The following is a 121,896-nucleotide window of genomic DNA, read 5'->3' as shown; positions in this document are numbered from 1 at the left end:
CCCCAGACAAAACAATAGCCTCGGAATATTTTTGAATGGTACTACTGAATTCGGTATCAGCTTCATCCAAAACCGCAAACAAGCCTGCTTTCCTGGCCAAATCGGAACTGGAGCTGGATTCAGAAAAATAATGGAGAAAGCCTTTCCTGGCCCTCCACGCCTCCGCGGGGGTCCCCCGCGACCCCCTAAGCTTGAGACCTCCTCGTCCCGGAGCCCTGACGCGGCGCCACGCTCCTGGGCTCCCAAACAGAACACCCCCCTCGCTGCCGGCGCTGCTAGGGTTAAAAGTTACCTCTCGGTTTCTTCTGCCTGCAGCCCCCCTCCCTCCCGGGGCCGGATGATGTAACCCCCCTCCTCAGCCCTCCCCGCCCCCCTCCACCATGTGACACTTTAATTAATAATAGCGCCGTCAGCACAACAAACGCACAACACCGGGAGAAACTTGGTGTCCAGGGGAGGCCCCCGGCGGCTGGAGCGCGGCGGAGGCAGGCGCAGAGGCCGGAGGGAGAGGAGGCGAGGGGCGGCCCGAGCGCGGGGAGGGAGCGAGGCGAGCGGTCATGTGCCCGTGCCCCCTGCACCGCGGCCGCGGTCCCCCGGCCGTGTGCGCCTGCAGCGCGGGCCGCCTGGGTCTGCGCTCGTCCGCGGCGCAGCTCACCGCCGCCCGGCTCAAGGCGCTCGGCGACGAGCTGCACCAGCGCACCATGTGGCGGCGCCGCGCGCGGAGCCGGAGGGCGCCGGCGCCCGGCGCGCTCCCCACCTACTGGCCCTGGCTGTGCGCGGCCGCGCAGGTGGCGGCGCTGGCGGCCTGGCTCCTCGGCAGGCGGAACTTGTAGGAACGCGGGGCTTCTTGGTGGGGCCGGAGCCGAGACCCAGCCGGAGCAAGCAACAGGTACGCGAGCCAGCCAACGAGCGCCAGGGCGCGGCAGCTGGGGACTGGAGACGCTGGGCTGGCCTGGGAGCTGGAGAACAAGTTTGGCTTTCCTCCCTTCCCATCTCCTTCTTCCTCTGCTTTCTTCTCTCACAAGGATCTCCGTGTCCCTTCCATCCAGTCCCCATCTCTCCTTTCAAGTGTCAGGCCCACTGATTCTGTCCCCTTCTCTCCTTAGGCACATCTTGCCACTCCTTCCAGCGGGCTTTGGGAGGACTTCAGCCTCCACAATCCCCAGCAGCCCCTCAAATAAACACACAATACAAGTAAAAAGTGTGCTAGCTCTGACAACGTAGTTACAAGCCACTCCAGATAATTATAATCTATCGCTGTTTCCAGACAAGTCTCCCATCCTCTTCCAAGCCGCCTGGCGGTCCTAAGTCGCCACCGTCTCCATCACCTCCACTCCAAACGCGTTTCTCACTAAGTGTCACTTCCCCAGTTTCTGTTCCCCATTCTTCCACTCCCGGAGCGCATCTCACTTCTTCCTCCCCCTCCAGATTTCTGGCTGGCTGCCTTTCCCCCCTAAGGCCCGCGCACTTTGCAATTTTCTTTCGCTCTAGCAACTTCTCCGCTTCTTCTCCAGCGAGGTGCCCTGTTTAAAGGAGCGTGGCCCACCCTCCACCACACGACTGGAGCTGAGCTGGTGAAGGAGATGTCCCCGAAGTGGTCTTGGGATTTGAGGCTTTTAGGAAAACTCCATGGGTGAAAGAGCATTTGTCGAGCTCCTTCTAGGTGCTAGGCACAGTTTAGGAAGGACTTGTTTGAGAGCTTGCAGAAATGCTAGGCACTGCGCGGTGGAGGGGGTGGGAGCGAGTGGTGTGCCTAGTGAGGGGAGTGAATATTGAGCGCCTAATGTGTTTGGCACCCGTGGGAGAGAGGTTCTGATCACCTACTGTGCCCTAGGCCCTTGGGATTGGGGATTTATTGAGTATGAGCTGTGCCACTGGCACCGCGTTAGGCTCTTTGAGGGAACAAGTGTGAGGAACACCTTTTCGGATCATGGGATAGAGAGGAGAGCTGCAGAGAACGGGGTGGGGCGAATCAGGCTGAACCCACCATAGGTGGGTCCAAAGTGAAGGTCGGAGGTGAGAAAACCAGCGATACCGGGATGCCAGGACTCACGGATGCCGCTCGCTCAGGTCCCGGTCTAGTCCGGCTGGCGTGGTGCCCGCAGGCGAGGCCCAAGCGTCTGCGCCCTCGGGGAGAGGCGGCAGCCGGAGCGTAGGGGGTGGCAGCACCCGGGGAGCTGCGGGGGTGCGCGGGGTGTGAGTCGGGAGCGAGGGCGACAGATGTCGCGTGGGCCGGCGCAGCCCGGGCTCTGGCGAAGAGAGGTGCGCGTTTCGGGGCCTCCCTGCTCGACTCCTGGAAGTCCCATCGGCTGTACCCTCCGCCCCTCCACCCGGGGAGGGCCAGCCCTCCATCGGCCAGCAGCGGCCAGGCTACAGCTGCCAAATCCCAGGGGCGGGGAACAACATTCTGGACTGGGAGCAGGGAGGAAAAAAAAGGTGGGGGCGGGGGGGGGGGCGTCGAGAGACCCGAAGCCCAAAGCGTGGAATTTGGGACTTTAAAGGCAGAAAGAAGGTGGGGCGAGAGGGGAAGAGAAACGGGCATCGAGGCGGGGAAAGAAATGAAGGTCGACGGAGCTGGAGGAAAAAACCTGCCCGAAGAACAAGTGGGAAAGTGGGTTAGGAGGAAGGCAGGAAGCGAGGGTAACCCGTTAGAAATGGGGAGGAGGGTTCCTCCTGTCTTGGGGTCCAGGTGAGGTCTGGGAAGGCGCTCCCTTCCCGGGACAAGGCGGTGCGGGACGCTGGGCGTCCTGCCGGGGGCGGGGCGGGGGGCGAAGAACCCGGGGCCGGAGCCTCACAGGGTGTGCTCCCCGAGGCTGGGGGCCCTGGGGGCCCTACGGAGGAGGCTGCAGGCGGGGAGGGGGCTGGGGCCCGGGGGAAGGCCGGTGCAGCAGGTGAGGGGAGTGGAAAGGAGTTTCGCTGTTGCAGCGCCGGCAGATAACTGCCGCTGTAGTTTATTTCTCCTTCCTCATCCTGCTTCTGCCCTAGACTTCCGTGCCGCGTCCTGACTCCTGGCCACCCCCTCACCACACCCCTGGGTTCTCCTCCCGCCTGCTGCGTCCTGCCTGGGCGTCCCCAGCAGCCGCATCCTCCAGGGCTCTCCCGCCTGGGGTGCCCTGACCCCAGGATGCCCCTTTCATCCAGCGCCGCCCCTCACTCCCTCGGGGCTCTGGTAGGCTTGCGCACCACCCCCTTACTGCGCTCTGTCCCGGGGTCGCCATGCTCCAGCTCTCAGCCTTGGCCTCGCTCCCAGGGACTCCAGTTCTCTCCCCTCCCCAGTGTTCCTGGTGTGTGTGTGTGTGTGTGTGTGTGTGTGTGTGCGTGCGCGCGCGCGCGCGCTTTTGGCTTCATTGGGGGAACCCATCTTTCTCCGGCCTCTGGTAAGTTAGGCAGAAGTGGAAGGAAGTCCACAGGAGACAGACTGTTGGTTGGGTTCTGGGTGTGGTCCTCTCCACTTTTCCTGCCCTGCAGGAGAATCGGGAATGCTCAGAGGATACTTCGGGGGTTTCAGAGGAGCCCGAGTCAGCCACAGAAGGCATACAAGCCTCCTCTTAGGCTTTAAGGGTGAGCCGAGCTGTGTGCAGGACAACAGTTTCAACAGTCTCGTTTTGAGCCCCTGCTGTGAGCAAGCGATACTTTTCTCAGAAGTCATTATAACCCCCCCACTCAGTTTTCCCATATGTAAAATGGGGACAATTATAGTTCTCATGTATACATGTTGTCAAGAGGGGAAAATGAATTCATACACAGAAAGGTCTAGAACAGTGTCTGGAGCATGAGAAGGGGCTATAAAGGTGAGCTATCATGGATGGTTATGAATGCGCAGTTAACATTTTTCTTCCCCAGAGCAGGCAACATTTTGCCATAGTCATTGCCGCCAAGTCTACAGCATTCCTACCTGTCCTTTCGGGCATTAGGGGCAGATAAGCCAGGATAGTACAGTGGTTAAAAGCATGGGTTTGGGAATCAGAGGGAGCAGGATTGAAGTCCCAGCCCAGGAACTTGCTGGCAGTGTGACCTTGGATAAGAACCGTAACCTCTCTGAGCCTTCATCTGTACATTGGAGCCCCAGAGTTGTTGGGAGGGGGATGGGACAGCATCCACTTAAAGTGCCCAGAGCAGTGCCTGGGACTGAGCTCACCCAACAAAGGATGCTATGAAATGGCTAATGCCATTCTGATTGTTTCTAAGGGGAAACTGAGGCAGAAAGAGTCCACCTGAGTCATTCCAAAGGGTGAGAGGCAAAGTCAGAAATGGACCTGGAGTTTCTGTCTTTGAGGGCCCGCAGTGTATGTTCCCCCACCCCCACATGATATGGGGGGCAGCATGCAGGGGATGGGAAGTGACTGGGTAGCAAGCAGAGGGGGTGGTGAGCCTTGGATTCCTGTACTGGAGAGATTCCCTTGCTGAGAGAGCCTGGGGGAGGCTCCTGGGAGCTTGGGGAGGCCAGGAGGAGGATGGGTGTGATTTAACCAGTCACTGCTCTAAGATACAGGAGAGAGGGAACAAAAGATGCTTTATGGTGAGTGCTGGCTGGCTGAGGCGTGGGAGGGAGGGAGAAGTGTGCCTTGGGAGGGGGTGGGGAGGGACAGAATGGAGTCAAGAATCTGCCTGGGAGAGGGGGCCAGGGGTGAACAGAGTCTTGCCTTGGGACTGAGGAGAAGGGGAGAAAGGTGAGCTTTGCAGGGCCAAGAGGTGATGGGGGTCAGGGACAGGGAAGATAATGGGCCAGCAGGAGCCTGCTGTGATGAGTTAATGAAGGCCTGGCCAGCCAGGCTTGCTAACTGGTTCTTGGCAGGTACTTTGGGGATTAAGTGGTTAAACCTGGAGGCGCATCCCTCAGGCCTCCCTTCCAGCCCGCTGCACCCCTGCCAGCAAGAGCTTGAAAGCCTGGGCGAGGGGAGGGAGAGAGCAGAGCGGATGGAGACAGCTGTTGGGGAGGAACCCCCGGGGAGGGGCCAGATGTGCAGCCTTCCTGCCACATGGTCCCTGTCTGGAGTCACTCGCTCGCCTGGTGAGAGGCCAGGGCACTAGCGACTGAGCCGAGGATGTAAAAACCACCACATCCAGGAATAATTAAATACACCCCCAGATGTGGGCTGGGTGGGTCTGGCAGCTGCACCTCTGGTTTTTGAATAGTCAGCTTTTCGGATCTGCAGTGGGGGTAGGGAGGAGTGGATTGGGGGTCTTCTGTTTACCCCTGGTCATCATCACAGGGGATGATAGGACTGCCCCACAGAGTCCTTAGCCCCTGCCAACTTGCTCGTCACATAGTAGGTGCACGCTACGCAGTGAATACCTGAGTTGGTCAGAAACTAGACGAGACAGGTATTACTGTTTTCCAAGTTCAGCTGCTTTCACTTATTTACCTAGTGATTATTGAGCGCCTACTGTATGCAGGGCACAGTGGACACAGGAAGGACCAACTGCTCTCAAGAAGCCTACATTTTAGTGGGAAGAACCAAATGATTTTGTCAATAAAGATCATTTGGGTTACCATGGCTGCATAACCAATTACTCCGTAACTTAATGGCTTAAAACAACTACTTAATTTTGTTCATAATGTAGGACTAGGGCCGTACATTCTGTGGGGTGGGAATGCAGACCCGCGTAGCTGGGTAATTCTCTACTCCAGGCTGGCTGGGGGCTGGAATCCTGGGGGTGGGAGGGATCCTCATTTGCAAATCTGGCCGTTGATGCTGGATCGCCCACACGCAGCCTCCTCCTGTGGCCTGGGCTTCCCCACAGCATGGCTGCCGCCCGGGTACTGGATTCTGACACCGTGACTCAGAGCCCCAAAAGCAAACGTCTGGGGGAATGTGTGGGTAGCAGGTGGAAACCCTTTGGCCTTTTCTGACCCAGCTTCAGAAGTCACTTTGGTGAGAAGCAAGTGTTCAAGGAGGCTGGGATTAGATGCTACCCCACTGGTTGTAGGACAGATGTGGGCAGGAGATAGTGTTGTGGCCGTCTTTGTAGTATGCAGTCTAGCACAGATCATTTCAGAAAGTGCTGAGGGCTTTGAAGGTAATACTCGAAGGTCATGTCGTAGGGAGAGCCCATGGGACTCCCTACCTGCAGCGGTTAGGGGTGGTCACTGGGCAGGAAGGACAAGGGCATTGGTGCCCTGACTGACAAGAGGGAGCCAGCCCTGTGAAGGCCTGCAAGAAAGATGTGCTGGGAAGAGAGACCAGCACGCCCAGTGGCTTGGAGGCGAGACTTTGCACAGTGTGTCTGAGGAAGAGAAAAACCAGCAGCATGGCTAATGGCCTAACAACTTGGGGTGGAAGACGTCCAAGGCGTAGGCAGGGGCCAGATCAGGCCATGGTAGGGAGGCGGAGTTCTAAGCACAATGGGGGAGAAGGGGCTGGAGAGAAAACCAGGTTCGACGAGGCTTTCATAAGTCACGGGGTTCACAAATGCCTGCAGCCCATGAAGAGACACTTCATGAGAAGAGAGTTAGATGTGATGCAGTAGAGGGGCTACAACATCCCATCATCGTGGTCTGCAAACGAACTGAGCACCAGCTCAGAGCTGGGCACCAGGATGCAGGGCTGCAGAGCCAGTCCCAGCTCCTGGCTTTAGATGCTCCTAGACTTCAGGGATGGGAGGCCCTGGCTCTGACCCCCCAGCCTCCCAGTGGAAGTGAACTTGTTTACCTCCAGCCAGGATCCGAGAGGTCCTGGTCCCTACATTGATGATGCCCAAACCTCAGAATGTTGTGGATATTCTCTGGGAATCCATTGCCCAAGAAGTTTTGCCTTTCAACCCAGTAATTGTCCTCTCTCTCCCTCTGCCCTAAACAGGTGCCTCCACTGTTAGGTGGGGACCTCGGGTTTAGCTCGCCTCTGTGAGATGCAGCCTTTTATTCCTGCTGGATACCCCAAAAAGGGAAGCGCCTTTACTTCCCTGTGGGGAGAAAATTGGCTGCTCCATGGGGCCAACTTACCACTGGAACATCCAGCCCTTGTTCCACTGGCCATGGACTTGGGCAAGATGGAATTAAATGGCTTTGGGAAACTTTATGTAATATTTTTAAAAATCCTTTCTTTGATTACAAAAAAAATCGCACACTCATTATCCAATATTTGGAAAACGCTGAATAAAAGAACATTTTAGTCGATTGTTTTCCTTTCAGTACCCATTGTTAACGTTTTGATTGATTTCTTCCCATTCTAAAAATGCACGGATAGGTACTTTAGCAAATGGAATCACTCCAAATACAGCCTCTGAAACTGACATTTTCGTTCTCATAAAATTTCCCACGCTTTACGTTTTCTCTGACGCACTTCCTAGACGCTGCCCAGGGCTGTGTCACTCGGCTGTTCCGTCCTTCAGCCTCCCAGTCCGCTCCTGCTGGGCATTTTCCCTCATGTCCAGCGTGACAACATCCTCATGTAGAACTCTTTGGGCCTATTATTACGCTGGTTTTCTTAGTAATGCCTATAAGTGGAGCTTCGATAGCAAAGCCTGTGTAAACATTCTTTCCTCAAAACGCTTGTCTGAAGAGGATAAAGTCTTGTGCTCAAGGTCCACAAGGGCCTTCTAGACAACCGTTGTCCTTGGTGCTCGTTCCTCACGCATGTCACTGACCTCTGTACATAGTGTGGTTATCTGCTTGGCCCTTGAGTTGGGTCTTCCCACGCTCGGCTGAATCCGTGTTGACCTTTCGTGGAATGTTCTTCGTGGATGGCGTCTCTAGCCATTGTTGGAGTGCCTATGAGGACAGATGACTCCTTGTGTGCCCATCCAACTTCAGCAAAAGGCTCCGAGTCACAGCAGTGCCACCAGTGTTTGGAGAGCATCCCTGCCTGCTTGGCTGTACCTGTCATTATGTACCGTGTTCACCTGATATTCTTGGGTCTAGCACATGGCACTTAATAAATACCACAGGATGCTAACCCACTGATGATGGGGGAGCTTGACAAAGTGGCTTTAGAGGGGGCGTCTTCAGAGAGTGGGGATGTGTCAGAGGCAATGTGATTCACAAATGATTTGAAATGTTTTAACCTGTTGGCACACAATGGGCCTAATTCTTCAATTCTTGATTCAGAAAATTTAACCACTGGTAACATCATTTATCTTATTCATTCAGATTAAGTGCTGAGTCGGGATAGCTGGGTAGAAAGTGGGACGACCTTTGGAGTGAGGCTGATTTCCAGATTAGGTCCCGATCTGTCACTGACCGGTTGTATGACAGTAGGCCTGTCCCTTTACTCTCTGAGCAGCACGAGGTACATCACCGATATTCAGAAAGTAGTAAATGGTAGCGTTGTTCTTATCTGGTGTGAAATTCAGTCCATGGGCCCATATTTATGGTATGGTGGGAAAGCATAGGGGACTTTTCTGAGCCTTTTGCACAAAGCAGTTGCTAATTCTGCCTCTCCTACTCTGGTTTACCGACAGCCTGCTTAAGCCACTGTAGCAGGGCTGGGAGCACCTCTGGGACTGGACTTCTCAACGTGGGTGACTTATAAGGGTGCCAGCCAAGTCTGTTTTGCCCATCACTATATTCTAGCACTTGGTGTGGTGACTAGCACAGTGTGGTCACCCACTAACTACTGAATGAATGAATGAATGAATGAATGGATGAATAATGGGTGAATTTGTGGACTCACCGAGGAATTTGGGAACCCCCAGAAATTACACATATAATTTGGCTGATGTTACCTATCTTATGCGCACACATGTCCAATTTTAAATAAACAAGGTCATGCTGTTTTTGCCATTTCGTGACCTGCTTCCCCACCACCCCAGCGAAAGTAGGTTGCTGAGATCTTCCCAGGTCAACGAGGAGAGGAAGCTGAACAGTGTCCCGTTGTCTGGTGGACCACAGTTTTCCTTACTGGGTCACCTCCCTAGGGACATTTATGCTGTTTCCTATTTTCTGATAGTATACATGAGGTTTAAGGAACATTCTTGTTTAGACAACTTTGCAAAAAAAAGTGAGGTTCCTAGAGGTGACGTTGTCGGATCAGAGAATGCACATGTTCTAACGTAATACGTACAGCAAGGTTACTGTAGGAGGGGTCTGCCAGTTGGACCGGGTGGCCGTCTTTGTGGAGCTACCGCCTCCCAGTTCAGGACTCACCCTTCCAGAGTCAAGTCTGCTTGGCATTCAGGCACCACCTGCGGTAACTTCCTAGTAGGTGGGAGCTGCGGGTTCTCTGGTCGGCTGTATGGGATCAGTAACTATTCAGGATAGCATTGATAACTACCGACTGACAGCACTGATAACTACTCATTGATAGTATTGATAACTACCCACCGATAATGATGATATTCACGGATAGACTCATAATAGCATTGATAACTATTCACTGATAGCATTGATTACTATTGAGATAACAAGGGGCTGGACAGAGGGGAGCAAATGGCCCCCGATTTTCTTACACACGCAAACCAACCTTCTGCTCCTCTAGCCCCCTCGCTCGCCCCACCCTTCTCAGACCCAGCCTCCTAACTGGGGGGGCATGAGCTACACAACAGACACAGACCAGAGCCGTCTTCTCTCTCAGAAGATTCTACACCTGTCGAACTTTGTCCCCCTTAGTCTTAGGCACCAGGACTGACCCCTGGTGCCATCTGAACTCCATGGGCAAAGTCAACCCACTGAAACCAAAGGTGGAAGGGTGGGGAAGTTGTCGCCATAATTCATGGGCTCACTTACTCTCGTTCAGCATGTTGAATTGAGCACTTACTATGTCCAGGCATTATGCTGGGCTCCGGGGACTGAATGATGGGGTGCGGAGAGACATGGTGGCTGTAAATGCACAGGAAATTTTCCGGGAGGGTTAGGGGTAGGTTAAAGGGGGCTTTCCTTTTATTTTTATATCCTCTTGTTTGAATTTGTGACATCAGTTGTGCGAATAGCCAAGAGCAAAAATAAGTTTTTTTAAATTAAAAATTGTGGCCTCTTAGGAGAGAATGCAAGAGTGCAGCCTCTTCTCAGTTAGAGGAGAGAGGGAGTGAGCCTCCCGCTCCATCTAATGTGGGGGCAGCAGGGTTCAGGGATTGGGCTGCCTGCCTTCAGTGCCCAGATGCAGCCCGGGGGGTGCAGGGCCTCTAAGTCTCTCCTTCTCCCCCTCCCCCTCTGCCCGCCTGCACCCTCCATTCTGTGGTGAAAAGTGGAAATGGGACACCTTCTAAAGGGGTTTCGTGAACCTCTTCGGTCAGGAGCTTTGGTTGTGAGTCAGACTGGAGAAAGTTCTTTATGAGCCAAGTTTATGGGAAAACATCCCGGGGCAGGACAGTGGCACACAGGGGGCCGTAGACTTAAGGTTTTGAAAATGGTTGAAAATTGTACAGCTATTACTTGCTCCTTGGGGGGGAAAAACACCACCCAAACAAAAACTATACAGCAGTAAAGCATAGGAAGTAAAACACCATTTATCCCCCACAGTCAAAGTATGTAATAATGATAACAATAACAACAGATGCAGACCTATGTGCTGGATTTCTAAGTACCTCACATACAATAATACTTGTAGCCTCTCCCCTTTTCCATAAAAGAAAACTGAGGCCCAGAGAGGCTAAATAACTGGTCAGAAGTCACACAGCTTTTACGTGTCTGAATCAAGATCCCAACCCAGGCTCCAAAGTCTGTGTGTGGGGGGTTATTTTGTTTTTTTTGTCTTTGATTACTATTGTTTTTTGAGAGAGAGCCAGAGGGGAGGGAAGGGAGGGAGAGAGAGGGAGAGGAACATCTATCCGTTGCCTCTTGTACACACCCTGACTGGGGACCGAACCTGCAACTTAGGTATGTGCCCTCACTGGGAATCAAGCCTATGACCTTTTGGCTTAAGGGACAACGCTGCAACCAAGTGAGCCACACCAGCCAGGGCCAGTGTCTGTGATCTTAACTGTTACAGTATTCTGCTTCTCTGCCACACAGTCATTTATATGGAGGTATACACACACACACACACACGGTCATCACTGGGAAAATGAGCTGGGACCGTGCTGCTTGGTCGTTTGCTCTTTTCGGTTAAGAATCACAGCCATCCTCCCGTCTCAGCGTACTTAGGCCTGCCTGCTTCTAACAGGCACGTAGCTTCATTTGCTGCCCCGGCCTCCTACTGATGGGCACATGGACTGTTTCTAAATTGTCACCCTTACCAATAAAGGAGAGAGCATCCTGGAACACATTTTTGTGACTACTTATGTGGGCTAGGTCCCTAGCCTAGGGTGTCTAAGGCAAGATCCCCAAAAATGTATGAACAGGCCCACTCCTTTTTGGGGAACGTGGGGACATGGTGCCTGCTGGCCGTGCGGTGGTGTGTGTCACTGTGGACACCAACCTGTGAAAGGACATGGCATTTCATCCAGGTGGCACCTGGAACTCTCAGAGAGACAGAGTCGGGCTCAATGACTTACAGGTAGGAAAAGTGTAAATCGGTTGCTGGTCCTACCTAGTTTTACAAGAAATGCCATTCCTTTGTAGATGGAGCTGATCACAGCTTTAAAAATACCATTTCTCAAAAAAAAAAAAAACCCACAGTTTCTCTCACTTCTCCTGATGCCGTTGTTATTTTCCCGTCATCACGTGCATTCAAGTCACGTATGGACACAACCTTCAGGTGTGAAGTTGCTGACTCAGACCCTCGAGACAGTCATCCAGTGCAGGGGTTGAGGTCCAGGGTGGCTAATGCTGATGGCGAGGCCTGTGTTTATGACACACCTCTTCCTTGCAGTCACCTGTATTGGTTGGGGTCCAAGTAAGAGGCAGAGAGCACCCCCAAACTGAGTAATCAGAGGAGAATTTACCAGAGTGCAGGCAGGGCTTAGGAAGTCAGTGAGGGAGAATACAGACCATACTTACTGCCAGGCTGGCCACACCCCTTCACCTGAAGGGCTAAGGGGAGGATGTGGCACCTAGAGCCAGAAGGGGTCTGGAGTAGAACCAGAGAGCTGCTTGCTAGTCACTGACAGATCCTGCTGCCCTGTTACTGCTTTCCATTGACCAGGCCTGGCAGGAAGCCAGAAGCCCAGAGAACCTGTTGGTGCAGTTCACACAGGTCAACGTCCTGGATTTCTTCCAATTTGGAGGAACTGCAGTGATCTCTCTCCCACTCTCTCTTCTAAACCACTTGGTTTGCATGTACTTACAGGGCAGTTCTTATTCCACCTGCTTTAGAATAATGTGTGAAATGGTTTTTATCTCCTCTGTTAACTTGCAGCTCCTGCTAACTCTCCAGACTCATCTCTCCACCTCCTCCTCCCTCTTCTCCATGTCCTTCTGATATAATTCACTTGCCATAAAAATCCACCCTTTTAAAGTACACAAGTCCATGCAGACAGAAAGTCTCTGAAGATTTGTGTCTTTTGGACATTTCATTTAAGTAAAATCCTACAATATTTGTGCTTTCATGTCTGGCTTCTTTCTTTTAGCGCAATGTCTTCAAGATTCATGGATGTTGTAGCATGCAGTGTCAGTACTTCATTCCTCTTCGTGGCTGCATAATAGTCCATTGTATGGACATACCCCATTCTACTTATCCATTCATCAGTTATTGGACATTTAGGTTGTTTCCACTTTGGGGCTGTTATGGGTAATGCTCCTATGAACATTTGCGTGCAAGTTTTTGTGGGAGCATATGCTTTCAATCTCCTGGTGATGTGCCGTTTTTGCTGCCTTGTCTGGAGAGCCACATCTTATCCTGGCTAATTCCTTGGGCTCTGTCCGTCCTCAGCAGGGGTCTGCCTCCTTCTCTAAGGAGCTTTCTCTGACTCCCCCTCTCCCTCATGGGCTCCCTGTCCTCTGGGCTCCTAGAGCCCATGTTTACCCAGATCACACGCTTTTCACAGCATATAACACCGTCATGATCAATGTCTTCCATCTCCCTCTGTCAGCCCCTGAGCCCCTCAAGGGCAAGACCTATGTCACTGGCTCTGTCACGCTTAGTATGGTGCATGGCCTGTTTGGCAATGAATGGATGGATGGATGGATGAATGAATGAACAAGAGCAGAGACCATCCTGCAAAGCCTGCCTTGAATATGGATCTATGAATTGAATAGACAAAGACCCTGTCCCTGACCTGGAGGGGCAAAAAGGTAGCGTGGCAATGCAGTCTCTTTTCTAATCATAGAAGATGCCAGTGTAAACACTAAGGCCTGAAAATGGGGTGGGGTAGGGGTGTGCGCCCAAATGTGTGTTTAGGGAAGGCTGCTATGTGGACAGCGCTCAGGGTGGGGAGCCCTAAGACTAGTTTTGGGGGAACCTTCCCTTCAAGAGCAGAGCTTGGCATCTGGCAGCTCTGACCCCTCCCCTTTCCCTCCTGACGGGCAGCTCTGACCCCTCCCCCTTCCCCTCCTGACAGGCTGGTGGTGCAGAAGCCTAAGGCACTGACGTCATCCCTACTGGCTGTCTGCACGTGACGACTGACCGAAACACAAATCCTTATTTCTGCAGGTTGGTGAAAACCCTGTGTCCTTGGAGAAAGCTGGTTGCCGTTTTCCCGAGGGGGAGCCCAGAGCTTGAAAGGCGGCGGTTGGCACTTCGAGAAGGAAGTGGAGAATAAAGACAGCGCCTGGAGCACTGGAGCAAAGCGGAATGGGACTGGGGAAGCCCTCTGGATACCCAGCTGCAGAAACAAACACCCCGATGCTATTTACATACAGCTCGCTCTCTATATATAAAAAAGAAAATATGAATATTGCTACTCAGTGCATGCCTTGTTGAGGACGTGGTCCCCTCCCTTCTCTGCACCTCCCGATGTGAACTTGACTCTTTCATGCCTGGGGCACCAGAAGAGAGATGCCTACCGCCTACTGAGAAAAGTCACCGAGACTGGTGGGAATTAGCCTCAGAGCCGACCAACCACCTGGGGAGGGATGCTGGCGGAGTGAGAGGTGAAAGGGCAAAGGGCAAAATAGAAAAAAAAAAAAGTGAGGAGGACTCGCTGGAGGCCAGTGTGCAGGGGCAGTCTGGGATACTTCTGTTTCCAAGTCGTGACCAGTCCCAGCCTCTCTCTCTATCCCTGAGATAGACAGCTAGTCCCAGTGTCCCATCAGGACAAATTGGATTCCCCCCTGCCAATCTGCTGTTTCTGGTGCTTCACGTCAACTTTGCTGGTGCTAAGCGTGTTTTTGCTGGTGCTGCTTTGGCATTCTGTTGCCAGACCTGCGAGGCCAGGGGACAAGAGGGATTTCAGTTTGCTGTTTCAAATTCTTTTTTTCTAAAGGGACAAGGGGAAAGTGCTACTGGAGAGTCTCTTCTCTTTATATGGGGACGAATGTCCAGAGGTGTGTGGGAGAAAACCTTGAGGTCCGGGCGGGAGGAAGGGCGTGATGACTATGAGGTGGAACACTGACCTCATATATGACTTGTTTGCTGTCTCTTCCACCCCCTGAAAAAGTATCCTGGGAGTTCAGCCCACAGCCTCCTCTATTCCCCGAGGGAATTTCAGGGATTAGGTTTTATGGATTAAAGAGCTAAGAAATGGCTACGCTCTAGTCAAGGGTAATTTATAAGCAAGGTACGTTGGGGGAGGGCATGGGTCATTTAAATGAAATGCACCAGCATCTCACTGACAGAGGGTCTCATTGTAAGCACCTCCCCCAGTAAGCTCCTATTTTCAGAACTTTCTAGAAGGGCTAAAAACAAAAAGATGTGTGCTGGACTGAGACTTGGCTGCAAAGGTCATTCTTCAGGGAATGATTATTTTTTTTTGCTTTCATTTTTAAAAATCCAACAAAAACAGGTATTATTTCTCTGTGTGGAGTATCACACTGCCATTTTCAAAGCTGAGATGGCGAGGGGCCAGGCTGCGGGTTGAGTCACTCCGCAAGGCTGGGTTTGCAGGTCACCACCCGGTACCCGTGGCCAGGGCGTCTCCTGGACTGGTGGAAGGCGCCCTTCTAGTTCCAAGAAGCGGCAGAGGGATGGGCTGCTGTTAACACTGACAGGGGGCTGAGTGGGAATCATTCCCTACAGGCTGGGCTGAAAATTTCCAGGTCCCTTATGGGTGCAGCACTTGTTACTGCTGCAACCTGGGAGCTATCTTTCTTAAAAAAAAATCATGCCTGATGTTTTCATAAAGTAACCCTTTAAAGAAAAATGCAACGCAAACTGCTGAAGGTGAGGGCAACCTCCTGCCCCCCACCCCCAGACTCATTTCCCTTCTTCACTGGAGTGTCCCCCGCCCCCCACTGTTAGGGTTACAGGGGATGGGTGTGTAGGCATGGTCTGTCTGCAGAGAGTAGCAGGCGACATCTGCACCCCCCCCCACACTGCCCTGCCACCTACTTAGAGACGGCGAATTAATTAGAAGGATATGAAATACAGCCTCTGCTTTTATTTAGGCACCAGGGTCCAGCTCACCCCTTTTGCGGGGAGAGGTTTTTCATTATTATAGTTGTACGTGATCACAGGCTGCACCAGAGTGGGGACATGCCGACCACCTAGAGCAGAGAGGGGAAAGGGGAAAGGTCAGAGAATCCCTTTTTCAACCGTTCAACCCTGACTTGCCTCCTAGCTCATGACTTTTCTGCCGGAGGATCCAAGCTCCAAATGCGGGGGCTGGCGTTTGGGGCAGTTTTGATTTCAATGAAGCCACTTTGCTGAGAGAACGGGGCACCCATGACCTCCGGGTGGAGCTTTGCAGCCAAGTCCCTTGTACATACTCTCTTGTATTATTAGAAACCGTGTATTTATCTAATCCTGGTTTTTTCTTGCACATCATTAATTTGAGTGCACTTCTCAACTGCCCCAATTTTTGACAAGGGGTTGTTTTTAATGCTTGTTTTTATATGAGATTTGACTTCTTGACGGACATTTGTATTAGGAAATTGAAGCATGACATATGTATAGATTGCCTCCCCCGTCTCTCCTGTTGCATTACTTGGATTGCATGAGATAGTGGGGTGGTGTTTTTCTTTTAAAAATAATATTTCCACAGTGTGCAAAGTGCTGGCACTATGTCCCCCTCCCCCCCTTTTCTCCGGCTGCCAAGGAGTCATTGATTTTGATTAGTTTCACTGCAGAGCGTCTGTGAAGAGAGAGGGAGGGAGGGAGGCTTTGAAATAAATTTTAAAAAAGACCTCGTATCGGGTTTCAGCAGACTGCAGTGTGCGAGTGTGCGTGTGTGTGTGTGTGTGTGTGTGTGTCCAGGCTTGTGAGATCACTGTTTAGGTAGCTCACTGCATAATGAGGTGAGGAGTAAACGGAAGGACCTCCTCCTGAGGGTGGGTTGCTCTCAGAGGCCGGGGGTCCAGGGGCCATGGGGACTGGAGTCCCCTGGGACTGCAACGTCCCAAAGCAGATCCATTCCCTTCTGGAAGCTTCTCTCCCCTGCCCCAAGCTCCTCAGAACAATAGGATCTCCTTTCCCCTTTGCAGATTTGGGGTTCCATTTCCAATCCCATTTGGCGTAGATGCAGCCCGAGTAACAGGTTTCTTGGGGGGAGCCCGTGTGCCGCTTTGGCTGCTGTCCACGGTCCTGGGCCGTGAGCGTCTCGGGGAACCCGGTTCCTGTTTCTTCCTCTTTCCTTGGGATGCTGGAGACTTCTTTGCCACCCCTCCCAGTGTCTCATGTTACAGTTCTTTTCTACTTTGATGGCGGATGGTGATTGAAAGGATACTGTCACAGAACAATGGGGCTGTGGCTTTGATGTCACAATTTATGTAGCTGATCTTATGTTCTCTTATTTTATTATGTTTCTGACAGCGATAAAAATATCTCCTCGCTGTGAAATGGGGGGAGGGAGTCCCTCTCTGATGCCACATAAGCATCTTCTGGTGACACTGGTTTGCCATTGTGGACTTGCTGAATGTTCAGCTGGTATTAGAAGCTGCAGTGACCAGAACATGGGTTTTGTTCTTCTGTGTTGATATCAGCTCCTGTTCTGAATGTTCCCTTAAGTGCCCCCAGGCCTCTCAGGGGGTCTGAAGCTTTTGGGGGGGCGCTATATGGGGGACAGGCTAGATTCCCTGGCCTAGGCCCATGGGAGCTGATAGAGGAAATTGATATCAAAGTGTGTCCTTTTAAAGCTTAAACCGAAAGTTTCTTTTCGAAATTTTAATTCATTCCTTCAACACCTGTTGATCGAGTGCCTACAGCGTGCCAGGTTGTAGAATCCCATTTGGGGAGAGACTCACTTATTCATCGCGTAGGGGCAGCCCCGCATAGAACAAATGCGACATGTCCCTTCCCAGTCTGGTTCACAGTTTTTAACAGATTTGTCAGGTCATTGCTATGACCCCAAGCCTCGCTGGCAGATTGTTCTAGAGTATGTATATTTACAGAGCGCCACACACTATCATGAAGGCAATTAAAAAGCCTGCAATCTCAGCTCATTCCCAGCTCGGAGGGACAGACCACTGCTGCTTCACACAGGAATGGAATGAGAGCCGCCATTCAGGGGGTGCGCCTCACCCATTCCCCCCATCCCTTAGGCCTCACCCCACTCTGGAAGACGGAACTAGTACCATTTCCAAGTTACAGTGTAGGAAACTGAGGCTCAGAGAGTGAAGTGGCCGAGCCAAGATGTGGACGCAGGTCTGTGTGGCGCCCTGTGAATGCTGGATTCCTTCCTGAGCTGGTTCCAAGGCATTGGTTCAAGGGCAAGCCCAAGCTAGGGGCCCAGCAGGGAGCAGGGAAGCCTGAGTCAGGTTCACTGCCAGTAGTGTTGCATTTAGGGACACCGCGGGGCGGGCTGGATGGTTTAGTTGGGGTTTTATGTATTCGTCCCCTGCCCTTTGTGTTCCTGGTTTCTGTCAGGTGCCTGGGAGGAATTTCTAATTTGTAAACAGGGCCTGTCTGACTCACTTCCTAGGACATGGGAAGCTTTTCTGACCTCCTTCCTGTCCCCTCCCCAATGTGATCCCCAAGTTCCTCCCAAGGTCTTTTGCACTGTAAGCGCCCAGGAGCCTGTGTTGTGGTGGGGACGGCTGTGGGGTGATGGGAACCTCGGCGGGGCCTCTGGCTCAGTCAGAGAGGCAATAAGCTTGGGGACATTCTGTTCTGGGTTCTGCCCTTGCCGGGTCGTTTGCTCTTTTGTAAGAGGAATTTCGTACCTTGGAGACGCTTTGTACATATTTGTAATGACTTTATTAAAAAACTGGTTGTGCACTTCCAGCTACAGGCCTTGGTGTTTTCATTGCCTTGTGGAAGGCTGGTCCCCAAAGACTGTGGGAGGATCTGGCTGCGCACCCCTCCTTCCCAGGGGCAGAAAGAAGGTCACACGCTCACCTCCCTCCTGTCTCGTATTTCTGAGAAGCTCCCAAGGGGAGGGTTGGCCTAAACAGTACCCTTGGACTGGGCAATGGGTTGGGGGAACAGGCCCAACAGTTCAAGTTCAAGGTCATGCACAAAACCATGACTGACTTACGTATGCCATCATCATGTAGATAAACCAATGAGCCTGCACACTGATACTCCAACTATGGGCAGATGGGCCATTCTGGGGAGGTACTGTCACCTGCAATTACCTGGTCTCAGTGAGAGGCACCGAAACACCAAGTTCTAGTCTTTCCCTAGGAATAGGGTGTTGAGAACAAGTTGTTTTTCTAGATAACAGATCCCTTTTTTTCTTTAGAGACCAACCTCTCCCCAACTCTCATGAGCTGGTTGTGCCGTTAATGCTGGATCAGTCCAGGAGCCTCAGAATGATGGAGGACTCTGTCCTCCTACACACCTCTGCTCCCCCCTCCTGGGCTCAACACCCCGCCCAGGGAACACACTAAGGAGTCAACCTCCGACTCCTGCGGGAGCGCTGGGGAAGCAGCAGGTCTCTGCTGGTCCCTGGGGAAGCTGGCAGGAGAACCTGAGCGCCACACGTGACCCGACCGCCTGGAAATCAGGTCGCCTTGGAGGGAACAGCACCAAGGGCTGGAGAGACGGGGCCCTAACACCGTCCCTGGGGCCCCCGACTCCAGCGCAACTGGAGGCCTATCCCATCACGAACAACAAATCAAGTCCTTCTATTTAAGCTGTGTCCGAAGTGGTTTTCAGGACTGCGACCGAGAAGCTCTGCCTGACGATGTGTTTGTGGTGGCCCCATAATGCTGCCCCGTGAGACATGTACTGTCACCTAGTGCTGTCACAGTTGACACTTGAACGACTCGGGTGTGAACTGAGCGGGTCTACTTCCATGCGGGTATTTCTCTGTGCTATGGTGTCCCTTCCTTGTGGCCGTCTTAGTAACAAGCTCTTATTTCTACCTTACTTTATGATAAGAATACGGAGTACAGTGTATAATACATGTAACAGGCAAAATATGTTCATCGATGTTTGTTACTGGTATCCCCATCAATAGTAGGCAATTAGTAGTTAAGTTTAAAATTTTTTTTTCTTTTTAGACATAGGGGGAAAGGAGGGAGAAAGAGAGGGAGAGAAACATCGGTGTGTGAGAAAAACATCGACTGGATGCCCCTTGCAGGCCCCCACTGGGGACACAGCCTGCAACCCAGGCATGTGCCCTGACTGGGAATCAAACCAGCGACCTTTTGGTCTGCAGGCCGGCATTCAACCCACTGAGCCACACCAGCCAGGGCTGTAGTTACTACGTTTTGGTGGAGTCATATATGTAGATTTTTGACTGCATGGAGGGCGTTGGCACCCTGAACCCATGTTGTTCAAAGGTCAACTGCAATTTACACTTTAATTTTTTAATCCTTGCCAGAGGACATTTTTTCACCTCTTTTAGAGAGAGAAGAAGTGGGGGTTAGGGGTGGGTGGAGAGAGGGAGAGAGAGAGAGAGAGAGAGAAACATCAATTGGCTGCCTTCTCAGACACACCCCAACCGGGAATCGAACCTGTGACTTTTTGTTCTATGGGATGATGCCCCCACCAACTGAGCCAGACCAGCCAGGGCTGTAATTTACGTTTTAAATTTTGGTCATGACCCGGCACCTGGAAAACCCTTCTTACACCAGCCTCTACATCCCAGGCCCAAACGGCCTACAGTTAACCCCTGTGCTGGGCGCTGTAGGGGCCGCAGCCACCTGTCTTCCGCCAAATCTGTGTCCTGTCCTGTACCCTGTGTGCTCCGTGGCACCCGGCACCTTCCAAGGCTTGGGGCTGCCCTGCTCCCACCCTGACACCGCCCCAGGCAACCCAGTGCCAAAGACAGAGCACAGGGGTCAAAGACCTCGGGGTGGGGCCAACTCTCAGATGCCACAGACACTCCAGAGACCCCGTGGGACCCAGCTGAGGAGCCACTTGTCCGGAAGGCTCCCTCTTGCTTGCCCCCTTCTCCTTCCCTCTCCCGTTTCACTCACCCCCTTGCTGGTTAACCCCAGAGCCAATTTCTGAAAACGTCACCTGCCACTCGGTGGGACTGCTTTGGGGAGATGCAGCGTCAGGGGGTCACCCACGGCACCAGGAGCTTCCTTGCATTTTTCTCAAATGCTTCCACCCGGCTCTGAGAGGCAACAGAAGACTCAAGACCACGCATGTTAGGTTTCATGGACAGATGATATTTATTGGCAGAAGGAAACTTCGGGGGGACATTAAAAACACCAAAGGCGGCTGTCTGGCCCAGTGCAAAATTCCTGACAGATTCCAGGACTGGCTTCACAGCTCCTCCTTCCAGCCCGAGTCTCAACAGCCCAGAGGTGTCCGGTGCCTTTGGTACGTGAGGAGTCTGTTACATCCAGGCCCAGAGCTGGCCGTTTCAGTCCCTCACATTCATTATACTCAAGATATTTTACGTTCAGAGGGCCATTTCCAAGGACCTCGTGGAACTCAAGTCAGCAAGTCATAAAATATTAAGAGCAGGGTACTCTGCTCTGACGATGGACCGCGCTCATAATAAATGAGCTGTGGCACCCAGATGGGTAAAGGAGACGGGTACCTTCTTCTCCTCCAACGATGGTGGCTCTTGGCGGCTTTCACACTCGAGTTGGGGAATACACTTGGCTTGGCATTTGGAAAACCCGGCACCGGCCACTCTTCCTGCCTAGAGCAGAAGCTAAATCCTCCCATCCAAAAGGGAGTTTCTAGACAGGACTTTTCCTGCAGGACAGGAGATGAATACATAAAATCCCACCTTACCCCGAGTGTCCCCCATGCCTGACACTCTCCACAGTGTCAGAGGCATGGCTTGTTACGTGCAGAATGTCAGAGAATTGTGTGTGGGGGGTGCACGAGTGTAATGGACTGGATCACTGATGTATTCACGAGCAATCCATGTTGTGAATTTTCCTGGTCCAGTAAATAATACACTAGGTTTCATCGCCATGGAGACGGCTACAGGAAGGTGAAGTGATTTCTCAAAGCCACGCAGAGTTAAGAAAATAAACAAACAAAACAGAAACAGACTCAGAGGACAGACTGACAGCAGTCGGGGGGGGAAAGCTGGGTGCAAAAGGTGAAGGGATTCAGCAAAAAGAACAGAACAAAACAACTCACGGACACAGACAACAGCACGGTGATGACCAGAGGGGACGAGGGGCGGGGGCGGGCAGAAGAGGGTAAAGGGGGGATAAGAGGTGATAGAAGGGGACTTGACTTGGGGTGGTGAACACACAATACGATATGGTGGGTTATAGAATGGTACACCTGAAACCCATATGATTTATTAACCAAAGCCACTCTAATAAAGTAAATAAATAAGTAAAAAGATTCAGAACTCCAGGCCTGACTCCCACATACTGCTCCACCTGCTCAGTCACCTGCTGCCACTTTCGTGTCTCCTTCAGCTCCAATGTCTCGTGCCTCTTGACGGCACCTGCAGGCAGGGAGCTCTGATTTTAAAACAAGCAGTTGCAGAAGCTTGTATTCCTTCCCTTCGGTTCTTCCCGGAGGCGAGGGGAGCAGAGAAGCTGTGTCCACCAGGCTCTGTTTCCCTCCACTTCCCTTTCCGACTTGATTATCCAGGCAAGTGAGATTGTAACATCGCAGCCATTGCCATAGTAACAGCACTTGAAAGATGCCACGCAACCCTGGAAGGGGTATCTTGCTGGGTACCAGGAAAGAGCCAGGATGTCAGGGGAAAGACAAGGTCCTGGCTTGATAGCACACAGGGGCAGATCTGAATCTGCTGGGGAAGGGCCAGCCACGTGAGCACTGGCCGAGAGCTGGCGGGCGGCAAGGTCCCCGCCACGTGCCCTGCGGCTTTCTTCCTAATCTGCTCACTAACCACCCAGACTTTCTCAGAAATGCTGCTGGTGCCAGCCCACGGTGCTGAGGTTGTCAGTGCGAGAATAGGGTTGGCAGAGAGGGTAGGACAGGCAAGATTCCAGTGGCATCTATGGGGTCACCTGTGCCACCTCCTCCAGATCTCAAAGCAGGGAGGGAAATGGTTCCGCTGCAGAGGTTAGTGGCTTTGATGGAGAGGTCACAGGAACACTGATTGCCACTATGCTCTTTGCCACCACCCTGGCTTGTGGGCCAGTCCCTCACATGGATTGTCCCTTTCAGGTCTGAAGGCTACCAGGGCAGAGGTAATGTCCGTGGGGGGTGTTGACCAATCTGAGGCTTAAGGAAAGGAGGGGACCAGAACAGGAGGGGAAGAGAAACCCGGACGGGCATGCAGACCCAGGGCTACCCGAATGTGGACCAAAGCTGGCCTTTCTTGCTGCTCACATGTGACTCAGCACCCCGGCCCAGAGCTTGGGCAAAAAGCGCTTTCTGGACAAGTCTTTCCGAGGACCCAGCCACAGCCTGACTTCCAAAGGTAACATTCACCGTTAGCATTGTCGACCAGTGCAAATTAAATATGCTATGCACCTGGGCCACCGGGGGCATCAAGATCGCCTCTCGTGCTTTAAAAAAAAAACCCACACCTGCAGCATCTGAGTGGTGGGTCAGAACAGTGGTTAGGAGTGCAGGTTCTGAGGCCTGACAGGCCTGGGCTGGCAACTCAGCCCACCACGGCGAGCACCGGGGTGGCCCTGGCCTAGTGGCCACGTGGAGCTCTGTGCCTCCGCTTCCTCAGCTGTGCAATGGAGGAAACAATAGTCCCTCCACCTCGGAGCTGTTCTGAGGGTCCAAGGTGGTCCTCTAGGCAGGATGCTTGATGTCTTGCCTGCAAAAGACTTCACAGTGATTCTCACTTGTAGACCAGGGCCAACCGGGGGGAGGCAGAAATCTGCAGGCCCCTCCCCAGTTTGCAGCATCAGGTGTTTGGCTACCTCGAGTTAAAATAATCAACAGGCAGGACATTGTCTGTTCCAGCTTCCTTGACTTGGAGTGGGGGCAGGGGCAGACCTACCTGGGCAGAGAGCAAGTCTGGGTTAGGAGGCTTCCCCGTTTGTAGGGAAGGACGCACGCACCATGCCATGGAGCAGGAGACGAAGGCAACGGAGGGAAGGACAGGGGCCTGGCTTTAGGGGGAGAGGTGGAAAGAGGCGGGAGGCAGGACAGCCCGTGCTTGCAGCCTGTTTTCCAGGAAGTCCCCAGAGCTGGACCCCACGACACTGACCCCGTGTCATCTCCCTGCGAGTGCCGGAGCTTCAGTCCTAGTACACCTGGAAGTGTGCCGAAGTGGCCCCGTCCTTCCAGCAGCGCAGGGTGTCCACGGCTATGGAGCGGCAGAGCGGGCAGGTGCGCTCGCGGTCCAGCCAGAGGCAGAGGCACTCCTCGCAGAACACGTGCTGCGGGGACAGCGATCAGCACGGTCAGGATGCTTCACGGGGCACCCGCCACACCCCCACCTTGGTCCTAGCAGCTGGGGACGCAGCAGCAAACAGGACAGACAATTCCTGCCCGCCTGGAGCTCACATGCTAGTTGGCATGACAACTAGCCAAATGACTCTCTAACATGTAGAGTATGTCAGTTGTAAGTACTGAGATGGAAATGCGGGGAAGGGGGGAGAGGACATGCTTGGGTGGGGGGCACTGCAAAGTTAAACAGGGTGGCTCGGAGGACTTCACCGAGAGTCTGACGTTTGGGTAAAACTTGAGGGAGAGTGAAGAGCTAGCCTGGTGATATCCGGGAAGAGGGCCCCGGATGTAGGAAATAGTATGTGCAAAGGCCCCGAGGCAGGAGTGTGCCTGGCATGCTGGGGGATGGTGAGGAGAGGGTGGCTGAGCCCAGAGTGTGGTAGGCGGGAGTGTCGGGGGGAGGTGAGAGCAGAGAGTAGATGCCGGAGGGTGCAGATTATACAGGGCCTTGTGAGCCATTCTGAGGACTTTGGCTTTTATCCTGAGAGAAGTAGGGAGCCACCGCAGGGCTTTGAGCTGAGGAGTGATTGGATATGATCTGCATTTTAAAAAGATCCCTTTGGCAGCTGGGTTGAGAACAGACCACAGGGGTCAGGAGAAATGCAGGGAGACTGGAGATATTCATGAGTTCCCCTGGTTTCTGGCTTTAGCTTGGACCCGCGATTGAACCTCCCTGTACCTCAGTTTTCTCACCTATAAAGTGGGGGTAACAGTACTCCCCTCACAGGAAGATCAAAGCACTTAGTCATGACAATCAAATGCAGTATATGATTCTTGATTAGATCTTGGATGTGGGGAAGAACCTTAGCTCTGGAGGGTGTTTTTAATACAACTGGAGAAATATGAATATTGGGACTTCATATCAATGTCAAGTTCCCTGGGTATGCTAGTGGGATTGTGGTAATGAGAGAGAATGTCCTTGTTCTTGGGAGATATCTGCTGAAATATTTAGGGATGAAGAATCAAAGTGTCAGCAACTTATTCTGAACAGGTTTAGTGGGGAAAATTTACATACGAAAAGCAAATGCAGTAAAATGTTAATGGTTAGTAAATCTAAATGAAGGTCAAAAGGGTGTTCATTCTACTATCCTCCAATTTTCCTCTAGGTTTAAAATTTCTCAAAACATTTGAGGAAGATAATATAAAATGTTCTTTACAGAGTAAAAAATGAATAATAAACCAATAAAAAAAGAAGGCACTTAGAACTACGCCTGGCCAATAGTACGTATTCTATAAGTGCTGGTGGGTAATATGCATATATTATCATATACAGTAGGAGGACTATGTTCTGCCTACTGTTTACCATCTGTCTATGTCAGACCGGAAGCTTCTTGTAAACCCATCTCAAGCACAGTATGCAGTAGGTGCCTATTTATGGAGTATTCTAAAGGAGCTCAACAGTATTTATAGGGGGATGTGACAGGGGGGCCAGTCTGACCTGGGGGACCCACAGGGAAGGCTCCCTGAGGAGGGACACCTGTGTCCAGGCCTGAGGAGTTAAGGGGTGGAGCGAGGGCGGGGACCAGCACCACAGGCTGCAGGGAAGGGCTGCGCCCGGCTCCTGGGGCTGCTCCAGGACGGCCACGGCTCAGAGATCCGGAGCAGGATTTCCGAGTTACCTCAGAGTGGCTCTTTCCCCACCAAGGTGTCCGCAAGGATGGAAGCAGGTAAGGCCATCACGGGGCACCAGGTGTGAGGTCTACACAGCACCAAACTGACTGGGGATGGCCTGCTCCTGCCCCCTTTCCTTTCTGTCGTGGGCACTCCAAAGAACAGACTCGGGGTTGCCGAGGACTGGAGGGCGGTTTGGTTTCCAGTCACACTCGGTCTCTTCTCTTTGGCAGGGAGCCCTTTCCACAAGCCAAGTTTCTGTCTCTGTGTTCGACATGCCTCTTCCCTGGCCCTCTGCGGGCTGGCAGGAGGCGCACTGTGAACTCTGCAGGGCGGCTGACTGTGGGGCAAGCGTGTGCTGTCTGAGCTACAGCGTGAACCTCCGGGCATGCTCAGTGTCTGCCTGACTGGCTTCAGTGGGCAGTCTGCTTCCCAGGCCCTGGCCCTGGGGGGCGGGCGGGGCGTGAGTGTGAGTGACACACTGACCTTAGCCTGATGACCCTTTGAAGGGGAGACAGGATGTTCCTTTAGCCTGGTGGGCTCTTCCTCCCTCTGTCCTTCTGTTCATCTGTCCATTGATCCATCCATCCATCTACCCAACTATCTATCCAGCCACTCATCTATTCCCCCATCTCTCCCCGTTTTCATTTACCCATCTACTCACCTATTCACCCACCCATCTGTCCATCCATTTCCCCAGCCACCTGTACACTCACACCTCTATGCACCCAGCTTTGCACTCACTCCCCACCCCTCCCCCAGTCACCACCCATCTCCATCCCAACCGTCCATCTCATTTCATTGCTTCAATCCGTCCTCCCTTCCTTCCTTCCTTCCTTCCTTCCACCCACCATCACTGAGTCACACTGGGTTTGTAACTCTGCCACTACACGAGATACACCCGGCTGCCACTCTCAAGTTGCTTATAGTTCGGCAAAGAGGAGACAGACCCTACACAGCCAGTGGCCTAATGAACTATGAAGCTGACGACTGGGAGAAGCGCCACGAAAGAAAACCACAGGGACCTGTGAGGCCACAGAGCTAGAGGCACCAGCTAGTCTGGGGAAGCAGAATCAAGGAAGCCTTCATTAAGACACGTTTGACTCATACGTTCATTTCTTCACTCATTCAGTGCAGTTAGGAATTAACAAGGCCCTTTCAGCCAGGGACATCCTCTCTGCCACTCCTGGCCCGGCTCACAAAAGTGAAGTGAGACTGAGATGTGCGCTCGCCAGCCCATGGCGGTGGGCTTCCCCCACCGCGGGCTGTGGCTTAGGCTCTGGGATCTGGGACAGTGCTATCTTGTCCAACCCCTTCCAAGAATTCTAATCCAGCTACAGGGAGACAGCACGGTGCCAGGAGGAGAATGCGAGAGAGAGAGAGAGAGAGAGACAGACAGACAGACAGACAGACAGAGACAGACAGAGACAGACTAAGGCTCAGAGGATTGCCAGAAAGCAAGAAGAAAGACTTTCACCTTGACGCCACGTTCGAACACTCGCTGCTACTGAGAAGGAAACAGATGGCTCGGAAGCACGGGAAAAGATGCACATTAGGGAAATGCAACTAAAACGGCACTGAAATAGCCTTTGTCACCTGTCAGGCTGGCAAAGCTCAGAAAGGACATGATAACGGAGTGAGTTGACGAGGGTGGGGGCAAGAGGTCATGTCGCACCGGGCGCCTCAGCGAATACGCTCTTGATGGAGGGCAATTCAGCAACATCTGTCAAAACTGGACACCCTCTGACCCGGTGACACCGCCACCAGGAATTTATCCTACCAAGAGCTCGCACGCGTGTGACGCGGAAGGTGTGCCAATGAGAACTAATCCTCTCTCCGTTTCCGAACTCTCAGGGCAGCCATGTCTGTGACGACAAAAGGGATCCGCCCCCCTGATGCCCATCGAGAGGAGAAATGTTCAACAACCTGGGGTCTACCCCAAAAGTCCGGCGAGAGGTAAGTAGGTGGCAATGTCTTAAGAGAATTGTAAGTCAATAGGGAAAGATGCAGGATACACCTTGGGTAGAATATGCTACAACTTATGTCTTTTTGAAAAAGACGTGTGAGTGTGTGTGTGTGTGTGTGTTTATAAAGCGTCTCTGGAAAGATGGAGGAAAGTGGAAACAGTAATTGCCTGCGTGGGTACTTAGGCGACTGGGGAGCTGGGGACAAAAGTAGGAAGCCTGTCACCACTTTCCTTTTTATGTCTTTAAGGCATTTTTTAAAATAAAATCTTACTGTTGGAATAACTGGAGACTAACAGAAAAGTTGCAATTAGTATAGAACGTCCTCGCACATCCTCCTGCCAGTTTCCGGTCTGCCCAACACCCTCGTGCAACTCCACGGCCCACTGGTGAGAGCGAAGGAACCCATGGCGAGGCACCCCCATCGGCGGGACTCCAGCCTTCATCAGGACTTCGTCAGACCAGCTTCCCTGTGCGTGCCCTTTCTCTGTGCCAGGGCCCAACCCAGGTCTCATGTGGCCTTCAGTGGTCTCGACTCCTCTCTGCTGAATTCCTCAGTCTGAATTTTGGACCATGCAAAAACATTCTCAATTTGAAAATAAAATAAAATAATGAAAAACAAACCTGCTTCCTCCCCAAACAGCAAAAGCAAAAAAAAAAAAAGTTGCTGATGCCAAAAACAGGACCCTGCCTCCTGTCTCCTCACCCCTGGAAGGTGGTGCTGGTGGGAGAGCCATATGCTCCTGATTCCTCTTAGTTTGCAGGCTCTGCCTCCTCCCAAAAGCCTCTCCAACCTGGAGCTCATCTCCCATCTCCGCCTTTCCCGGTCCCCCGGGACGCTGCATGAATCTCTCTTACACGGCACTTATCACCCGCCTGCCTTGTTTCATAGTTATTTATGGATGTGTCGGTCTCCCCAAGGAGACCATGAGCTTCCAGAGCATAGGACAGGGTCTGTGTGCCCTCTGCTGCACCTCCCTGGTGTCTGATTGGATGCTTGGCTCACATACATTTGCTGAGTTGACATCTTAGCCTCCGATGTCAGGAGGAGGAGGAGGAAGAGGAAGAAGAAGCAGAAAGAAGAGGAGGAGGACTACAATTAGGAAGTTAAAAGAGACTAACCAGTACTCACTGCAAAGGGTTGGTGACCCACAGCTAATAATAATGAAAAGAAGTGATAATAATAATAATAATTATAATGATAATTTTGTAAAAACAACTTTTAGGACTAAATAATTCGAATTTAGCTCTTTCCAGAGAGGATCTCATTTCATCATAACACTAGCTCTCCAAAGTAGGTACAACCGTGATACTCGTTGCATAAATGAGAACAGTCGGTGCTCAGAGAGATGGAGAGATCTACCCGCCCCGGGTCCAGAGGGCTGCCGGGGTGCACCACCGGGGGATTCTGATACTGCACCATATAGAACTGTTCATTTTCGACACTGAAGCTGAGGTCCAGTGACCTGCTCAAGGACACTCAGCTAACGACAGACAGAGGTGAGATATGAACCTGGATCTGACCGACCCCAGTCTGGACCATGCTGCCCTCGGAGACCCATCCCAGTGCCCCAAGGTCTGGTGTAGGGACAGGCACTGGAGACTTTTGCCTGCTCGCCCCCTGGCCACAGTCTCCGAGGTCCCTGCCCAGCTCTGCTCACCTGGCACATTAAGATCAGAGGCTCCCGGAACTCAGCCTGGCAGATGGCACAGATGTCACCAGCTTCTGTGCACTGTTGCCCAGTGGCCCGGACTCCATAGTTCTGTTTGTGGGAGGGGAGAGAGACAAGCACAGCTGTGGACCCTCGTTGGAGCCATCCCTTGAGAAGCATGATAAAATCTGATCCCGGCGCCTGGCTCCTAGTTCCTATGACTTTGGCCAGGCCCACATGAAGCCGACTTACCTGAGAGGTGCAGAGAAGCTTCAGGGCTTTCCTGACTCCACCCATGCGGCCACAGATGTCAAAGGACTGAAAGGAAAGCAGGGTGATCGTTGAAAAGCATCCAAGGAGCTCTCTCACCACTCTGGCGCCACCCCACTGAACCCTCATCTTTGCCTCTGAGCATGTTCATGAGACATTTGAAACTTCCTTCCCACCAGTTTTACTTTGGCCTCCCTGCCTTACATCAACAGCCTCCCCTGTATCTGGGCCAGGATAGCCAATACACAGCATGCGTACTGTCTTGTCCCCTCCGAAGCCCAGGGCAGGCATTGCTAATAGATCACAGGACTCCTCCTCTGAGCACAGGACCTTGGAAACATGATGAGTGAAAGAAACCAGACCCACAAGGTCATGCACTGTGTGACTGCATACGTGTCCAGAATAGGCACATCCATACAGATGGAAAGAAGACTAGTGATTTCCAGGGGCTGGGGGTGAGGAGGGTGGAGGAAAGGGGGCATGGCTGCTATATGTGTACAGGGTTGGGTTTTTTTTAGGGGGGCGGTGATGAAAATATCTTGGAATTAGACAGAGGTGGGGGTTATACGACACTGTAGTTTGGCTACATGTCACTGAATTTAGTGTTGTGTGAATTTTACCTCAATTTAAAAGAGATTAGGGTGTCATTCCAAGCTTCCCTCTTGCCCCCCAGGCCCGGCTAGTGAACAGGGCCTTCCGTAGGCCAGCCCTCAGCCAACCTCCCCCCACCCGCACTCCGCACCGCCCTACCTTGCAGAGGCTGTAAAGGATCATCAGGACCCCGCCCAGAAAGTAGCTATTGGAGGAGTCATCCCCCATGATGTATTTGTACCACAGCTGGATGGGGACAAGTGAGCGGAACAGCTGGCTCAACTCCTCAATGACCAGATAGAACTTTCCCTGCAACCAACCAGAAAGCATCAATTACTGTTAGCAGTAAAGACCCAAAGGACCCAGCCGGGGGGTCCCCGGCCTGGGCAATAATGACATTCTAGGTCACAGGCAGGCCATTAATCAGCTCTGGAAAGCACTCAGGCCCGCTCCTAATGGGCCTGAGATATGGCCGGGGAGACTCGGCCCCTGCCCGCTGCCCTCACCCACTGCCCGCCAACCCAGGGATCAGAGCCCCGCAGATCACGTTTCAGAGAGAGAGAAACCAGACACCTTCGGTAGAGAGCTGCAGTGTGGGTCACTCCCCCATGCCTGCTGTGGCTTCGAGGGCTCAGGGCCACACATGGGGGCACAGTCCCTGCTGGGCACACAGATCACCCCCATCTCTCAAGGGCTGACCTGGTCCATCATGGGACCGCCCTCAGAGGCACGGGCAGGAGGAGTGCAGGGTGCAGGTAAGGACAGGCCTAGAAGTGGACGGGGGGAGATATGGGTTCTTCCCAGCTCTACCACCTGCTGTCACCAAGGAGGCAGGCTGGTATCTGGAGAAAGAACATGGACTCAGACAGGGCCACGTTTGAATGTGACCTTGCTGCACATTCGTGAGCCTCCGTTTCTGCACCTACAGGACAGGAGCCACGGTTCCTACCTGATGGGCTTGCTCTGAGGGTCAAAGGAGATAAACATGGAAAGCACCGAGCACCCTGTGCACCCTGACCCCCAGAAATATCCCCTGGAGGGGAAATGCTCATTTCCCTCTGCGGCCTGTGGGAAGGTGGTGGTGACTGGGGAGCAGAGATGTGGGGCGGGGCCAGCATGAGTTTCACATGCCACAGATGTGATGGATGTTGGGGCCATGGAGCAGCAGCTCAGTGATGCTGAGGGCTGCCCAGCTCTGTCCGCACCCTGGCAGCAGGCTCCAGGCTCTGCAGGATACCCAGGCTGTGGGCTGTGTTCCTGAGCCATCCAGCCTCAGCCGCCTGTGCCTCCCTCAGCACTCTCAGCCACTGCATGCTCCAGCTCATCTGGACCAACAGCCCGGTCTCTCCCAGCTGCCGACCTCAACTTGCTTTTGTCACTTCCGGAACCCCCAAAGAACTCTCCTTTCTTCCCACTTCTCTCCCATGCATCCATCCATGCATCCGTCCATCCACCCACCCACCCACCCACCCATCCATCAATCCATGGTGCATCCACCCATGCATCCATCTACCCATTCATGGATGCATCCATCCATCCATTCTTTCATCCATCTTTCCTTTCTTCCCTCCCTCCCTCCTTTCCTTCCCCTACTGATGATGGGAACACTAACACAATTCCAAATTCCAGAGCAGGCTCAGGTACCAGCTTCTTGGCCCTTTCAATTACTTTTCTATATAGACCAAGCTCTTCCTTTGCAGATGGCATACCGGTCCCCTGTTCTTTGCCGGGCTAACATATTCCTCTTTTGGGTCTCAATTAACTGTCACCTCCTAGGAGAAGCCTTCCCCAACTCCTTCATTAAATTAGGTGCTCCTATTACACCCTCTAAATCACTCCTTTAGAGCACTTCTCACAGTATTAAAAAAATTATTTTCATATCGGTCTCTCCTGCTGGGTCCTGAGCTCCATAAGCACATCCATAATCTGGCTCCTCGTCATATCCCCAGCACCTGGCACATAGTAGGTGCTCCTTTATTAACTGGGACAGCTGAAGCTGACGATCCCACCCTCACGATTCACATCCACTTCCTGGAGTTTGCTGATGAGGAAGAGGAGTTTGAACATCTGAGACAGAATGTCTCTTTCTGAGCCAGTGCCAATGTCACAGAAAATAAAGGGAGTGACTGCCTGTGTGGCATCGTGCTAAGGGTAGCAATTAGCTGCCGGGGGGCGGGCCACTTGGAGAAGGAGATAAAACCACCGGGGAAAACTGGGCATATCCCAGTGAAACCATCTCTCTCTAATTAAGCCGTTTTATAATTCCAGGTTTCTTAAGCATGTTATTTCTGACGACCACCAAACGGAATGTGCGGTTTCTCTGGGGTGTCGGAGAACAAGGAAAGCGATCAGATTAGGAGCTGTCTGGCCTCCCTGTCACCCACGAAGGGGGAACGGGACCGGAGTACGGAGAGCTCTCTACACGGAGATTCTGATAAAGGGGGCGGGAGCAGTCAGGGCGGGAAGGCAGCTTCTATTCTGACTTCCTTACTGCTAGGATAGGGGGGTGGGGGTGGGACGAAAAGTGAAATGGGAAACAATACCAGAGTGCTGACTCTGGAAGGGGGTGGTAAATGAAGAGTGTGATGCTGAGAAACAGACAAAGTGAATAGAGAAGGAGAGTTTTCAAGGATGCACCTATGTGGGAAAGATGATTTGAAGTATGGGGCTGAGGAGAAAGAGAGAAGGGGCATAATCAGATCATTGTTGGCCATGTAAATGGATGAAGAACAGGTGGGCGGGGATGAAACACTTTTTCTGCATCAAGCTTAATAACGAATATTTCTATAGCTTTGACATTTAGGAATCTCTTTCATACCCATTTTCTTATCTACAGAAGCAAGACAGCACACTGGGTGAGGGCATAGGATTTGGGGCACCACCTACTAAACTGCTTGATTCTGGACAAAAATTTAACTGCTCTGAGCCTCAGTTTCTTTATCTGTAAATGGTTACACGTACACACACGAGTGTACCGGCAAACCAGCTCTCTGAAAAATAACAAAAAAGGGCCCTGATTTGTGTGTTTACCAATTACTGTGGTGTAAATACTCCCACCAAGCCTATTACAAGGTGTCAAGGGTTTAACGACTACTTGCAGATTTTCTGAAAATTTAACCATGGGTTCTCACAGGCCAAGGCAGCCTGGCTCCAACACACCAGGGTGGTTGTGAGGATTAAATGAATGAATGAACAAAACTACGGTACCCAGAAGGGCCCAGGGTGTGAGGAGAGCTAGGAATGAACCTGATTAGATAATCGGGCGATAGGGGCCTTGTTACTGTCACCTTCGGAGAAACCACAGGTTCAGAAGAACTAAGGAACACGAGGATGAGGCGGAAGTGCCGTCTAAGACTCTGGAGCCCAGGCCTTGAGAAACCTGGTCATTTTCACTGCCTTCCTGTTGCTTGCCCCTCCTCTTTCTGCCAGTCACCACTCTGTGAGAAGCCCCAGGGACCAGAAGACTGTGTCAAGAGGCTACATGGAGAGGGAAAAGACTGAGATGACACAGGGAGAAGCAAGCAATGCAGCCAACAGCGAGAACTGAGGCCCCAGAAATAGGACCCTGGGAAAGTCGTTCCAACCCTTTCAGCTGAGGCATTGGACCTGTGAGTGAAGAAGCCCCATTGGGTGGTCCAGCCTCAGTAGACATCACGTGGAGATCAGCTGTCCTTGTGTGCCCTTACAGAACTCCTGAGCCACAGAATCGCGGGATGTGATGAAACAGTTGTTGTCTTAGCAGAAAGAAAGAAAGAAAGAAAGAAAGAAAGAAAGAAAGAAAGAAAGAAAGAAAGAGAGAGAGAGAGAGAGAGAGAGAGAGAGAGAGAGGAGGGAGGGAGGGAGGGAGGGAGGGAGGGAGGAAGGAGGAAGGAAGGAAGGAAGGAAGGAAGGAAGGAAGGAAGGAAGGAAGGAAGGAAGAAAGGAAAACTCATCTAAGGCTACTCAACTAGAGCTATGGATTTAACTGTGTCCTCACAAAATTCACACATTCAAGCCCTCAGGGTGATGGGATTTGGAGAAGGGGCCTGTGGGAGAAAATTAGGATATGAGGGTGGAGCCTTCACGATTGGGATTAGTGCCCTTATAAGAAGAGACGAGATCTCAGCCCTTCTCTCTCTGTGGGCGGAGGAGAACTTTCGACCCCGATCGTGCCCACTACAGAGGATAACTGGGAGCATCCGACTAAACCAGCACTTCTCGAAGTGCGCTCTGACGTCCTGGGGGTCGCCAAACCCCTTTCAGGGCGTCCGTGAAAACTATTTCCACAATAATTCCAAGACATTATTTGATGTTTTTACTAACAGTGATACAGTGGAAAGACTATATGAAATGTGATGTATGATGTGAAATGGTGGTGAAAGTGTGGAGTTTGAAGTCAGAGAGCTAGGTGTGCATCCTTCCTAGTTGTGTGATCTGGGGCAAGTTGCTCTCCTGGACCCACACCAACCGGGGCTGCCTATTCTTCTATTGATCTGTCTTCCTATCTCTCCTCCCTCTCCCCATCTCTCAGCTCAGGCTGTCTCTGCTCCTTTTCTTATCTAAGTTTCTCTTCTTGTCAGAGCTCATTCTCTCCTGCCGAGGGCAGGCTCTCTCCTTGAAAACAACCATGAAAAAGAAGATGATGATCACTTAGCTCTCGCTATGTGATCAGCACCACTCTGTGCACAGCACACTGATACAGATGCGGTTAATGCTTCCATGTTACAGGTGAGGAAACTGAGGCACAGAGATGACAGGCAACCTACCCCAGCTGTCATGGCCAGAAAGTACTAGACCCACCTACATGCATCAGGAAAGATGACCAATGGCAAGCCCTCAAGCCAACACTCTCATGGTTTGAACTCCAACAACATGAGACCCTATTTCTCCTTGGGCCCTTTTACCAAACAGAATGGCAAGAGCTGGATGGCCCTTCTGTTGTCAAGCCTCTACCCTTGTAACCAAATTCAGAGGCCAAAGGTAGCCATGGAGATCTGTGACTGGTCTGCCTAGGCACACGTCCACAGGGGTGGGTGGGGAGCCGTGACCGACAGCCTCATCAGAACCACAAGGAGAGGGCCAGGCAGTTGCCCCAATAGAAAGGGGGTATCAAGAGAAGAGGCACCAAAGTTTCCCTGAAACAAAGCACCCATCCAATCAAGGCGACTTGTCATTGCAAAGCCCTAGGTGGAATACACAGAAACTACATCTGGCCTCCAGGGTGGTTTCCCTTATTTGCTTTTCTTGACCTGGACTGCTGGTCAGCTCCAGCCACCACAGGGGGCAGGGCCCCACTTCCTGCTCCAAAATGGGTGGGCTGGGCAGGAGCAAGGGGCTGAAAACAAAGACTTGTTTTCCTGGGAAAGTGGCCCATGGGTCTGTTATGATTGTAGGCTGCGCCGGGGATGCTGGGGACGCAGCTGACAGAGCCCTTCAGAACAAAACAGCTGGAACAGCGACCTCAGAAGTGCTGTGCCCTTCAGCTGAGGGGCAGGCAGGCCAATCTCAGTCTTGTCCATGTTGGGAAGGTTGGGGGAGGGGGATAGCTTGGTAACCGACTTCAGAACAGTATGGCCAGGAGTGGTGGGAGGAAGACGTGCCCAGGGGTCTTGGGACTGAAAGAAGGCTACATCCAGGAATGCCAGCTGGGGTGTGTGTGTGTGGGGAAGAGACAAGCACAGGGGAGGAAAAAAGGAAACATGGGCAGAAGAGAGGAGAGAAACGATCAAGTTAAAGGCCAGAGGAAAAAGGGCACCCAGGAGTGAGAAACCAGGCAACAAGGGGGACAAGAAGGAGGGGAAAGAAGAAAGTACGCGCTAGGGCCTGGAATTATACATCAAACGCTCCCCTGGTGGAGCAGCTGTGATCATTCCCATTTCTCAGATGAGAAAGCTTGACAGAGGCATGGAAAGGAGGAAGGGAGTGGGAGATGAACAAAGAGAGAACTAGGGTGGGCTCACAGCCTGGTGACAGAAGGTCTCTGTGGATCACCTGCATGCTGCCCCCAAACTCTGACAACCCTAGGAGGTGGACACTGTTATGAGCTCCAGTTTGTGGGAGAGGAATGAGAGGCTCAAAGAGGCAAGGTAGGGGGTCTAAGCTGCAGGACAGGGATAGAGCCAGGATTTAACTCCAGTCTGAATTCCCATCTCAGGCTTTGAGCTTCCATGGGGAACAGAGTAGGGGAGACCCTAGGAGAGAGATGTGTGAAGGGAGAAAGAAAAGGTGCAGGGGTGTGTGGGGGGAGGGGGAGAGATGAGAAAACTCAGAAGAATGGGTACCCTTGGCAGGGGTTCTGACCTTCCAGGTACTACTAGAAAGGTTCTACATCCGCCCAACCCAATACATTAGTCACTTGTCACATGGCTACTGAGCACCTGAAATATGGCTAAATCTGACCTGAGATGTACTGAAAGTATAAAATACATTGGAGGGGAGGACTTCCGCCAAGATGGAGGCATAGGTGGATGTGCCGTGCCTTCTCACACAACCAAATTTAGAGACAACTAAATATTAGCAACAGAAAACACAGCCAGAACACGGAAAATTGAACTTTTCGGAAGTCCGTTAACAACAAATTCTTCAGCCTGACCGGTAAGGGGTGAAACCAGCGGCTGGTGAAGCGGGGTTGCACAGGAAAACTCGGTCAGACGAACTCAGGCGCAGAATCCAGACGCGCGGAATCCAGGCACAGGGTCGGACCTAGTGAGCGACCGAGCGAGCGACCAACCAGGCGAGCGACCGCGGGGGAGACAGCGGGGGAGCGGTGCTGCGTGTTGACTGTGGTCGCCCATTTGTGTGCGGGCGGACAGGCGAGGGAGTGGGCGGTTGGACCGGGCCGGGCGGGTCCCCACGGCAAGCGGCAGTGGAGGGCGCCGCCATTTCCCTGCTCTGACCCCACCTCCACATACAGCGTCATAACCCAGTGACTCTGAGTGGCCCGGCCCAGGTGAACCACCTAAGGCGCTGCTTATCACCGAGCTGTGAGAAACAGCACAGGGGGTCGCTATTTCCCCGCTCTGACCATGCCCCCACATACAGCGTCACAACCCAGCGACCTGGGAGTCCAAGGCCCCGCTTCTCACATTTAAAGGGCGCGAACAGATCAAAAATGGCGCAAGAAGATCTCAAAGCCCCAGAACCTATATATTTAAGCGATGAAGAAATAGCAAAACTCTCAGATGCACAGTTTAAAACACTGGTCATCAGGATCCTCACAGAACTGGTTGATTATAGCCACAAATTAGACAAATATATGAAGGCGAAACTAATTGAAATGAATGGAATTGCACAGGACACCAATAGCAATGAAAAGGAAACTGGGACTCCAATCAATGGAGTGGACCAGAAGAAAGCAAATAATGGCCAAACAGAAAAGAGTCAAGAAGCAAGAATTCAAAGAAATGAGGAGAGTCTTAGGAACCTCCAGGACATCTTTAAATGCTCCAACATCCAAATTATAGGGGTACCAGAAGGGGGAAAGGCACAGCCACCAGTGGAAAACTTATTTGAACAAATAATAAAGGAGAATTTCCCCAATCTGGCAAAGGAAATATATTTCCAGGAAATCCAGGAAGCCCAGAGAGTCCCAAAGAAGTTGGACCCAAGAAGGAACACACCAAGGCACATCATCATTACATTAGCCAAAATTAAAATGAAGGAGAGAATCCTAGAAGCAGCAAGAGCTAAGGGGACAGTCACCTACAAAGGAGTCCCCATCAGACTGTCAGCAGATTTCTCAAAAGAGACCTTACAGGCAAGAAGGGGCTGGAAAGAGGTATTCCAAGTCATGAAATCCAAAGACCTACAACCAAGATTGCTCTATCCAGCAAAACTTTCATTTAGAATGGAAGGACAGATAAGGTGCTTCTCAGATAAGATCAAATTCAAGGAGTTCATCATCACCAAGCCCTTATTATATGAAATGTTAAAGGGACTTATCGAAGAAAAAGAAGTTAAAGAAACATGAACAGTGAAAGGACAACAAACTCACAGTTATTAACAACCACACCTAAAACGAAAGCAAACTGAAAGGACAGCTAGATCAGGAGTGGAAACATAGACATGAAGATCTCAAGGAGGGTTAGCAACAGGGGAGTGGGAGGAGGAGATGGGGGGAGAAGGTACAGAAAATAAGTAGCATAGACAGTAGATAGAAAATAGAAGGGGAGGGCAAGAATAGTGTGGGAAATATAGAATCTAAAGGACTGGAGACACATGGTCATAAACTAAAGGGGGGGTAACGGTGGGGATGGGGGGGTAGGGTGGAGGGGAATGAAAGGGGGAATAGAACAACTGTAACAGCATAATCAATAAAAAAATTAAAAAATACATTGGGAATGACAAAGTCTTAGAAAAACAGTAACAAAAAGGTAAAATATCTCATCAAAATATCTTGATTGCATGTTTGAAATGATAATACTTTGGACATACTGGTATAAATAAAACATTATTAAAATAAATGTCACCTGTTCCTTTTTATTTGTTTAATGTGGCTACTAGAATATTTTTGAATTGCCTATGTGGCTTGCATTCTATTTCTATTGGAGAGTGTTCATATCTTGGAACATGTGGACATACATATGTAAAAGTTCATCGATCTTGTGTATTTATAATTAGAACACTGTACAATTTATAATTTATAACTCAATTTTTAAAAGGGGAACGAGAAGAGCGAGCCTGTAAGGATAGAGGGTTGAGTATAGAAGGTGGGGGGCGGGGCCGGAGGGGCGGGGCCATAGCCTGGCGGTCGCTCGTTACCTGGCAACGGGTGCTGTAGGTGACGTCACCCGCAGGCAGAGGCCATTAATCTCCCTCCGGGAGGCGCCAGCGGGCGGGGCTGCCTTCCTCCTCCTCCCCGGGGCCAGGATGAGATCACTGTGGCGGGCAGCCGGCTGTCCCCGTGCTCCCAATAAATCGACTCCTCGCGAGCGCCGGCATCTCATGATCTCATGGCCCCGCGGGACGGCGCCGGCCGATGAGGTCACAGCCCCGCGCCCCCGAGCCGCTGGGGTCTGCGCGCCGCCAGCTCTGGGCTGCGGCCACCGGGAGACCCCCGTGCCAGTAACCGAGACTAGAGACCGTGGTCCATCGGCTTCCGCGGACAAAGGAGGTCGCTGACTGTGAAAGGCAAAGCCGCCTTTTCCATTCTTTTGACCCCTCTCTATTCACCTTCTAATTTGGACGTTTGTCCCCTAAGGCCATGCGTGCAGCAGGGAGTGGCCGCCCAGTTCCCCGGGACTTGAGGTCAGGAGCCATGCGAGGTGACTTGCCTGCATGATTTCACAGGCACGCGGTGGCGCGGTGAAGGAAGTGCTATTCTTAGCCATCTGACAGACCGGAGAACTAAGGCTCAGAGGGGTAAGGGGCTTGTCCAGGTTACCCAGCTAGGAAAGGATGGAGCGAGGCTTTGAGCCGAGAGTGTGTGAATTGGCCCTTTGCCTCTCTTCTTTGTCCCCCTGGCCCCACCCCACACCCTCGCCCCTTTTTCCCAGTCCCTCCTTGCTCTGATGGAAACGGTGAGAGTGGCCCATGCTTGCTGGGTTCTCCCGAAGTGTTGGGGCATCTTACATTAAAAGTCGCCCTTCCACATGACACACCCACTGGAGAGGTATGATAGGATTAGCTTGCAGATGAGAACAGGAGGCTCAAAGGTGAAATGACGTGCAAAGCTGGGGTATGACCGTTCAGCACAGCCTTTCTATTACTCTACACCATCTTCTCCAGGAAAAGATGAAGGTTTCCTGGCCGCAGTGGACAAGAAACCCTTGTCTTCTCTCTCCCTCTTCTAGGGTCAGCCATCAGAGGCAGTCAAAGAGGGGCCAGTGAAACCCCTTTGGAGGGCTTCACAACTCACTTGCCAGCAGCTTACTAACTGCTCATTAACACCACTGCTCAGATCTGCAACAAGACACACTGGCAGGGCTGATAGGGAGGGTGGGAAATGACGTTTACTGTGTGGCTGTGATGAGCCAGGCGTTGAGTCGGGGCCTATGACCCAGGGCAAAGGTGTGAGGGGGTGATTTCCAGTTCCATTTTGCTGATGAGAAACCTGAACTTCTTAGGTTCAGGTTTCTCATCTGCCAAAGTCAGACGGCAGGGAAGCACAGGTGTCAGGTCAAATATCATTGCCGCAGAGAAAGCCCTTCCCATTTCCCTAAGTGAGTCCTCCATGAGTTGTTTTCCTTTCTGCCCAGTGCTTATCACCAGTGGAAGTTTTATGTTTGTATGTCTATTCGTTTAATGGGGATTTCCCCAACTAAAGGAAAAACCAGGGACCCTGTTTGCCTCACCTCTGCATCCCCACACCTATGCTGTCCTGTTATATACAGTAGACACGGAAACCTTTCTGGAGCAAATGGCTCAGGCTGGTGGGCAGTGTTGCTATTCAAACCCAGGTTTGTTTGCGTGTAAAGCCTGGGCTTACTCTGTACTTTCTAGGAAGTCTAAGCCTCTTGGCACCTGTACCGTATAGTAACATCCCTCTGGTGCTCACCAGAGCCTATTAATTTTTACTTCACTACACAACCGACAAGCCTGAGGTCCCGGTTTCCCAACCAGCAGTGTTCTTGCCTGGTAACGGAGAGGGGAGGGCAGGAGGAGGAACTTGGCCACTAGATCACTAGTAAATTAGGTGTGGAAGGGAAGAGGTTGTACAAGCTTATGTCTGCTCTGGTTTTTCATAATAGCTCAGCAAAGAAGGAGATGAAAAAAGCACAAAAAATGAGACTCCAGGAAAATGAGGGAACAGAAAGCACAAACACTCTGTGGTTTTTTATGGGCAAAGTGAGGGAGGGAGATGGATGGAACCCAGGAGGCAGGCACATATAGCGCTTTTAAGGCGCTATTAATTTTCTACTTTTTATGCCGAGTAGATAAGAATTTGTTACTGTAATTTCTGGATACCTTACATGTGTTATTTTTTTAAAAAGCCACAAACTGAAAATTTGCCTGCCTACTTTTAAACTGATGCCGCGAGGCAGGGGGCAAAGTTGTACGTCCAATTTGGGTATGAGGCTCAGTCTCAAGAGAAGTTCATCGTTTTAACTAAGATCATGGAGTTCATAGGTGGCAGAGGTGGGGTTTGAAGCCGGGTCTGTGTGATGTCAGCATGGACAGTCCTGCCTCCTGGTAACGGGATACTCAATTTTAACGACCATGGGCAGTGGAAAAACCTGCCAGCTTCTCCCTCCCACCCCCAACTTCCTATGGAGGTCCTCTCTCTGCTCTTCTGGCTTCCATGCCCAGGATGAGGAGGAGCCCAGAAAGCATGCCAATGGCTGGGATTGGCCTCCAGGGCTGTAGTCCCAGGGGCCAGCTGACAAGAATCCTTGGGGCCAGGCTGTGGCCCTACAGGAGTCAGGAGGCTGGAAGGAGGAATCCGCCCCTCAGCATTATGGCACCCAGTTTCATTGGCTGTGGTTCCCTTGACTCGAGAGCCTCGGCCGATGGATGAAAAGGGCCCAGGCCACGTGTCCCAGCAACATGCACACCAAGAGCTTCTTTACAAACAGGGCCCTGCTCCCTGGGACCCGGGAGAGGCCTAATTATAAGGTGTTGATGATTAGGCCTGAAGTGGCCTGGGACCCTGTTAGCTGCAGAAAGGCGGCCTCTTCCCTCTGTCCCAGTCCCAGGTGAATGGATGTGCTTATCTGTCCCCATGTCAGCTAGAGTCTCAGGCACAAATGCCCTGGGCCACAACTGTCCAAGCCTGTCTGCCCCCTGAAGCACCAGGGCTTGGGTGCAAGGGAGAGGGGGAGGCAGAGAGGGGCAGAAGGTGCCTCCTCTCCTGGTGGTCTAGAGCCTGTGACTTGGAACTAGACAGACAGGGCCCTCAGTGGCAGGTCTGGCCTCTTCCTGGGAGGGTGACTTTGCCCATCACTCACCAGTCTGGGCCTCAGTTTCCTCATCTGCCAAGTGGGGCACATGGTAGGCTGAATAATGAATGACCTCATCCGTGTCCTAATCATCCCTGGAACCTGTGAATATGTTACCTTACTCGACACATGGGATTTTGTGCACGTGCAGGTATGATTAAGAAGAGGACTTGGGCCCTGGCTGGTGTGGCTCAGTGGATTGGGCGCGGGCCTGCGAACCAGGGCATCCCGTTTCAATTCCCAGTCGGGGCACATGCCTTGGTTGCCGGCCGGTTCCCAGTGGGGGATACATGGGGGGTAACCACACACTGATGTTTCTCTCCCACTCTCCTTCCCTTCCCCTCTAAAGATAAATGAATAAAATCTTTAAAAAAAAAAAGAAGAGGACTTGGAGGTGGGGAGATTATTCTGGAGCATGTAGGTGGGACCCAGGTAGTCACAAGGGTCCTTGTCAGAGGGAGGCAGGAGGCATAGAGTGAAGGAAGCAGGGGATGGGAACACGTGCTTTGACAATGGACAAAGTGGCCACGAGCCGAGGAATGCCAGCATCCTCTGGAAGCTGGAAAAGGCCAGGGAACAGACCCTCCTCTACAGCCTCCAGAAGAAACCTTCCTGCTGACACCTGGACATGGGCTTCATGAGGCTGATTTCGGACTTCTCCAAAATACACCTGTTGTTTTAAGCCTCTGAGTTTTTGGTAACGTTACCTTGTGGTAACATTACCATAGGAATAGGAAATGGATACAGGGAAGAAATGGTTTCCACTGTCACGAGGACAGCAGCGGGATCAAGGCCTCTCCCCAAAGGGTGGGAGGAGGCCAGAAAGCAGCCTGGGCTGAGAGTGGCCCCTCCGGCCACTCCCATCGTCCCTCCTACCACTAGGATTGGCTGCATCATTTGGGATGCCCAGTGGAAAATGAAAACGTGAGGCCTCTTGTTAAAAAATCGTTGAGAATGTCACGGCAGAGCCACAGAGCAGTAAGCCAGGTGCGGGGCCCGTTTGCAGTCTGCACACCTGTGGCGCTGACGCTGCCCCCGTCCCGATCCAGCCATGCCGGCTTGCTGCTCCTTGAACTCCCCGAGCTTGCACGCCAGGGCCTTGGCACACGCTGTTCCCCCTCTTGCCTGGAATATTCCTCCCCGGGTATCTGCAAGGTACACGCCCTTGCTTTTTTCAAGTCTCTGCACATTTGCCACCTTCTCAGTGTGGCCATCTCTAACCGCTGCATTTAAAGGGGCAGCCCGCCACGACACTGCTCGGTTTTTCTCCACCTGACATACTGCTTATTCATTTCAGCATCTTTACATTAAGTCCCTTGAAAGTGAATACTGCGTCTACTCAACTGCTGTATACAGAACCTAATATAAAACCTAGCAGAGTGGGTGGTAAAAAAAGTACTGGTTGAGTGAGTGAAAAAAAGGGTGGATGAATGTGACGTGGCTAGGACAGTGGTGGGCACACGGTATGTGCGCTGCAACAGACTGGTGCCACGTTGCAATGACAGTGTAATTGGGTGCTGTCACACTTGCAGGGCCCCCATTTCCTCTGCTTGCTTTTGTTTTTTTCACTAAACAATACATCGTGGTTACCACTGAGTGAGCCGCAGTGATTGGAAGGCTTCACTCACAGGCACGATCTTGTTCATCTTCGTATCAGTGTGACCATCATCCCCATTTACATGTGACGAAACCGTGGCTCGCCGAAGTCCACTGACTCACCCGAGGTCCCAGGGTTGTTACGTGGCGCAGCTGAGATGGGACCTGCCTGTTTGACTCTGAATCTAGTGAACCCTTTGAACTGACTGCACCCAGCCTGCCTCAGAGAACACGGGCCTGGGCAACACTCTCCACTGATTGCTTAGTTCAACCTGTATGTTCTGAGTACCTACTGTGTGCAAAGCACTGTGCTAGGGATAAAATGAAACATCAGTGACCTGGTTTCTGCTCTCATCAAGCATGAATTCTGGGGGGATGAGGGTGGGGACATGCCAGCACTCACAACATCATGAGAGGCACTAAAAACAGACGTGACCCTATGGGGACATACAGGAGAGTCACCCAACCTCACCTGGGACCAGAGTCCAGTCCAGGCTTCTTAGGGAAAGTGAGGTATAAACAGAGACCTGAGGGCAATTAGGGGTCAGCCAGACGGGGCTGGGGGCTGGGGAGACAGAGTTCCCAGCAGAGGGAACTGCCACTGCTAAGACCTGGAGGGGACAGAGCAAAGAGCATGATGGGAGAAGAGGAGGGACCCAGAGAAGTTCAAAACACCTGGCAGGTGTTCAAAGACTGGCGTGCCTCCAAGCACCAGGAGGGATGGAGGGATGATACTTCTCCCCTCTTAAAGTAGGGACAGCCCTGGACACAGAAGCCTGGCCGCAGGCCCACTCCCAGTGTGGGGACAAGCCTCTCCCGGTAACCCCAAGCCCCAGGTACCTGCTGCAACTTAGTCAAGCCCCTAAGGGGAGCACATCCCTCCCCTTCTTCATTCCCCCCACCCTACCCCCGCCCTCGCATCTCTGCTACCATCACTCACCATGAATGAGGGCTTAGCCTCCCAGCAAAGACTGGGCGGGCCCTGAGAACCCTGCACTATGAGCCTTCTAAATCCATGGCCTTGTCCACTCCTCACTGGGCCCTGCCCTGAGGCAGGTACAACTACCTGCCAGACCCATCCATAGATGTGGCCACGGAAGCTCGAAGCTGTGAATTCACTTACCTGAGGGTACACAACTAGTCACATTCAAACCCAGACCCTCCAAGACCCAGCTCAGGGCTGCGCACATACAGGGAATTAGGAAGTGTAACATTTCTTCTTCGGCCCATTCAAGGTCTGACTTTGGCACCTTGGGGCCCAAAAAAGAAGAGCCAGAAGTCTGCCAAGCTACTGAGCAACAAGGTCTGGTTTTTACCTCTAACCCCAGTCTGCAGCCTCCAACAGAGTCCGGACCTGTGAGGGTCACAGGGAGAATGCACACAAAGAAAACACAGACTGTAGTTCCCTGGTACCCTCGGGGGATGCGCTCCCCAACATGCAGGGCACACCTGCAACAGTGTAGAGTATCAAACCTAAACAGACTATGTTTCTTCTTATGCACACAGGTAGGTATGAGAAAGCTGAGTTTGCAAATGAGGCACAGTAAGAGATCACCAACAACAAAACACTTATAACAATACGCTGTAATAAAAGTCCTATGAATGTGGTCTCCGTGGTGACCGATCTGATAACCGAAATGGCTGCTAAGTGACTGATGGCCAGGTAGCACACGAGACCTCAACGTGGACACGCGCTGGACAAAGGGATGATTCACGTCCCGCTGGACGGCACAGGGTGACTCAAGATTTCATCATGCTGCTCAGAACGGGGCACAACTGAAAACTTAAAAGTGGTTCATTTCTGGAATTTTCCATTTAATATTTTTGGACCAGGACTGACTGCGGGTAACCGAGACGGTGAAAAGGGAAACCACGGGTGGGGGCAGCCTACAGTGCACCCACACGTGGAGCCTGCATTGCATGTCAGGGATTGCTGAGAGCACCCCATCTGCACTGTCTGAATTTATGGTTTAGCTTGCCTCAAGTCTCTCCTAAAATCCTGAGAGGCAGACAGCAGTACCTATTTTATAGATGGGGAAACTGAGGCACAAAGCGGGGCAGTGCCTGGCTGGAGGCAACACGGATAGCAATAGCAGAAGGAGGGTGGGTGCAGACTGGGACCTGCTTGCCTCTGTAGCCCCCGCTCAACCCCTGAACCTTTCTGGACACGCTGAGAGAGGAGAAATGTCAGCAGTGGGCTCCCCGGGGCCAGATCCCAGTTCTAAGCCCCTTTCTTCTCCCCAGGGGCAGAGGAACATCTGGGGGAAACGTGAGCCGGGACAGCCCCACCCACAACAGTGAATGCCGAGGACAGAAAAACTGCCAAGAGGCCGCCCTAGCACAACTCCAGGCTCCCGGCTCAGGGAGAGGAGGTGAAGGGGACACCTCCCAGGCCACCTCAGGGAGTCCAGCAGCCTCCCTAACCATTTAGCTGGAAAAGAGCAGAATAATCAGCACTCAGCTGGCTAATTACTCCCTGCAGCAGCTCAGATAGGGGTTGCCACCACATTCCCACAGTGTGGCTGGGAAAGGCCGGGCTGGGGGGCCCTGAGAGCCAGGGACTGGGGTCTCCCTGCCTTGTCCCATACAAATTCACACCAGCCACCTCCACACCTCAGCTGTTTGTCTGAGAGTCACCACCCACCTGCCAGGTGTCACTCTGCCTAAGCAGAGCATGGCAGACATCATCCTTGGAGATGTTTAACAGTTACCTGGAAAATGGCACATGCCAAAGTGTTCCCACTTCTGTGCTCTGGTTCCGACTGTCCCCTCTGCTGGCAGGCCCCTTTGGCTTCGTTTTGCCTGGCTAACCACCACCCGCCCTTTAAAACTCGGTTCCAATGTCACCCTATCCAGGGAGACTTTGCTTAAGGCTGGGTTGGGCACTCTGTTTTCCAAGAGGGCCCAGGAGTTGCGCTTCCCCACCTGCAGCCCCACAGGACTGGGGGCTCTGATCTCAAAAGCCCTGGGTCTGAGTAGCCACCATGCCTAGCGGGATGCCTGGCACCCGGTTGTTGCCCAATAACTATTTGTAGAACAAATACAGGACTTGATTGAATCATGTGACCTGAAAGCGGTAACTCTGGGGCCTTAGTTTCTTTATGGGTAGACTATGAAGGTCTTTCTGGGTCTCACAGTCTGTGAACAAGAGGGCCGGGTTGTCATCCAGCTTCTGAGGGATTAGAGAGGCCTCTAGAATGTTTGAAGTGGGATTAATCATCATGGGTTGGCCACTGTCAAAGCCAGGCCTCGGGAGTTCCTCCAGCCTCAGCCCAGTGGGCTGGTGTATACGCTCAAGTTCTTGCCGCCTGCACGGAACTTAAGGGAGACTTCGGCTCCCCTAAGCCAAAAGGGGCCTTTGGAAGAATGCTGGCTTATCTTAGACCTCGGAGGAACTCTGGACTGCCAGGCCACCTCACAGCCCGAGTGGAAGGAACCGTCCCCTTGATTGGTGTGTCTCCAACTTTCACACACATGCGAATCTGATTAAAAGGCTGACTGACCCCGATGCTGCTGCCTGGTGCTGAAGGAATGAATGGAAGTGCCCAACCTCTGTGCTTCCCGGTTCCTGGGGGAGGCTCCAGGGGCCCGCCTAGGATTTTCAGTGACGGGCTGGGAAGTATAGGGGCACCGGGAACAACCGCAGCCGCAGAGCCGCTGGTCCCGAGTATCCAGTGATTCCCAGAGAAGGGCAGGCCATGGGATGGGGCGGCCGCTCTAAGAAGGGTTGACTGCAGCTGCGATGGAGCCGGGGCCAGCTCTCTCCACTGTGACCGTCGGTGAAAGGTATCGTCTTTCAACCTGGAAAGTGATTTGCAAAGGCCCAGTGCTGGGGAGAGGGGGGTGGCCGGAGAGTTTAAATAGCAGCTGTGTTCCTAATTTCCCCAGGAGGAGGCCTGGCTGCCCCTCCCCCGTGCTGAGTGTTTGCCATTAAAAACAAACAGTATCATTTGGTTCAATATAAAATGAATTAAAGGAAATTAAACCGAGGGGGCCATGTGGCAAGCCTTGTCTCCCATTGTCTGAAGCCGTTTTTCATCTTCCCCAGTGGGGACCGACAGCTTGTGGGGTGTGGAACTGAGCAGAACTAGGTAAATAAATAAATAACACAAAAGCCCCCCCACCCCCCACCCCGAAACCCCAACCAGGCAGAAGCTGGAGTTTGGAAAATCCCAGGGGCCTGCTCAGACCCTGTCCCTTCTGTGTCCCTTGGCGGCAGAATGTAGCCTTTGAGAGTCTCCCAGGGAACAGAGTGAAGGAAAACAAAACATAATCAACAACAGAAAATGATGTGCGGCCCCGAGACAGAGGGAGGCAGGTTAGTGAAGCTTCTGGACCAGAGGGCCTGGGAGACGAGGGCGTGTGGCAGGCTGGACTGGTGAGGAGTGATTCTGACCGTCCCTCAGCCACATAGAGTAGTTGCTGTTGTCGTCTGAGTTGGGGTGACCGGTCAGAAGGGAAGGGGTGGGACAAGGTGGGCAGAGAGGACTGTGTAGCAGTCCAGAGTGGGGGTTCTGGAAGTAGACTGCCGGGGTTCAAATCCCAGCCCTGCCACTTAGCAGCTGTGTGCCCCTGGAGAGTCTCTTTCCCTTTCTGTGCCTCAGTTTCCTTATCTGCAAATTAGGGATAACAAGAGCGTCTACCTTGTAGGGCTGTTGTGAAGATTAAACTAGTTCACATCTATGAAGCACTGAGAACAGGACCAGACACTTTAGCTATTTGTTTTTACACTATTATATTCTCATAGAATATCTCTAATATTTTTATTATGGGTCCGTCGGCATCTAGAAGGCCTAGCCTTAGTCACGGCTCTGCCACAGACTTGCTGCATGACCCTGGGTAAGGGAACACACCTCATGGGACCTGGGGTCCCTCATCGACAACCAGTCAGGGGCGGAGTCTGCCCATGCCCCCCGACGTCCACTCTACCCTTCTTCCTCCAAAGTAAGCGCCCCGATTGCCGCCCAGGGGCACTGGCTCCCGGCCTGAGATGCTGCTCCCCAGCTCCCCATACAGCAACTGTGACTGAGTAGTGCCCAGTGCAATGTAAGTGAACACAGTGGGAGCAATTTTTGGGAAGTCACCTACAAAGGGAGAGGAACACTCATGACAGCTGACACCAACATCCTTAGTAAAACTGTGGTGTGCAGAACCCAGAAGTGATTCAAAAGGATAGTACACCAGGGTGGAGCTGGGCTTGTTCCAAGAATGCAAGGCTTGGTAGAAAACCTAGTAATGTAGCCATTCTTCGTATGAACGGCTCTAAGGAGAAAAAAAAATTCAGATGACTTTTGATCCAAGTCAACATCCATTTTTTCTTTTGAAAATTTCAGTAAGTTGGACTAGATGAGTACTTCCTAGGGCACAGGCTTCAGGTCAGCACCTTGTTTAAGGGGGAGTTTGTGGTAGTTCACTGTTATGTGTCAATTTAGGGCACAGTATCTGATTTTGCAATTTAGGTGCTGCTTTGAAGCTATTTTGTAAATATGGTTAACATCTACAGTCAACTGACTTTAAGTAAAGGAGATGATGTTTGATAATCTGGGTGGGCTTTATCCAATCCCCTGAGAGGCCACAGTGCTCTGCAGATGCCAGAATGGTCCATTTTCTCTGCAAAGAAGAACCAAAGTTAAGGCGTAGGCTTCCTCTTACACTCTGACATTGATTGGTAGTGGCTGCCTGGGTTGCGGTGTTGAGAGAGGAATCTGGGTGAGGCAAAGCCATGATAGATTCGTGATGCCTGACTCAGGCACAGGCTGGCAAATGGCAGCTGCTAGGCTGTTTGCCATTTCAGATGTCACACTTCTCCAGGGATTAGTTTGTACACTTAGCTACCAACTGGAATCAGAGCAAAGGAAAGAACAAATCGTTGGGATCAGTAAGATCACAGGAGGCTTCGCAGGCTTGTCTGTTGCCTTCCGGTGGAACTAAAAGTCAGCCTGGCCATTTCAAATAGTCGAGTCCTTAAAACTGACATCTAGTCCAACTCACTGCTGTTGGTGTCCAGCAGAGCCTCCTGGCCAGATGTCCCCCTGGGGGTCTTCCAGCTCCCAAAAGGTCTGTCTGCTGCTGAATACCGACTTCCCTCTTAGACACAGCGCTCCCGCAAAGCCCAAACTAGAAGGAATTAGGAGTGCAAACTCCAGACCAGGGTTAGCAAACTTACCCTCCAAGGGCCAGACGCGACATATTGTAGGCTTTGTGGGTCACACAGACTGTCGCCACTACTCCACCCAGCCCAGACAATATGTAAATGATGGGTGTGGCCATGTTCCACTACAGCTTCATTAGCCAGAACACGTGCCAGGTCCACAGGCTGTCGTTTGCCAACCCTGCCCTTGGCTCTGCAGCACACGGTTCTCCTCAGTTCGAGGGGCCCCGTAGCGAGAAGTTGGGGAAACATCCAACAAAATGAGACGAGCTTCCTGGCTGCAGGCCTTCCCAGAGCCTTTACTAAGCTATGTGCCAGGGGTGGCTAATGTGCTCAGCATTCACCGAAGGCACCTGTCCACAGAACACTTCTCAATAAAGCGCCCGCTACCACGTTCACAAGGCCCCTGCATCGTAGTTAGTAAGTGGTATTTTGTTCCATCAGATTTGGGTTGGATTCTGACTTTCTTGCTTGTTTTAAACTATAAACGGATAACTGCTAACACTCCCCATTGTCTTTATTTTGTTTTAAAGATTTTATTTATTTATCTTTAGAGGGGAAGGGAAGGAGAGAGGGAGAGAAATATCAATGTATGGTTGCCTCTTGTGCGCCCTCTGCTGGGAACTGGCCCACAACCCAGGCATGTGCCCTGACTGGGAATCGAACAGCGATCCTTTGATTCGCGCTCAGTCCACTGAGCTACACCAGCCAGGGCCGCCATCGTCTTTAGAATAGCAATCATTAACTGACAGGCACTGCTGCTGTTTTAACAGGGTTATGAAGTCCTGACACTCCCCTTTTTAAAGACAGACACCAGGGCTCAGTGAGGTTACCCCAGGTCCCAGAGGCAGCAGGCACCAGAGCCGGAATTTGAACCTGTCAAATTTCAGAGTCTGTGCTCGGTCCGTGACCCCACAGCGGTGCACCCAGGGAAAGATAATTTCTTGCTTGTCCTTCTTACTGACTTGCTCTACAGTCTTCTCGGCCACGACAGAGATGGAGGTAGTGTTTTTAAAGCATAAGGCACACTATCATTAGGTAATACTAGGATTAGTATCTTTGCTGCAGGCTTTCTTTTCTGCTCCAGTGAAACTCGACGATGAGAAGGTCCAACAGCTTCTGCAGCAGCTGCAGACAGAACTCCCGCCAGCCTGCCAGCCTGGCCTCGCTGCTCGGCAGCTGGAGGCCTTCCCCCGGTGACTGTGTCCTTGCCTGTAAAGTGGGGACAGCAGCAGTACCTAACTCCCAGCATTGTCCATGGGAGCACAGATGCAAATCTGTGCAAATCTGTGCGAAGAATCTGTGCAAAAAAACCCATGCGAAGATGCAAATAAAGCCCTTTGCATGGTGGACATGCAAACAGGAGAAATAGGAGCTGTGGTCCTCACTTGTATGTCTTAAGTCAAAAGAGATGGGTTCGGGTCTCAGCTCTGCCACCTTACAAGCCCTCAACGGACTGTGGACCCTCTCTGAGCCCCAATTTTATCTGTAAAGTAGATTTAAGCAAGCACAGCCATCCTCTCACAGGGTCACTGTAATGATTTTTTTTAAAGATTTGGGCTGCATCCGTGAATGAGCAGACATGTGTCCGCCCCTTGAAATTTATGGTCCAGTGAGAGATAATAACCCAGATAATTACAGAGTGAAGTGGTTAAGAGCTCGGGAAGAGAGGGCCATAGGAAAATAAATGAGGAGACTAACTCTGCCTTAAGGCAGTGGTTTTCACCTGATATACTGCAAAAATGTTGAAAACACGCAACACCGGACTACTTAGTCAGGGGTGCTGACCCCTGTTCCCGCAGACGGTCAAATAAAAAATGACAATAGCCAACATAACAACAGCCGTCCAGCGCAAATGAATCAAAATTATACCTTTTGTTTGGTCAGATCTGCAAAGACTACAGTCTGTGTTTCGGTGAGCGGCGGCAGAGTCCTAGTCCTTAGTTCATGCGGGTGGAGAGAGGAAGGCGGCTGAAACACGCTGCCTTCAGGAAACCGGCGGGAGCTGACATCTAGGTAAGCCGAGTCCAGTGGAACCACAGAATCAGAGGGTTCAGGGAGGCTAAATAACCCACAACTATCAAAGTGTTCATAGAGGCTCCCTTTATAAAAGCCTGCAATAGCCCTGGCCAGTGTGGCTCAGTTGGTTGGAGCGCTGTCCCATAACTGAAGGGTTGTGGGTTTGATTCCCAGCCAGGGCACATGCCTGGGTAGCGGGTTTAATCCTGGGTCCAGGGGCGTAAGAGAGGCAATGAATCGATGCTCCTCTCTCCCTCCCTCCCTCTCTAAAGCAATGAAAAAATGTCCTTGGGTGAAGATTAAAAAAAACAAAACCTAGTAATAAATCTAAACAGTTTCCACAATACAAAATGCAGCTGTCAACAAGCTGACTCGTGTAGAATGCACACTGTGAGTGCAACAATCAAATCCCAACACTGTCCTTTGACACAGCGCGTTGTGTACCCCTCCCCCAAATTTCCCACGTTACTCCCCAGAACGGTGACAAGGACAAGATATTTCACTTGGATGATGTTATATCATAAAAAGAGTTTTGCAGATGTAATAACGCTGACTCATCAGTGGACTTTGAGCTCATCAAAAGGGAGGTTATCCCGGTGGGTCTAATCTACTCCCACGAGCCCTGTAAGAGCAGAAGGGAAAGTCAGACAGAAAAGAAGCAGAGGCAAGACTCCAGGTGCTGTTTCTGGCTTGAGGATGGAAGAGACCACGCGAAGTGACCACGAAGTAGTCTCTGGGAGCTGCGAGTGACCCCTGGTGACAGCCAGCAAGCAAATGGGGCCCTCAAACCTACAGCCGCACAGAACCGAATTCTCCCAACAACCCGAGTGAGCCCTGAAGCAGATCCTCCTCCAGAGCCTCCAGGTCGGAGCCCAGCCCGGTGGACACTTCGACCTTGACCTTGAGAGACCCTACACAGACAGCACAGTCATGCCCCCCTAGCTTCTGACCTGCAGAGCTGTGACTCCCGAATGGGTGTTTTTTAAGCTGATAAATTGGTGGTAATTTGCTAGGTAGCCATTGAAAACGAATGCTCTGTTATTACGTCACTTTACAGATGGAAAAATGAGAGCAAGCAGGTAACACGCAGGTCACACGGCTGGTAAACGCCAAAGCGCTTCTCAGGGTGTGAACATAGGCCTGGCTTCTGGCCATCATGCTGCTTCCTGTACGTATGTGCCTGGAACAGTCTGCAACGTAAATGATTAAATAAAATTTAAAAAAAAAAGCAAACTTGGAGCTGCCTTCGAATATTGCTGTGTGAACATGTACAGATGAGTGGGAAGGACACACATGTACATTTGCTCGCCCAGTTGGCCTTCGAACAAAATGAAGGTTAGGGTCACGGACCTCCTTGCACCATCAAAAATCCGTGTATAACTCTGGACTCCCTGAAAACATAACTTCTAACAGCCTACTGTGGACTGGAAACCCCACCGATAACACAAACAGTGGAATAACACACATTTTGTCTGTTACATGTATTACATACTGTATTATTACAACAGAGTAAGCAAAGAAAATGTTACTAAGAAACTCATAAGAAAAAGACAACTACTGTACTTATTGAAAAAAATCCACGTGTATGCAGACGCATGAGGTTCACACCGGTGTTGTCCAGGGTCAGCTGTGTGTGCACAGCCACTGGGAAAAGATGCCGGGAGGCCGTGCCTCCCAGGAGAGGAAGTGGGTGTCTGGGGGCAGGAGAGGGGGGAGATCCTCCCCCACACACTGTTGGTGGAGTTTCGACTTCTGGACCCTGTGACTGTATAACCAATTACAAAAATAAAGTGTCCCTGACAAGCGGGGGGAATGGTAAAGAGCTAGGAGACTTCTGAATGGGTGTAAGGGCACTCTCAAAAGAGCCCAGGACCGCAGGTAAGTGGTCCGTAGGTGTCCTGGTTTTCTCGGGGTGCCGTCACAGGGGGCTGCAGCCTGGGGGGCTGACGCAGACATGCATTCCGCACAGTCCCGGAGGGCGGAAGTCTGAGGTCAACGCGGAGTGGGTGTCTCCTGAGGCCTCTCTCCTTGGCTTGTCGATGGCCGTCCCCCCACCCACCGTGTCCCCCCATGGTCGACCCTCCATGTGCGTCTGTGTCCACATTTCCTCTTCAAACCAGCCATTAGATCAGGGCCCACGCTAACAACTTCCTTTTAACTTAATCACCTCTTTATCGACTTCTCTCCAAACACAGGCACAGTGTGAGGTGATAGGGGCAAGAGGCCTTCAACGTGTGAATTCTGATCCAGCACAATTCGGCTCAAAACAGCAGGGGAGCTGAGCCAGGCCTACCTCCACACTGCCCACATGTGGGGCCGCATCATTCTCAGCTCTGTGTGTGTGTGTGGGGGGGGGGGCTGCCCTGTGTCTTGTAGGATATTTAGCAGCATCCCTGGCCTTTGCCCACTAAACGCCAGTACAGCAACCCCTCCTGGCTGTGACTACCAAAAATGTCTCCAGGAATTGTCAAATGTCTCCCTTGCTGGGATGGCTGCTTTGGCCCCTGTGAGCCCTGCTGTGGGGAGTTAGGGCAGGAGCTGCTGGCCCCTCCAGAAGTTCTGTGCCTATATACACAGAACGGTGTGCGGGGAGAACCCCAGACCTGGCCTGGGGGGGAGAGGGGGATGCCTGGCTTGGGGAGGGAAGAAGACACAATCAACGGGGCGCCACTGGGAGCTAGGATTTCGGAAGTGGGAAGGACTCCCTTTTCCTTATTTTCATGGAAAAGACAGAAGGTTGGTCAAATGTTCATTCTTTGGCGAAAATAGCTCTCTTGTCTTGGAGATAGCTAGTTCTAATAATTCCCCAGCAACTAGACACCTGGCTGCCTCCTTTCTGATAACTTTAAGGAGATAAAAACCACCACTTTAGCCATGAGGAAGCTGGGGGGCTCCAAGACCACACAGGTAATAAGTTCAGGGGTCTGGATTTGAACCCGGCTTTGCTGGCCCAAGTCGGGTGGTTCCTTCTCCTCTGCAGTGCTGTCTCCATTTCATAGCGACCCACCAGAAAGTTCTTTAAAGAAATGCCTGCTTTTCTTTTTCGGTATCTGAGAAACGCATAGAATGACAGCTGCTTGCTACCTCTCAGGAGGCTGAACCAACCTTGTCCCGAGAACGTTCTAGAACAGCGCTGTCCAATGGAATGTTCTATGGTGATGTCCACGTTCTCTGTCTGAGCTGCCACTAGCCACGTGTGGCTATCGAGCGTATGAAACATGGCTGGTATAACCAAGAACTGAACTTCCAATTTAATTAATTTAAACATAAATATCCACAGGTGGCTTATGACCGTCAGATTAAACAGAGCAGTTCTAGAACCCTGGTCCAAGATTACTTCATTTGAATAAAGGAAGGAGCAATGTGGACAAGTCAAAACTTTAATTATCACCACCATTTATAGTAGGAGTTGGAGTGTATGATTCTGGGACAGGAGATTGGCCTTCTTAACTAGTTTGGGTTAGATTAGTATAGAAACAAGTTTCATCTGCAGAGATGAAGGTGCGAGAATGAAGGCTGGACGGCACCTTACTTACTGCTACATTCTCAGGGTCCAGCATTGTCAGGCCCTCGGTAACATCAGCGGCATTAATGGGAGAAAGGGCGCCAAGGAGAGCTGTAGGTGGTGGGGAAGCAGCAGGCTGGTTCGGACCCCTGGTGGATAATTAACATGAGGCCCATTGTATCTATTGTGCGTTTCCTGGGAGTCAAGACAGACCTAATGGTCCTCATTCTCAGGAGTCCACACTCCAGCAGGCGGTGCTGGGGAACACACAAAACCATCTGATCATCTCAGATGCCGGTACATGCTAGAAAGGAAGAAAAATGGCGGCGTGATAATGCAGGTTGTTGACGACCACTTTTCAACAGGGTGTTTGGGGAGGGGACAGGGTCTCAGAGGAAATGACACGGGAATAAGCCTTCACTGATAGGTCAGAGATGGCCGTGGGAACATAGGGAAGACTTCCCCAGACACTGGGAGCAGCAGGGCAAAGGGCCTGAGAAGGAAGGTGCTGGCTCACTGGGGGAACCGCCGGGTCACCACTGGCTGGTCCAGAGTGAGCAAGGGAGAGTCATAGGTGACGAGGCTGGAGATGTAGGCGAGGGCCAGATCAGGCAGGGCCAAGATGTACGGGTTCTACGAGTTATCTGGACTTATGACGACAAGTAGCCGCCTTGGACACCCAGGGTAGCGTGATGGTTGGCGTGGAGGTTGAAGATCAATGGTCACCATCGTTAACCCCACACGCGTTTTGGCCAGCCAAAGGCCACGGCCAAAACGGCCTGGGAGGCCCAGGTGGCAGAGGATTCCGAACAGATCCTCGGTGTCGGAAGGCACGTGGGATTGGCAGCTCACTCGGCCTCACACGTCAGGGACTGTGGGGCCATCAAGCAAACCCAAATAGCAGAAGCCCTTCCGGGATGATGGTTCTAATATTAAAAACCAACCCACCCTCTCAGTGGATGGCGTGGCATCTGTGCCGTGAGCCATTAGGCATCCCTGACAGATGTGTTCTTCTCGCCCCACCCCCCAGCTGCAAATGAAGACCCGTCCTTTTCTTCGGCCCAGACAAGGATTGATGAGGATGCGGGAGAGCACTCAGACAGGCAAGGAAAGGCTGTGAACCTTTTCCAAGCCTGCAATTTATCTTGAGAAGACCATTCACAACACTTTTTACAGGTTGGATTATGCTCTGACCTGGCACATTAATCTCACCGAATAAAATAATAATCATCAGAAAAAGGGAGCTGGACAGTTGCCAAGGGGACATTAATAACTGTCGCCTACACCTTGGTGGTGCAGGGACAAGGGGCCGGGTCCCATCCCCGCCCCTCACCCCCAGCAGTGCCCAGTTGAAGGGGAAGGAAGTGAGGGAGGTATGGCCTGAACTCGGGGAGATTTTGTATGGATGGTGCCCGGAAACTCCACTCCTCAGTCAGCTCTGCGGAACCTCCCTAACCCGTCCAGGGAACTCAGAGGGGAGGGAGTGTGGTCCAGGAACTCAGAGTTCAAATCCCCCACTCAGCCACTTCCAAGCTGTGCGGCCTTGGGCTGCTTTCTCAGCCTTTTACGGTGTTTGTTTTCTCTGCTGAAAAAATGGGGATTGAAACAGCCCTGCCCAGGAGGGCCGAATGGCGGAGCTGCTGTGGAACACAGTTGGGTGGTTCCTCAAAGTCAAACGGTCACCTTATGACCCAGAGAAATGATGTTCAGACAGATGCTTGTCCACAAGCATTTGAAGCTGCGTTATTCACAATAGCCCCAAAGTGGAAACAACCCAAATGTCGGCCAAGAGATGAATGAATGCACAGCGGTGGTCTGGCCACATAATGGAGTATCATTCCGCCACAGGAAGCGATGACACAGGCCACAGTTACGGGTGAACCTTGGAAACATGATGGTAAGAGGGGGAAGCCGGACAGAAGATCACATAATGTGTGATTCCATTTATAGGAAATGCCCAGAATAGGTAAATCCATAGACAGAAAGCAGACTCGTGGTTTCTGGGGGCTGGGGGGGGGAGGGGGAGTGACTGCTCATGGGAACGAGGTTTCCTTCTGGGGTGACGAAAATGTCTTGGGATGAGACAGTGGGGACCATGCCACGACACTGTGAATGCAGTGTATGCCACCGAATTGCACGCTTTATAATGATGACTCGTGAATTTCATGTGAATTCTATCTCAATATGGGAACCTGCAACACAGCAGCACTTGCCTTGTAAGACAGGCGTCAGGAGGCAATGAGGTCGAGCCCTCCTGGGCCAAACAAAGGGCCGACTCCCCATTTTAGCTGCGCCAAATGCTGTCAGTATCATTACTACGAAGTGTGCAGCCTCTGGCAAGCTATTCAACTCAGCTTCTGCTCCGTGAAAAGAGATGTCAACAGCATCTACCCCCGCCCAGAGTTGTTAAGATTGAATGAGACAATGTCTCCAGTAGAAGGATTTTTGTCTACTCGGTTCACTGATGCATCCCCAGGGCCCAGAACAGTGCCTGGTACCTAAGACAGCGTTCAGCCAATACTCCTCCAACAAATGGCACTGCCTAACACTGCGCCTGGCTCCTGCTAATTGTTTAGCTGTACTGTTACTATTAGTTTGGCTCCCAGGTGTCTTTGGTCCTTTCTAGCACAGGGAAGCAAGTACCACTTTGCCTTGTGGATTTCTGTGTCCTTGTGACAGAGGCATTTGAATACCTACTAAAATATAAGAGGTTTGAGCTGAGCTGTGAATACAAAATAAGCTCTCACTGCTGTTACAAGAGGAGGTGGTGAAGAGTTACTGTAGCCGACGAGACTGTCAATACATCTGTCCGTCCATTCATCCACCCACCCACATATCTATCCATCCATCCAAAAATCCATCCATCCATCCATCATCCATCCATCCAATCACTTGACTACCCATCTACCCAACTATAATACATACATACATACAACAAACACTTTGGAGTACATATCAGATACTAGTGATCCATCAACAAACAAGCTAGATGCATCCATTTCCTGCTGTCACAGAGGTTACACTTGAGCAGGGAAGGCAGACAACTAAACAAGCAATTACAGTCAGGGTGGTGAGGGCTAGAACAGGGGGAGGACAGGGCGCTGGGAGAGTCCTTGGCAGGGGCACCGTCCCTAGCCTGCAGGGAAGATCCCTGGGAAGCTGTGATCTGCAGGAGCAGGAGTTAATCAAGGCACGAGTCGGGGACAGGTACTTTGAGGCAGGAGGATCAGGGGTGCAGTGGGTGGGAAGCAGGGCCATGCACCACCCACTCTGGCAGCTGTACGGGGGAGTTAGCATGGAGTGCCTCAGTTTTCTCATCTGGGAAATGGGGTAAGAAGAGCACCTACCACATATAGGACCAAAGAAAAGGAAAGAGCAGGGTCTGGCTGGAGTACAAAGAACAGGGTGAAGGAGTGGGTGGGAGAGAGGGAGTGGAATAAATAGAAACGCCAGTGGTAGGACCTGTGGGGAAGAGCTGGGAAGCCTCACCTGCCTCCTCTCCAGGCAGTGACCAACCCACCCCTTGACGTGCCCACCTACGGTAAGTCTCTCTATTTTTTCCACATGTCTCAGCCCAAGGGGGCGCCAGGGGCCAGGGGAGCCTGTTGACACAGTTCACCCAGGTCAGCTTCCTGGATAGACGGCAGGTTGAGAAAGGTGGAGCACCCAGAGGAGCAGAGGGAAGGCATCTGGCACAATTATTATCCCCACTTGACAGATGAAGGAACTGAGGCACAGAGAGGTTAAGAAATCTCTCCAAAGTCACACAGCTTGTTGGTACAGAGCTAGCAACCATAACTAATGCTCAGAAGTATTGCGAATCATTTAATGAGTATTTACTCCGTGCTGAGCATGGGGCAAAGCACTTTCTGTTTCCCACAAGCAATAGTTGTTATGAAGCTAATACTTGAGAGGCAGGTGCTATTATTCTCATCAGTTGACAGGTGAGGAAACTAAGACTCAGAGAGGCTTTGTCATCTGTACAAAGTCACACAGCTCGGTAGAGGTAGAGCAGGGATCTGAATGTCGACATGTCCAATGCCAAAGTCCGCGTGCGTAACCTTAGGCCATGCTGCTTCCTGGTGTCAAGTCCCTGGTACCTACCTGGGACAGCGTGAGCTCAAGAGCCAAATGATCATGGCTATCATGACCTTGGGAGGGCATGTGCGAGGCATGTCAGGGTTCTGCAGACCTACTGTTTCCCCTCTTGTCTTCATCAAAGGAAGTTTCGACAGCTAGCACTTCCGTTCCTTTGGATAAATCACAGGTGGAGGAGGGGAGTTGAAAGTGAGGTGTGTCAGGGGCCAAAGGGGGCAAAGGGGGCAAAGGCAGACTCAGATTACCCTGGTGTGAAATAATAAGAAATAAGCACATTGGCCCCCATCCTCTCTCCTAGAATCCATATTTACAAGGATCATTTGCTCTAATGTTTAGTCTTTGAGCCCAGTGCCCAACACAGAGCTCCTCAGACTCTTGCCATTCCCAGAGTGATGGGAGCATCTCACACCGAACTCCTGAATCCTTCGGAATTTCCCGGAGCTTCTTCTGTTCAAATGAGGGGGCTCTTAGTAGACTCCTGGGTGGGGGCTCGTCCCCAGAACAACTGCGCTGTAAGCAAAAGTTTGGAACTTCCAGCCGCATCACTGGAGAAGGGAGAGGGGCTGGACATGGAGTTACTAATTGATCACGTCTACCTGAGGGACCGCCCTGCAAATACCAATAGTGTGGGGTTCAGAAAACTTCTGGGTTGGTGAACACATGTTTAAAGGCTGAGAGGGTGGTGCGCCCCATCCCCATGGGGACAGAGCTCCCAGGCCTTGTCCTCTGGCCCTCTTCATGTGTCTGTGCCTGTGTCCTTTATCACATTCTTTATTAGAAGTAATGACCACACACTGAACAACCCCCTAGCAAAGCCTATGAAGCACTGTCACAGGAAGATGGAGAGAGGAATGCAGCCCTGCCCGTGCCCTGACTTGAACTTAACGGAGCCCAATTTGGAGTCTGACCTCCAGAACTATAAGATACCAAATCAATGTTGCTTTCAGCCACTGAAGTGAAGTCTGTATGTAAAATACAGCTATAATGTGCAGTCTACAATAAGAATACATTGGCTACAAAACAAAGATTATATTTTTAATATTTATATGTTGAATAAATGTAAAAGAATAATTAACAAACTGGTAAATGTAAGCGCATGTTTCCCTGGGTTCTGTGAGCTGTTCCAGCAGATGAATGAAGGAAGAACACAGAAGGAGGTTTTCCTGCGCACCTGGATGGGCAGACAATTCCAGACCGGCTCTTCCACCAACCAGACCCTAAGCTTTCTGAAGCTGAAAAGATGGTTGTTCTCAAAGCAAGAAAAGCAGGAGTCTTCAGAGGTTGTTTAGTCCACCTGCCTCTGCCCAGACTGCCTGCTTTGGGTCCTGCAGCAGAATCCCTGGCAAGACTAACCTCCTAAAGGTGCTGTGTCCCAGCCCTGCTCAGTCCTCTGAATCACAGTGGTTATCCCCCCACAAGACCCCTTCGACCTGACACGCACCTGCAGGCCTTCCCCCCTAGTGCATTGCAAGAAGTCACTGCCATCACTGCCTGTGCTGTGTCCACAGCAGACATCACTAGTCCATCACCGAGTTCTCTCCCTCTGAGCCTTGGTTCCCTTTACAAGACATTCTCCCGAAGCCACAAAGCATCAAAACTTACAAAAGCCATCATTCCCTGAGAGAAACAGAACCAAGGCACGTCAACATGGCTTTCTTCCTTTTTCAGATGAAAACTGAATCAAAGTCAGCTTTGAACAATGAAAGTTAGAGAAAAATCAACTTAGAGTGGAGGTGTCACAGGCAGGTGACAGCTAAGACAGCCAAGCTCAGCTTCAAGGAATCGTAAGAGGTGAATGACAGGATCCGCTAGCTCAGGCTCTGCTCATTTGCTACAATGACATCAGCTCTGCTCACGCGCACTCTCCTCCTCCAGAAGGTGCCCTGAATTCCCCGTATGTGTGATGGGGGCTGCCTGGTGGCCGCAGCCAGTGCCTACCTTGGACTTGACAGCCAGGATGATCTTGGGCAGGGCCACGACGAGGCACTTGAGGGCGATAGTGATGTACTTCAGCACAAAGTCTGCGATGCCCACGATCCACAGCAGGTCGAAGAAGTCCAGGGTCTCCAGGTTGGGCTTTAGAAAGATGAGGCTGTGGGGAGGATTTGGAGAGGGTTCGGAGAGGATTAGGAAAGGATTCTCACTTCCGCTCCCTGGCCCTCCGCAGCTCTTTCCACTCACTCTGGGAGCCTTACAAATATGACCTGTACAAAGAGCACTGAACTGGGAGTCTGCTATCTGTATCCTGTTTCCGAATCTGCTAGTAACTTGCTGTGTGACTTTAGGGGGGTATCTTAACCTCTCTGAACCTCAGTTTCTTTGAGGGTTAAATGATGAGATTGGCCTGGAGTATCATTAGTTAAGGTCCCCTCCAGTTTTATGGGTCTATGACAAGCTTCACAAGAGGAAGCAGAAGAACGAAAGGAAGAAAGGCCAACATTATGAAGGACGGAGAGAGAAGGGAAGAGGAAAACTAGGTGCCTGATGCCACACTGAGCTCTTCACTCCCTGTATCTCATTGTCCTGCGCAGTGTGCTTATCCTTTACCTGGTAAACCAGGGACTGATGCTGGGAGAAGTAAGTAGCCCAAGGCCACACTGCATGCTAACGGGCATCTGTATCAGACAGACTTGATTTTGAATCCAGGCTTCTTCATTTATTGGACCCTGGGCAAATACTGTTATCTCCATAAACCTCAGCATCCTCATCAATAAAATGGGAATCATGCCTTCCCTCACAGTATTATTGGTGGGATTCAAAGAGGTAATGGCCACATGACAGATCTGCCCGCAGCCACGATGATGATGGTAATAGCCACTCTACGAGGCCAGCACTGCTATCCATCCCATTTTGCAGATGAAGAAACTGAGGCCAAGGTAAAATAACAGGAACAAAGTCCTTCAAATATGAAGGGATAGAGGCAGACTGCAACCCAGGCATCCTGGCTGCAGTTAATGGTCTCAGTTCTCACCATGGCAGTGCCACTCGGGTGCGTAAGCCCATTTTGTCCTTCGCGCATAGCTAAGTTACCTGCACACCCAATTTCTGTACTTACCTCGCTGGAGCCTGACAACAGACATCTCAAACTGACCGCACGTGGAGCAGCACTGCCCTCCGCCGCCTCGGAGGGTGTGCACGCTGCACCCTAGATGTGTCTGACTCACTTCAGCTTCCCAAAGACTCTACGAAGTAGGAGCTGAGGTCTTCCCATTTCGAGCTGGGGAAACTGGGGCGCTAAGAGTGGCGCTGCCTGCCCGACGGGTCTCAGGTGGAACTGGGAGTGGGGATTGGAACCCGCACCCACTCTGCTCTGGACCCCTCCCGTTTCTCCCCGCCAGGCTGGAGGCTCCGAGCAAAGGGCAGACCAAGTCCTATCTGCCCCTGGAGAGCACGCAGCCCAGAGCAGACGCCTTCTCGATGCACCACGCAGTGGTCCCCCCTTACCCACCGTTTCGCTTTCTGTGTTTCAGTTATCAGTGGTTAACCACAGGGAAGTTCCAGAAAGAAACAAGTCCTAAGTTTTAAACTGCACGCCATTCTGAGTAGCGTGATGAAGTCCTGCACCGTTCCTCTCTGTCCCACCTGGGAAGCGAATCATCCCTTGTCTAGCATTTCCACGCTGTGCGTGCTACCTGCCCACCCCTGGTTAGAAGATCGACTGCCGGGACCTTGCAGCGCTTGTGTTCAAGTAACCCTTGTTTTACTTTACGTAATGGCCCCAAAGAGCAAGAAGAGTGACGCTGCCAACTTAGACATGACACAGAGAAGCCGTAAACTCGGTCACGGGTATGCATGTATGGAAAAAACAGTGTATACAAGGTTTGGTGCTGTCTGTGGCTTCAGGAATCCACTGGGGGTCTTGGAACGTAGCCCCCAAGGACAAGAGGGGATGACTATGCCCTGCTGGGCTGCCGGAAAGAGGTGCGAAACTGAGGCCTCTTTAGTATAGTATCCTAGGAATAAACTGGTCTCTTTTTTCACTTCTATTTTAAAAAACCTATTTCTACTTATAATAAAACCCTTTGAAGAGCTAGTGTAGGGCCAAATCAATGAAAACAATCAATTTAGGCGATTTCTCACACATATTCTGGGTGTCCCCACACCCCGGCCCTGTCTTGGTGGGCTTCTTTGCATCCAAGTTCGAGTGGTCGTTTCTGTTACAGTACAGGGACAGGCTGGCAGCCCCGAGCCCACTTCTCCGCCTCTGCTCCGTCCTTCCCTGGGGACGCCTCGGGTTGGCTGGTTGACTTCCACGCCCTTATGCTTCTGTGACCACAAGCAAAGGAAGATCTGCCTTCCACTTTCCACTTTATCTCCGAGACACCAGCGGGTGATGAACTCATTGATCTGAGCTTCAGTTTATCGCGTCAGTATTTCTTCTGTTTTGCACTGTGTTAGTGTTTTGTTTTGGTTTTTTTTTTGCATTTGGAAGAGGGGCAGTGCAAAATGCCCCTCCACAGATTAACCACTAAGTCCACTTATGTATAATGTAGGCCATGAACTTCAATAAACGGATGTGTTTTAGTGTTAGTTTTGCTCCTTAATAGGCTCTAGCACCCATCAGTATAGTAATTCATCATAAAAGGACAATATTATGATGTGATTAGGTCCAGATCAAACGTGTCCTGGCTCACCCAGTACGTTTCATGCATTGTCACATTTGGCCTCCTGAATAATGAGCCTGTTCAGGCGGGTAAGGCAAAGATGAACTGGATCCCAGTTTCACGAATGAGGAAACTCCGGGGCATCTCCCAGGGGTTCCGTGACTTGCCACAGGGCATATGCCTGGGAAGGGGCAGGACTAAGACTTTCTGACGTTGGCCATCAGTCTACAAATCCTGGGAAGATTCACGCTTGCCGTTAAGGGCCACCTACTGGCACTAAGTTAGCCTCAGTTTCCTCACCTGTGAAATGGGGACAGCAACATGCTGCTGGAAGGACAAGAGGACAGAGTAGCCATGGTGTCCCTGGACCACTGGCATCTACGTGGGAGGGGGCTCAGCCCCTCTCTGTCCTCCTCTCCCTCTCTGTGTCTGACTCAGTCCTGGTCTGGTGGGGCATGGTGGGCTGGGCCTGTGTCCATGATCGGGTCCAGAGAACCACACGAATTCACCCAAGATTCTGGGAAACTCCACCTTCGAATACCTCCGCTAGGGTCTTGCAATTCCAGGCCAGATAACAAACCCGGTGCATGGGATGTGCGTGGATGCCCTGGCGCTTACTCCCCAAAACTGCTTGTGTGTGTGTGGGGCCCAGAATGCGGTGAACTGGCTCACTCCTCACAGTCCATTTTCAGAAGAGATGTACATGATCCAAAACTTGGCTCGAGTTCCAGCCTCATCCTGCAGGCCTTTGCTGGCCAGCCCTCACCCCCACCCCCCAGCTACTATGCGGCCACCAGAAAATTACACATGGGGCTGGCGTGTTATTTCCATTAAAGAGCTCCAATGCAGGCACGAGTGCCTGCAGTGCCAGGGTGGGGTCTGAAGGTCGCAGCGTGACACAGAGTTGGTGACCACTCTCCAGTGAAGGGTTGCATATTCTAAGCCCACCCACGTTCCCCACTTTCCCACAGAGCGCAGACGTCCCCACTCACCTGTTGTACAGCTGCTGGGAATTGAATGTATAGAGCACGTACAGGGTGTTTCCCGCTAGAAAGGCCAAGATCCACAAGATGACCAGCACCGACCTCTTCTCCTGCAGACAAAGTGCAAGGGGCCTTTGGGGATGCTGCCACACCACAGGTGACGTGGCAGGACATTCCAGAATGTTTTCTGATAAGTGGCAACCTTTACCCTTCTCCAAGGTTTGGATGAAGCAGAGTGACAGGAAGGGCACCGGCATCGGTCCTTCCTGCTAGAACCTGAGGGAGCGTTATAGAAAAGGTGACAGAAAAGTGGAAACCTGTTTGGAGAATTACCTGGAAAGGCAAGAGAGCCAGGCAGTTAGCAGCACAGACTTTGGAGCTGGAAGCCCAAGTTCAAGTCCTTGGTCTGCCACCTGGCGACTATCCAACCCTGGACAAGTTACTTAAACTTTTCATGTCCCCTTCCTCATCTGTAAAATGGGTCTATGTCGTATCTCTCTTATAGAGTCAGGAGAATTACTATACACAAATGCTCAAAACAGTGCCCGACATGCAGGACATGGGAGTTCACATTTACAGGTAAGAACTGAAGCACAAAGAGGTTAAGTATCTCTTGCCCAAGGGCACATGTTTTAAGCCTCTGTGCCCTTGCTTAAAATGACGGTTTCATGAAGAATTAAGTAAAATTCATAAACGCCCACATTCGGTCCGGTACAGGCTCATATTTCAGGCTCACTAAATGGTAGGACCTATGGTAGTTTTCAGACCTTACAACCCAGTAGCCCATTCACAACTACAAACTAGAAATTCCTGCTCTCACTTTTGCTAGCACGGGCCTTGGGGCTGCTGCCCTGGACCCACTGTTCAACGCAAGGTGCCACACTTACAGGATTAAATTCAAGGTCGTGCACTTGGCCCTCAAAGCCCTGGCCTCACTTCTCTCCCTCCATCCTCCTTTCTGTTTGGTCCCAAAGAACACAAGCCTTGGTCTGCTGCTTCCCAGAAGCCTCTCAGCCTGAGAGCGATCCCCGGAAATTTCTGGAGGAGGCGCCGGGCTGGCATGTACCCAGGGAGACAAAAGTAGACCCCCATCCTGCTGATTTTCACAAGCTCGTCTCTTCCTGGACCAGGGCGGCTGCTTTGCTGGAATAGGATGAGATCATATCTTTCCCAGTGTAACCTTCCCTGCGGTTTCAGTAAATGCTCCACTGTTTCCAGACGCAGCTCAGCGCCCCATGCACCCTTACGGCACGTATTCCAGACAGAATAAATGCATCTCCATCCACCCATTATTCCAGGAGCGGTCAAGGTTAACGACCCTAGAAACCACCTCCAACCAACCAACTGCTCTTATCAATGTGATTAATCCACTCGGCAGCCCTTTTCACCCAATAAATAATGGATTCCAGTTGAGTCCTCTGCAAATCCGAACCAAAGGGGGAAGAGAAAGAGGGAATTAGCATTGCCCCAAGAAACCAGACTCTGGGGGACAGAGCGGGTAGTTCAGCAGTACTCGGCTGAGATTCCTAAGCTTACTAAGAGTCATGGACATCCTCTTTCACAGAAAGAATGTGCAGATGGGCAAAGCATCACCTGTGGCTTCACTCCGTAAGTTTCAAGGACCCCTAAAAGCTTGTCTGTGGATGCAGGTATCATTTTACCCCCTAAAATTCCAGTCAAGGCACCATCTGGATGTTACTGCACTTGACGGACAGCCATCCCCCGAAGGCTCCCATTATGGTGTCCACCAACCTGCTGTGCAAAAAGCAGAAGACAGGAGTTTGCATGAAGAAGACACCCAGGGTCAGGGAGAACCTCTGGCTCCACGCCCGACTCTGGACGTCAATGTGCTTGTGTTACAAGGAAGCTGAGCTGCCCTCCCGGCCGCACGGCAGCCCGGCTGCTTCTGAGAAAGCAGATGGCCCCAAGGAAGTATCGGAGAAGATAGTGGCTGTCCGGGGGGCACACGCACAGCACAAAGCACGGGCCTGTTAAAAACAGCTCGATTAAATGTTACCACTGTGCCAGGCACTGTGCTGAACATCTTCTCTGCATTATCTCATTTCATCCTCTCTACTGGTGTAAGAAGTTGGTGTGAATAGTTCCTTTTCCAGAGGGGGCACCTGAGGCAGAGCTCGTAGGTGGGTGAAGCTGGAATTTGAACCTGGGGTGAGCACCGCCTGGGGGTCAGTGCCTGGGTTCGCACCTTCACACCACCACTGGCACGGGCTATGGGACCTTAGGAAAGGAATTTAATGTCCCCGAGTTGCGTTTCCTATCGGGAAAATGAGGTAGGAATGATGGCCTCCCCTCACCACCACCAGGTTGCTGGGACAAATCTGCGAGATGAGCTGTGCAACGGCCCAGCACCGCGCCGGGCATTCATTCAGGAAGACGGTGGGGAAGCTGTCCAGCCACCCAGCTGTGTCGGTGGGATGGTCTTAACTGTGAGGATGCGGCGGAAGTGAGCTAACTGGTTGAATGCCAGGTGGGCAAAGGCACTGGGCTGGGAGGACCCTGCAGGCAGAAGGGCTCGGAAGAAGGATGGCACATCGAGGGATCTGCCTGGGAGTGGCAGCAGAAGAATGGTCCCCCAAAGATGCCCCCACCCCAATCCCCGTGACCTGTGGGTGCGTTAGATCACATGGCAAAGGCTGCAGCTCTGGAGATGGGGAGCGACCATGGATTATCCGGGTAGACCCTATGTCATCAGAGGTCCCCAAACGTGGAAGAGGGAGAGAGAGGAGGACAGTCAGAGGGGGGTGTGACGACGGGAAGTGGTCACACAGATGCACTGGCTCAAAGAGGAGGAAGGGGCTGGGGGCCAAAGAATGTGGGCGACCTCCAGAACCAGCAAGAGGCGAGGAAACAGATTCTCCGCTAGACCCTCCCACCGGAACACAGAGCTGGCGAGACCTTGATCTTCGTGGAGAGAGACCCGTTCTAGACTTCTGATCGACGGCACTGTGAAATAGCCCACTGATGCTGTTTTAATCCACTCAGTTTGTGGCCATCCGTCTAACTCACCAGGCGACTCACCTTCAGAGAGACCTGTTCTCGGAGTGTGGAGTTGGCGTAGGCGAAGGTGGTGGCCATCCCGATGCACACGGCAATGCCTGCGGGACAGAGGAGGGCCGACACAGCCACTCAGACACATCAGGCCTGGCCCCCTGCTTACTGGGGACGGTGAGCCACGTTCAGCAGACACACCCCTGGCCCTCCCAGGGTGGACAGACTAACCTCAGAAGAGAGAAAATCTCACTTCTGGGGGATTTGGGCTGTCATGTAAATCAGTGACACCCCCCCCCGCCCCCTCCCTCCCGCCACTCTGAGCACAGGCCCCTGACGTGGGGAAGGGATAGAGGCCACTCTCTGGTACTGCACTGAACTGGGTTAGGAGCATGGGCTGTGCAGTGTGGTAAGACCTGGGTTCAAGTCCTAGCTCTGCCACCTCCTCTCTGTGTGAGCTCAGGCTAGTCCCTGCACCTCTCTGAGCTCCACTTTCCTCATCTAGAAAATGGACAGAATAATAGCAGTTCTCACCTCCTGGAGGGATGAAGCTTACAAAGCGCCACGTCTAGCAGGTAGTAAATGGTACCTGTTGTTATTCCTACTTTCAGAAAGAATCTGAGGTGTGTTATTTGTAACAGAAGCATACACGGAAAAAGTCTGTGACACCATAAGGAATACAAGTTTGATGTTAAAGGGGAAAAAAATTCCTGCTGACAGAAAACCCATGACCCCGGCAGATGGAGGAACAGAACTGAATTTTATTCGAATTCCTTCAGTTGCCACTGTTCGCCAAGCTGCAATCTTGGAATTCTCCCTGAACAGGGCTTTGCGAGTCCTGCCGTCCGTAACCTGTAGACAGAATTCTGCTTTCACACGGGGCACTCAGCTGCTCGGGCTCAGCGTTTGCTTTTACTTTTTTAACAGTGCGTGTGCTCCCGGTATTTCTCTGGATTTATTTCAGAGACACCCTTCTTCACTGGACACACATAAAATAAAAACTAGGAACCCTGCAACTCTTTCTTCTATTTCCCCCTTTATTTGTTACCAAACAAATAAACCAGCCTGTCAAGTGAAAAAGAAAACAACACTACTTGAGAATAAACTGAAGGCTGAGAGTTTGCTGGAGTTCCGCATACAAGGGGAACAGGCAGGCTTCCATTTCCAGGAATGGAGAGGGAGGGGCCGCCGTGGTAGTGCCCCAACAGGGAAGGTGGGGGGTGTCAGTCAGCCAGGACTCGCCAGAAAGGGGCAAACAAGACACAGAGCATGGCTTACCCTTCTCTGCATACTGTCTATGGGACACCGTAGGCCACAACATCATCTGTACCACCGTCACTCCTGCAGGGCCAGAACGATGCGCAAAACTCGCCGGGGTACAGCAACACCGTGATAAGTAACAACAAGAATAAGAGCAGTGGTCCAGAGACCACCTTCTGAGTGTGAAGTGCATGTCAGGTTCTAGGCTTGTCACTTTACGAATCGTTACCTTACTTTCTAAGAACACCAACAACACGGAGCATCTGCTGAGTACCCGCTCTGGGCCAGGCTCTCTGTTACGTATTTTACGTGCATGAATAATGAATAATAATGAACATCATCACCTCCAGTTGCTTAAAACGATCCTAAGTGCTCTTTGCACATATGAGATCATTCAACCTCTCTACAATTTCACAAAGAATGTCTTACGATAATCCTCATTGTACGGATGAGGTACAGAGAGGTTAACTATCGTATCCAGAGTCACACAGCTAGGAAGGAGCAGAGCCAGGGCTCAGACCCGAGCAGTCTGAACTCCTAAGTTACTGTGCTCTGCTCCTCCACACCCACCAACCAGCTGAGGAAGCTTCTATTACAACCCGCATGGGGAGGTTGAGGAAGCCGAGGCTCCAAGGTGAGTAACTTTCCCAAGGTCACATAGCCAGTCCATTGGGACTTGAACCCAGGTCTGAGAATCCCACACTCTTTTTTCTTTTGCAATCCTCACCTGAGGACACCTTATTGACTTTAGAGAGAGGACAAGGGAGAGAGTGAAACACTGACATGAGAAACACCAATTGGCTGCAACCCTTCCCACACTCCCAAGAGGGGACCAAACCTGCCTGGGAGTTGAACCCACGAACCTTTGGTTTATGGGACAATGCTCCAACCAAACCACACCGGCCAGGGCCAGAATCCCATCCTCTTAACCCCTCTGCACGGTGAGGGCCTCTGCTGCCTTCCCCTGGCATTTGGGACAAAGAGCCCCCTACCCAGGAGCCGAAACCCCCATGTCCCCAGGACTCACCAAGCTTATGCTGGAAGCACAGCTTGGCCAGCAGGATGAGGATGAAGGGCAGCCCTTTCTGGAGCCAGCAGACCACGGCCTTGAGCTCGGACAGGGCAGGGGCGGGGGTGCCTGGCTGCTCGTCACCCCCGTCATCTGAGTGCGCCCGGTGGTCCCCACCCACGTGCTGCAGCAGCGAGCTCCCACGGTGGCTGCCGTGGTGGAAGTGGTGGTGGGGCTGGCGGTGGTGGTAGGTGCTCCCTTCGCCCCGGCCTCCGCCTTCCTCCCTGGATGCTGGCATCTGGATGAACACGTCCCCTCCGCTGGCAGAGGCCCCCAGCACCAGGCTGGAGGGGAAGGGGGTAGCAGGAAGGCTGCTGGCTGGGAGGCCAGAGAGGCTGGAGAACAGCACTGGTGGGGAGGCCGCTTCTGCCTTCAGACTCTCAAAGACGCCCCCTTCATCCACGCTTGCCTCGGAGCTGAGTGCTTGGCTGCGATTTCTGGGCCAGAAAGGAAGAGAAAGCCCCACCAGGTCAGGCAGCTGGAAAGACAGTCACCCAGTGGAGGTTGGGGGACAAACAACAGTATCAATAATGTTGTGTTAGCTGACCTGTGTCTCCCCACAAACCCCCACGTTGAAGCCCTAGGGGCCTCAGGGTATGACGGTAAGTGGAGGCAGAGTCTTCGCAGAGGTGACTAAGTGAAAATGAGGTCACGAGGGCTGGCCCTGATCCAATCTGACCGGTGTCCTTGCAGGAGGAGAAGATCTGGACGCTGACACACTCGGAGGGAAAATGGTGTGAGGACACAGTGGGGAGACAGCCATCTACGGGCCACGGAAAGAGGCCTCAGAGGAAAGCAACCTGCTGACACCTTGACCTCCTTGACCTCGGACTTCCAGCCTCCAGAACCGTGAGAAAATACACTTCTGTGGTTTAAGGCCCCCAGGCTGCTATCCCACCAACAGGGGTTCCCATTCTGAACTCCTTCCCGAGGCCTCAGATAAACCCTGCAGACTGGGAGTGACGGCATTCCCAGCTTACAGATAAAGAAACCGAGGCTCAAAGAGACACACTTGCCAGACACCCTGGATCACCTGCCCCCAAACCCCAGTCTCCTTGTGTGCCCCTCTCTCACTACCCAAGGGCTTCCTCCCGCAGGGCCTTTGCACGGGCTGGCCCCTTCACTGGATGCCGCCATCACACTGTCCCACCTCGGTACCTGTGCTCACCCCTCAGATTTCGGCTGAAATCTCTGCTCCTCGGTGGCACCTGCCCTGCCTCCAGACTGCAACAGTCTCCTCACTCCTACTTCTCATTGCCTCTCAACTTCAGCTGCATGGGACTGAGCGCGAGTCACCACTCACTGCTTACCTGTGGCTCTCAACCCCAGCTGCTCGGTATAATCATGCAGGGGGGCTTTTGAAAAATACAGGAGCCCAGGACCCAGCGCTGAGCAACCGAACCAAAGTCTTTGGGGGTGGGGCCTGGTATCTCTATGTCTTCAGAGCCCCCTGGTGACTCTAACGTTAGTGAACACTACTTTAAACTGGGCCCTGTGCCATGAAGTCCAAGGTCATGATTGTTTGTCCCCGCTGTCTACCTCTCCTCCCCAGCACAATGCATCTGGTATGTACATGGGACATGCTCAAGAAGCAGTGTTTGAAAGAAAGAATGAATGAATGAACGAGCACACCAAAGGCTCTGAAAAGGCCTGCAACCAAAAAATTCAATCTTGCCTTAACCTAGTGTTTCTCAAACGTATTTTAGCACGGAATATTTTTCAGTGGAAACCCTATGACTGCCTTAGAGAACACCTGTGAAATCCAGCAGGGGAAATGCTGGGCTGGAGAGGTCTCAGGGGTAGTTGTTCTGGCTTCACAGACTTGACCTCTGGGTAAGTTATCACAAACCTGCTGCAAGGGAGGGAACTTGAAGGTAGCCACCTACCCCTCTACCACCTGGCTCACCCCTGCCACCTCCCAAATCCCGGGAACTGTTTGGTCCTACTCCCTTGGGTTTGGCTTTATAATAAAGACAATCTTAATAATGACAACAATAGCGGACACCATGGCTATGGTCCTCAAGGGGCCTTGGGCTTTTTCTGCGCTTCAAGAAGCTGAGCTAAGAAAGGAGTCCTGGCAGGTGCCCACACTGGCTCACATGGGGGCCACCATCTCTCCCCCACTGTCCCAGGAGGACCTGGAGAGTTTTCCTGGCCCCCATAAGCTCGCCAGCACTCTCGGTTCACTGGGCTCAGGGGACCTCCAGTTCAACCAGGGAAGACTCAACCCACCAAGGAGCTTTTTATAGCTGGCCTCCCTTCCCTGGGGCCCAGCATCCAGCCGAGATTTTAGCCTAAATGGGAAAGGATATTCCTTGGGGAGGCAGAGGCTGTGCTTCTAACTTAACCACTTAAGGGCTAGAGTAAGAGGCAGCTCAGGAGAGGAGTAGATCTGCCCAGATGGGAGAGCAGTGTGCTGGGGGGCGGGGGGTGGCAAATGGACTGGGGTCCAGATCTCGGTCCTGCTGCTTCCTGGCTGTGTGACTTCAGTTAATTTACTTCTACTCTCTGAGCCTCAGTTTCCTCATCTGTAAAAATGGTGATAAAAAATGGTCCTGACCTCAGAGTAAGTACGCGACGCACGGTGGCCATTCTTTCTCTGCTGCCAAAGATCTCATGGGTCACTAGGGAGCAGACAGCAGTTCTGTCTTCAGAGGCTTCAACTGGAGTGCTTACTGCCCAGATGCTGTGTGTGTGCATTTTATATCCCTTCATTCCTTCCTAAGCAACCTGAGTTTCGTTATCTGCCATTTATGGGGGCAGAAACTGAGGCCAGGAGGTGAACACTTTCCAAAGGCATCATAGGTGTGAAGTGGCTGAGCTGGGATGCGGCCAAGGGTTGTCTGATTTAAGGCCAGAGTTCTTTGCCACAGAATAGGCAGGCTTGATGCAAAACTCAGCCCCAGCTCCACGACTGGTGGGTTCTCTGACTTCGCAGCCAATCTCCGAGTTGCAAGGGAACTGGAATGGGGCGTAAGGGAGGAAAAGCTTTGGCTGCCTACTCCTGGAATGTATGTGCCAGCACAGTGGGAGGTCTGAGGCTGGGAGACTGTGACAACCTGAGAACAGGTCCCACGGTGCGTTCTCTCTGGGGCTTAACTAGAGAAATTCTAGCTCGTGAGTGTTTTCATGATGTTTTCTTAGATTCCGTGTTTGTCTACTTGGCATCCAGTAATTACAGGGTCAAACTAATACCCAAAGTTGTTTAAATCTTCCCTGCAATCCAGAGCCCGTATTCTCAGCCACCTTCTTGATCTAACGCTCCCACATCCAGCCTGTATTTCTCCTGCCCTGAATCACCCATAGCCAGAGACGGGACAACCAGAGACCGCCCTTATAGCCCAGTGCCTGCTGACATTACTCAAAGCAGACAACGCTAAGCTGGTTCCCCTGCCCCGCCTTGATTTGTGCAGAAAACACAATAAAAACGGTGGCCTATGCTTTCCCTTTGCTCCTTCCTGCCTCCTGAGGGCTTCCCCATGTGGCCCCACAGGGTGTGACATGCCCCTTGCTCTGGAGAAACCTAAGCAATAAAGCACTTTCAATGGCATTAAGCTCTCCTCTTCACGTTGTCACTCAGTCACCTCCATAAATTAAAATCTCAGGGGCACAATTGTTGACACAGTCAAGCGCTTTACCTGTCACAGACTTTATGAAGTATCATAAGAGCAATAGCCAGCTGTTATGCATTGAGTAGTATATGCCATCATGGCGAGGAGAAGTTTCCAATCAGATCTCCTCTGCTCCTCAAGTAAGTAACCCTGAGAGGCGAGGATTATTCAATCCAGTTTTGGGCTGCCCTTGACCACTTGAAGCCCAGAGCCCCCAGATGGAAGGAAATCAAGAGATGCCTACCTTTCAGGTGGAATGTTATCCGTGTTACTGCTGTGGCGTCTCTGCATTTTCCTTAAGACCTGAAAGCCAACACATGGCATAAGCCAGAGTCTCCCAACATCTCCACTGCCTGCCAGGTTGCTATGGTAACTATAAATAAGGATTACTTATATCTCACATCCCTAGAGCTCTCTGACATTTTCTAAACCTTGTTTCCATCTGCTGTGCCACTCAATATTCGATCCTATAGAGGAAGGTGTTATATCCCATTTCCCAGATGCAGATGTTAAGACCCAGACATGAAAGAAATCCTCATGGGAGAGAAGAAAGCAGTGAATTGTGCAGCGAAGAGGTGATGGATAAGGTGAAGTGGGCAGCGGACTGGCAGCAGGAGACATGGGTTCTGGACTGGTGCTGCCCCTAACTTGCTGTGTGACTTTGGACACATCAGTACCCTCTCTGTGGCCCCAGATGCCTCCTCTGTTAAATGGGAGGGGGTGGAGTGGCTCAACCCGAAGCTTCTTTCTAGTGCTCACATTGACTAAAGAGGTGATGAAGATGTGAATTCTCATGGAGACAAGTCACCTTGTTCACTGTGAGGAGCCACATGGACCTCAGAACTCCATGATGATGACTCCTGAGGCAGGCATTCAGGGGTCCCGATGGGGATGTGACCACTGGATTCCAGAGAAAGCTGGCCTCCCTTTCCTCTTCCTCTCCTGATGGGTGCACGGGTCAGGGGAATTTATGAGAGACTCCAAACCCTGGATGGAACAGAACACATACACTAATAGTCCATGGATATCGTGGACCTCAGAATAAGTCTTGGGGCATCATGGGTAGTTATAAGAATAGGGCCCTGTCTACTCCAGATCTGTGGTTAGCCTCTCACTGATTCCTCCTTTCTTAAAAAAATTATTTATTTTTAGAGAGGGGAAGAGAGGGAGAGAAACATCATGCATGGTTGCCTCTCACATGCCCCCCCACTATGGATCCGGTCAGCAACCCAGACATGTGCCCTGACTGGGAATCGAACCTACAGCCCTTTGGCTGACAGGCTGGCGCTTGGTCCACTGAGCCACACCAGCCAGGGCTCACTGATTCCTCTTTAGGACTCCTAAGAATGGTCAAGATCTCATTGTATTTTGTTCTATTGTCAAACTGAGTCCTAACTGGGAACAAGGAAAATATTTTTAGAACCCCCCCCCCCCAAGGCTTTCCACTGTAATCAGAATAAAATCCAATTTCAGTTCACAGCCTATAGGTTCTATCTGATGGACCTCACCTGTTTCCAACCTCAGGTCCCTATTAATACTCCCTCCGCCACACTGGCCTTTCTGTTTCTCAAACCCCCCCACTGTCCCTGCCTCAGGCCCTTTGAACTTGCTGTTCCTTCTCCCTGGAATGCTTTTCCTGCTGTCTAGTTCCTTCAGGTCAAATGTCACCTCCTCCTAGGGGTCTTCTCTTCTCACTCTTCTGACCCACCATAACATTGCCCTGTTTAATATTCTTCACAGCACTTACCTATTTACACGTTTGCTTATTTATGTATGATGGTTCTCCTACCAGAAGGGAAAGCCATACAAGCAGAGAGTTTGTCTGCCTGGTTTGCCCCTTTACCTCAGCATCTGGAACACTGCCTGGCACAGTGACACTCAACAAGTATTTACTGAATGAGTTGAACGTCTGTGGGTCCCTCAGTTACCTTTTCCTACATCCCTTGCACCCTCTCAGACTTTTCGCCCAAGAGAAGAAAAAAAGGTAGGAGACTTTCCATGGATAGGTTTAAAGTCCTTGAAAAAATTTTCTGCATCACCAAATATGCTATCTGACTATTTTAGTTCAGGACACCTTAACTGGCTGTTGAATGACTTCCTAATGCTGACTAGCCTTTTTCAGGGGTCAGCATTGGTGTTACTGGAGCCATTGATTAAAGAGAGAACCCACTAGGTAAGCCTCCTTTCTCTTTTGGAAAATCAGCTAAAAAATGGGCCAGTAGCACCACTTCATATATGAAAGAAGGCTTATTATGTAAATACTTCTGGACTCTCAGAACTTGCAATGTCAGCTTAATGCTCTCCTCCCAAGATAACCCATCACCTTCAGATCCCTGGAGAAAATAAAATATAGTATCCCCAAGCTTCCATTCACAAATCTGACCCAGCCTCCCAAATCCAATGCCCAACATTCTATTTTCACATGTTTGATTTCAAAGGAGCTCCAAATTCCCTGTTGGAAGCAGGCCGTAAAATTATTATTCCAATATTGAAGGGCGGAATAAATTTTTGCACGTGGGATGCATCTCAATGAAATCTCTGCTCCATGCATCATACTACATCCCAAAGATGAATTACATCAAGACTTTTCAATGTATGCTATATTTTAGGCTGAGAGCTCGGCGTTACCTGACTGCGGCGAAATGCATTCAGGAGAGCACCTTCTGCATTACTTGCATCGGAGGAGGGCAGGTGCACTTTGGGTACAATGCCGCGAGCGTTTTTCATTCCTGCAGCCGACGGTCAGCGTGCAAGGGCTGGAGGACCAAGCGGACCATCCCAAAGGGAAAAAAAAAAACCGCGTTCTGTTTCTACCTTCTGAGACGATTCAGCAATCACAGCGGCATCATTCACGTCCTTCCAAGCCAATCACTCTTGCAGCCCGGGGAGCACGTGACTCCCGAGTGCTTCCGGCTTCTCCTGGGATTCTTTCTGGGGTCGACTGGAGCCGCACTAAAAACCCGGCATAGCTCCTCCCACCTCTCGCACATGATTGCCCGCCCCTTCCCCAGATTCAGCCAATAGGAAGTCACCTCTCCCCAGAGACCAATGGCAATGAGGATGAGACAGGAGGCCTGGTGACGCAAGTGGGGGGCGGTGGAAGCGTGGTCACACGGGGCGGTGCAGGCCGGTCGTCCGGAGCTGGTTAGGGTGAAGGTGGGCGGCTGGGCTGGCTCCCGGCGTGAGGGATGGGGCTGCCGGCCGCGTAGGGGCCATGCCGCCCGGACCCCGGGCCTCCCGCGTTTCGCGCCCCGGCCGCTGCGCCCCACGTCCGCGCCGGTATGGTGAACCTGGCGGCCATGGTGTGGCGCCGGCTCCTGAGGAAGAGGTGGGTGCTAGCCCTAGTCTTCGGGCTCTCGCTCGTCTACTTCCTCACCAGCACCTTCAAGCAGGTCAGTGGCCGGTCGCCCTCCCGCTTTTGTTCCGGGCGCCGCGGGCAGCTCTCTCGGCCGCCCGGCTTCCTCCCCGGGCCGGGGGGCTGCCTCTGCGGCTGCAGTGCCCCTGTGCCCGGGCAGGTGGGCATTTCTGACCCGGGACGGAGGACGGGCGGAGGGACCTGCTCGTTCGTGGGTGCCTGGGCGAGAAGGCGCTCCTAGGACAGCGGCTGGGACTGGAACCCACGGCTGTGGGCCCTTCCGCTGGCGGTTATTACCCTTGTAGCCCCTGCCTGCTTTCTCTCTTCCCCGCCGGTGTGCGCTTCTCAGCGCATCTTCGCCGCTGTCCTGGCGGGTGGTGGCCCCGGGTGACACCGGGAGACCGCGCCTGGAGAGGCGGAGTGGGCTGGGCCACCCGAGCTGTGAGTGGCCCACAGCCCACCTGTGGGGCTTCGTTTAGTTCGGGGGCTCCGTGGTCCACCTGGGAGACTCAACAGGGCCCACGGGGCGCCGTGTCTGGGCGTAACTGGGGTGGGGTGCTCGTTTCACCTCCTCTTTCCCTTCGAGTTAATTCCACGTGAGAATCTGTGGGAGAAAAGACAGGGCGCTTTAGTGGAAAATGTTCCCCAGAGCAGTAGTTAAGTTTTGAAGTCCCTCTTGAACGTTATGGGTTTTTGGAGGGGATGAACATACCCCAGGATCTTACAGTTATTAAAAGCCCCCTTTCACTCCCACGGGGCAAGTTCACAAATAAAATACATCCGTGAATAGAAAATTAATATACTCTGTGGCCACCCTAGTTTTAACGGGTTGGCAGGGGAGCCGCGAAAGGGGGAAGCTGGGGAACTGTACTCTACCCCCCACGTAGGCAGACAGAGGCTTGGTGTTGGAGGCCGCTTTTTATTCATTGGGATGTGTGGTTCATATTTATGTAAACTTAAGTGTTTCCTGCCACCTCACAGACACCTTCTCATGGTCACGTGTTGTCCTGTCTCTGCCCCCCCACTGCTGAGTGTTGGGAGTGAGCCATACTCCACCTCCCTCCCTACCTGATGCAGGTGATCTCTGGCATCATTGTTTAAATACCAACTGTGTGCTCCCCACGTCCTAGTTCCTAACTTCAGCCTAGTCCTGTCCAGAAGACCCCCGGTTCTGTTATCTTCTGCCTCCAGAATCTGTGTCCTGGGTTTGATCATATCTCCTAACTGTCACTGCTGCCACCTGAAGTCAGGCTACCTGCCTGGACTGCCGCCACAGCCACCAGCTGGTCTCTGCTTCCCTTCTTGTCCCCCAGTGGGTACTCTGCCCAGCAGAAGGGGGATAGTCAGTCACTCACTCGAGCACGGCCCTTTGTGTGTATCTGTGGGTTCCTACTGCAGACTCACTCCAGACTCTGTCCCAGTCCCAGCATCGCGGGGAACCTTGCCTGTCGCCTCAGGTCAGGGCCTGTGACTGCGTCACCCTCCGGGGTGACTCAGAATAAACTGCTTCCCCTTGCCCGCGGACCTGCTGTGTTTTCTTTGGGGCAGACACCAAACATTCCTTGTTCATTTACTTGTTTGTCTGTCTCTGTGTACTGTCCCTTCCACAGTGTGATTCTGTCCCTTCCACAGTGTGATTTTCTCGAGAACAGAAACTTGTGTTGTTCACAGAATCCCAGCCCCTAGATTCTGCCAGGCACCTCACGGGCACTCAAATATTGGAACAAACAAGTGAGTCTTTTTCATGGGGATGGCTTTTCTTCTCAGTTGGGCACTTTCCTGCTCGTTTTTCTTTTCATGTCTTGAGGCAGACGCTGTCTCCTCTATCTACAGTCTCCCTCTAAGTGCTGAAGTGCACCTTGTACATTTCTTTAAATTGACCTTTTTAAAAAACAAAACCTGTGATTTATGACAATTGGCTTCTCTGGGGGGTGGGGGGCAGTGATTGTGATTTTCCTAAAAACTTGGTAAACTTGTTGCTGTGCAGATGTCTCCGGGTCTGATTCCAACCTCTCTCCACTCCCCCCCAACCCCAGCCTAACAAACACTAAAGAGTAAGAAACCTGGAGCTGTAACTTTGTATCCCTGCCGGTCAGCCGCTGACAACCACTAGTCAACTTTCTGTCTCTATGGACTTGCCCGTTCTGGACATTTCTTATCAATGAAATCTTACAATACGTGGTCGCCTGTATCTGGCTTCTTTCCCTTAGAAGCCTGTGATTTCAAGGTTTGTCAATGGCCTAGCATGTGCTGCTACTTCGTCTTTATGTCCGGGTAATACTCTGTTGTATGCACCAACCACGTTTTGTTTTTCTGTTCATCGGTTGGTGGACGCTTGGGTGGTCTCCACCTTCTGGCCATTATGAATGGTGGTATTCTGTACGTTGGTATCCAAGATCGTGTTGGAAACAGGTTTTCCTTCCCTTGCATTTGGCCCTGGGAATGGAATTGATAGCTCCTGCGGTGACTTGCCGTGGCCCTGGGAATGGAATTGATAGCTCCTGCGGTGACTTGCCGTCTCACTTTGTGAGGACCTGCCAGACTCCTTTCTAAAGTGGTTGCACTGCGCAGTGTGCGCTTCAGAAGCCGTGCCTGTCAGGAGGGCCTGATGCAGTTTTAAAGAAGGTGATACAGACTTATCTGGAAAAGGCATTGAATTGTCCCTCCCACTTCCAACTGCACCTCCGCCTGAGGTGGGTTTGCTTCATGTGCCGCAGCCTCGACACCACACTGCGGCAGACGAAGTGCAGAGGGAGACAGGAGGATCCAGCTGTCTTCCATTAAGCCAGACATTGAAAAGATGTGCAGAAATGTAAAAACATTTTCTCTTCTCAATTTCTCCTTTAGTTTTGAAAAAATATTTTTTTTCGCACCCACAAAAAAAGGATAGTTGATGTGTAAATGGGTTCATTGTTAGAGGGATAAGTAATGTGTTGAAAACTTGTATTTTAAGAACTTGTTTTAATTTTCAATATGATAAATATCAACAGCCACAACCCTGCAAACCCTCATATTGCAGGTCCTCAGTGATTTTTAAGGGTATGAAAAGATCTTTGGAACCTGAAACTTGGCTGATGCTCTCCCCCGTGCATTTAAGCAGGCTGCTCCGGCGCTGCTCTGGCTCTGCTCTCTGCTCTCAGCTAGGTGACTTGAGGTGTATTTGCTTCATTTTGCCCACCCCCAGGTTCCTCATCTGTACAGTGGAGATGGTAATAAGGATGGGGGGTGGGTGGCAGTTAGGGGTCATTGAGAAGAAGCCAAGGAAAACTTCAGAACTCCTTATGGTCCTGAGCTCTGCTTCAGGGAGACCATGAACTCCTGGAGCAGACATGGTGCTTTTTGCCTGGAGAATAGTTGATTATCCTCTACTGCTTTGAATTCCTCTTTTTTTATGTGTTTTTTGTTGTTGTTTTCATGTTAATTAATGCTTTGGGGGATAGTTTAAATTGTAGAGAGGGGAGTATAGGAGAAATTAGTGATAATGGTGGGGATGCCATTGAGGGAGAGGATTGGGAATGGTGAGTGGTGCCAGGTGACTTGGAACATTTATTTAACGAATGTTCAGCGAGCAGCAACTGTGCGAGGAGGCACTGTGGGCGGGATGGTGAAGATGTGGTGAGAGGCAGCCCTCTCCAAGAGCCTCTGTCCTCTGGCGGGGGGGGGGGCAGCAGGAGTGGCAAAAAGGCAGTTTTTTCAGATAATGATGTAAAGGAAACAAAACGAGATGCTGCGAGATGCTGCGGTAGCTCCGCAAGGTGGACTGAGCTCCAGGGGGCATGTGAGCTGAGACTGCAGAAATCCCAGCCCTGGAGTCGGGAGGCCCTCGGAGGCCCTTCGTGGTCGTAGGTGGTCTCAGACTTGTCAGGTGGAGCAGCTCCTGAGCATCACCGGCTGTTTGCATAACTCCTTGAAAATCTATTCTGGTCTTCACCTTTAAAGTAATTAACTATGTAAATTGATGCCAATTCAGATACTGTCCAAGGCTAAAGTAGAATCATAAGAGTTGCTAATCTGTTGTTTGCTTTTCACTGATCACCAGTGTACATGCATTTTCCAGAAAGTTCGTGCAGCACTACACAGGGTCGAGGAGGAAAGTCACCTGCAGTCTTTGCAGCCAGAGGGACTCACTGATGACTTTTGGGCACACTTTCTTCCTTCATTTTTCATATTTTAAAAATATAACTGGGGTATACCTTTTCTTCATTTAATATGTATGCATTATCTTTGGTTTTTTAAAATGAATTATTTATTTATCTTTAGAGGGGAAGGAGATAGGGAGAGAAACATCAATGTATGGTTGCCTCTAGTGTGTCCCCTGCTGGGAACTGGCCTGCAGGGAACTGGCTTGCAACTCCAGCATGTGCCCTGACTGGGAATTGAACCTCGATCCTCTGGTTCGCAGGCTTGTGCTCAATCCACTGAGCTACACCAGCCAGGGCTTATCTTTGTCTTTAAAAGTGTTTTGTAAGTGCAGTTTTTTTTCAAAGATTTTATTTATTTATCTTTAGAGGGGAAGGAGAGGGAGAGAAACATCAGTGTATGGTTGCCTTTCATGCACCCCCTGCTGGGAACTGGCCTGAAACCCAGGCATGTGCCCTGACTGGGAATTGAACTGCGATCCTCTGGTTCACAGGCCTGTGCTCGATCCACTGAGCTACTACACCAGCTAGGACTTCAGTTTTTTAATAATTTAAAACTTTTATGATCTGGTTACATTTAGCCATTCCTCAAACATTAGGCATTTGGAATACCTCCTGACCTGTGTGTGTGTGTGTGTGTGTGTGTGTGTGTGTGTGTGAATCATAAGCAGATCTTTTAATGACAGTGCCTTCTGTTTAAGTGCTTTAGTATTTAGCTAAGACATTTATCTCATTTGACCCTTATAACCTCTGAAAAATAGGGCAGTTAATTAATATACCTCCTTTAAAATCAGAGGTCAGTAACACACATTCGTACTAAAAACATTTTTGTAGCTCCTTACAGCTTATGAAGACAGTTCTTGTGTGTGTTCCTTTTTGTTCCCGCTCTTTGCTTTGTGCCCCATTGTAGCCCCTGTGGACATCTGTCGTGGCTGGTGGCACTGATTTCTGATACGTCTTTATCAGCTGCTCTGGAGGCTTTTTGAGAACAGAGAACCTGGCTACCTTTGTCTTTATTTCCTTAAGGCGTTGTAAGGTCTTGATACTTTTCAATGAATCTTGAATGAAAGAAAAAATAGATGATAGATAGATAGATAGCTGAAAATTGAGACAACCTCATAGGGTAGGTGGAACAGTTGGGGAAGGGTTTCAAACCACTGGTCCTATCCAGCAAAGGAACCCCTCAGTGCTCCTTTACCACACCCTGCGCGAGACTGAACTTCCGCACAAGTGAACATGTATTAATTCATTGCTTTTGCCACCTTACACAATCTCTTGTACAGTCTTTTTTTATTGCATAGCTCTATCCAATCCTTTTGGCAAGGTCTTGAATATTCATGTTTGAAAACAATTTCAAGAGCTGGGAGAATTGCCTTCCTGTTTACCAGGAATGTCGTTATGTGGAAGAGGTCCTCCTGGGATGCACTTGTCCATGAACTCTTGGTTTTTTTTTTCTTTTCCCCTGGAAGAATAACAGGATAGTTTGAGAGTAATGTTAAGAGCACTTTTAACCTTGTAAGATCCAGTTTACTGTACTTTGACCAGCCTCTTAACAGTCTTTATGGCTGTTAATTTACCTAGGGCAGCATTTGACGCTCAGTTGAGTTTGCACATAGCTTGATTATGCAGTTAACTGATGGGTCCCAGCAGAGCAGAGGAGTATGAATTTACAGGTAGTTAAGCAGTATGCTCCTGAGAGAGTTGCCCCATATTCCCAAGGCTTCTGCACTTAGCTCCTCTCCTTGCATCCACGGAGGAATACAGATGTTGTTTTTGTACATCCCATCTTGTGCCTGCCGATGCCAGTTCTTTCCTTTAAAAGAAACAAAAGGGCGGGGCGGAACAGAAATGAAAGCCACCTTGAGGGATTGGTTTACACGTAGTGAATTAAAGAACAAAATCCAGTCTTAGTGTGGAGGTGGTAGAATTGTAAACATTGTTATGTAAATGCTGGTGATACTGCAAATGGAGTATATAAACTTGGGGAAGTTATTTGGCACCGTATGGCATTGACTAATTCTAGTAATAATCATTAGTACAAATTATTTAGGAGAATAAACAAAAACTACATTGTCATTGCCGTGCTGTCTATGATAAAAACCTGGGCTGGGCTAAATGGCCTTCTGTAGAGGATGTGTTGACTAAATTAGGGCCCATTGACAGGATGGCTGATTAGATAGCCTTAAAAATGTGGTTCTCAAGATGAGGTAGGTGCTCAAATGGTTCGCCATCTAATTAGTGTGGAGAAGTGCGAAACGCAGAGCACCCTCATTTGTAAGTATAAATGCCACGGTCAAAGCCTGGGAGTTAATATGCAGAAGTAGACACAGCTTTATTTAAGTGTTGACATTGTGGGCAATTTCTGTCTTTAATGTTGGTAATTATGTTTTTTAAAAAGTAAACTACTTGTTTTGGAATAATTACAAATTTACAGAAGAGTTTCGAGGATAGTACTGTGTTCCTGTAGATCCCTTACTTAGTGCCTCCCATTGTTAATGGTAATCATGTTTCCAAATCAAAAATGAAAATATTCCAAAGACGCTAAAAGCTGTTCATAATCACTTATGTCCCTTCCATGTTGCTAGTCTCCAGTGTACCCTTCCATACTTTTATCATGGAGCACTAACAGATATCTAATATATATTAGAATATAATCGTGACAGTATGCACATTATTTTGCAACTTGCTTTTCTCACTTAATAATATGCCGTGCACATCCAGTGGTTTGCAGCCCTGTCTGTGTGTTCTGTCAGCTCACTGCTTTTAAAAATACTGACTTCCAGGTCCCATCCACAGAGATTTTTACTCAGTCTGGAGTTGGCCTCAGAATCAGAAGGTCTTTTAAGGTCCCTCCATAGTCTAATGTGAAAGTCAGGTTTAAGAACGACTGCTGTAGATAAATACCTGTCAGTCATACCCAGGTTCTCTGACGGCCGCAGGTGGACCAGTGTTCATTCACTTATCTCTCTGTTGTTGGGTTTCTGGGTTTTTTCCTACAACGTAAGCAGTACTGTGTAAATGTCCTGGTGCATTTTTATACTTTGGTACTTTCCATAGGAGAGGCCTCAAAAATGTGTTTGTGGGGCCCAAAATGTATGTGGATATGTGTTAAATATTAATAACTCAGACTGCTTTCCTAAAGAAATCTTGGTAACTATAAAGATCCTTTTGCTTGTTTTCAAGTATACTACCTTTGCCATCACTCTTTCAAAGTTAGCTCTATTTGCTTAGTGACACTTGACGGATTATTTTAAATTATTTTTAAATTAAATTAATTGAGGTAACATTGATTAATCACATTCTTAAAGGTAAAAGACACAGAACTCTGTTGAAAATGGTGGGCTGTTTAAAGCATATAAAAAGCCCTCAGGATGGGGTCTTCTGTAAGATTTCAGAAGGCGGCTCTGCGTCCCGTGCTTGGCTTGTTTCTGGCGCTCCCCCATCTTCCTCTGGGTTCCTTTACTGGCGCAGTGTAGGAAGGCAGTTTTGAAAGCTCAGCCACAGCTTGAAGGCTATTGGGAAAGGTCTGAACTCTTGTTCCCAGAGCAGCTCTTCCCTTTGTATGTCTAGGTAAAGGGCTGGCTGGCAAGGACGTCTTTTGTAAAGAAAGGTGTGTGGTAAGGATTAGTACACTCAGTATGTTCTCATAGAAGAAACTTATAAATTGACATTATGCCTCCTGCCCCCAGTCAACCCCAGGATTCGGTCGTCCACTGAACGCCGTGCCACTGAGTACTCGTAACTCCGAATGAAAGTGGCCTTGTGCTTTGGGTGTGTCTGGCTATTGTTTGAAACGGGAGTTGTGAAATTTCTTGGAAGTCCCTTCTATTTTACAGTCTATTCCACAATGTATTTGTTTTAATATAAAAGTATATTTTAAATGATTTGCCATCAGAAAGAAAAATGTTAAAGCTTTTTTCCTCCCAATTTTTTTCCACAAAATCGACCCTTCTGTACACATTAATAATGTGCGTGTCACCCAGGGGCATTCATGTTAGTATCCAGTTGTGGCGCACAGCCCGAATGTCACCTTTCCCTATTTTCCTGCATTTGATTTCCGGACTTTGGCTCAGATTTCGCACATACCAGGGGGGTGCAGGTTCCTGTTGGGCAAGCTTTTAAAAGTTGTGTCTGTCCTGTTGTTGCAGTTCCCATGAAAAAATTGGTGAAAATGCAAGAAATGATACTTTAATCTTCTCATTTATGTTCTCTTCGTAGGAGGAGAGGGCAGTGAGAGATCGGAATCTCCTCCAAGTGCAAGACCACGATCAGCCCATTCTGTGGAAGGTGCAGTTTAACCTGGGCAATAGCAGTCGGCCCAGCAACCAGTGCCGGAACTCCATTCAAGGGAAGCACCTCATCACGGACGAGCTAGGTTGGCTGGCTTCCTTCTCCTCCTGCAGGCAGTGAGGCGCTCCGTCCTGGCCACTCGTAGGGTTTATAAGTAGGAGTTTATACAGTACCCGTGCCCTTCTTGCTCATGTCCAAATTTCTCATACTTTCTTTGTCTTCCATACTTATTAACTCATTGTTCAAGGCTCCCCTCAATATCAGAGAAGCTTGGTTTGGTAATTCTGAAGTTCCTGTAGCATAGAGTATTAGCATTTCATCATGCAGCAGCCCCTAAGCTACTTCCTGCCGGTCTCTCTATAGCTGGCCAGTCTTTCTTCTCATCTTGGTCAACTCTGTAGGGTAGGAGCTCAGTGTTCCTCCTTGGTGACCCGACCTGCATTCACACAGCATTGGCACTTAGAGAAAGCACTGATTGATGGCTGCCTGGATAACCTCAAGTGAATTGTAAACACATTAAAAATATATCCCTCTCACAGTTAAAAATATTAGTCTTTCTTTTGGTGCTTTCTCCCAGAGTGTCCTTGCATCCTAAAAGGTGACCCCTGTGCTGGTGAGGGAGTTGGGTTAGACGGCTGCTGAAGTGCTTGCCCCTTTAGGACTGGCTCAGTCTTCCCAAAGAGACTCCCACGAACCCGCAGCCTGCCTCACCTGAGCTGGTCCTGTGTGCTGGGCACTGGGCTGGAGCTCCCCTCGAAGATCTCGTTTGACTGCAGCAGTCCTACGAGGTCTAGGTGCTGCTATAATCCCTGTAAAGATACTGTCACTCTGTAGCTGAAGACATAGGCAGCAAGATTTAAGGAAGTGAAGGAAAAAGCAAGTAGCATTGCAAATAACCTGTATTTTTGCTTTTAACAAAGTTTGGCAAAGGGAAGTGACTTCCATAGGATGACAGCTAATGGGCATGCAAGATGTGAGACCAGGACCAGGACTGAATTTGGAGTTCAGTGCTTTTTTCCCTTGTAGACTGTTTCATTTGTATGACACTCAGTGAGAAAACATGAAATCGATGCCTTGGCTTTAATATTTAATATTAGAGTAGAACGGGGGCGGTGGTGGTGGCAGCGCTGGACTGAGTGCAAATATTACAGAATCACTGTAATTCCTCAGAGGCTCTTCAAGTTCCCCTTGGCCCTGTAGTGTGTGGTCTCAGTCTGCTTGAGGAGGAATGTGGGCACAACAGCAGTGCTGTTTAGTAAGGAGCTCGATTGTGCACAGAAACTCTTCATGAACAAGGTGCGAGAATACAGAACGGAAGCGACAGTCATCTGGAGGACCTGTTGACAGGGGCCCAGAGTACCGGCAGGATTTGGAGAGGGAGCTGTTTAAGCTTAAGTAAATGTACGGTGAAGCAGACATGAGCGCATTCCCTGACTTAGGAGTTGAAGACCCCAAATTTGAAGTCATCGATAAACTCCCGTCCTGGTAATTTTCACTCAATAAGTTGTACAACTGATCAGAAGTACCAGAATAAACATACATTTCAACAACAACAAAAGATTTACTACCAAATATGAATGACAACTTGTTATTTTGTAGCTAGCCAAAGAAAAATTTTCTTCTGATTAATTTGAGACAAAGGCTCTCAGACTTCTTAAGTAAAAAGTTGCAAGAATCAATTAAAAGTTCAACGGCCATAGATAATATTTTACCTTTGTGAATATGGGAGAAGAGAGAAGCAATTTAATAAAGAAAACTTGCAGGAATTTATGCCTTTGAGGAAGCAGATGTCACCATGAATATTGCCAGGGTTGCACATTATTAATAAGACAACCAATTAGAATTTCAGGCTTTCAAAGGTCAGAAGTTAATTTCTCAGTCAACAGCAACACATTCCGCAGTTACAATCCTACGTGATTCCTGGTTGGAAATGATGTTTGCGTGGTTAGGTTTATGATGCACAAGGTGAAATCTTGATGAGCTTTCTTTCACCAGAAATTTAAGTGGCTACTGGCACAGTGGCTACTGTGGCTACTGGCAGTTAGCACTGGGGAGAAAATGAAGGCCTTAGAATATGGAAAAGAGAAAAGGGCAGAAAGATTTCAACAAGTTGAGTTTAGGTCACATTACATTTTACATCTTCCTGACACCAAAGTGGTAAGTTTGCTGTGTATTTATCATTCATGGCAGAATTTTGAGAAATGTGTTGGCTTCCTTGGGTTTTTGTTTTATCCTCACCCGAGGACTTGTGTATTGATTTTAGAGAGAGGGGAAGGGAGGGAGAGAGAGAAACATCGATCGGTGGCCTCTCCTACACACCCTGACCAGGGACTGAACACCCAGCCTAGGCTCATGCCCTGAATGAAAATCGAACCCACAGACTTTCACTTTACAGGATGATGCTCCAACTAAGTGAGCCACACCAGCAAGGGCTGGTTTTTTGTTGTTGTTGTTACTTATTTATCATCACGATGAAGAAAATGAATTAGAATAGTTAGGAAGAATGTCAGAAACATTTGCGATGCGATGGCATTAGAATGTCAAAAAGTAACCAAGCACACCAGCTCTGTGGTAAGCTCAGTTTTTCGAGTGTGAAGGCTCTTTTAGACTCTTCCATTGTCATTCTACTGCCTCTCGCTTTTGCACAGACTTTGTTTTCCAGAGTAGTTTCTGAAAACAGCCTTATGCTTCACCTAGTCTCATTCTCTGAGGGTTAAGAAGCTGGGGCACTTCGAATGGAATGACCTAGGAGCAGCTGCTCCGCACCTGTGGGCCTGGGCCTGCACCTGTGAGCCCGTGGGCGCACCTGGGAATTTCCCAGGGGCCAAGTGGTGTCCCTTATGCACTTCTCACATTTTTCTTTCCCATTCCCACAAGGATGTGGAGAAATGTCTGCTTAGCAGCTCTGAACAATAAACTTTTGCGGGGCAGTTCTTTCCCTAAAGTTGAGCGTGGATTGGCTGGGTTGAAGGAAGTGTGTGTAAATATTTGATGGGATTTATGAGGAGTGAAGGAAATTGGGATTTAGAGGACTCCCTTTCCCTGATGCTGAGCGGTAATTGAAGACTTGGCATGTATACTTAAAAACAGCCTAAGTTAATTTATAGAGGTCGGTGTGACTGCTATTTTAAAAGATCCTCTAAACTGTTAAATAAATGGAAAGCATTTGAAAGATAGTTGCAAAGGGAGGTGGTGGTGTGGTGTTTTTTAAAAATTTAATCTAGAAGGATCTGACTTTCTACAATTAATGCCTTTGTTGTTCCTATTTTCAGATCTTTTGTTTGAAAAAATGGACACTTTTCTTCAGGCATAGATGAAAAAATGGCTTGCCTGGGTTAGGACAGGATACCACAGGTGTGCCTGGCAGGGTGATTAAATCAGATGCACAGTAGCAGACTAACAGGTTATTTTAGGTACATGAGGATGCAGCACCGACTTGCCCTATGGGAGTTCATGGTTTTTGTAAAGGACCACACTTGGGAAGTGCGTCCGCTCCACAGAGTCTCAGACTCCTACCTGTTTGGTGCTTTGGACGCTCCAGACTCCAGTTTCTGTCTCCTCCTCGTGCGCAGTGTGTTCGTCGCTGCATCCAGGTCACCCCTGGTAGGGGGTTGGGAGGCCTGCTGGTCTTATACTCAGGGTAGTCTCTGGCTTGCAGGGTACGTCTGTGAAAGGAAGGATTTGCTGGTGAATGGCTGCTGCGACGTCAACGTCCCTGGCACCAAGCAGCACTGCTGTGACGGCTGCTTGTCCAACGGCTGCTGCAGCGCCTACGAGCACTGCGTTTCCTGCTGCCTGCAGCCCAGCAAGGTACGGAGAGCTGCTCCCGGTTCTGCGTCTGCTCTCGTCTTTCTGCTTTTGTTTTACCACGAGTCTTGGGTTCTTCTGAAAGTCGAACTAAAAGGGAACTTCATAGGTGTCAGAAATCGCTGCTGTGAAGTAGCCTTTGTCTACAAGGGGGGAGGTGGTTCCCAGTTACTTGAATGGTTCTTTTGCGGAATGGGCCGTTGTGTTGCTAATCAGATTTCTAATGAATAAGATACCAGTGCTCTGGCCCCTTTGAGCGGGCAGTCTCCCTCTCTCTTACCTCCACCCCATCCCCCTTTCAGCAGTCTCTTAGTTTAGGACAAATAGACAAGGTTACCTTGTGCTGCTGAGTCTGGAATTTATTACAGGTGCTTGCTTTTGTTTCCATAGCAACTTCTCCTGGAGCGGTTCCTCAGCCGGGCAGCTGTGGCATTCCAGAACCTCTTCATGGCAGTCGAAGATCACTTTGAATTGTGTTTGGCTAAATGCAGGACCTCTTCCCAGGTCAGCAGCTCTGATGTTTGTAGCCGGAGGCTGGGCAGGTGGGAGTAGGATTGAAAGAGAACAGAATTATGATAATGGAGGGGTGATTATGATCGAGTGTATGGTATGAATGATAAAAGAGAAAAGATTCACATGAAGCTTTGGTGGAGTGCTAGTGTTTAGAATGTCAACGTGAGATTTATACAAGTTAGAGGAGTGAAATGTTTGTATTAGATCAGGGTAGGATCACCTCGAACCCCCCTGTCTGATGGGCACACGCACACTCTAAGTGGGACCCTAGAATTATTTTTACGTCTGGGTGGAATGCAGACGTCCAGTTTCTGAGAGAAGTTCTTTGGTCTTTGACTGAAATTTAACTAAGGATTTCCAGCAGCCACTCATTGACAGTAAGTATTCATTTGTTCTGGGACAGAGTTATGGTATATTTTGGGATTCGAGGGTTGGGGAAGGTGGTGTTTAAATGTGTAGGTTGTCAGGCTCTCCGTACTTATAAGCATGCTGTCATTAAATTCTTTGCTCTTTGGGCACTGAGCGCTGCACCTGCTGCCGAAAGCGCCCGAAACTCTTGCTTTCCATCACTCTGTGTCCTCGGCGCTCTGCTTCCATGGTGGGCGACAGGGGGGCTGTCTTTGTAAAATCACCAGCCGCGCTTGCCGTACAAGCACACTTCTCCTGGCTTCTATTCATGGTGTCTCCTAGATTGTGCTGGCTTTGTCTGAGATACATGACTCATTTGTCATTTTGGGGGACTCCGTACCCTTTGCCAGATTTCCGCAGTCCACCTTTTGATTTTACTCCACTTTCCATGTCTCAGGTCTGCTCTCAGAGCACTCGGCCTCACTGGGTAAATGTTTCAGGGATTATAATGAACATTTGAAAACATGAAGGAATTCCTGATGGGCTTGTTTTGTTGTAAGAGCTTTCCACTTGAATGGGCCTTAAAGGAAATGGGGAGGGAGCCTAAACACATGACTCATTCTGATTCAGATCCTCTCTCATTCTGAGAACGCCAGAAAAGGCGAAATATTTTCTTTCCTTAACTGATAAAACTCAAGAGTTACTCCCACTTGCAAGTGAAGATGCTAAACTTTCTGACTTAAGTCTTTTTATTGTAAAAAGAGGCTTCCCAGCTGCCAATTGTTTCGATAGAATCCCAAGAAAGAGAATCTTTTGGCTACACATCTGTAAATTGGATTAAAACTTACAAGGTAGATGTTTAGTATTGGTCTTGGGCTAATTAATGAACTGTACACTAGCCAAAAACTCAAGTTGCCTGTATGAAAACAAATTGCTGAGAAAGTAGCCATCGAGATGATTGTCTGCTCTAACTCACACTTCCCATTTGCTCAGCCAAATGAGGCTTGTCTGGTATTGTGAGGTTTGGCTAGGGTGCTAGACCTACAGGTACATAAAACTTGATGAAAGCGATTCGAAGTGTGTCTCCCCCATCCCTGCAGGGTTCCGTGCCAGTGACTGAATTTTTCTGAAGCACGTGGTCAGTTGCAAAACACCAACTGGATCCTACTGTAATATAAAATAATTTGAGAAAAAAATAGTTGTCTTGTGTTGCCCAGGCCACAGCGAGATTGTTTAAAAACTCACTAGTGTACATAAAAAGAAACAGCCTTGCAGTGATGGTATGTCCTCTTTCATGCTCTTCCTTGGCGTTCTGCGTTGAGCATTCACCTCTGTTCCAGAAAGTGCCCTGGAACCTTTTGGTGATATTCGGAGGGTCCGAATATCACCTGCGAGGGTCCGACGGCGGTCCTGCTTTGACTTCCACGCCTCCGAGAGCGAGGTGTGTGAGCCTTCTGCCCTCTCTCACGCAGCTCTTCTCCCCCCTCTTGCCAACAGAGCGTGCAGCATGAGAACACCTATAGGGATCCCATAGCAAAGTATTGCTATGGAGAGAGCCCTCCCGAGCTCTTCCCGGCGTGATGGGCGTGGAAGATGGGCGAGCGCACGAGACTGAAGCACTTGCAGCCTGAAGCCAGGCCTCCGCGGTCTCTGGTCCCGTGAAAGAAGGGGGGGTTGTCGTGTGGAGACCTTGGCTTTGACCGCTTCCTGGGTTGGAGTCTGGCTCACTCCCCACCAGACGTTCCCCGGTGGGACTGACCTGCAAAGCAGCTTGGAAGCACTAGCAGGTCACATTTTGAAACAGACAGAACTGCAGATGACCTTGTGGAAGGGGTGGCACTTTGGGCGTCTCTACCGTTGCAGCTGCTCAGGGGCCTGTGGTCACTGGTTGTGCCCAGCAGGGCCCCTCACTGTAAAGTTATTTATTGGATTTCTTTGGATTAGTGGGAAAATTATGATGTTTTATATGGGAAAATGCCTTGCCTTGATTGTTGAATATATTCAAGGGTGTTCTTGTTGTTGTTTTCTTGTGTTCTTGAGTGTCATGAGTTTTAAATCATCCCCTCACCCAGAAGAAATGTTTGGCCACCTTAGAACATGCATGTTCTCAAGGTAGATGTTTCAGTTTTGTTTTAACAGCATCCTCAGGAGTGGGCCTTGGACACTTTATGCTAACATCTAAAATTGTCTAAAATCTCAAAGATATTGTTCCATTCCAATCTGGCACCAAGTGCTCTCAGATTTTTTTCCTAGGGGTGTTTGGGATACTTACATACCTGTGTGTGAGCATCATTTTAACCAGAGATTCTGACCTACTTACTGTCCTGGAGGATTTTGTTTTCATTTCCGGTGAAGTGACTGGTTTACTCAGCCGTGGTCCAGTGGCAGCTTCAGGAGAATCCCGGCAGCCTCTCTGCACCCCTGTCATGGAAACCCCGTGTGCAGGAGGTACATCTGGCAGCCGGCTATCAGCGGTCATCCTTTACGGCTTCAGGAGCTATAACGGGTACAGACGTTTGGTTCCCCTAGGATTTGAGATGAAGAAGAAGAAGTGGAAGAAGATCTAAATTTCCAGCAAGGAGCTGTAAGAGACTTACCGTCTACCCTCAGCGGGACGAGTGACTGAACGCTGGGCGTGCCTGTGTCCCTGGCACAGCAGCCAGTCTGTCCGGGGCCAGCCCGAGGGCGTCTGGCCCTCCGATGAGGGCGTGCCCCTCGAGCGGCACGCTCTGGGCTCTTGGGAGTTCCAGGGACGCACAGCCCCTTCCCGGAGACTCTCACTGACCCCAGGAGGGCTGGGCAAGGCCTTCTTCATTTTTTCGTTGTTCGAGTTGTCGACCTTGGCGCTCTGCACTAGTTTTACCATCTGTTTTTGAAAATGTGTTTTTCGCCAGTGGAAGTTTTCCTTTGGGCCGTGCCTGCCTTTCAGTATGTTTCTGCCGTATGTAGCGGTCATTTCCCTGAACTTCCTCCCAGGACTTCTTACACTTACCTTCCCGAAGTAGTTTGTCCCCATAAGCTAGTTTCCTTAGAGGGTAACCTGTCTGTGGCAATTAGCAATGGACTTTTCGGGTTCTCTGTATTCATCGGTGCTAAATCAGACTTTGTAATGTGAAAGAAATGTGCATGTCGGTATGAGACTTGAGTTTGTTTTCTGTGGTCACTGGTATCGGCTTCGCAATACAGATTCGATGTGAAAAGAGTTACGTCAGAGGTTAACCCGTGGTGTTTGCTTTGTGCTGGAGCGTTCACTAAGCACGCTTTGCATTTTCAGTGCTTTCACAGATGTCTACAGCCTTGCGATCGAGAATTAAGCTCACTTGTATTTCCACCTCCTAGCTGAGGCAATAGTAGGAGGTGAAGTGACTTCCCAGGGTCCCCGCTGAGATCTAATGACAGACCAAAACAAGAACTACTTCTGGGGCTCCAAGTTCGCTGTCCTTCCCACCCGCTCTGACCGGCTCCAACGCTGACTCATCCGTAGGCATCCCCCCGAGAGCAGATAGATTTCAGTTGTCCAGGCCAAAAGAGGGGAGAGGTGGCATAAATAGGCAAATTGGGTTGATAATGCAAAGGTCATTTTCATTTGGCCCTGGAATATGTTTTTTGCACTTAAGCAGGGGTGTGTTCACTGTTTTGGAAACTCCCAACCTGCAGGTGACGTAATGAAAATCACCCGAGGATCCGGCCTGGTGTCCTCAGCCTTCCAACCTAGGACACCTCCCTGCTACCCAATCCCTGCTGTGTTTCTGGTTCCCCTGACTGGAGGTTTCTAGAATTAGAGACCTCGTCTTGGTTTCGTATGCCCAGAACCTAGCAAAGTGCGTAATACATACTGGGATTTTAGGCAAAAATCAAAGAAGGCAAAGACAGCTTTGGTTTAGAAAAAAAAAATTAAATATTGAATGTTTGGGGCTAAAGGTTATTGGGTAATTCAAAGCTTTTCCCCCGACTCTAAATCTCAGTGACTGTGCTCCTTACTGAGGCAGTAAGGGTGAGATGTGTACCCTGGGGAAGAAACTATCAGTAAACTGGGGAAAGGTGCCCGGATGGGCATGCGCAGAGGAGAGAATGACCTGCCTCCTCAGGGCCAGGGACTGGCTGGCCCTCGAGCTTGGCTCTTGGCCCACAGAAGGTAGGATTTTAGAGCAGTGAATATGGTTTTCAGCCTGCTGCTCCCAAAAACTGGCTTGGAGGGCCTTGGGGTTGTGTCTCAGTTGGTGTAGCTGCAAAGAACTCTGGGGAAGGGTCACATGATTTGCCTTTTCCATCGTTGAGGTATATAGGTGAAGTGTAGATGTACAGAGAGGCTGCCTGTTTGGTGTACTCACAGGCGGGAGAATTCGTTCTGTTATTAACCAGGATTTACGAATGGCTTGGCCACGGGCACTCAGGCCCTTCCTCTGTAAAATAGGGTCACATCTGCCCCTCCGGGGGGTGTAGGGTGTGAGTGAGGCCCAGTGCCAGGCAGGAAGTGTGTCTGTAACCATCAGAAGAGTGAGTGGTGGGGGTAGGGTGGCCCCTCAGGTGGAAGGGCTGTAACTGCAGAGCTCTTGGTATTGTTTTTATTCTATTTTTTTTAAAGAATTCGTGCTAAAGGTAAACAATTTCAGATAATTCAGAAATATGTAAAGATGAAAGCAGTAATCTAAAATGATAAATCCTAGAGAGAAGCCCCAGTCTTTTCTCTTCCCTTGTGACTTTTTCTAGGTAGAAATGAAAGAATCCTATACTGGATATCCTTATATATTGCATATAGGCCCATATAATCTTTTAATGACCACAGAGTGTCAATTTCAAGGGATATACAATAATGTTGCTAATCCCCTGCTGAGCACAATTGGCTTATTACCATTTTCTCCTACTACAAGTAAGGCAGATACGCATTTACGTACACACATTTATATGTATCTGATAACTTCACCAATTTTTACTCTCACGTACACTGCAGGAGAGTGTCTCTTTCTTTAGCCATGCTCCTGAGAATTTTGGTACTTTTTTAAAACTTTTTGCTAATGGGTCTCAATGTTCTAATTTGTATTTATTGAATTACTAGTGAGGTGAACCTTTCCGAGTTGTGATTGGCCGTTTGTCATTCACGTGTGAAGTGCCTGTTGGTGGCTCTTACAGAGCATTTTCACATGAAAGAAGCCTAACCCCCTGTCCTTTCCCAGCCCCGTGTCAACGCCTACCTATTGTGTACACAGAGGCAAGTGGCTTCTGCGTCACCTCACTTTTCCAGGTGACCTAGGGCAGCGAATGGGGGCAGTTTTGTCTGGAGATGTTCTTGTCACGATGGGGGTGTGTGGTGCATCTAGTTGTGGGGGCCAGGGACGCTGTGAAACACCCTACAGCAGCCAGGCGAGCCCCTGGGATGCAGAATTTACCCAGTGCTGAACGTCGGTGGTGCTGAGGGGGGAGGCCCTGCTCTCGGGTCCTGCTCCCCCCGCGGGTGGAGCGGAAGAGCCGCGGGAGGCATGAGCGTACTCACTACACCCCTGCCCTCACTGTCTGCGGTGCTGAAGTGCTGCTGATTAAATTACCCCGAAATCCCACGGCACCTGCCGCCTCCTTGCAGGTCTCCCACAGCCCAGCGCTCGCTGCCTCCGGGAGCGACGTTATTCCTCTGCCACCGTGCCCCTTGCCCACCCATGTAACCCGAGGGCAGATGCCCTCCCGTCTGCAGAATAGCCCGGCGGGTTCTCAACAACAGAATCGCTCCCCCATTACCCCCACAGCAGCCCTTTACACAGAGGGGCTGTGGTTGGGGCGTGGGGGCATGAAAGAAATGCCACTACGGGTTCCGTTTGGAGAACTAGTCATTCTGCTACAAAAAGGTGCCACTTAAGTAAATAGTAGTAATTTTTTTAAAAAGCCAGAAGGATGCCCTGGCTGGTGTGGCTCAGTGGATTGAGCAATGACCTTTGAACCAAAGGGTTGCCAGTTCAGTTCCCAGTTGGGGCACATACCTGGGTTGTGGGCCAGGTCTGGGGCTGGGAGGGGGTGGGCAGCGGGGCACATGAGAAGCAGCCACACATTGATGTTTCTCTACCTCTCTCTCCCTCCCTTCCCTTCTCTCTAAAAATAAAATCTTTAAAAAAAAAAAGCCAGAAGGATGATGAGAGTTCTTTCTGCGTGGTCACTTTTCCTGACTCGGCAGGTCAGTGCATCGGCTCCCAGGCCCTTTTGCATGTGGACTTTTTTGCGTAGTTTGTTCACGGGGGGAGGACAGTTTGGGCACCAGTGTCCCTGTTTTCATGTAGTCACGTGTCCGTGACGTTCCTCGTGCAGTCTGCTTTCCCATGAGGAGGAACAGCTGGCGGCCGCCGTCTGCCGTGAGTGGGAGAGCAACGTGGGTCCTTCTTGTGCGGCGACGCCACGTCCCAGCGGGGTCTCGTCTCTTCCTTGTGTCTGCACACCTTGATTGACGTCTGGTGTTAAAGCCGGCCCCGACTGCTGGACCTGCCGTAGAATGAAAGTCTAATAAAACAATTCAGTTTGCCGGTTACAACCAGTGGGCGAAGCAGTTCATCTGGATGTTTGCACAGGGGTCCAGTTTCATTATTTCCCAGAACTGCACAATCTGTGGGCCCAGAGGGACCCCAACATGTCACTGCCGGATGCACATCATTTCCAAGTTGGGCACTTGGACAGTTTTTGGGTAGGGTAAATAGTTTTTGCAGTCTATGGACCTTCGCAGTTCATACATTTTTTTATGCAACGTAGAGCGGGCCAGCGCTGGTCAGCTTGCATCCGGATTATCCCAGAATCAAGGTGGTATTGGCTGGTGGGGAGATCACCCTTACCAGTGGAAGTCAAGATTCAGACTGTGGCCGCACATCACTATTGCCCAGGAGCGTGTGTGGGGGCGGCAGCAGTATGTCCGATGAGAGCGGCACTCCGATCTCATTGATGAGCACAGGCGTTAACATCCCTGAGTGAGTGAATCTCTTCTGGCTTTGGTGTCCTCTTGCAAAGGGGAAACCAAAAGTCCCGTCTTGCAGAGCCAAAGTTCTGATTTTTTGTGACTAGCCAGAGACCACACTGCGTGTGAAGGCAAGACCAGAGCCCGTGCCTCCCAGAAGGTGGGTCCTGGCCTTGACTCTCACAGGGTGAGTGGAGACCAGCCATCTGGAGCCCATTTGCCGCAAACCAGTGCTTCCCCTCTCCTGAAGATTACAACTGGGGCTAGTGGCCATTTTCTGCCTCTTCCTCCTCAAATTTTAAATAGACACCATATTCTTCTCTGCTGGGACCAACTTAACCACGTATTGCTGCTCTGCACCTGTGCAGACAGCTGCTGTGTCTTCCATCATAGGAACAGCTGCCTTGTGGCAGGAGGCAAAGGCCTGCACTCGGTAGCCGCACCTCAATCCCGTGCTGAATTATTTAGGTGTGCTTAGCCTGAGACACCTGGAGCGCCTTGGCCTTCCTAATCAGGCCTTCTGAGGTCGCTGCTGAGCGAGAGGTCTGCCTTTTCTTTCTTTTGTGATTGCAAGGCAGAAACCTTAAAACGTAGGGAGTTACATTTTTACATGTATAAAACCACGAAGAAATTGCATTGTGCCAAATGAGATTCCTAGCCCCCACAGATAACCCTAATTAAAGTTTTTGGTGTACATTTTGGCCTGTATGTTGCCCATCAGTGTGTCTTTGGTGTTAGTCCATAAATTAGGGTAGAATCTTGACGTGTAGTATTTTAAAATCGACAGTTCCTATTCAGTTGAAGTTACAGCTCGTCCTCTGACAGAGCAGGAAGGTGCCCAGATCTGTATCATCCAACCTCTAAAGGAAGTCGGACTAGAGGTGAGAGCCCTTCTGTACTTGCACACAACCTTGGCTTTGCCTTTCTGTATCTCTTTCCTTGTCTGATTTTTACCCGGTGGGGAAAAGAAGTCTTTTTCTTCATGAATAAATTAAGCCGGTCACAGCAGACTCCCCCGCTTTCTTGAGAGAAAGATGAGGGGGAACCCTGCCCCAAATGTAAGCACGCTCTTCACGTTTGTGAGCCACTAAATGCGGGAATTTTTTAAGATGCGAAATGTGTGAAGAGGTAGGGAAGGACACATGGACCGTCTGGCGAGACGGCTGTGGGGGGCAAGGACGACCTGAGCTCTGGACAGCCTCGGTCTTCCCCAAGGCCAGGTCTCTGTCAGTGTCCGGTCTACAGGAGAGGATTTGAGGTTTTGGAAGATGTCCCTAAGTGCTCTGCGGGCCCCATGGCGGGGTGTTCTGGAAGCTACGGTGCCCTCTTGGGGGGCTCAGGCCTGCAGTCACCCTTGTGGGCTGGACTCAGTTTCTCCCAGGAGGCTCCAGTCAGGCAGCAGTTCAGGGCATGCTCCTGGAGCTCGGTCCCTGACATCTGAAACCTTCCTGAGCTTCTCCTGCAGCCTGCCAACTGCCAGCTTGGAAGCCGGAGATAAATAATAGTCTTGCAGCAGCTTAGCAGTCAGCTGGGCTCATTTATTTGACACAAATAAGCTCATTGACCTGATTTAGCTCAGGGAGGAACTAGAGTCAAGTCAAATGTGATCTTTTAAAGTGCCGTCTTTTCACTGCGGCCTTTTCAGACCTGCAGGGACAGCCAGCCGCCGGGTTAAAGGGTGCTCGTGGGCGCTGTCTCCAGAGAAGGGGAAGAGGACAGGGCTGGAGAGAAGGGAGGGCTTGGTGGCACGGGCACCAACAATTGCTTTCTGTGCCACTTGGTGGCACTAGTTCCCTAGGTTTTCTGTCAGCATAGTCTTTGTCAAGAGACTGTGGGACCCCTGCCTGTGTGGACTCTTTCCCTAAAACAAGGAAGCCGTCCTATAGGTGGGTGGCCATCTGGGAGAGGGGACACATTGGTACTCTCCTGGTCTCGCCCAGTCTGTGCACGGGGATGCAGGAAAATAGCCTTCGGTCAGCTGCTGGTGCCGTCTGGGACCCGAGGCTTAACCAGGTGTGCGTGGCTCCCCCTTCCTCTGCCTCGCCCATTCACCAGGGGGACGGGAAGGTGCCCGTGACGTGCTCACACTGTGCCACGCTGCATATGCACGGTCACTTTTAAGGGGAGGCAGGTGTTCTATCGCATCGTCACTTTACAGAGGAAGTCTCCGGTGCACGGGTTAAATTTTGCTCCAGATGGCACCGTGAGACTGGGAGCCACAGGCAGACTTCAAAGCTCTCAAAGGTAAACGCAGGCCCAGTGGGCAAGCCCCCTGCCTCGGCCCACTGATTAACAGTGGCCGTCAGCCAGTCATTTTCTTCAGGCTTCTTAAGTCCTTACAGCCGCTCTTAGGAGGTAGGTAGGTCTTTCTGTCCTTTAAGGAAACAAACTCAGAGATTAAGTACTTTGCACAGGAACACACTGTCTTGCTGCTTTAAACCAGGATATTGATTGAAGCCAGGTCTTTCTTCTTCTGGAACCTTGACTTTGAGGCCATGGGGTGCAGGGAGTCCTGCACTGCGTTGGGCTCTAAGTGCTGCGGAGAAGTGAGGTTTGCATTTCTCTCAAGTTTGCTGTTGCGCCTTGGGCTGGGAATCATCCTTGATTCAAGCTAACTGTTTCCCCTTCTGGCTCCTGCCAGGAAGGGCCTTTGAAGACTGTATTGGACAAGGCGCCCAGCCTTTCAGTGCAGCCCTGGTGAGAGGGCTGTGTGCTGTTAATATCCTCTGGGCAGAGTCTGTGTAATGGGCTGAGTGGTGTCCCCTCACCCCAAATTCATATGCTGTAGGTCCCAACCCCAGGACCCGAGGGTAACTGTATCTGGAGATAAGACCTTCAAAGAATGATTACGTTAGAATGAAGCTGTTAGGGTGCATTTGAATCTGTAGAATTGGTTCCTGGTGAGAAGATGGGGGGCCAGGTGAGGCAGGGCGAGGGTAGGGTTACACCCTAGAGGTGCAAGCCAAGGTGGAAGGCCTCAAGAGAAACCAGACCTACCAACACCTTGATCTTGGACTTCCAGCCTCCAGAACTGGGAGAAAATAAACGTGTTGAAGCCACCCAGTCCTTGGCGGGTCCAAGTGGCTGGTACGGTCCTTGAAGGAAGTGAGTGCTGAGCTATCGCACCCGTCGAAGGCCAGCACAGGGTCGCACTGTTGGAGATCCTTCAGGCCCCAGCGTGTCTCGCTGCTGGGCCTGTTCGGCCACCTGGGGAAGTGTGGGTATAAGGGTCCGTTGCGGGCATTCTGGGATTCTAGTTGGTGGCTTCCAGGACCCGGCAAGTGTTGGTTTAAACCAGGGCTGTTGAATTGGAGGGAGAATTTACACACCCCCACCCCAACCAGGGAACATCGCCAATGTCTGAAGGCTTTTTTTAAAAATTAGGTTTACTGGGGCGACACTGGTTAATGAAATTACATAGGTTGCAAGTGTACACTTCCGTGATACATCATCTGTATATCACATTGTTTACCACCCAAAGTCAGATATTCCGTCACCATATATTTACCACCTGAAAACATTCTCGTCACCAGTGTGTAGGTGAAGGTGCTGTTGGCATCCAGTGGGCAGAGGCCAGGCATGCTGCTCAATATCGTGTGGTGCACAGGACCCCTCACCCAGAATTAGGTGACCCCCCATGTCCCTAGTGCTGAGGTGGAGAAACCCTGGATTAGGCCTTGTTGCCCCCTGAGTAGTGATGGCCCCGAATTACTAGCCCATCACTTACTCGGCAGGTTTTTATTGAGTGCTCATGGAGTGCCGGGTGCTGGGGAGATGGGAACTGAACACCGGCCTCTGGAGTTTGAAGTTGCACCAACCGAGCGGCTGCACCATTTACAGTCCCACCAGCAATGCACAAAGGCTCCAGTTTCTCCACACCCTCACCCACACTTGTTACTGTCTGTCTGTCTGGGTACAGCCATCCTGGTGGTTACAAAGTGGTATCTCGTTGTGGCTGTAACTTGCGTATGACTGATGGCTAGTGATGTTGAGCATTCACGTGTTTATTGGAAGTTTGTGTATTTTCTTTGGAGAGAGATCTACCCTCATCCTTTGCCCCATTTTAAACGGAATTATTATTTTCTTGAATCACTAAGAGTTCTTTATAATGCCTGATTAGATACATGACATGCATGTGTTTTCTCCTATTCTGTGGGTCGTCATTTCACTTCCTTGATAGTGTTCTTTGATTCCCAGACGTTTAATTTTGGTGGAATTTGGCATATCTAATTTTTTTTTTGGTTGCTGTGCTTTCTGCAATGCCACTTAGTTTTTAACGATAATATTCCTCGGAATGGCTGTAATACAGGAGGATAATGATTTGATTGTAACTTGCTTAAAGCTCTTTGTTTCAGATGCCTTTGGCACCTTCCTTCCCAGCCCACGGATACCATTACTCTGAGGACCCCTGAACTCAGACCACAAGCCATTGTCACATTTCATCAGGTCCCTGTAGCCTTTATAGACACCTCACGCGGACACCCTGTTCTCCCCCACGGTTGTGCTTAGCAATGCTCACACCTCTGCAGAACAGTTGACAAGGGGCACCAGTGTCCCAGCACCACAGCCTCAGGTGCCCTCTGTCCTTGTCAACAGCTGCCACTAGTGCAGCCTTGCAGGACCACGTCGCCATCTGCTGGCAATGATGGGGAAGTGCAGTGCCCGGAGCTTGAAGGTTCTGCAAGTAATCTTTTCCTTTTCTCACTTATCCATGACAGATGGTCGGGTACCTGCTCATGCTTTTCTTTCTGGCTTACTCCTGTGGCTTTGGAAGGTTTTTTACCCCTGTGGAGCCAGTGTTTAAGAATTGAAACACTCACTAAAACGGAATCTCTTTTCTACAAGGCAAGGAAACTTGTGTGGTTCTTGCTCTGTGGGCGACTCCTGGTGGGTGAAACATTTCATCATGGAGTGGGAAGCAGTCCTTTACCCCAGGAGAGGAAAGGAAAGTGATACAAGATGTGTCATGTATCAGGTTGGTAATGTTACCATTGCCGGGCCTCTGATGCTCTGGAATTCTCTCAGGTGTATCATTATATAGCTGCTTCTCCCGGCCCTCCCAGGCAGGTGCATTGTGAGGGGGAGAATGTGGCCCTGGAAACGGTAATAAGTGCCTGACCTTTGTCTTTGAGAGCAGCCTGGGCAACAACTTGCTATTCTTGTGATGCACACTAGAACATATCACAAGAGCGCATCACGAGGTCAGGGTGTGACATCACTGGTACCCAGTGTGATGTCTTACACTCTGTCTGTATTCATTGAATGAACGAGAAAAGGAAGTAGCTTCCGTGTCCTGCCCCCTGGCCTCCTTGACTTCTGGCCACACTCAGACGTCTGTCCTGTCCCGAAGGCCTGGGTCGTCCGGGTGGATGTTGGTGATGTTGTGCAGTGAGAGGACGCGTCTCTGTAACTGTTCCTTTAGTCTGCACCGAAGGGGGTTTAAAACATGACTTTAAAATAATGTGCGGAACCGCATGGACGTGAATGTCCATAGCAGCATCACCCACGGCAGCCAGAAACAACGCAAATGCCCGTCAACAGGTGAACGGATGAATGAAATGCGGCCCCTCCACGTGACAGGATGGAATTCGGCCGTACAGAGGCATGAGGTACTGACACGGTGCAGCACGGATGGCCCTAAACGCATGGTGCTCAGTGAGAGGAGCCAGGCACAGAAAGGCACCTAACAGACAGTCCCATTTCTATGAAACGTCCAGAAGGCAGATGAATAGTTACAACTGCTTCACTCTATGACTGCGTCTCAAGGGCAGCCATAGACATATGTACACAAATGGGCATGGCTGTGTTACAGTAAAACTTTATTTATACCGGCCGAGAGCCAGATTCGGTGGTGGGCCATAGTTTGCTGGCCTCTGGTGTACTGAACCAGCCTTATTGGCCCAGACGCCTTTGTCAGCATGGCCCCCTTTTTAAAGAGACCAAGTGCCAGAAAAACTGGAATCTTTTCCTCAGTGTTCCCCCCGGGGAGGCTACAGACCACAACAAAAGGCCACCTTCAGAGAAAGATGGCACCCGGGTGGGAGTGACAGGACCCTGGAGTCTTCATCCCACAGCGGATGCTGAGAAATGCAGATTCTGCGCTCTTCCCACTGTCCCTCAACGGAAGGCTGGGTGTTTTTAATTAGCTAATGTTGGCAAATTGCTTTGAAGAAAATTGTAAAATGTTTCATGCTACAAGTGCCAAGACTCCTAATTAGCTTTCCTTAAAGATACCACCTGGAAGTGTGATATTTTGCTGCTTGAGGTCCACGCCAGCAAGAATAACCTGCAGATGAGAAACTGGTTTTTAAGCAAACACAACTGAATATAAACGCATCTCTGCAATCGACATCACATTTTCTTCCTTCTGTCTAATCTGATTCCTAGCAGCTGGGATATTAAACCGCGCGAATGGAGATCTTTTTCCCCCCTCCTCCAAGAGCCTAGCGGCAACGGGGCATGAAACAAATTAACCCATCCATTTGTTGCCGCCGACGTTGCCTTTTGGATTTTTAGCTTGTGTACCGGAGGCCCTGCCCTGGCGTGTCAAGGTTACAGAGAGAAGGAGGCTGGCAGCCACTCAATCATCCGGCGGGGCTGGCTCTCAGGTACCCTCGTCTGGGAGAGAGGTGTGCATGCTCTGTCGCTCTTAACAGCTGGATAATGAATTTGCTCTCCAACATTCTTGTTTCATGTGGAGGCAGCAGCGACAGCAGCAGCATCTGATCTGTGTCACCGGCAGAAGCAAGTGAGATGTAGTTCATGCGGACCTTAGCCACCGACGTGCATTGATTTGGAATTGCCAGGCTCTGATGAAGCCCTGGCTGAATCGGGGGATCCGGCCTGGGTGATAGGACGCAGCAGGGATTAGGAGTGGGCTAGGATTCCTCGGCCTTCGCACTGTTGATATTTGGGGCCATTGGCAGGGGTGTGGGACTTGGGGAGGAGGGGAGGCTGTTCTGTGCACAGTAGGAGGTTGAGCAGTGTCCTTGATCTCTGCCCACTAGATGCCCATCCTCCCCCCGTTGTGACAAAAATGCCTGCAAACATCGCCAAGTGTCTGCCAGGGACAGTTGCTCCTAGTTAAGAATTGCAGGGTTAAGGGAGGGTCAGTGCAGGAGCCAATGCTTTTCAGGGAGGCATTTGGTGCAGGGGCCGAGCTTCCTTCTTGATTTCTTTCTGTGCCCCACGCCCCCATCTAATCCATCAGCAAGTCCCACAGGCTTGCCTCGATGGAACGTTCTGAACTAGACCACTTCTTGCCAACCCACCTCCCTTGCTCTCGTTGAAGCCCCCACATCTGTGTAGATGATGCCAGCATCCTCTCGTCTGGTCCCTGCATCTCCTTGGCTTCCCACAGGCTGTTCTCCACGCAGCGGCCAGAGGGACCCTCTGGAAGGTCTCTCCGGAGCATCTCATTGCCCTGCAGGGAAGCCCGGGCTCCAGTGCACTTAGGCTGAGACCCCCAGTTCTACCGGGTGGTGTGGCCCATGTGCACCTCCCCTGGCCTCTGTGCCCATCCCCTCTGCCACAGACGTCCTTCAACTCTACTGGGGTCTCTGCTCAAATGTCCCTCTCCAGAGGCCTTTCCTGACACTGAAGAGCACACACACCGCTGTTTTCTCTGGCCCAGGGATCCTCAGCCTCAGCACTAATGACAATTAGGGCCAGACAGTTCTTTGTGGTAGGGGCTGTCTTGTGTGTCGTATGTTAAGCAGCATCCCTGGCCCCACCCACCGGATAACGGTGGCACCCTCCCACCCAATTGTGACAACCAAAAAATGTCCCCTGGGGGGCATCATTGCCCTGGCTGAGACCCACAGTTTCCTTGTGGCACTCTGTCCGGATGGACACCGTATTGAAACTGGAAAAGTCGGCGTCCCTGCTGCTTGCCACTGCCAGAACCAATAAATAAAGACAAGGATGTGTCTTTACCAGCGCTTTATTCAGATGCTGGCGATCTGAGAAAGTGAGGGGTTACGTGCCCTAAACAACTGTCTTAACATCTCATCTCAAGCCAACCTTTTTTTATAAGGAGAAGAACACGGAAGGTAAGGGGTTTGGAATTCAGGAGAAAGGTCGGTCAGATAAAAGCTGCAGCCCTCGATTTTCCTAGCATCCCTTCATCTGCCGAGTGGTGCTTCTTTATCTGCATCCCCGTCACTGGACGTTCCCTCCTGGGGAACGCAGCGGCTCAGGACACCCCCGCCTTGATCGCTTGCAGTCCACCTGGAGCACAAGGTCCAATTGCAGTGGGTCTCCTGGGGTCAGGGTAGGTCTGGTCATGCATTCCAGTTCCTGGAGCAATAGCTTTCCACCTGCATTAATCACTAGGTCGGTTAGTGATAACTTAAAGCTAAAAATGTTTAACTCTTGAGTCCCGCCATCACTATCTCTTTGTCATCTTCACTGGGAAGCAAGTTTTATGGAAGCAGCGACTTGGGTTTGTCCCCTGCTATACTTCCAGGACGAAGAATGGAGTTTGGTGCAAAGTAGATGTTCAATGAATGCATTGAATATTACGAACTTCATGCTTCTGAATGGCCAGTGTGGTGATGGGGTCATGGAATTAGGTAGGACTGGCCTGTAGAGTGTGTGTTATGCTTCTAGACCAATTGAAATGCTGGGGCTTGGACTCCTCCGAGTTGTTTAAAGCACAGTTTAAAGCTGCAGGAAACCTAGGCCAGCCCTAGGGCCCTGCCCCAGGAGTGCATACTGGGCAGGTCGGGGGCAGAGCCCAGGCAGAGCCCAGGAAGCTGCGTTTCCCCGTGGGCACCAGACGAGTCTGCAGGCCACACTTGGAGAGACCCTTGGCTCTGTTAAGAGTAAGCTGTCCTGGCCTGCACACATTTGCAAACTGAAGGGTTTGGATGGTCTGGGAACTGGGAGAGCGCTCTCGCCTGTGTTCGTGGGTCCATCGAGGACTTTCTTTCTGGCTGCAGATGGTCCCTAGAATCTGGTGGGTGAGGGTGATTTTCTCCCTTCTTTGCTCCCAGCGTCACTGCGACATCAGGGGATGGCCGTGGTGTAGTGGGGTGGGCCCTACACACACAGCCGGGCACCGCCGCCGTGGTGGGCCACATGCGGGACCCCTTCCTACTCTTTCCTGCTCCTGCCGTGTGAGATCCTGGTGCCCCACATTGCTTCCCCACAGCTTGTCCTGGCTGAGGTGGAGCACCACCAAGTGTAGTGATTAGGAGGAGCCCGACTTCAAACTGAGGTTCTTCCTTCTACTAGCTGTGCAACGGTGGGCAGACTACTGGGTAAGACTCAGTTTGCTGATCTGTGCAGTGGGGGTAACACTGAGCTGTGCTGTCATGAGGTTTGCATGAAAAGAGCAGTGGTCTTCACCTGGCCTGGCCAATATAAGTGTTCAGGCAGGAGTGGCGATTATTTCCTCCACAGTGGGGCTCTCGTTTAGCCCACTCAGCCCGCAGCAAGGTTCACCTGCCTCCTCTCTTTTCCTGGAGAGTTTTGCTCCTGCTGCCTCTTCTGTGTCATCTGTCCCCCCCAGCGAGTGGCCTCCCCCTCCCGACTGTGCCCCCCTCCCCTCCCAGCATTCGTATCTCATCACTGATTACTCTGTATTAGCCGCCGTGATTGTTCTATGGCTTTGGCACCTCATTACTGAAGTAAAGTTAACATTAATGGGAGTCCTGCAGCTCATCCCTCTGCTCACCTCCCTTGGAAATGCGTTCCAGTGATTAGCAGGAGAGACGCATGCATATATTCATTTGAAAACTGCTCCCCCTGTCCTTCCCCGTCTCTCCTCCTCCCCCCTTCCCCCCTCCTCCCCCCCCCCTCCTCCCCCTTCCCCCTCCCCCCTTCCCCCCTCCTCCCTTCCCATCTACCCGCAGTCACTGCCGAGATGGAGGCCAGGGGGCCTTTTAGCTGCCAGCGGGTGGAGGAGGCAGTGAAATTGGTCTAAACTGGGGCAGGGCAGGGCTTTGGGAGCGGCCCACTTTTCCCCCAGAAAAGGAAACTTATCTGTTTCCTTTGGGCGGGTGGAATTATAAACAACCCATAAGACAAAAGGCCTCAAAGTGCGACAGACCTGGAGGTGTGGCCCGGCCTTGCCCCTTTCTGGCAAAGACACCTCGGGGGAATTGCTTTAACCTTGATGCGCAGTTGCCTCTCAGGTGGAGAGGGGTGCTAGCTAGCACGGGAGGACTGCGCCAGGAGAGCTGGAGTTGCACGGTGCTGAGGTGCCCCATTGCCTGCGTGGTTCGCTTCCCTCCCTGGGCCCAGGAACCAGAGGTCCCGCGTGTGCACGGGGCTGGCTTCTTGAGGCCCCCAGTGTTGGGGTGGCCGGTTTCCTTTTCCACTCCAGAGCCACCCCATGCCAAGCACAATGGAGACTAATTGCTCAGTGGTGTATTATCATTTATAGGAACTTGGGAGAAACTCCCCCCACTGGCCCCTGGGGAATCTGCAGACCTGCCAGCTTCTGACCCGCAGACAGATGATCCTCCGTGTGACTCTGGGGCAGGGCTCCCAGGGCCACTCAGGTAACCCAGCTCCTGCCCTCCAGTTCCTGTGTCCTGATGAAAACTGGGGGAGTTTTGAAACTGGGGGCAGGATGACCCCCTGCAGCTCCCACCCAGCAGCAGCCAGGTCCCAGGAGCAGGAGAAGAGCAGAGGGAGTCGGAGGGCAGTACCTGGAGTCCCAGGCGCCCTGCCTCACCCTCTGTGTCAAGGAGACATTTTCAGAAAGGCTTGACACAGCATCCTCGCTGAGCCCTTTGCCAACACACAAGGTGGAGGCCCCTGGAGTACTCCAAGCCGGCTTCTGTTAACAGGGCAGTCCGTCTGCATATTATAATCATGCCGCTCCACTTCCCCGTTAAGCAGCTGTTCCCACAAAGAGGGACAATAGCCCGGCCCCACCCCTTTGAGAGCTGATTTCAGTCTTGTCTTTGCCAGTGCCAATTCTTTGATCAGTTTTCACTTAGGATCTGGAGGGCATGTTACAAAGTGCTTTGGGCTGGCTGCCAAGAGGCACCTCACTGGAGCGTGACAAGGGCCCTGAAGTGTCAGCGTTGGGAGGGAGACAGAGCTCACAGGACGCCTTTTAAAAAATAATTATATTTGAATTTTAAAAGCAATCTTCATATATGTTAGTGGATTCATTTATATGGAAAACTATGCTGGTTCCTCCACCCTTTTAATATTTGATGGGGCATCAGCCTCCTTCAGAGCTCGGGTGAGTGTTCCGTGGCTTCTCGGGGACTTTCGGGGCTCCTGGGTTAAGGGGGAATGATAATGCCGTCGTTTCTTCACCATTCACCACTCATCTGCCCCTTCCCCTGGTGCCAACACCACATGCTTGGTTGCTAAATTGATCGTAGAGGATTTGAGGGGCAAGGTGGGTCACAGGGGGGGAGTAAATTTGGTTGGTTGGTGGTGGTAGTGATAATAGTATCTATCATTTATTTAGTTTTTTCATTGTGCGATCAAATACACAACGGTGTTTAGGTGTACAGTTGAATGGCATCCCGTACCTTCCCACTGCCGTGTGAGCATCACCGCTGTTCATCCCCGAAACCTCCCATTGCCCAGCGCTGACACTCTGCCCCGTTGTTAAACGCAAGCTCCCCATTTTCTTCCCCCAGCCCTTGGGAACTAGCCTCCTGTTATTTTCTGTCTCTAAGACCCTGACTACCCTAGGGAATCTCATATAAGTGGAATCCTACAGTATTTCTTCCTGACCGTCTTGTCTTGTCTTGACTTCTTTCACTCCACAGAATGTGCTCAAGGCTCATTCATGTCGGAGCAGGCCGGGACTTCCTTCCTTTTTCCTGGCTGAGTAGTGCTCTATTTACGTACATTGCATGTTTGTTCATGCATTCTTCTGTTGACAAATATTTGGGTTGCCTACCATTTATTGAAGCGTATAGTCTGCAGCCAGCCGCGTGAGGTGTCTCCTGACCCACAGGCTTCTCACTGAATTCTCAGCAATGCCGTTGCATGGTTGAGGGAAGGAAGCGTGGAGAGATGAAGGGCCTTGCTTCAGGTAACCTGCTATTAATGAATGGAACTGAAACTTGATTTCAGTGCCGTCTGACTCTGAAACTATAGTTCTCAAGGGTTCCAAGGCTGTGTAGGGGAATCTGTTAAAAATAAAGATTCCTGGGCCTTGTCTTCAGCTCTTCTCATCTGGAAGGTGTGGAGCGGGGCCCAGGGATTTGTATCTTAACACATAACCCACTCTCATGTAGGTTCCAGAACCAGAGCTTGCTCAGCGTGCTGTACGGTCTCGGGTTTTGACTCCTATCCTATTCGACCTCGTACCTCGGGGAATTGGAGGCAGCTTCCCCAGAACATTTTGAGATAGGATAAACAATTTTTGGGGGTGAGTGTGCTTGTTTGCCACAGAGCTTCTCAGCGGCCCACGTTGAGAGGGAAGCAGGATCAGCGACAGATGCACCCGCCTCCTAACAGGAAACATGCCACCAGGAGCTATTGTGTGCATTTTGTACTGAAGTCTTCTCACTGAGGAGGCCCCGCGCTTCCATGGGAAATCGTCAGAAATGCCCCCAAGTCAGCGTGTGAGAACATCACAGGCTGTGTCTTTAGGACGAACTGCGGTGCCGCACCAACACATAACCGGGTGGAAACAGGCCTGGAGACAGAACCGCACTGATGGCTGTGAAGCCTGCCTGCCTTTTCCTGCAGGGGCGTGACCATTGTGTGTGTTCTGAAACAGATCCGCTCATCTTCCAGAGAGCGCTGGCCTGCCTCGCTGCTCCTTCCTCTCCAGCTCCTCTCCTGTGCCTGCAGGTCCTCCAAACCCCAAACCAGAACCAGGAGAGAGGAACCCAGCGGGGGCCTCTGTTTGGATGACCAGAACACTTGTCTTCAAAGTTTGCGAAGCCTCTGGCCTCCAACCAGTGGCCAGCCGGGCCCTGCTTCCTTCGGCATGCAAGAAAAGCTGCTGTCTGGCTGAGTGAGCTCTGCTATAAATCAAGGTGTCACCACTTAGCCAGTAGAAGTGATTTAATTAATCCGCTGTGTTGTCCCCTGAGCATCCCTCCACCTGACTGCTAATCAACTTCCATCAGCAGGAGAAAAATACAGGCCCCCTTCTTCTGAGCCACATTGCGTGAGATGAAGGAGGAGAGGGAGGGGGAGGAAAAGTTAATTGCAGCGGGGAGCTCAAACTGTCACAAGAAGAAAGTCTCTTGTCTGGCATCTGCCTCTTTCTACACGGTCGTCCCCGTCTCGGGTGAGCTGCAGGAGAGGGCCACGTCTCAGTGATATTAATATAGACATTATCTATTGCCCATATCTATTTATCAGAAATAATATCTTGCCTGGAAACCCATGACAGCTGGCATATTGCAAAAAGGAACCGTTCTTTTATCACACACCCAGTATTTAGGCCTTTAAAAAAAAAACACACACACGGAAAAACCTTCACCGATAATCAGATAAAATTGAGAGTTTATGTGTCTATCTCTTGGGCACAGGAGCATGTTCTTGACAGCCAACCACCCCAATTTTTCTGTCACAGGCAGCCGAAATACACACAAAGCATTCCTGTGCAATGTAATTAGGCAGGCCTGGTGATGCTACCAGTGCTTTGCAGGTGAAACGAGCGCCGTCATAACAAGAATTCCCAGCCCGGGATACTTGGAACCTTCTTTAGGAGCTTCAGTTTTTCTTGCCTCTTGTCGTGAGTCACAGCTGTTCCATTTTATCGACAGAAGAAACTGAGGCAAACAAGGGTCAGGGAAATTTCCAGAAAGTTGCAAAAAAAAATGTTCTGAAGCAAGGGATCCATCCCTTGTTGGGGGTAGGGAGGGAACTGGGGAGAGAGGCCCAAGGTTCTGTTCTGGAAGCAAGGGTTTATCTGGAATTGTATTTTTCCCCCTGATGACTGAGTACTTACACTGTAAAAAAGAAATGTACAGAAAGTCTCTTTAGTGGGATGAAGACCAGAAAATCTTCTATCTGATCCAAACCACCCCCCCGCCCCCGACATCTTGCATCAATGATACAGGAACTGTGGTTTTTCCCACTGGAGGTAGCCCCCGCCCCCAAACAGAGATGGAGTTCCTGCCCCGTGTGGGTGAGTCATTCTGTCTCGAACCATGGGGTGGGGGCAGCATCTGTCTGCCTGGAACACTGCGTTTCAGCACAGATGCGCCTGCGAGCCGAGCCTCTGCTGTGGTAAAGTTGATGGACGTGCCTTTTAAAGGCAAGATTGCACTGGAATCTAATTCCTCTAACTCCCAGTACCCGGGGCGTGCAAGGACTTTGCTGGGCACTTCCACACATGGCCTCTTTTGTTCGTGCATAATGACCGTGGGAACAGGGCCACCTCTGGAATCTCGGATGGACGACAGGGTGAATGACAGAGTGCTCCTCCATTATTAAGTCGAAATCTGGTTAATATGGAAATGTAGGGCAACCTTAAAGGGAAAGTGCCATCATAAGAGAGCACAGGCCCCCTGAAACACACGGGCAGACCTGGTGAGCCGTGGAGGTGTGTGTGGTTCATCCAACACCAGGGGGCAGTACTTATCCCCACCCCCACCCCCAGCCTTAGGACTTGACTTCTCTAGGAACCCCTTTCCCCTTGCCTGAAGGAAGAGGGGGGCTGCCTGGGCAGGGGAAGGGGCGAGCAACTGGCTTCTTCGAAAAGGAGCTCACAGGCACCCAAAGGGGGACGGCCTCCTCCTTGAGAGGGTGAGTTCCTGCCCTGACTGTGGCTGGGGGCTCTATGAAAAGGGCCCGGATTGGAGTCACTCCAAACTGGGGGGGGAAGTCTGATGGTCTAAGGGTGTGTCTCTGGGTGTGTCTCTCTCTGGACTCAGTTTCCTTATCTGCAGAATGGGAACACCCATCGCGCAGAGTGAATGCAGGATGAAATAAAATCACATATACGAAAGTCCCCACACAGCGCTAGGCACCTCACCCATTCCTTTCCCCGGCCCTATAATCTGTGCTCATATACACTTGATTTGACAATAGGGACCCCAAAAACCCACCAGGCTGCCATCCCTGTCTCCCTGAGCTCAGGGCTCTCGGACCCCTGTCTCCCGGCCCTGTGGGCTGTCACAGACCCCGTGGCGAAGCCCTGCGCCCCTGTGGACCTCTCAGTTTCCAGGGTTTGCTCTATGGGCAGTAATTGCCCTCCAGGCTGCTGTTGGGTGTGGGAGGGTCAGCCAGAGAGCCCTTTATTGCTGCTTTGTTTATTTTTATGCACAGTTTAAAACCCTCTGTTCTGACGTTGGCCGGGGTTGCAGACAGGAAGAGAACGGGGTTGATGTTTCTTCAGAGCCGCTGCCCTGGCCCATCTGTAATTGGAAAGCAGAATGGTCCCCCTCGCCTTTCCACGTGGTCATAAACATTTCATTTGAAAGGGAAGGCGGCCTTATTGCGCCCAGGGGTTACATCGCATGCAAACAGGTACACATTAAAGGAAGTCTCATAAGTGAGAAATGGCAAAGTACAATGAAACCAATGGCAGAGGGCCGTGAGCCTTTCTTCTAGATAACCCACCAGCTGCTGGGAGTCGACCGTAGCTCTTTTCTGCTTCCTTGAATTGGAAGCATAGTTTCTTTTTTTCAGTTAATCGCCTTCTCAAGAGGAACATGATAAAGTTGGGGCCCAGAGGTTCATGGAGGGTAGTGTTCCCCCCCGGGAAACATTTGCTGAGCACCTACTCTGCCCGCATCTGCGCTAAGTGACCAATAAGACACGGCCTGTGCCCTGCCACAGAATTGTAATACCGAATGGTGAACGTCACCCTGGGCAAGTGGATTAACAGTGTGGGAAGGCAAGGGGCAGCCAGGAAAAGGCTTCGTGAGAAGTTTGCCAGGTGGAGGAGGAGGAAGATCTGGGGGCAGATGGAGGAGCTTCTGCAAACAGCAGGAGAGGTATCGGAAGGCTAGAGCCATCCAATGGGGCCGTTGGACGCTGGTGTGCCCTCCTGCACACCAGACAAGCAGGCTGACTGCTTTAAAGTACATCTCTTTGAAGTCTTCAACGACCTACAAGAAGTTGGGGGTACCATCCTTGTTTCTCAGATGCTGGGGGAGACTGCATCTGAAAATCTTGGTCGAGGTCGGGCTAACGAGCGAGAGCAGAGAGTGGAGATTGCCCCCCAGGTCTGCTCCCCCCGCCCTCCCACGCTCCCCCCACCCCCAGCATGGCACGGCTTGGTACGGCTGGACCAGAGAAGATGGAGCTGGAGAGGTGTAGGGGACAGATTGCAAAGGACTTTTCACACTGTGCTGTGGAGTTTGGACGTTTTCCTGCAGGCAGTGGGAAGCCAGCAGAGGTTTGTAAGTGGATATTGATTCCGTGACCGATGGGAGATGGATGGGAGAAGCACTGTGTCAGACTGCGGCCCAGAACGCCGCTCTCGCCCCGCTCCCTGTGGGGCCACCTATTGGGGGAGAGGAGTCTCGTGAGCAAAGCGGAAAGGGAGCCTTTGTTTATTTGCTTGTTTATGTATGTATTATTTATTTTTGGCTTGGATATGCTTTTTTGTTTTTTGCTATAAAGCTCATACGAGCATGTAAGTTATTTTTTTTAAAAAGTGGCATGAAAAGAGAAATGAAAGTAAAAGTCTCCTTTCAATTCATGTCACTCCCCAGATGTAACCGCTGTTAATAAATTCTCGAATAGAAATATACACGTATAGCCGTCTTTATTTACCCATTTGTGAGTAGTTAACACATGTGTGGGTTTGACACTGAAAAGGGCTTTATGGCGAAACTCTGTCTGCCACTGCTGTGCCCAGCTGCCCCGTTCTCTTCCAAAGTCACCATTTGCTTGTGTTTATACAGAGATAGTTACGCATATGCAGACTTCTGTTTTTTAAAGGTTATATCTATTTATTTTTAGAGAGAGGGTAAGGGAGGGAGGAAGAGAGGGGGAAAACATCATTGTGTAGTTGCCTCTCCCATGGCCCCCACTGGGGACCTGGCCTGCAACCTAGGCATGTGCCCTGACTGGGAATCGAACCGGCAACCCTTGGGTTAGCAGCCCGTGCTCAATCCACTGAGCCACACCAGCCAGGGCTGCAGACTTCTATTTGCACATGTTCTTCCTCCTCTTCTTTTAAGTGCAAAGCTATATTGTATATTATCTGCACTGTTGTACTTTTTGCTCTTTCGTAAAAATAAATTTTTAAAACTCTAATGTTTAGATCATACTTGCCAGGTACCAAGAACTCTTCTAAATGTTATCTGTGCATCACCCATTCAATCCTATGATGTGGACACTGTGTACAGCCCCCGTTTGCTGGGGGTGAAACTGAGGCACAGAGATTGAGTGCCTTACCCAAGGTCATTCAGTTAGTAAGTGAGCCCTGACCTTGGGCTGGAACCGAAATCAGGCAGGAGAGGAGATGCCACAGCTCGTCAGGGCGAGTCTGATGATGTTCCCATCTGCCCTTTTTCTTCTTCCCTTTTCGTATCAGTGTATCGTGGAGAGTTTTCCGGATTTGCACATAGAGATTTCTTAGTTCTTTTATGTGGGTGCCCACTTAGTTTTAGTGACTTTATCACTTGCCTGTGGATGGATGTGTGGTTTGTGTCTGATGTCCTCACACATAGTGACTGATGCTGAAACATCCGTGCATGAGCATCTTGAAGTGCTCGAGCAAACAGATCTGCAGACTAAATTCCTAGAAGCAGACTGGCTAGTCAAGGGGTACACATACTTGAGTAGATATCGTGACATTGCACTCCAAACAGCTGCACCCATTTGCCCTCCCCCAAGAGCCGGTGGAAGTGCTGGTCTCACACCCTCGCCCAGCCCGGGCCTGCTCCACCCGTTTAACCTTTGCTGATTTAACTGCCGAAAAATCAGCTCATTTTAACTCGCCTGCATTCTGAGTGCATTTTTTCACGTGCTTATTGGCCATTCGTTTTTCTTTTATGAATTGTTTTTTCTTGTCCTCTGTACATTATGTATTTTGGCTTTGTCTTTTTCATAGAGGCACATAAGTGCTCTCTAATACTAAAGAAATGCGTTACAAATATTTTTCTGGTTTCTTGTTTGCAGTTCTATTTTTTTCCACTGTGTAGAAGATTTCAACTTTTATGTAGTTGGATTTACTTCTTTTCTTATGGCTTTTGTGTTCTGTGTTTACCTTTTTCTCTCCACAATTATGTAGTTTTATGACCAATTTGTTTTGTCCTTAGTCTTTTTACGGTTTTAATTTTTTAATTAAATGCTAGTCCATTTGGAATTTATTTTGGTGTAAGGAATAACATAGTGGTATAGTTAATCCCTGTCAAAATCCTGGCTAGATTTTTTTTTTCAGAAATGTATAGGCTGACCCTAAAATGCACGTGGAAATGCTGGGGACTCAGCTGGCCAAAACAGTCTTGAAAAAGAGCAAAATTGAAGGACTTCTGATTTCAAAACTTGCTATGAAACTACAGTAATAAACACAGTGTGGGACTGGCGTAAGGATATACACAAAGATCAGTGGAATAGAGTGGAAAAACTGGGGAAAATAGTTTTTTCAACAAATGATGATGGGGCAACTGAATAGTCACGTGCAAAAGGTTGAATTTGGATCCCTGCCTCACACCTTATATGAAAACAGACTCAGAATGAGTCAAAGAGCTGGGATGGGAGTAAAAGGCAGAAAACTATACTTGAACAACAATTAAAATTTTTTAAAAAGACTGAGTCAAAGGCCTAAATGTAAGAGCTAAGCTGTGAAAACACTTAGAAGAAAATGTAGGTATAAATCTTTGTGACCTCGAGTCAGGCAGTGGTTGCTTGGATACCCAAAAGCACAAGTGACAAAAGAAAAAATTAATTGAACCACACCAAAATAAAAGCCCTTTGTGTTGTCAGTGATGCCATCAAGAAGGTGAAAGATACTTGCCTATCATCTATCTGATAAGGGATTTGCATTCTGAATACATAAAAAAAAATGTTTACAACTCAATAGTTAAAAGGCAACCTAATTGACAAATTAGCAAAATATTTGAGAACTGTTTTCCAGAAAAGATATACAAATGGCCAACAAGCACATGAAAAGATGTTCCACAATAAACAGAATGTAGCATATCTTTATAATGGAATGATATTTGTTCTGTTTTGTTTTTTTTGAAGATCTTGTTTATATTTAGAGAGGAAGGGAAAGAGAGGAGAGAAACATCAATGTGTGGTTGCCTCTCATGAGTTCCCAGCTGGGAACTGGCCTGCAACCCAGGCATGTGCCGTGACTGGGAATTGAACTGCGATCGTGTGGTTCGCAGGCCCGCACTCAATCCACTGAGCCATGCCAGCCAGGGCTGGAATGATATTTGGAAATGACAATGACTGAGGTGGCTCTGATAGATGCTACAACATGGATGAACCTTGAAAACATCATGTGAGGACTTCTGGCCAAGTTGGAGGTGTAGGCACACATTCTTTGCCTCCTGGTGCAACCACAGAGAGAAATTACAACTAAATCTCAAAACAAATAACACCCAGAACTATCAGAAAATCAAACTGTATGGAAGTCTGACAACCAAGGATTTAAAGAAGCCACATCCACCCAGATGTGTAGCAGGGCAGAGACGTGGAGAGGGGGTGGAGAGGGGTGGAGATGTGATGTGGTGCAGAGAGGTGGCAGTGGAATGGGCATGGGAGGTGCCACATCCACGTGTGGTGGATAAAAATCAGGATGGGTACCTTGGGAGCAAGTGATCCCAGGTTCAGGTGCACAGCACAGGGTTCCAGTGCTGGGAAGATGAATCCCCATAACTTCTGGCTGTACAAATCAGTGCGGGTGGAGTGGTGGAAGAAACTGGATTTTCAGAAAACTTCTTTTAAAGGGCCCACACGGTCTTAGATGCAAACCCATCCACTCTGGGATTCCACACCAGGACAACAGCTGGAAGGATGCCAGTCACATACCAGGAGTGGGTGAAGTGACTGGAAATGGGGCAAGTGCCAGGAAAACCCCCAGAAACCAGGGAGCAGCACAGCCCCCTTTCCAAGCCCTGCACCCGCACAGAGCCGCAAAGCAGTAAAGTAGGTTGCTGTACCCTGGCAATTACCAAAGGCTCTGCCCCACACACTTTACAGGAGCCTTTTCCAGGGAGTCAGAGCAGCTTTACCTAATACACATAAACAAACACAAGGAGGCTGCCAAATTGAGGAGGCAAGGAAATATGGCCCAAATGAAAGAACAGAGCAAAACCCCAGAAAAAGAACTAAGTGAAACAGAGATAGCTAACCCATCAGATGCAGAGTTCAAAACACCGGTGATCAGGATGCTCAGAGAATTCCTTGAGAATGGCAACAACATAAAGGAAGAAATGAATGTTACATTGAGTCAAATAAGGAAAAATCTACAGGGAACCAACAGTAAAGGGAAGGAAGGCAGGATTCATATCAGTGATTTGGAACATAAGGAAGAAATTAGCATTCAACCAGAATAGAAAGAAGAAACAAGAACTCAAAAAAATGAGGACAGCATAAGAAGACTCTGGGATATCTCCAAATGTGCCAACATCTGAATCATACGGGTGCCAGAAGGAGAAGAGGAAGAGCAAGACATGGAAAACTTATCTGAAAAAAACAATGAAAGAAAACTTCCCTAATTTGATGAAGGAAATAGCCGTATACATCCAGGAAGCACAGGGAGTCCCAAACAAGTGGGACCCAAAGAGGACCACACCAAGACATATCATAATTAAAATGCCAATAGTAAAAGATGAAGAGAGGATCTTGAAAGCAGTTAAGAGAAAAACAGAGACTTACCTGCTGGGGAGTTCCCATAAGACTGTCAACTGATTTCTCAAAGGAAACTTTGCAGGCAAGAAGGGACTGGCAAGAAGTATTCAAAGTGATGAAAAGCAAGGACTTGCAACCTAGATTACTCTATCCAGTAAAGCTATCGTTCAGAATGGAAGGGCAGATAAAGTGCTTCCCAGACAAGGTAAAGCTAAAGGAGTTTATCATCACCATACATTTATTACATGAAATGTTAAAGGGACTTATTTAAGAAAAAGAAGCTCTAAACTATGAACACTGAAAAGGCAACAAAAATCACAACTATCAACAACCGAATCTAAAAAAACAAACATAGATGGAGCTGGAAAGCATTATGCTGAGTAAAATAAGCCAGGTGTTGAAAGACAAATACCATATGATCTCACCTCTAACAGGAAGCTAAACAACAAAACAAACAAGCAAGCAAAATAAAAACAAAGACACTGAAATAGAGAACAGGGGGACAGTGACCAGAAGGGAGAGGGGAGGGAATTTCAGGGGAAAAAGGGGAAGGATTTACAGGAACTAGTATAAAGGACACATGGACAACAACTAAGGGGGGTGGAAATGGGAGGGAGGTGGGGAGCACTGGGGGGGGGTGGACTGGGATAGAAGTAAAAGACAGAAAACTCTACTTGAACAATAATTAAATTTTTAAAAATTACATTGAAAATAAATAAATAAATAAATAAACAAACCCCAAAACAATAACAAACTAAGCAAACAACCAGAACAGGAATAGAATCATAGATATGGAGATCATTTGAAGGGTTATCAGCTAGGAGGAGGAAAGGGGAGAATTCGGGAAAAGGTACAGGGATTAAAAAGCATAATTGGTAAGTACAGAATGGAGTGGGGGAGGTTAAGAATAGTATAGGAAATGGAGTAGCCAAAGAACTTATATGCATGACCCATGGACATGAACTAAGGGGGTATTGCTAAAGGGAAGGGGGGTACAGATTGGAGGGGGCAAAGGGGGAAAAAGTGGGACCACCGTAGAAACATAATCCATAAAATATACAAAAAAAAAGAAAACCTCATGTTAAGTGAAAGAAGCCAGTCCCGAAAGCCCACATGGTACTGTTCTATTTATATGTAATATATAGAAAAATAAGCAAAACCATAGAGACAGAAAGGTTAGTGGTTTCTAGGGGATGCGAGGGAAGGGGAACTTGGGACTTAACTGCTATTGGTACAGGGTTTAGAGTGTTTCTTTTCTTTTCTTTTTTAGGGAAGAGAGAAACATCCTAAAATTAGACTGTGGCAAAGGTTACACAACCCTGCAAAAGCACCAAAAAAAAAACATTGAATTGTATGTATGGTGTGTGAATGATATCTCAAAAATCTATTTAAAGGAAAAGATTATATGGTTCATTCTTTGGTGATCTTTGCCACATGCAGGGACGATATCAATCATCTTCATCCATGAATACAAAGGGCAGTGACATAATGACTGATAATTATGACCTATTAAGTGCATTAGTAATTGGTAGCCATAGGCAAAATGACTGCAATTCAGATATTGGGTCACTGGATTTTTATTACACTGTTCGCCACTGTGATATTGCAAGTCGACATCCAGCTCTGGAAACAGTCGTGTTAATTTTAGGCCTGTGAGGACAGGGGAATTTTAAGAATGCTGGCTTCTTCCCATAATCCGCCTGGTTCCAGCCAAGGGAAACCCTGGCTGCTATGCCACTGAGCCCAAGTCAAACGTGAACCCAGAGGATCTTGGCCCGCGGCCACCCGTCCATCCTGTTTGCTACCAGTCAGGGGTTTTGTGTTTGTGGTTAAGTTTTCTTTTTGGCCGTCACTCAGGTACCCCCTTCACCCTCATCCTGCTCCAGCCCCATCCCTCCCAGAAACACTGCAACCCCAGCGATGAGAAGCAGCGGTAAAGTCCCCACCATCTTTGTGGAGCAAAAATGAATGCCCTGCATCTGGCAGCAGCCTCATCTGCTTCCTCCTGATGGTCTCCTTCTGTCCTTACTCTGACTGGCCTGATGCATGTTCCATCCTTGGAGCACCAGTGGTAGCGTGGAATGTCCTGTGGCGAAGGCACCAGCCCGCACTCCTCTTGCCAGCTCCTTTCCAGAGCATAAAGTCAGAGTCATTCTCACCCCGTCCCCCAGAGCACATTGTCCAGGGCCTCAAGCTGCCCTAGGCCAGGTCCCCAGGCTCGTATATTTTGTTTTGTTCCTCCCCCTCCTCTGAGCTCTGAGGTCGGTGCTCCTTCCTATTGCTTTTTGCTTGTTTCGTAGTCTCGCTTTGGACTGTCATTTAGCAGGCTTCCTGCCTGCACAGGACAAGACCTTCTAACGAAAGTCCCTCTTCACTCCGGGGCTCTTGAGCGTTAATGGCCTCTGGAAGCAGAGATTGTCTGACTTCTGGGAGTCTAAAGCACTTGACCTGCACATAATTACAAAGTGACCTACCAGACAAGGAAATGTTTGTTTATGCTCCCTCTCTGCGCCCCTCGCCCCCATTCCCCAAGGGGAGAAGTTTGGCACCGTCCATTCTCCCGTGTCCATTGTGAGTCTTTCCTCTTGGTTTCCGTCCTGTCCCCTCCCCTTGGACCTGCAGGGGAGTCGAGCAGTTGAAAGTAGCTGGTGTGAGTGTCCGTGCTTAACAAGCATGGCAGCTTGTGTAGGTGGATTGCCTTCCCTCAGTCACACCTGCAGCAGATGTTCAGTGAGCATGTGCTATGAGCCAGACCCAGTGTAAGTCATGATGATGTATGGAAAATAAGCCCGACAGGGTCCCCACTCTTATCCGGCTTGCAGTTTAAGGGACAAATGCAAGATGATGGCTGTGATAAGTGCTCTGATGAAAGAGTTCAGGGCACAATGAAAGCATTTAATGGGAAGACCTGACCCAGTGGTGCTGGGAGGTTGCAGGGAGGTCCAGAGAGGTGAGGCCACATTACTCATGACTCGCTGGACCCTGTTCTTATTTTTACAAATTACATTTACAACTGCATTCCTTTAAGTCCAGGCTGGATTCTTCATTAAATATAGTCGTTATTGTAGACTTTGTGTTCTTCTTCTAATTTGAAAAGAAATTAAACTTACTTTCTCATAAGCCCTGGGCATTGTACTTGCTGTATCTAATGAGGAAATTGCCCCTGAAAGAGACACCCGAGTTGAGATCTGAAGGTTAAACAAGAGTTAATTCAGTGAACCAGGTGTGAAATGAGGCCTAAGCAATGGGAGTAGCATATGCAAAGATCCTGTGGCAGAGGGAACTAAGGTGGAAAGAGTATATCAGTGAGGTGTGGTTCAGAGAACAAGGAGACACATGGATGAAGTGAAGCTAGAGAGAAAGCAGGACCGTATGGGCTCTGAACATCATTGTGGCCCTTTCCCCAGAGCAGTGGGAAATTTCTGCGTTTCAAAAAGGGGTGTCAAATGACTTCTCATACCTTCATATGAGTAGGGAAAGCTGAGCGGAAAGCCAGAATGCGCCCTGGCTGGTGTGGCTCAGTGGATTGAGCATGGGCCTGTGAAGCAAAGGGCTGCCAGTTCAATTCCCAGTCAGGACACATGTCTGGGTTGCAGGCCACGTCCCCAGTAGGGGACACATGAGAAGCAACCACACATTGATGTTTCTCTCCTACTTTTTCTTCTTCCCTTCCCCTCTCTCTAAAAATAAATAAATAAAATATTTTTAAAAGAAATTATTTAAAAAAGAAGAAGAAGAAAGAAAGAAAGCCAGAATGCACCCAAAGTTTAATCGACAGGAGGAGAACCAGTCTGGAAATGATCAGGCATGAATGATACTAATTAAGAAGAACTTAGCACTTGGCTACTGGTCTTTGGTTCCTGGAACAGAAAAGACAATTATTTCCTCCTAAACTTCATTATGTCCTCCATCCTAGACCAGGTCCCCAGGAAATAGATTCCGAGACAGAGATTTCATGGAGTTTTATGAGGCTAATTCTTGAGGATAGCAGCCGTTAGGAAGTGAGGACAGGACTGGACAGATGCAGGGCCTCCCTGGAGCTGGGACGGCCTTTCGGAAACATCCCACGAGGGAGCCAGGCCTTTGTGCCTCCTTGGGTGAGGGTTGCTGCGGGGAGGCCAGGAACCTCGGGCGAGCAGCTCTCTGACCAGGCAGTTCCCATGGAGGGTCTCTACCTCCAGCCTCCAACATCGCAGGTCACGGTGAATGCCTTCTCTTTAAAGGGCCGGACAGTAAATATTTCCAGCCTTTCAGGCCATACGATCTCTGTTGGAACCACTGAATCCACCATGGAGGCATGGGAGAAGCCATAGGTGCTGTGTAATGAGTGGGCATGGCTGTTGGCCAATAGAATTCTTTATGGAC

At 50.5% G+C, this 121,896-nt stretch overlaps 3 protein-coding genes and 1 pseudogene across 12 annotated transcripts; 3 read left to right on the top strand and 1 right to left on the bottom strand.

Moving 5' to 3' along the window:
- The first annotated feature begins 447 nt into the window (after positions 1–447).
- HRK (harakiri, BCL2 interacting protein) lies at positions 448–15,308 on the top strand. Its single transcript, XM_037156098.2, has 2 exons — positions 448–889; positions 13,407–15,308. Exon 1 carries the CDS (start codon positions 558–560, stop codon positions 831–833), a length of 276 nt encoding a protein of 91 aa, XP_037011993.1. The 5' UTR covers positions 448–557; the 3' UTR covers positions 834–889; positions 13,407–15,308.
- Positions 15,295–76,382, bottom strand: RNFT2 (ring finger protein, transmembrane 2). 8 transcript variants are annotated; one of them, XM_037156222.2, is made up of 12 exons: positions 76,080–76,381; positions 73,696–73,754; positions 69,799–70,277; positions 68,790–68,852; positions 67,542–67,618; positions 64,512–64,612; positions 60,854–61,007; positions 29,851–30,000; positions 29,083–29,148; positions 28,840–28,941; positions 23,362–23,533; positions 20,406–22,965 (listed from the first exon to the last, which is right to left on the bottom strand). In XM_037156222.2, exons 1-11 carry the CDS (start codon positions 76,176–76,178, stop codon positions 23,399–23,401), a joined length of 1,485 nt encoding a protein of 494 aa, XP_037012117.2. In that variant the 5' UTR covers positions 76,179–76,381; the 3' UTR covers positions 20,406–22,965; positions 23,362–23,398. The 8 variants fall into 8 exon arrangements, with proteins under 8 accessions (XP_037012120.2, XP_037012117.2, XP_053525869.1 ...); XM_053669894.1 differs by adding an exon at positions 74,260–74,438 and having other exon boundaries at positions 20,406–23,533; positions 76,266–76,379; XM_037156224.2 differs by adding an exon at positions 74,260–74,438 and having other exon boundaries at positions 20,406–23,533; positions 76,080–76,168.
- A 172-nt stretch (positions 76,383–76,554) lies between these two features.
- Positions 76,555–93,109, top strand: SPRING1 (SREBF pathway regulator in golgi 1). Of its 3 annotated transcripts, none has more exons than XM_037156204.2 (5): positions 76,555–76,779; positions 85,164–85,320; positions 88,894–89,045; positions 89,433–89,546; positions 91,401–93,109. In XM_037156204.2, the coding sequence occupies exons 1-5, from the start codon at positions 76,666–76,668 to the stop codon at positions 91,482–91,484; spliced, it is 621 nt and encodes a 206-aa protein (XP_037012099.2). In that variant the 5' UTR covers positions 76,555–76,665; the 3' UTR covers positions 91,485–93,109. The 3 variants fall into 3 exon arrangements, with proteins under 3 accessions (XP_037012099.2, XP_037012100.1, XP_037012101.2); XM_037156205.2 differs by having other exon boundaries at positions 76,555–76,843; XM_037156206.2 differs by lacking the exon at positions 85,164–85,320 and having other exon boundaries at positions 76,555–76,843.
- On the top strand, positions 86,184–88,873 carry LOC119057377 (ATP synthase-coupling factor 6, mitochondrial-like; annotated as a pseudogene).
- Positions 93,110–121,896: the final 28,787 nt, after the last annotated feature.

This window comes from Artibeus jamaicensis, unplaced genomic scaffold, assembly GCF_021234435.1.
Source record: "Artibeus jamaicensis isolate MK-2021 breed Jamaican fruit bat unplaced genomic scaffold, CSHL_Jam_final contig_525, whole genome shotgun sequence".
NCBI classification, from domain to species: Eukaryota; Metazoa; Chordata; class Mammalia; order Chiroptera; family Phyllostomidae; genus Artibeus; species Artibeus jamaicensis.
Note: the sequence above shows the minus strand (reverse complement) of the source record. Positions and strands in the feature narration are given on the sequence as shown.

What these genes read in the sequence shown, in the direction of transcription:
- RNFT2 (XM_037156221.2), bottom strand. Translation starts at nt 76,178, where the DNA reads ATGAAAAACGCTCGCGGCATTGTACCCAAAGTGCACCTGCCCTCCTCC. An exon ending in GAGAACAGGTCTCTCTGAAG is followed by an intron (nt 64,613 to 67,541) that starts GTGAGTCGCCTG and finishes CTTTGTCTGCAG; the next exon opens with GAGAAGAGGTCGGTGCTGGT. An exon ending in TCCTTTACAGCCTCTGCAAG is followed by an intron (nt 29,149 to 29,850) that starts GTAGGGCGGTGC and finishes CTTTCCTTTCAG; the next exon opens with TCCTTTGACATCTGTGGCCG.
- HRK (XM_037156098.2), top strand. Translation starts at nt 558, where the DNA reads ATGTGCCCGTGCCCCCTGCACCGCGGCCGCGGTCCCCCGGCCGTGTGC.
- SPRING1 (XM_037156204.2), top strand. Translation starts at nt 76,666, where the DNA reads ATGCCGCCCGGACCCCGGGCCTCCCGCGTTTCGCGCCCCGGCCGCTGC. An exon ending in CGCCGGCTCCTGAGGAAGAG is followed by an intron (nt 76,780 to 85,163) that starts GTGGGTGCTAGC and finishes TTCTCTTCGTAG; the next exon opens with GAGGAGAGGGCAGTGAGAGA. An exon ending in CCTCATCACGGACGAGCTAG is followed by an intron (nt 85,321 to 88,893) that starts GTTGGCTGGCTT and finishes TCTGGCTTGCAG; the next exon opens with GGTACGTCTGTGAAAGGAAG.